At 47.5% G+C, this 144,179-nt stretch overlaps 3 protein-coding genes and 1 long non-coding RNA gene across 12 annotated transcripts in view; 1 reads left to right on the top strand and 3 right to left on the bottom strand.

The window, feature by feature from the left end:
• Nucleotides 1–23,875: 23,875 nt before the first annotated feature.
• On the bottom strand, nt 23,876–69,936 carry LOC140419564 (uncharacterized). 8 transcript variants are annotated; one of them, XM_072503472.1, is made up of 4 exons: nt 69,855–69,936; nt 63,816–63,931; nt 53,590–54,066; nt 23,876–29,041 (listed from the first exon to the last, which is right to left on the bottom strand). In XM_072503472.1, the coding sequence occupies exon 4, from the start codon at nt 28,686–28,688 to the stop codon at nt 27,987–27,989; it is 702 nt and encodes a 233-aa protein (XP_072359573.1). In that variant the 5' UTR covers nt 28,689–29,041; nt 53,590–54,066; nt 63,816–63,931; nt 69,855–69,936; the 3' UTR covers nt 23,876–27,986. The 8 variants fall into 8 exon arrangements, with proteins under 8 accessions (XP_072359573.1, XP_072359578.1, XP_072359579.1 ...); XM_072503477.1 differs by lacking the exons at nt 63,816–63,931; nt 69,855–69,936 and adding an exon at nt 54,191–54,271; XM_072503478.1 differs by lacking the exons at nt 63,816–63,931; nt 69,855–69,936 and adding an exon at nt 54,191–54,261 and having other exon boundaries at nt 53,590–53,647.
• A 6,431-nt stretch (nt 69,937–76,367) lies between these two features.
• LOC140419565 (uncharacterized) lies at nt 76,368–111,991 on the bottom strand. The gene is made up of 3 exons (XM_072503481.1): nt 111,807–111,991; nt 98,102–99,208; nt 76,368–77,267 (listed from the first exon to the last, which is right to left on the bottom strand). Exons 2-3 carry the CDS (start codon nt 98,773–98,775, stop codon nt 76,511–76,513), a joined length of 1,431 nt encoding a protein of 476 aa, XP_072359582.1. The 5' UTR covers nt 98,776–99,208; nt 111,807–111,991; the 3' UTR covers nt 76,368–76,510.
• Nucleotides 111,992–119,886: 7,895 nt separating this feature from the next.
• Nucleotides 119,887–128,891, bottom strand: LOC140419562 (uncharacterized). 2 transcript variants are annotated; one of them, XM_072503466.1, is made up of 3 exons: nt 128,814–128,891; nt 125,299–125,421; nt 119,887–122,225 (listed from the first exon to the last, which is right to left on the bottom strand). In XM_072503466.1, the coding sequence occupies exon 3, from the start codon at nt 122,115–122,117 to the stop codon at nt 121,080–121,082; it is 1,038 nt and encodes a 345-aa protein (XP_072359567.1). In that variant the 5' UTR covers nt 122,118–122,225; nt 125,299–125,421; nt 128,814–128,891; the 3' UTR covers nt 119,887–121,079. The 2 variants fall into 2 exon arrangements, with proteins under 2 accessions (XP_072359567.1, XP_072359566.1); XM_072503465.1 differs by having other exon boundaries at nt 125,306–125,421.
• Nucleotides 128,892–143,286: 14,395 nt separating this feature from the next.
• Nucleotides 143,287–144,179, top strand: part of LOC140419567 (uncharacterized) — a 6,258-nt gene continuing 5,365 nt past the window's right edge. The window contains exon 1 of the long non-coding RNA XR_011945870.1: nt 143,287–143,528. This is a non-coding gene — a long non-coding RNA (uncharacterized lncRNA). The remainder of the gene's footprint in view (nt 143,529–144,179) is intronic.

The raw sequence follows: 144,179 nt of genomic DNA, 5'->3' as shown, positions 1-144,179 counted from the left end.
CAGACGGAGTTCGTCCTGTTGACCACAGGGAAGGCAGAGGCACAGTGGAGGGAGGCACAGGGGGCGATATACGAATATGGGGAGAAGGCGAGTCGGATGCTGGCACATCAGCTCCGTAAGAGGATGGCAGCGAGGGAAATAGGTGGAGTCAAGAATGGCAGGGGAATTACGGTGCGGAGAAAGTGAATGAGGCATTTAAGGCCTTTTACGAGGAGCTGTATAGGTCCCAGCCCCCAGGGGAAAAATAGGGGATGCGACGATTCTTGGACCAACTGGGGTTCCCGAGGGTGGAGGAGCAGGAGGTGGCTGGTTTGGGGGCGCCCATTGGGGTGGAGGAGCTGGTTAAAGGACTGGGGAGCATGCAGGCGGGGAAGGCTCCGGGGCCGGATGGGTTCTCGGTGGAGTTTTATAGAAGTATGTAGACCTGTTAGCCCCGTTGCTGGTAAGGACCTTCAATGAAGCAAGGGAGGGGGGGGGACCCTGCCCCCGACAATGTCGGAGGCGACGATCTCTTTGATCTTGAAGCGGGGTAAAGCCCCACTGCAATGCGGGACGTATAGACCGATCTCGCTCCTCAACGTAGATGCTAAGTTGCTGGCAAAAATGTTGGCTACGAGGGTTGAGGACTGTGTCCCAGGGGTGATTCACGAGGACCAGACGGGATTCGTAAAGGGTAGGCAGCTAAATACCAATGTGCGAAGGCTCCTAAATGTGATAATGATGCCATCGGTGGAGGGAGAGGCGGAGATCGTGGCAGCCATGGACACGGAGAAGGCCTTTGACCGGTATCTCTGGGAAGTGTTGAGGAGGTTTGGGTTCGGGGGAGGGTTTATTAGTTGGGTTAAGCTCCTGTACAGAGCCCCAGTGGCGAGTGTGGTCACGAACCGGCGGAGGTCGGAGTATTTCCGGCTGTACCGAGGGACGAGGCAGGGGTGCCCCCTGTCCCCTCTGCTGTTTGCATTAGCAATTGAACCTTTGGCCATGGCGTTAAGGGAGTCGGGGAAAAGGAAGGGGGTGGTCCGAGGGGGAGAGGAACATCGAGTGTCGCTGTACGCAGACGACCTGTTGCTGTATGTGGCGGATCCAGTGGAGGGAATGGTTGAGGTCATGCAGGTCCTAAGGGAGTTTGGAGACTTCTCGGGCTATAAGCTCAATGTGGGAAAGAGTGAGTTCTTTGTGGTGCAGCTGGGGGATCAGGGAAGAGGAATAGGTGATCTACCGTTGAGGAGGGCGGAAAGGAGCTTTCGATACTTGGGGATTCAGGTAGCTAGGAGCTGGGGGGCACTGCACAAACTTAATTTGACGCGGCTGGTGGAACAGATGGAGGAAGACTTTAAAAGGTGGGACATGTTGCCACTCTCGCTGGCGGGCAGGGTACAGTCGATTAAAATGGTGGTTCTCCCAAGGTTTCTTTTTGTATTCCAATGCCTCCCAATTGTGATTACCAAGGCCTTCTTTAAGAGGGTAAGCAGGAGCATTATGGGATTTGTGTGGTCGAGCAAGACCCCGAGGGTAAGGAGGGGGTTCCTGGAGCGTAGCAGAGATAGAGGAGGGTTGGCGTTGCCGAATCTGGGTTGCTACTACTGGGCAGCCAACGTGGCGATGATCCGTAAGTGAGTGATGGAGGGAGAGGGGGCGGCATGGAAGAGGTTGGAGATGGCGTCCTGCAAAGGAACGAGCCTGGGGGCGCTGGTGATGGCACCGCTGCCGCTCTCGCCGACAAGGTACACCACGAGCCCGGTGGTGGCGGCAACGTTAAAGATCTGGGGGCAGTGGAGACGACATAGGGGAGCGATGGGAGCCTCGGTGTGGTCCCCGATCAGGGATAACCATCGGTTTGTCCCAGGAAGGATGGACGGGGGGGTTTCAGAGCTGGCATCGGGCAGGGATTAGAAGAATGGGGGACCTGTTTATCGACGGGACGTTTGCGAGCTTAGGAGAGCTGGAGGAGAAATTTGGACTACCCCCGGGAAATGCCTTCAGGTACATGCAAGTGAGGGCGTTTGTGAGGTGGCAGGTGAGGGAATTCCCGCTGCTCCCGGCACAGGGGATTCAAGACAGGGTGATTTCGGGCGTATGGGTCGGGGAGGGCAAGGTGTCGGCGATATACCAGGAGATGAAAGAGGGGGAGGCTTTGGTAGAGGAGCTGAAAGGTAAATGGGAAGAGGAGCTAGGGGAGGAGATTGAGGAGGGGCTGAGGGCTGATGCCCCAAGGAGGGTTAATTCCTCTTCCTCGTGTGCCAGGCTCAGCCTGATACAGTTTAAGGTAGTTCACAGAGCGCATATGACGGGGGCGAGGCTGAGTAGGTTCTTTGGGGTGGAGGACAGATGCGGGAGATGCTCAGGAAGTCCGGCGAACCATGTCCATATGTTTTGGTCATGCCCGGCACTGGAGGGGTTCTGGAGGGGAGTTGCGGGAATAGTATCTAAGGTGGTGAAAGTCCGGGTCAAGCCAATCTGGGGGCTAGCACTATTTGGAGTAGTGGACGAGCCGTAAGTGCAGGAGGCGAAAGAGGCCGGCATTCTGGCCTTTGCGTCCCTAGTAGCCCGGCGAAGGATCTTGTTAATGTGGAAAGAGGCGAAGCCCCCCAGCGTGGAGGCCTGGATAAATGATATGGCAGGGTTTATCAAGTTGGAGAGGATAAAGTTTGCCTTGAGGGGGTCTGCGCAGTGGTTCTACAGGCGGTGGCAACCGTTCCTAGACTATCTCGCGGAGCGTTAGAGGAAGGTCGGAGAGCAGCAGCAGCAACCCAGGGGGGGAGGGGGGAACATCTTTCTTGGGGGGGGGAGGGGGGGGGCCTTTCTGGGGGGCATTTGAGCTACAAAATACATGAATGATCCGGGAAACTGATATGTACGGGAGGAATCCAATGTACAAAGTCCTGTATCATTTTGACTTGCCATGTTCATGTCTTGCTATGCGAGCTTTCTTTCTTTTGTGTTACGGGGGGGGGGGGGGGGGGGGGTTGTTTTGTATGGTTGAAAATGTTGTTAAAAATTCTTAATAAACATTTTTTTTTGAAAAAGAAACCCACAACACTGCAACGTAACCCTAGCTCACTCCTATCTCATATCAGAAAAAAAACATTCTCTGAAGTGAATAAATTAACAGATATATCTGCATGAATGGCAATGTGTGGCGTGAACTGGTGCAAGGAATACTTACTTGGTGCTACTTAACCCCATAAAGGGTGGTCTCCTCGCTGCAAAACCTTCCCAGCTACACGTTCGGATATTGAATCAGTTCAAAAAATCATATAACTTAATAAATATTTTAATTGAATGAACCATATATATTTTTTCACTTGGATATTCGTTAATTTAAAAAAAAACCTTAACCCAACAACTTCTACATTTTTAAATTACACCATCCTCCCAACCTTCTCCTTAATACAACTACAATCTAATCTTTGCTTCGAACTTTCTACTTTCCAACTTTCTATTTGTCTCTAATTTCCAAAATATGTCTTTAGTTTCGTGAAAAGAGATGACGTAACATCCTATGCGGAAAAGAATGTTGAACGTGCGCCAGTTAAAGTGGCAGACGCTCCGGCACTGTATCCCTCATTGGGTGCAGAAAAAAAGGGTAATCCCTCATCTGTCCGCAACACTAAATCCGAGCCATAACCCTGACCCTAATGACCCTGACCCTAACCTTAGGACCCCTAATCCCAACCCTAACCCTAAGTCCCCTGATCATGACCTTGATCCTAACTCTAACCCTGACCCTAATCTGAATAACCCTAACCCTGATGGCGACCCTGAACCCGAATTTAACCCTAGTGACCCCAACCTTAATCCTAACTTAAACATTTAAAAAACCCTAAGACCCCCTGACCCTCACCCAACCCTAAACCTAACCCCAAGTCTCCTGATGGCAACATTGACCCTAATCCTGACCCGAATGACCCGAACCCTAATCCTAACATAACTTTATAAAGAACCCTAATACCCCTGACCCCGACCCTAAACCCAAGCTTTGGTCCCCTGATGGCGACACTGACCCCGACCCCGAGCCTGACCCAATGACTCCAACCCTAATTCTAACTTAAGTTTAAAAAGAATCTTGAGACCACTGACCCTAAACTAAACCCTAAGACCCCTGATGTCGATCCTAATCGATTATCTTATATTTATTCATTCGATTTTAAAGGTTCCTTTGCAGTCTCGTATCTGATTGATCTCGGACTCTCTATATTTGTCTGATTAAAATAGTTCAAATTTTAACAGTAATCGGGTAAATTTTTTATTACAAACTTTTTTTCTCATATTGAATAATTCTTTGATTTTTATGTTGTATTCATTCCTTGTTTCTTCATTTAAAAAAAAAAACAACAAAAACTCATATGAAGCTTTTAACCGTATATAAGAAGTTAATTTTTTCTGTTTTCTCCTCAGGATGAATATCACCATTAATCCACTTTCTATTCGAAAAAACATTTTCTCCTAAACAGTCAAAATTATGTATAAAATTATACAAGCCATGCATCACCTAACAATACTCGAAGTGGATACCCCCAAAAGTATTAAAAAGTTATCAAAGATATTAATTGATTCAATTCGACCCACAGGGGTGACCACTGAAATAATTACAAAATTATTAACGCAAACAATTGGGCCCAAAACACGAAAATGATTCTAATTGATCATGACACAACAAATTTAAAAATATTGCTCGATAAATTAGAAAAAATTAACAAGAGGGACAAATTACAAGAAGTATTCTCCAGAGCAAAAAACTGGTATAAAATAAACATTAAAGAGAATTCCAAATCCGAAATAATTGAAAAAACCAGAAAATACATTTTCAATTCAAATATGGGCCTGCCACCTCAGCAGACAAACACAAACTCCATGACTTCTCCTTTGACACAACACAGTAGTTCAGATTTTGAGGATTTCGCCACAATTCCTCAATATAAGACCTCAAAAAACTTAATTCCTAAGAATTCGTCAACATCATTGAAAATGGCGAACAAAACACCAATACATTTAATTCCGGATGTGATGGCCTCACTTAATTCTTCAAATTCAATTACTGGTCACAGTCACATAGTTTCACCACCATCAGGTGCACCAACCTGTACCGCAGATATGACCCGACTGGCAGCCCCGGTCCAGGCACAAACATGTTCTACACAGCTGACAACCCAGTTGAAAATAAAAAATTGTTATTAGTTCCAAAAAATCCACACTGGCCATAGGGGACTCCAATCTCTCCAAAATTAATAGTTGTCCAGTCACCAACATCCAATTCGACTGTTTCCCTAGAGCCAAATTTATCCATATTATATCCATTTTAAATTAACGAAAACATTATCCCAAAATACACAGGATAATATTTTCAATTGGTATTTTAACCGGACACAGAGCTACTACTGCGATTAAACAACTCCAAATACTATTAAAAGTAGCAAAACAGAAATTCCCAAAAACAAAAATCTTCATCACTGAATTTAATTACAGCCAGAGTCTCCCCAAAAAGCAAATGGAGACAATTGTCGCCCAAATCAATTCATCAGGAGTAAAATGTTCATCCCAAGTATACCAAATGAGCTTTTCAGAGTGTCACATAACAACATACATTGGACAAGTGACACTGCCATTGCAATCTTAAACAATTGGATAAAATAACATACAACCCGAAAACAAACAACAATTAAATTATTTTTAACCCTAACCTGACCCAGGGACTAGCCCTCAGTCCCCCGATGGTATCAGTGGTTCCGACCCTATCCCAAACCTCAATGACTCCTACCTTTGTCCTAATTTAGTTTAACCTTTTACTTAATAAATGCGCGCGGCTTAGTTGTCTTGATGCTAATTTTCTTTTTTTTGAATTTTAATTTTTTGTTTTGAATTTTTAACCTTTTACTTTCCATGGGATATACATAGTTTTCCAGGGTGGCAATATAGCACAAAGGTATAGGAGGCTTTTACAGTAACCATTGGCAAAGACAGTTGTAACAAGCAGTTTTCTGCAGCTGCTGATTGGCAGTTTGCCAGCAGGTTCCAGACACAATCAGGAGCCACTGGCGTTGTCAAGTTGTCCACAATTTGAGACATTTCTCAGAACAGCTTTGCTATTTTTGATTTTTTTTTTTTTGAGGTAAAACCATTTCAATCATTGAATATTTTTTCATAGTTGTAAGATTTATCCACCTAATTTGATTTTTTATAAGGATTTTTAAAATTTGGAAATTGGTGCTACACACTTAGTGAGAGGAAGGCTCTTAGTGGATGAAAAACAGTCCCGAGGAGCAGTATTGTCTGCGAAACATGTAGGGACCAATGTTTGCCTAAAATACAGGTTTTAGTAGCCCACATTTTAAAATTCTGCCGTTTTTTTTAATATAAAAAAAACTTGAACATTTACAAAGGACGATCCCCATCGCTAAACAATCGAGGATTAGCCTACCATCCGATTCAAAATTTCAACAGGACAACTCTTCAGGTAGCATTTTTCAATCCAAATATTTGTAATAAAAATAAAGTCTAAAACAAAAAACGAATCCTACCGCTAGACAGTCGAGTATTAGACTACCATCTGATCCAAAATTTCAACAGGACCACTTTCCAGGTATGTCACAATTTGCTAGAGAAAAACTCCTCTTTGATTATCTTATATTTATTAATTTGTTTCTTAAAGTTCCTTTACAGTCTCACATCTGATTGATCTCAGGCTCTCTATCTTTATCACATTAAAATAGTTTAAAGTGTAATAAAGATTGCATTAATATTTTGATATATTTTTAAAAACTAATCATTTTTCATTTATGTTTTTTAAAAAATTGTTCTGATTTTAGATTGCATTCATTCTCGGTTTTTTCAAAAAAAATGTATAGGTAATTATTACTCATATAAAATGTTGAAAATTATATAGGAAATTATTTTTTTCTGTTTTCGTCTAAGGATGAATACCACCACTCTTCCTACTGAAGAAAATATTGGTTTAACAACCAAAATTATATATAAAATGCTACAATCTATGCATCATCTTACAATAATAGGAGATATCCCCAAAAGTATCAACAAATTGTCAAAAACATTAATTAATTCAATCCGACCCATAGGAGTCACCCCTGAAATAAGTACAAAATTGATTACTAATGCAAACAATTGGGCCCAAAATACTCAAATAAATCTAATGGACCATGATATAACAAATTTAAAAATATGACTTAATAAATTAGAAAAAATTGATAATAAGGATAGATCACAAGAAGCATTCTGCACAGCAAAAAGATGGTACAAAAAAAACTTTAAGGAAAATGCAATATTAGATATAATTCAAAAAACCTAAAACTTCATTTTCAACTCAAAAATAAACGTATCACCCAAGGATACTGACATCATTGATTCACCTAAGACACAGGACATTGATTCAGATTTCCAGCATACAATGCCTCGTCACAACAGCAGGATTTCACCCTCACCAGTAGTTCCAACTTGTACCGCATATCTCAACCCCACATATCACAATCCATTAACAGCTCCGGTCCAGGCACAATCATGGATCGACACAATTGATAGCCCAATTGAAAAGAAAATCAATGCTATACAAACACCAGAAAAGGACTTACCCACTACCACAAATAACACAACCACACATATATCGCACAAAAATAAAAAATGGCTTAGTCCCAAAAAAATCCATTCTAATCATAGGAGACTCCAATCTGTCCACAATTAAGAGTTGTCCAATCCCTAACATTCAATTTGACAGTTTTCCCCGAGCTAAATTCACCCACATTACTTCCATTCTAAATAAATTTAAATTCCATCCCATAGTAAACACAATTATATTTTCAATTGGCATTTTTAACCGTACGCAGAGCGCTACCACTGCAATCAAACAATTACAAATTCTTTTAAAAGTAGCCACACAAAAATTCCCCCAAAACTAAAATCTTTATTACGGAAATTAATTATAGCCAGAGTCGTCCAAAAAAACAAATACAAACAATTATCACCCTCAAAGAATTTATTAGAAAAAAATGTTTCATCCCACGTATATCAAACAAAGTTTTTAATGTATCACATAACAAGGTAACCTGGGACTTCCGGGTGCGGCGATGACCAGCTGAGTTGCACGTTTCGGCAGCTCCCTGTGAAACGGACTTTTGGGCTCTTGATAGGAGCCCCAACGGCAATTTTAACGGCTGAAAACACCGTGCGGTAAACCAGAAGGGTGTTCCCCCTGGACACGGATGGAAAAAGGAGAGGAAAGTGGCCGGATTGCAGCGGATCCTTTGGAACAACGGCAAGGAAGGCAAGCAGAAACCAAGATGGCATCGGAAGGTGGCAGTTTCATATGGGGCCCTGAACAACAAGAGTTTTTGAAACGCTGCGTGGAGGAGATAAAAAAGGAAATGAAGAAAGAGTTGTTGGCCCCGATATTACAGGCGATTGAAGGGCTGAAAGAGGAACAAAAGACCCAGGAGCAGGAGCTTCGGGTCGTGAAGGCGAAAGCAGCAGAGAATGAAAACGACATACAGGGCCTGGTGGTGAAGTCGGAGATACAGGAGGCACACCAGAAACGATCTGTGGAGAGGTTGGAGGCACTGGAAAATAACGCAAGGAGGAACAACTTGAGGATTCTTGGCCTTCCTGAAGGTGTGGAGGGGGCGGACGTCGGGGCATATGTGAGCACGATGCTGCACTCGTTAATGGGAGTGGAGGCCCCGACGGGTCCGTTGGAGGTGGAGGGAGCATACCGAGTTATGGTGCGAGGACCGAGAGCAGGAGAAGCTCCCAGAGCCATAGTGGTGAGATTTCTCCGTTTTAAGGATAGAGAAATGGTCCTTAGATGGGCGAAGAAAACTCGGTGTAGTAAATGGGAGAACGCGGTGATCCGCGTCTATCAAGATTGGAGTGCGGAGGTGGCGAGAAGGAGGGCGAGCTTTAATCGGGCCAAAGCGGTACTTCACAAAAAAAAGATAAAGTTTGGAATGCTGCAACCGGCAAGACTGTGGGTCACATATCAAGGGAGGCACCACTACTTTGAGACGGCGGATGAAGCGTGGACTTTTATTGTAGAAGAAAAATTGGAATGATTGGACTACGAAAATGAACGTTTGGACAAAGTGGTGGGACGAGTGGGGGGGGGGGGGGGGGCGAAGAGGGATTGTATGATTAATCCTGCGGTATGGTAACTTTTCTTTCTCCCACAGGTGGTGATGGGGGGAGGTGGGGAGGGAGAGGAGATTCGGCGTTGGCCATGGGAGGCGGGGCCGAGGGAGAGGCGCGGGCTTGGTTCCCGCGCTATGATAATTATGGCGGGAATAGAGAAGCAGGAAGGAGGGGGCGCCGCACGGGGCGAGCCGTGATCACGGGGGGAAGCCAAGGTCAGCCAGAGTTTGCTGACTTCTGGGAGCAACATGGGGGGAGTAATTACGCTAGCGGGGGGTCTAGCGGGGGGGGGGGGAATTACTGGGTTGCTGCTGCTGGGGAAAGGGGGGAGTGGGTGCGAGAAAGGATGGGCGGGGGGGGCACCGTCTGGGAGAAATACAGCCGCGTGGGAACTGGGCGAGAAGCTGGAAAAAGATGATGGCTAACCGGCAAAGGGGGGGGGGGGGGTGGGAAGCCCCCCAACTCGGCTGATCACGTGGAACGTGAGGGGGCTTAACGGGCCGATAAAGAGGGCACGAGTACTCGCACACCTTAAGAAACTTAAAGCAGATGTGGTCATGTTACAGGAAACGCACCTGAAACTGATAGATCAGGTTAGGTTGCGCAAAGGATGGGTAGGGCAGGTGTTCCATTCGGGGCTGGATGCGAAAAACAGGGGGGTGGCTATATTAGTGGGGAAGCGGGTAATGTTCGAGGCAAAGACTATAGTGGCGGATAACGGGGGCAGATACGTGATGGTGAGTGGCAAATTACAGGGAGAGATGGTGGTGTTGGTAAACGTGTATGCCCCGAATTGGGACGATGCCAATTTTATGAGGCGAATGCTAGGACTCATCCCAGACCTAGAGACCGGAAAGCTGATAATGGGGGGAGACTTTAACACGGTGTTGGAACCAAGGCTGGATAGGTCGAAGTCCAGGACTGGTAGGAGGCCGGCAGCAGCCAAGGTGCTTAAGGATTTTATGGAGCAGATGGGAGGGGTGGACCCGTGGAGATTCAGTAGACCTAGGAGTAAGGAGTTCTCGTTTTTCTCCTATGTCCATAAAGTCTATTCACGCATAGACTTTTTTGTGTTGGGTAGGGCATTGATCCCGAGGGTGAGGGGAACGGAATATACGGCTATAGCCATTTCGGATCATGTCCCACACTGGGTAGACTTGGAGATAGGGGAGGAAACAAGAGGGCGTCCACCCTGGAGAATGGATATGGGACTAATGGCGGATGAGGGGGTGTGCTTAAGGGTGAGGGGATGCATTGAAAAGTACTTGGAACTCAATGACAATGGGGAGGTTCAGGTGGGAGTGGTCTGGGAGGCGTTGAAGGCGGTGGTTAGGGGGGAGCTGATATCAATAAGGACACATAAAGGGAAGCAGGAGAGTAAGGAACGGGAGCGGTTGTTGCAAGAACTTTTGAGGGTGGACAGACAGTATGCGGAAGCACCGGAGGAGGGACTGTATAGGGAAAGGCAAAGGCTGCATGTGGAATTTGACTTGCTGACCACAGGCACTGCAGAGGCACAATGGAGGAAGGCGCAGGGTGTACAGTATGAATATGGAGAGAAGGCGAGCAGATTGCTGGCACACCAATTGAGGAAAAGGGGAGCAGCGAGGGAAATAGGGGGGGTGAGAGACGAAGATGGAGAGACGGAGCGGGGAGCGGAGAGAGTGAATGAAGTGTTTAAGACATTTTATAAAAAATTGTATGAAGCTCAACCCCCGGATGGGAGGGAGAGAATGATGGAGTTTTTGGATCGGCTGGAAAATCCCAAGGTGGAAGAGCAGGAAAGGATGGGATTGGGAGCACAGATCATGGTAGAAGAAGTGGTGAAAGGAATTAGGAACATGCAGACGGGAAAGGCCCCGGGACCGGACGGATTCCCAGTTGAATTTTACAGAAAATATTTGGACTTGCTCGCCCCGCTACTGACGAGGACCTTCAACGAGGCAAAGGAAAGGGGACAACTGCCCCCGACTATGTCAGAAGCAACGATATTGCTTCTTTTAAAGAAGGAAAAGGATCCGCTACAATGCGGGTCCTACAGACCAATCTCCCTCCTCAATGTAGATGCCAAGGTCTTGGCCAAGGTAATGGCAATGAGAATAGAGGAATGTGTCCCGGGGGTGGTTCATGAGGACCAAACTGGGTTTGTGAAGGGGAGACAGCTGAACACGAACATACGGAGGTTGTTAGGGGTAATGATGATGGCCCCACCAGAGGGTGAAACGGAGATAGTAGTGGCGATGGATGCCGAGAAAGCATTTGATAGAGTGGAGTGGGATTATCTGTGCGAGGTGTTGAGGAGATTTGGGTTCGGAGAGGGGTATGTTAGATGGGTGCAGCTGTTGTATAGGGCCCCAGTGGCGAGTGTGGTCACGAATGGACGGGGATCGGCATATTTTCGGCTCCATAGAGGGACAAGGCAGGGATGTCCTCTGTCCCCATTACTGTTTGCACTGGCGATTGAGCCCCTGGCGATAGCGCTGAGAGGTTCCAAGGGGTGGAGGGGAATACTTAGGGGAGGAGAAGAACACCGGGTATCTTTATATGCGGATGATCTGCTACTATATGTGGCGGATCCAGCGGAGGGGATGCCAGAAATAATGCGGATACTTGGGGAGTTTGGGGATTTTTCAGGGTATAAATTGAACATGGGAAAGAGTGAGCTGTTTGTGGTGCATCCAGGGGAGCAGAGTAGAGAAATAGAAGACCTACCGTTGAGGAAGGTAACAAGAGACTTTCGTTACCTGGGGATCCAGATAGCTAAGAATTGGGGCACATTGCACAGGCTAAATTTGACGCGGTTGGTGGAACAGATGGAGGAAGATTTCAAGAGATGGGACATGGTAGCATTGTCAATGGCAGGGAGGGTGCAGGCAGTTAAGATGGTGGTCCTCCCGAGATTCCTTTTTGTGTTTCAGTGTCTCCCGGTGGTGATCACGAAGGCTTTTTTCAAAAGGATAGAAAAGAGTATTATGGGTTTTGTTTGGGCCGGGAAGACTCCGAGAGTGAGGAAGGGATTCTTACAGCGTAGTAGGGATAGGGGGGGGCTGGCACTACCGAGCCTAAGTGAGTATTATTGGGCCGCTAATATTTCAATGGTGAGTAAGTGGATGGGAGAGGAGGAAGGAGCGGCGTGGAAGAGATTAGAGAGGGCGTCCTGTAGGGGGACCAGCCTGCAGGCTATGGTGACAGCCCCATTGCCGTTCTCACCAAGGAACTATACCACGAGTCCGGTGGTGGTAGCTACACTGAAGATTTGGGGACAGTGGAGACGACATAGGGGAAAGACCGGAGCATTGGGGGGGTCCCCGATAAGAAACAACCATAGGTTTGCCCCGGGGAGAATGGATGGGGGATATGGAATGTGGCAAAGAGCAGGTATAACGCAATTGAAAGATCTATTTGTGGATGGGAAGTTCGCGAGTCTGGGAGCGCTGACTGAGAAATATGGGTTGCCCCAAGGGAATGCATTCAGGTACATGCAATTGAGGGCTTTTGCGAGGCAACAGGTGAGGGAATTCCCGCAGCTCCCAACACAAGTGGTGCAGGACAGAGTCATCTCGAAGAAATGGGTGGGGGACGGTAAGGTGTTGGATATATATAGGGAAATGAGGGATGAAGGGGAGACTATGGTGGACGAACTAAAAGGGAAATGGGAAGAAGAGCTAGGGGAGGAGATCGAGGAGGGGCTGTGGGCAGATGCCCTAAACAGGGTAAACTCGTCGTCCTCGTGCGCCAGGCTAAGCCTGATTCAGTTTAAGGTATTACACAGGGCACATATGACTGGAACACGGCTCAGTAAATTTTTTGGGGTGGAGGATAGGTGTGCGAGGTGCTCGAGAAGCCCAGCGAATCATACCCATATGTTTTGGTCATGCCCGGCACTACAGGGGTTTTGGATGGGGGTGACAAAGGTGCTTTCGAAAGTAGTAGGAGTCCGGGTCGAACCAAGCTGGGGGTTGGCTATATTTGGGGTTGCACAAGAGCCGGAAGTGCAGGAGGCGAGAGAGGCCGATGTTTTGGCCTTTGCGTCCCTAGTAGCCCGGCGCAGGATATTGCTAATGTGGAAAGAAGCCAAGCCCCCGGGGGTGGAGACCTGGATAAATGATATGGCGGGGTTCATAAAGTTAGAGCGGATTAAGTTCGTCCTAAGGGGGTCGGCTCAAGGGTTTACCAGGCGGTGGCAACCGTTCGTCGAATATCTTGCGGAAAGATAGATGGGGGAAAAAAGAAGGCAACAGCAGCAGCCCAGGACTTGGGGGGGGGGGGGGGTGGCCTGAGACAAGGCAGTTGCCAATTAGGGCTAGTTTTTATTTTTGTTATTTAATATTTATTTATTTGTTGTTGTTTTCTTTTGTTCTTGTTTAAATAAAAAAGGTCATTATTATCTGTATTGTTATAATGTTGTGTAAAGGATGCACAATGTACTGTGTTGGTTGACCAAAAATTTTCAATAAAATATTATTTAAAAAAAAAAAAAAAATCACTACTCATGCATAAACTCTACTTTCTAGACTATTCTCTATCACTAAAAGGCCTATACTTAGCCTCGGAATTGGCCCACCAGGTCAGGGGAACAAATGGCCTTTCGTTCGATCTGAGTCTGCAGGATTCAAAAGCTGGTATGGACTGGTAGCTAGGAGCGCCTATCTCGTATCGTGCGTTGACTGGAGACTTACTTGGTTGATGCGGCAGCTGGGCAGTTCACTCTCAGGGGTTGATTCGCATTGTTGAGTGACCCTGCCAAGAAGGACGATTTGAACTTGGGGGCTTTACTTTATAGTCCCCAGGGGCTTCCCGCCCTTCGGGGCGGACCCCGTATCTGGTTCCAAGTGATTGGACTGCGTCCCGATCACTTGGACCGATTTCTCCAATACTGGAGTTGTTCCCTAAATGTCCGTTGGCCTTCCTTTGTCTTGGCTCCTGCTGGCGTCGAGGAGTCTGGCTTGGCTTTATTCACCTTAAGTGTTGCAATTGTGCCTTGGAATCGCTCATTGCTATGCAGATAGCTGCTGGTTTCAGTGCTGTCTGGTTTCAGTGCTGTCTGGTTTTTGCAGGTTCCAACACACAGGATTTCTGCACTTGCTCGTTTTTGCCTGTGTTGGCTGAATTTCCCTTTAGTCTTTGCGGTTCTCCATTTTAAGTTGGGAAGTGGCCACCCAGGTGGCTACAATGTTCACATACATCTGCTGTCCTGGTCCATCCAGATGGTGGAGGTTAAGGGTTCAGGAGATTTTGTCAAATTGTGATTCAGTTGTTGGTCCATTGCTTCCTGTTACCCTCACTCCGTTCTCACTCTCCATTTCCATCAATCTTTTTGTCTCTCTCTCTCTCCCCCACTACTCACTCTCTTTCTCTCTCACTCTCTTTCTCACATAACATTCTCTAGCCCAGAGGGTTGTGGATGATAATAATCATTATTGTCACAAGTAGGCTGACATTAACATTGCAATGAAGTTACTGTGACCATCAGTGAATATATACAAGGCTGAGATGGTGAGATTTTTGGTCTCTCAGGAAGTCAAAGGACACAGAGAGCTAACGGGAAAGTGGAATTGAAGACCAAGATCAGCCACAATCGTGTTCAATGGCAGAGCAGGTTCGACGGGCCGAATGGTCTACTTCTGCTCCTATTTCTTGTGTTCTTGCAGATGCCGAATCTTGTGTAGTCTCAGGCCGGGTGGCAGGTTCCCTTCCCTGAAGGACATTAACAAACTAGTTCACTTTTCACAAAAGGTTCAACAGTTTTCGTGGTCACTTTTTCCCGTTGCCGGCCCCACAAGTTACCAGATTCATTCAGCTCAATTTCCCAACCTGCCTTTGTGTTTGTGGGATCTCTCTCACTCCCTTTTTTCTGTTTCAACTCAATTCCACAGGGTATCAGCAGGGAAGGATGTGCAATTGGGAAACTTCAACCAAGCACCACATCAAAATCTGACTGTTGTATAACTGATCGTGACCTAAATATCATCAGATTTTGAACATGGAAGGAAAAAGCACAGTTCACAGTGGGGAGAAACCGTACACGTGTTCTGTGTGTGGACAAAGCTTCAGCCGATTATCTGGCCTGTCAAAACACAAGTGCAGTCACAGCAGGGAGAAACCATGGAAATGTGGGGATTGTGGCAAGGCGTTAAATTACCCATCTGACCTGGCAACCCAGCGACACATTCACACTGGGGAGAGGCCTGTCACCTGCCCCGAGTGTGGGCGTGGATTCACTCAGTCATACAGCCTGTTGATGCACCAGCGAGTTCACACTGGGGAAAGGCCTTTCACCTGCCCTGAGTGTGGGTGTGGATTCACTCAGTCATCCCAACTGCTGACACACCAGCCGATTCACAATAATGAGAGACCTTTTAAATGCCTGGTGTCAATGTGTTCACACTGACGAGAAACCATTCAGATGCTCCGACTGTGGGACTGGGTTCAGACGATCATCTCAACTCACTCTACACCAGCGGATCACACTGGGGCGAGGCCATTCACCTGGAAAGGGATTCGTTCACTCAGGCAACCGGCTGAGACACCAGCGGGTTCACAAGTAACTGCTGTGATTAGATTTTGCTGTTAATCACATCCAGGACTGAAGCATGTTCATTGGACTCGGGTTTGACTCATATTTATAAACGCTAACCCAGTTATAAGGGATAATATTCTGGATAAAAGTCAATGATTTAACACAAGTGTGTTTCGAATCTTTTAACATCCCATCACAAGTTAGTTCTGTTTGAAGGTCTCTCCCTCTCCGCTGTCTCCTCAATCCTCACCTCAAGTGTGTGGAGTTCATAAAGCTTCTTTCTCACTAAGGTTGAGACAATCTGGTCAGCTGCCTCTGCTGCTTTCCTCTCTACCACTGGGCCAAACTGTCTCGAAAATTCCAAACTCCTCTTTCTCCAGTTTGTCTCCTGCCCTCTATCTTCATCATAGCTCATCTTGTCCATTTGACCTGCCTCCTGCGCCAGGGTCCCAGGTTCGATTCCTAGCTCGGGTCACTGTCTGTGCGGAGTCTGCATGTTCTCCCCGTGTCTGCATGGGTTTTCTCCGGTTTCCTCCCACAAGTCCCGAAAGACGTGCTGTTGAGTGAATTGGACATTCCGAATTCTCCCTCTGTGTACCCGGACAGGCGCCGGAGTGTGGCGACTAGGGGCTTTTCACAGTAACTTCATTGCAGTGTTAATGTAAGCCTACTTGTGACACTAATAAAGATTGTTTGATTATTACTGTTTAACCACATTCTCACAAAACTGCTGACCATTCAACTTCTCCATGTTGTGTGATATTGTTCATAGTTCTCTCTCTTTGTCCTGTCGCTCATCTTTAAATGCACCATCACCCATCCTCAAAAAATATTTAACCCCACCATCATTGCAAACTACCAGATCAAAACCTCTTTCCTCTCCAACTCCTTGTACTCGGTGTCCCCCAAGGATCTATCCTCAGCCACTCCTATTTCCCATCTACACGCTGCCACTAGGTGACATCATCCAAAAGCACCGTGTTAGTTTTCACATGTACACTGACAACACCCAGCTCTACCTCACCCCCATCCCTCTCCATTCCTCCACTGTTACTCAATTATCAAACTGCTTATCCCACATCCAGTACTGAATGAGCAGAAATTTCCTCCAATTAAAAATTGGGAAGACCAAAGCCATTGTCTTCAGTCACCAATAGAAATTCAGATCCCTAACTCCCGAGTCCATCCCTCTCCCTGGGAACTATCTGAGGCTGAACCACACTCTGCACAATCTCCGTGTCAGATTTGACCCCAAGGTGAGTTTCTGACCACATATCCACACCATCACTAATACCAGATATTTCAATCTCCATAATGTCACCTGTCTCCCCCCCATCCCAGCCCATCTGCTGCTGAAACCCTCATCCATGCCCCTGTTACCTTTAGACTTGATTCCAATACATTCCTATCTGCCTTTCACATTCACCCCACACGGAAACGTGAGATCATCCAAAACTCTGCTGGCCGTGTATTTTCTCACACCAAGTCCTGTTCACCATCGCCCCTGTGCTCACTGACCTACATTGGCTCTGATTAAGCAAAGCCTCCATTATAAAATTTGCATTCATGTTGTCAAATCCCTCCGTGGCCATGAACACCGTCAGCCTTTAACCATGGAAACAAAAAGCCCTGTTCAATGTGGGGAGAAACAGTTCACGTGTTCTGAATGTAGATGATGTTTTAGATGATGATCTGACCTTTCAAACGATACGTAGTCACGCTGGGAGAAGCTTTGGAAATCTGGGGATTATGGAATAGATTTAATCAGAGCTGGAGATTCACCGACCTGTTCACACTGAGGAGTGACCGTTAATGTTCTCCATGTGTGGGAACGGATTCACTCAGCTAACCAGCCTCATTTCTTCATGGTCAATCTGTGCAGGACTGTTACAAAGTGCAATATATCTACTGAGGTTCGGTGCTCAGTACGGAACACAGTTCATGCAGCAAGTGACGAAAAGACAGCAGGAATTTCTCTAATCTGTGATTTACAAGGACACATTCTCCGGTTCCCAGAAGTTACTTTTCTTCAATAATTTCCTCATTCTCCCTAAACTACCCTGCCTGTTAATTCTGTTATTTCTGAAGGGCTTCCGGTGACGGCGGGCGGGAGGCAGCCGCACAATGGAGGGCTCCCGTTCGGGAACGGCATTTTCGGGGCTTTAAGCCCGGTCCCAGGGTCCACGGATGCGGCAAAAGCAGGGAGAAGGCACAGAGGCGGCATCGTGAAGGCACAGTGAGGAAAAATGTCGAGGGTGAGCAAAAAAATGTCCATTAGGAAAAAAGCTGAAGGTCCGTCGGGGAGTGGAAAGGTCACCACGGGGTCACCAAGGAAAATGGAGGTTGGAGCACCGGGGAGGCCGCATTGCTTACGGCTGAAGAAATAACTAAGGTGATGGCTGCGGAATTCGAAAGGCAATTTACAAAATACATGGAGATAATGAGGAAGGAGATGAGAGGTTTTGGGTGTGCTGGTGGAGGAGGCGATTTCCCCGGTGACGAGCGCAGTGGCGGATGTGCGAGAGCATGGGGAGGCGCTGAAGGAAGTGGAGGAGACGTTATTGCAGCACGGTGATCAACTTGCCTCGATGGGGAAGGAGATGCGGAAGGTGATGGACATTAACAAGGATCTGCGAGGAAAAATGGAAGACCTGGAAAACAGCTCCAGGCGACAGAATTTGAGGATTGTGGGGCTGCCCGAAGGAGTTGAAGGACCGAGGCCGACTGAGTATTTTGCCTTGATGCTGGCGAAGCTATTGGGGAGGGGGAGGATCCTTCCCGATATGAACTGGATCGGGCTCATCGGTCGTGGAGGCCTGTACCAAAGGCGAGTGAGCCGCCAAGGGTAGTGACTCTGAGCTTCCGTAGGTACATTGTGAAGGAGAAAGTCCTGAGCTGGGCCAAGCAGAAGCGGGTGGTGCAGTGGGCTGGAGCTGGTATACGTGTATACCAGGACTTTACGGTGGAGCTAGCAAGGAGGCGGGCTGCCTTCAACCAGGTGAAGAGGGCACTGTACATTAGCAAGGTGCAATGCGGCATTGTATATCCATCGAAGCTGAGGGTGACTTACAAGCTCAGGGACTTTTATTTTGGAACGGCGGAAGCAGCGGAGGAGTTTGCGAAGGCAGAAGGACTGTGGCAGAACTGAGATATTGAGAAAAGGTTATGTGCCGATGTAACCTCATGACTGTATTTTCTTTTTTTGTGTGTCACTGCGTGCGGGTGTATGGGCTAAAGGAGTCAATGTTGTATATATTTGGACAAGGGAAGTGATGGGACTTTCACTCGAAATGAGGGCTCTTTGGGGTGTAGGTGGATATGCGGAGTGTGTGTGCTATTGGGGGATTTCTGGGCTTTCCTAGGGCCGGGCAAGGGGGAAAGGGATCCGGGCGGGGGCCTCCACGCTGGCCGGTTTAAGCTGGCCAGTGAACGGGAGTGAGGTGGGGGGAGGGGCTGCGGCCATCGGAACCTGGCAGAACAGGGTCTGAGTGGTCTAGCCGGGGTGGAAAGTTGGGGGGGAAGGAACCGAGGTTGGGGGGAGGGGTTTTACAAGAGGCAGTGGATGGGACGAGTTGGAGACTGGGGCGGGTGCACAACCCTTGGGTATCATGTATGGTACTCTTTCAGAGGTTGAAGGGCGTTGAGTGTAGGGTGGGGAGGGGGAGTGGACTCTGTAGGTCAATAGTGACCATGGGCGGTCCCGGGCTCATTTTTCTCCTTTTTTTTTTGTTTCCACCGTGGGTTTGTTTTATTGGATGCATAAATTGACAGGTGGGCCGTTGTTTGGGGTGGTGGGAGGATGGGATCGTTGTTATTGTTCAGGGGGTTGATTTTGTATTTGTTACCGTTTACTGTCTGTGGGTGGGGTGTAAATTGTGAAGGAAAATGGAGAATAAAAACATTTTTAAAAAAATAATTCTGTTATTTCTGATAGTTCCACTATTGTAGCTATAAACATCACACATTAGAATTCAATCTGTTCCAAGGGCAGCACGGTGGCACAGTGGTTAGCACTGCTGCTTATGGCACTGAGGACTCAGTTCGATCCCGGCTCTCGGTGTGGAGTTTGCACATTCTCCCCGTGTCTGCATGGGTCTCACTCCCACAACCCAAAGATGTGCAGAGTAGGTGAATTGGCGATGCTAAATTGTCCCTTAATTGAAAAAAAATAATTGGTACTCTCAGTTAATTTTTAAAATTCGGCTCCATTATTCACTCTGGTTTACGTTTATGTTGAGGTTATTAACAGACAAACTCTGTCCTGAGGCCCTGATCTGATTAGAGTTTCCAATAAGTCGATTCTGTGAAACGGAATGTCTTCTCAGCGTTTCCACGGTGACCTGACTGCAGTGAAGGAATGTCTTATCAGCGTTTCCACGGTGACCTGTCTGCAGTGAAGCGCCTGCTTGAGTTTCTAACTCAGACTAAACTTCTCTCTCCCATAACACACATTATATCAGACATTGGATGTCAATGTATTTCAGCCATGTTATGTTAATGTCTCCAAAACCCTAAAAGGATTCAGATACACAAATGTTTAAATGTGGGAGGACAAGTTAATAAAGTGTTTAAAAATCACATGGGATCCAAGGTTTTGTAATTCTAAGTGTGGAATACAAAAGAACAGAGGTCATGTAAACCAAAACAAATCATTGGTTAGGCTGCAGTTGGAATATTAGATCAGGTTTTTGGGGATCTTACACCAGGAAGGATGTCAAGGCCATGGAGAGGGTGTAGAAGAGATTCACTGAGATGATCCCAGGGAACAGAGGCTTCAGTTACCAGGAGGGATTCGAGAAACTGGGGCTCTTTTCATTCGAACAGAGACCGACTGGAGATCAGAGGGAGGGGAGGGGGTTCGAGTCCGGCCTTGAGTGACTGTGTAGAGTTTGCACTTCCTCCCCACGTCTGCGTGGGTTCCTTCCGGGTGCTCCGGTTTCCTCCCACAGTCCAACGATGCACAGGTTAGGTGGATTGGCCATTCTAAAAGATTTCCCCTGAGTGTCCAAAGGTTAGGTGGGGTTACGGGGATAGGGTGGAGGAGTGGTCCCGAGTGGGGTGCCGTATTGGAGGGTCTGTGCAGACTCAATGGGCCGAATGGCCTCCTTCTGCACTGTAGGGATTCTATGGAACAGAAAAAGGCTCATATGAAATATCAAGCAGACTGTACAACAATGTTCAGGATCTCACTGTCCCCCTGGACCTGCGGGGGGGAGGGGGGGGCGGGGCGGGGGGGAACAGTGGGAACCGGTGATGGTTTCTCTGATCTTGGAATGAAATATTATTTTTTAAATGAAGGGTGTCTGTACTGGAAAATCTGAGTACTAAGTGCCAGCTTGAACCATTCTCTAATCAGTTACAGCACAGCTCCCTCTACATTGCCCCATGAGACACTCCCAAGGCAGTTTCAAAATGGTGTGAGATACAAAGTAAATTTCCCTCGATGCTGTCCCCATCAAACACTCCCACGATAGGTATAGCACAAGGTTAGATATAATGTATATCCTCCTCTGCACTGTCCCCATCAAACACTCCCAGGACAGGTACAACACAGAGTTAGATGCAGAGTAAAGCTCCAGTTCCCCTCTGTCATCAAACACTGCCAGGTGCAGATACACAGGCAGGTTAGCAAAACCATCCCTGGATGCCAAGGCTAGGAGTGACAGTATGGAAGGTATGGTGAGCTGGGACTGTTAAATTTTGGTTTTGGGATCGCAGATTACCCACAAAGTGGAGCGGGGAATGGGGTGAGATCAAGCTTAAAGCACATCTAGGTAGATAAATCCCCAGGACCTGATGAAATGTATGCCAGAATGTTATGGGAGGCTAGGGGGGAAATTGCAGGTTCCCGAGTAGAGATCGAGGGAGATTTACTCTCTAGTAGAAATTGCAGGTTCCCTAGTAGAGATATTTGAATCGCCGATAGCCTCAACGTGAGGTGCCTGAAGATAGGAGGGTAGCAAATGTTGTGCCTTTGTTTAAGAAAGGCCAGAGGGAAAAACCTGGGAATTAAAGACCGGTGAGCCTAACATCTGTGGTGGATAAGTTGTTGGAAGGTATTCTTGAAAAAAAATTAATTTAGAGTACCTAATTAATTATTTTCCAATTAAGGGGAAATTTAGCGTGTTCAATCCACCTACACTGAACATCTTTGGGTTGTGGGGGCGAAACCCACGCAAACATGGGGAGAATGTGCAAATTTGGTTGAGTTTTTTAAAGGGTTAACCAACAAGGTAGATGAGGGCAGTGCAGTCGACGTTGTCTACATGGACTTTAGCAAGGCCTTTGTCAAGGTACCACATGGTAGGTTGTTGCACAAGGTTAAATCTCACAGGATCCAGGGTGAGGTAGCCAATTGGATACAAAATTGGCTTGACGACAGAAGATAAAGGGTGATTGTAGAAGACTGTTTTTCAAACTGGAGGCCGGTGACCAGCAGTTTGCCTCAGGGATCGGTGCTGGGTCCACTGTTATTTGTTATTTATATTAATGATTTGGATGAGAATGTAGGAGGCATGGTTAGTAAGTTTGCAAATGACACCAAGATTGGTGGCATAATTACCTGAAAAGAAGGTTATCTAGGATTGCAACGGAACAATTGGGCCAGTGGGCCGGTGAATGGCAGATGGGAGTTTAATTTAGATAAATGTGAGGTGATACATTTTGGTAGATCGAATCGGGGTAGGACCTACTCAGTTAGTGGTAGGGAGTTGGGGAAAGTTAAAGAACAAAGAGATCGAGAAGGTTCATAACTCCTTGAAGGTGGAATTACGGGTGGACAGGGTGGTGAAGAAGGTATTCGGCATACTTGGTTTCATTCGTCAGAACACTGAATACAGGAGTTGGGACGTCTTGCTGAAGTTGTACAAGACATTAGTAAGGCCACACTTGGGATACTGTGTACACTTTTGGTCCTATTATAGAAAGGATATTATTAAACTAGAAAGAGTGCAGAAAGGATTTACTCGGATGCAACCAGGACTTGATGGTTTGAGTTATGAGAGGCTGGATAGACTAGGACATTTTTCCCCTGGAGCGTAGGAGGCTTAGGGGTGATCTTATTGAGGTCTGTAAAATAATGAGGGGCATAGATAAGGTAGATAGTCAACATCGTTTCCCAAAGGTAGAGGACTCTAGAACGAGAGGGCATAGGTTTACGGTGAGAATGGAGATATATATAAAGGAGCCAGAGGGGCATTTTATTCACACAGAGGGTTGTGAGTATCAGACAGTTATATAGGAAAGGTGGGTTAGAGGGTTATGAGCCAAATGTGGGCAATTGGGACTAGCTCAGTGGTAAAAACTGGGCGGCATGGACAAGTTGGGCCGAAGGGCCTGTTTTCATGCTGTAAACCACTCTGACTCTATACAACTGCAGCAAAACATCCCTACATCTATATTAGATTTCCTTTGCAATAAACAATAATATTCCATTAACCTTCCTAATCACTTGCTGTACCTGCAGACTAATTTGGGATCGGGCACCCCGATCCCTCTGTAACTCAGAGTTCTGCAATCTCTCTCCATTTAAATAATATTGTTTTATTTCATACTTCCTGACAAAGTGGACAATCGACATTTTCCCAAGTTATGCTCCATCTATCAATTTTTTGCCCACTCATTTAACCTGTTTGTAGTCCTTTGCAGAATCCTTAAATCCACCTCACAAATTACTTTCCTCCCGGTCTTTGAGACATCAGAAAATTTAGCCGCCATTCAATCCCATCATCCAACACATTCATATAGATTGTAAATGGGTGAGAGCCCAGCACTGATCCTGGTGACATTCCACTTGTCACATCTTACCAACCCAGAAATGACCCATTTATACCGAATGGCTGCTTCCCATTCGCTAACCAATCCTCTATCCATGCTGATATGTTGACTCCACAGCATGAGCTCTTATTTTGTGTAATAACCTTTGCTGTGGCACCTTGGGAAATACCTTCTGGAAATCCAGATAAAGCACATCTACAGCTTCCCCGTTATTGACATCCCTTGTCACTTCCTCAGAGAACCTTGATAAATTAGTCAATCACGATTGATTCCTTAAACCCATTTTCAAACACTGTGTCAAAAGAAAATTCAAATCTCCTCTACCCCTCTCGCTCCTTTACCAATTACCTTAGAGGGACTCACTTTCTGTTATAGAGCCTGTCAACCTCTCACCCACTTTCCCAAAAGTGAAAAAAATTTAATCAGGAAAAGTCCAACAAATTCAAATATTTTCCTGTTAAAAGTTTATTGATGAAACAGAACATGGTTAAAAAAAACTAACAGAAAATTACTTAAGGATCAAAGACAACCAGAGTAACAGGATGTTCACAATGTTCTGGGTCTCAACTTGTTTCCCTTTGGCTCCTCTGTACCCTGTTCCCGTGACTCCCCGCTTTGGACACGGGGGCACTGAACCCTGGGGGTCGCATCACCATCAGCCCCGGTCACCCTCGCGCCTGAACCCTGATTGGTTGGAGGTGCAGTTCCCAGTCAGTGCTCCAGCACCTTCCTGGCTCTATTAGCGACGCCCATGGCAGTTTCCCAACTGGGTCACAGGCCCCATTATTCTCAGCTAAATTCAGCCCTCAGCTCCATCACCTGGCTGTCAGTGACACGAGCAATAGAGACAGAAAGGTGCGCGAGGTTCAAATAGGAAGACAAAACTTGTGGATTAGGATCTCCGTGAAGGTCAGCAACTTCTTATAAAAAATCTAATTCCCAGTCAATAAATTAAAGGATCACACGACGGGACTTCAAGTTTTATGAACAAACAAACTAGAAGCTACTTTAACTCGGAAACCTACACATTAAACTATAAACTAGAACTTTGCCCTTTTACACAACCGAGAATCACACTCCACGATTATAGTTACTCTGTCCTGGAAGTCGGAACTTAATTGTCTCAGAACCTGTCCAAAGTGATGATTCATTCCCAAGGATTTACTTCAGTTCTTCAACCAAGACACTGAGAAACAAAGGGAGAATAGAATAGAATGTGAACTGGCAAAATATGTAAAAGCTTCTATGGCTACGTAGTAAGGAAACGTTTGGCTCAGACAAAAGGTTTGACCATTCCAGATAGAGTCAGGAGAGTTTAGAATGAGGAATGGAGATCTCTACAGCCACCTCGTTCAACACTCTAGGATGTAGATCATCAGCTTTTGGAGTTTTATTCACTTTCAGTCCAATTAATTTCTCCAGGATGACTTTTTCACCAATACTAATCTCTGCCAGTCCCTTGGTTCTCTGGTATTTTTTGGACAATTTCTGGATCTTCCTCTGTGAAGACAGAAACACATTGTTTAGTTTCTCTGCATTTCCTCATTCCCCATTCTAAACTCTCCTGCCTCTGCCTGGAATGGACCCACATTGGTCTTTGCTAATCTTTTCCTTTTCACATTCCTGTAGAAGCTTTTCCAGTCGTTTTTTATGTTTCTCGCCAGTTTGCTCTCATCAGTTTCTTGATCCTCCTTTGCTGAATTCTAATGGATCTCATGGAATCTTTAACTTTTCTTGTTTGCCACGGTTACATCACTTTTCCTGTTGGATTTTTATTCCTCAAAGGAATCTATATTTGTTGTATATGTGTGAAATGAAAGTTGCAAAACCAACATAGGACCATAGGCTGCTCTCCCCTTTGACAGAGAGAGAGCTGACTGGAGGTGATTTAACCCGAGGGTCAGCACACCTCAGGCGAGGGGCCTGGTTGAGAAGGCGGGGCCTTCATGAATAACCCCAGCCAGTACAGGGGTTGAATCCTCACTGTAAGCCTTGCTCTGCATCACAAACCAGTCGTCCAGCCAACTGAGCTAACCGATCCCTGATAAATATGTAATAATTCCTTAAATATTAGGTATTCCCTGTACCAATCAGTTTCCCACTCCACCTCAAGACAACTTGCCCCTCACACCCTGATAGTTTTCCTCTGTGAGGAACACCCAGATAAATTAAACAAAAGAACCATGTAACCACCAGGACCCATCTCCATGGCAACGTGGCATGCTTTGGGGGGGTGTTGAAACAGAAATGGAAACTAAATATCTTCACACTTTCAAACACCAGTTCACTCTGTGATCCTTGTGCAATTTGAAGCCAGGTATTAGCAACAAGACTCAAAGAGCATCAGCCCACTGGAGGCAAAGTGGTGAGACCGGCCAGTCCAGCAGAAAGAAACCCTCCGACCATCCTCACTGACCACCTGTCAGAATGAACAAAACGCAGCCCTGGGTGTAGAGCAGAAACAATAACAGCAGAATCCAACCCCTGTAATCGATTGTGACATTTTTGGCATCACAGCAGGTTCGATGAAACATGCAATCCAGTCTTACATTGAGAGGTGGACGGCCACTCCCCAGTGTGAACTCGCTGGTGTGACTGCAGGTGAGATAACTGAGTGAATCCCTTCCCACACTGAGCAGGTGAATGGCCTCTCCCCAGTGTGAATTCACTGGTGTGACTGCAGGTTGAATACTCGAGTAAATCCTTTCCCACACAGAGCAGGTGAATGACCTCTCCCCAGTTTTTGATTTATTATTGTCACATGTATTAGTATACAGTGAAACATATTGCTTCTTGCATGCTGTACAAACAATGCATACCATACATAGGGAAGGAAGGAGAGACTGCAGATTATCAATAATTACAGTTATAGCAAGGTGTAGAGAAACGATCAACTTAATACGAGGTAGGTCCATTCAAAAGTCTGATGGCAGTAGAGAAGAAGCTGGTCTTGAGTCGGTTGGTACGTGACCTCAAACTTTGGCCTCTTTTTCCTGACGGATAAAGGTGGAAGAGAGTATGTCCGGGGTGCGTGGGGTCCTTAATTATGCTGGCTGCCTTTCCGAGGCAGCGGGAATTATAGATAGAGTCAATGGATGGGAGGCTGGTTTGCGTGATGGACTGAGCTACGTTCACAACCTTTTGTCGTTTCCTGCGGTTTGGGCAGAGCAGACTCCATACCAAGCTGTGATACAACCAGAAAGAATGCTTTCTATGGTGCATCAGGAGAAGTTGGGGAGAGTCGTAGCTGACATGCCAAATTTCCTTTGTCTTCTGAGAAAGTAGTCGTTGGTGGGCTCTTTTTTTTTTTAACAAACAATTTTATTGAGGTATTTTTTGGCATTGTAAACAGTTACAGATAACAGAAATGTGCAAACATCAATATAAAACCAATACTTCAATCAAACCATACTGCACATGCCCGCTCCTCTTCCCCCAGACACTAGTTGGTGGGCTTTCTTAACTATAGTGTCGGCATGTGGGACCAGGACAGGTTGTTGGTGATCTGTACACCTAAAAACTTGAAGCTCTCGACCCTTTCTACTTCGTTCACGTTGATGTAGACTGGGGCATGTTCTCCACTATGCTTCCTGAAGTTGATGACAATGTCCTTCGTTTTGTTGACATTGAGGGAGAGATTATTGTCGTCACACCAGTTGACCAGATTCTCTAGCTCATTCCTGTACTCTGTCTCGTCATTGTTTGAAATCCGACCCACTACGGTGGTGTCATCAGCAAATTTGAAAATAGAGTTGATGGGGAATTTGGCCACACAGTCATAGGTGTATAAGGAGTATAATAGGGGGCTGAAGACACAGCCTTCTCAGGCACCCTTGTTGAGGATGATCGTGGAGGAGGTGTTGTTGCCTATCCTTACTGATTGTGGCCTATGGGTTAGAAAGTTCAGGATCCAGTTGCAGAGGGAGGAGCCGAGGACAAGGCCACGGAGTTTGGAGATGAGTTTCGTAGGAATGATGGTGTTGAAGGCTGAGCTGTAGTCGATGAATAGGAGTCTGGCATAGGTGTCTTTGTTATCTAGGTGTTCCAGGGTAGAGTGCAGGGTCATGGAGATTGCGTTTGCTGTGGACCTGTTATAGCGGTAGGCGAACTGTCGTGGATCAAGGCAATGCGGGAGGTTGGAGTTGATTCGTGCCATGAGTAACCTTTCGAAGCACTTCATGATGATGGATGTCAGAGCCACTGGATTATAGTCATTTCAGCACGCTGCTTAGCTTTTTTTTGGCACAGGGATGATGCTCGTCTTCTTGAAGCAGATAGGGACCTCAGATTGTTGTAAAGAGAGGTTGAAGATGTCTGCGAATACCTCCGCCAGCTGATCCGTGCAAGACCTGAGTGCTAGTCCGGGTACCTCATCTGGGCCAGTGGCTTTCCGTGCGTTGACCTTCGAGAAGGCTGCTCTGAGTGTGAACCCCTGATGTCTCCTCAGGTGAGGTAATTGAGTAAATCCTTTCCCACACTAAGAGCACATGGACGTCCTCTCCCCAGTGTGAACTCGCTGATGTTTCCGCAGGTTGGATGAATCAATGAATCCCTTCCCTCACTGAGAGCAGGTGAATGGCCTCTCCCCAGTGTGAACTCGCTGGTGTGTCTGGAGGTGAGATAACCGAGAGAATCCCTTCCTACACTGAGAGCAGGTGAATGGCCTCTCCCCAGTGTGAACTCGCTGGTGTGTCCGCAGGTGACATAACCGAGTGAATCCCTTCCGACACTGAGAGCAGGTGAATGGCCTCTCCCCAGTGTGAACTCGCTGATGTTTCCGCAGGGTGGATGAATCAATAAATCCCTTCCCGCATTGGGAGCAGGTGAATGGCCTCTCCCCAGTGTGAACTCGCTGGTGTGTCTGCAGGGTGTCTAAATGTGCAAATCCTTTCCCACACTGAGAGCAGGTGAATGGCCTCTCCCCAGTGTGATCTCGCTGGTGTCTCCGCAGGTTGGATGAATCACTGAATGCCTTCCCACACTGCGAGCAAGTGAATGGCCTCTCCCCAGTGTGAACTCGCTGGTGTGTCTGCAGGTTGGATGAATCACTGAATCCTTTCCCACACTGAAAGCAGGTGTATGGCCTCTCCCCAGTGTGAACTCGCTGGTGTTTCCGCAGGGTGGATGAATCACTGAATCCCTTCCCACACTGAGAGCAGGTGAACGGCCTCTCTCCAGTGTGACTTCGTCGATGAGTTTCCACCTTTGACGGGGCTCTGAATCCCTTCCCACAGTCCCCACATTTCCATGGATTCTCCATGTTTTGGGTCTCTTTGTGTATCTCCAGGTTGGGCAATCAGTTGAAGCCTCGTCCACAGATACAACACGAGTACGGTCTCTCCCCACTCTGAATGTTGTGATGTTTTTCAGACTGTGTAATTGGTTAAAGCTCCACAGTCAGTTGACTGGAACACTCTCACTCGGGTGTGTGTTGTTAGGGTCTCGGTGCTTTTCCAGTCACACTGATGTTTGAAATCTTTAGCTGACAATCTGGGCAAACATTCTCCTTCTCGATTCAAAGGCTGATGATATTGAGGCTCCAGGGAATCGAGTGACTGTCAGATCGAGACGTGACGTTTGAGATTTCTGTCTAATTCTTCCTCATCTAATATCCTGTAAAAACAATTTACAAAATTCATCACTGTCAGTACAGGATAGAAACTCAGAACAGACAATTCTAGTTTCTATGTCACATTTTTTCCTCTCTCTTATTCCGCGAAAGCTGTAAATCTCCATCTCACACACTCTCCCTCCATTCTCACTCTGCTGTACCTAATATTCACCCTCCTAATTCTCCTGAAGGTGCTGATTCAGGCTGATTGACAGATCCATGCTCCAGGAGATCATAACAAATATGAGCTGCAGTTGGCCATTCGGCCCATCGACCCTGAACCATTCAATGGGATCATTGACTGATCTACCATAACACCGTTTTCCCACATTATCCCTCATTTCACAGTGGTTAGCACAGTTGGGTAGCACGGTGGTTAGCACTGTTGCTTCACAGCACCAGGGTCCCAGGTTCGATACCATGCTTGGGTCACTGTCTGTGCGGAGTCTGCACGTTCTCCCCGTGTCTGCTCCGCTTTCCTCCCACAGTCCAAAGATGTGCAGGTTAGGTGGATTGGCCATGCTAAATTGTCCTTAGTGTCCAAAAAGGTTAGGTGGGGTTACTGGGTTACGGGGATAGGGTGGAGGCGTGGGCTTAAGTACGGTGCTCTTTCTAAGGGCGGTGCAGACTCGATGGGCCGAATGGACTCCTTCTGCACTGTAAATCCTCTGGGGTACAGAATTCCAATGGCTTCACCACATACTCGAGAAAATAAATCCCTCGTCATCTCAGCTTTCTCTCCATTTACCTGCCAGTTCCCCACAGCACCGAGGTCCCAGGTTCTATTCCAGCTCTGGGTCACTGTCCGTGTAGAATTTGCACATTCTTTCCGTGGGTTTCGCACCCACAACCCAAAGATGTGCAGGTTAGGTGGATTGGCCATGCTAAATTGCCCCTTAATTGGAAAAAATGAATTGGGTACTCTAAATTTATTTTTAAAAAAGGAAAAAAAAGAGACTCGCTGAACCGGAGGAGAGAATCCTGAACGTTCAGCAAGATGCCTCCGTTGAAATTCGATCCTTTGAAAACCAGCCGAGTGGCAGGCGGAGGTCCTGGAGCATTCGGATAACCGAGCGTCGGAGAAAGAACAACCGAGTCGTCGGCCAGTCAGAAGGTGTGGAGGGTAAGGCTCCCGTTAGGTTCTTCGAGGACTGGCTGCCATGCTGGGCGCCACGGTAGCACAGTGGCTAACACTGTTGCTTCACAGCGTCAGGGACCTGGGTTCAATTCCCAGCTTGGGTCACTGTGCAGAGTCTGTATGTTCTCCCTGTGTCTATGTGGGTTTCCTCCGGGTGCTCCAGTTTCCTCCCACAAGACGTGTTTGTTAGGTGAATTGGATATTCTGAATTCTCCCCGTGTACCCGAACAGGCGGCAGAATGTGGCGACTAGGGGATTTTCACAGTAACTTAATTGCAGTGTTAATGTAAGACTCCTTGTGACAATAATAAAGATTATAATGAATGGGCCAAAGGCGCTCTTTCCGTGCTGTAAAACTCTAAAGATAGAGGTGGTAGAGAATTACTGTATAGAGAAACTGCCAAAGCCTCAACATTCACCAGCTCTAAGGACACACCTTAGCTCCCTTTCCAATCTGAAAGCAGCCTGAGCTGGATTTACATTCCCCTTAATTGATCATTGCTGGGTGATAATCCTGTACTTCCTCACCTCACACCACTGTGACAGCACCTTCACTATACAGACTGCAGCAACTGACCAAACATCACCTTCCCAGTTATTCCTGAAGGCACCGCCTTCCCAACCTGGCCCCTTGCCTGAGGTGTGGTGATCCTCAGGTCACATCACCGCCGGTCAGCTCTCTCCCGGGACCAGGCCCTGGTTCACAGCCGCCATCTTGGGGAAGCAGGGCGCATGCGCCGGCGTCTTAGTGACGCAACAGCTCGTGGGCGGGACCTGAAGGTTTCTGTTCCGCAGCAGGGTCCTAGTGTCCGTCATAAATAGTGGGAACAGGTTTTTAAAGAGTTTCACCCACTCTCAGGCTGCAGCTGATGTTTGTGGCCTGGAGGAGTCTGTGGATCACGCAGACATTCAGTGTGAGAGGCTGCAACCTCTGTATAGTTACCCGAAGGGGGTTATACAGCGTTTGATTACATTTCGTGGTCCTTTCCAGTCCATTATCAGGACGTTTGTGTGATATTTTCTTCCCCTTTGGGTGATCTTTCTTTATTTAAAATACATTTCAGGAGCAGGCTTACTGGCCATTTTTAAAGGAAAGGTTATTTATTATCACACTATTTCCCTGGATGTTTGAACATCTCAGTCTCTCGTCTCTTTCACACTCACTGACACATACACAGAAATTAGGTACAGACCAAGTTGAAGCTGGAATGATGAAAATGGAATCTAGACTGCAATCGTTATATCGCTGCAGGCCTCTTCTTGTTGAGCTGATCCTTTAGTTGGAGTGAAGCGTTTTCAGAAACAAATAAGTCTCATGAGTCTCTGAAGCTTCTTGTTGATGAATAGCCAGGAGGTTGGTTCTCAGGTGGACTTGGAAGCTGGAATGGAATAAGTACAGTACTGTGGCTGCACTGGGAGACATTCAGCTCTGCTGTTTCAGCTGGTTCCTGGTGCTTCAGATGCTTCTCACACACACATTTGCTTTGTTCAGGGTTTATTATACTGCATCCCTGACAATTAACTGCAGGGTTAAAACTCAGACCCAGAATACCCCGATACAATAGCAGTTTACGAAGTTCACTCACTCAGAGATAACTCTGCCCCAATTTGAGCTCATTCTCCTGTGTTCAATAGGACACTTGGAGACCAACACTCCAGAGATTTCATATTCCTCAAATGCTGGTTCATCCTGACACAAGACATTTAAACTTCACAGGTGGCTGCAAAGTTTCCTTATTCAGGACTGTGTTTAACTAAATATTGGTCACAGAATCGAATATCGCCCACAGTTTAATGTCCATAATAACCTGTTAAGTTGCAGCCACCTTGACAGAGTTTGTGGATCTTACAGTCTATAATATCTAGTATCCTTGTGCTGAACGTGACATCTTGAATCTATTCTTGGGTCTGGATAAAACAGTGCATTGTAGCTGTGTGGGATGGGCGGCACAGTAGCACAGTGGTTAGCACTGTTGCTTCACAGCTCCAGGGTCCCAGGTTCGATTCCCAGCTCGGGTTACTGTCTGTGTGGAGTCTGCACGTTCTCCCTGTGTCTGCATGGGTTTTCCTCCGGTTTCCTCCCACAAGTCCCGAAACGTGCTGTTAGGTAATATGGACATTCTGAATTCTCTCTCTCTGTACCCAAACAGGCACCGGAATGTGGCAACTAGGGGCTTTTCACAGTAACTGACACTGTTTTTAAAAAAAAAAAATTTAAATTCTCCTTTTTCACATTTTTTCCCAAATTTACACCCACCAACAATAAACAATAATCAGTAACAAATATGTCAATAACAACGATCCCATCCTCCCACCAAACCCCAAACATTAGCCCGCATGTTCACACAAGCAAATGACAAAGGAATTAGGGATCACCCATAGTCACCACTTACACACACAGCCCCCCTCCCCCCAACCCTCCCACCCACCTGCCCCAACTAATGTTCGATGTTATCCAGTTCTTGAAAGTGCATAATGAATAATGCCCATGACATGTAGAACCCCTCCATCCTTCCCCTCACTTCAAACTGAACCTTCTCAAGAGTCAAGAATTCTAACAGGTCCCCCCACCACGCCAGGGCACAGGGTGGAGAGGTTGCTCTCCAACCTATCAGGATCCGCCTTCAGGTGATCAACGAGGCGAAGGCTACAACATCTGCCTCCGCACCCGTTTCCAACCCTGGCTGGTCAGACACCCCGAATATGGCCTCCCGAGGTCCCGGGTCCAGTTTCACGTGCACCACTTTAGAAATTATCCTAAAAACCTCCTTTCTTCCAGTAATCTTCTAGCTTTGGACAGGGCCAAAACATATGACCGTGATTACCTCCCCCCCCCCCCCAAACGTTCACACTCATGTTCTACTCCTTCAAAGAACTCATAGAATCATAGAATCTACAGTGCAGAAGAAGGCTATTTGGCCCATCGAGTCTGCACCGGCTCTTTGAAAGATCACCCGTCCCAAGCCCACACCTCCACCCTATCCCCATAACCCAGTAACCCCACCCAACATTAAGGGCAATTTTAGACACCAAGGGCAATTTAGCATGGCCAATCCACCTAACCTGCACATCTTTAGACTGTGGGAGGAAACCGGAGCACCCGGAGGAAACCCACGCACACACGGGGAGAACGTGCAGACTCCGCACAGACAGTGACCCAAGCCGGGAATCGAACCTGGGACCCTGGAGCTGTGAAGCCATTGTGCTAACCACCATACTACCGTGCTGCTCATCCTCGCCCTTGTGAGGTGTCCTCTGTATGCCACCTTCAGCTGTATCAGCCCCAATCTCGCGCACGAGGTGGAGGCATTCACTCTCCGGAGCACCTCACACCAGAACCCCTCCTCCATATCCTCTCCCAACTCTTCCTCCCACTTTGCTTTGATCCCTTCCAGTGGTGCTTTCTCCTCTTCCAAAATAGCTCCGTAAACCGCTAACTCTCTTCCCTTCTCCAGTCCCCCTGTCGTCAGCACCTCCTCCAGCAATGTGGAGGCCGGCTCTACTCGGAAGCTTTGTATCTCCTTTCTGGCAAAGTCTCGAACCTGTATGGATCTAAACAATTCCCCCTGTTCCAGCCCATACTTCGCTGCCAGCTCCTTTAATCCTGCAAACCGACCCCTAAGAAACAAATCTTTTAGTGTCATAATCCCCTTCTCCTCCCATTTCCGAAAATTTCCATCCCACCTCCCTGGCTCAAATCTGTGGTTCCCCCGAATTGGCATTTCCCTTGACCCTGCCCCCTACCCAAAGTGTTGGCGAAACTGCCTCCAAATTCTCAATGAAGCTATTATTACCGGACTCCCTGAGTATTTCCACGGGTCAATCGGGAGCGGCGCTGTTGCTAGTGCTTCCAATCCCGACCCCCTGCACAAACTCTCCTCCATTCTGACCCACTGGGAATCAAACCCTATGACCCAGCTCCGCACCTTCTCCACATTCACCGCCCAGTAGTAATACGTCAGGTTCGGAAAGCCCAAACCCCCTGCCTGCCTTCCCCTCTAGCAGCACCTTTCTAACTCTGGCCACCTTGCCTTCCCATATGAATGAAGTCATCCTTCCCTCAATCTCTCTGACAAAAGCCTTTGGTAGGAAAATCGGCAGGCATTGGAAAATAAACAGAAATCTTGGCAACACGTTCATTTTAACCGCCTGTACCCGACCCGCCAGTGACAGAGGGAGACAATCCCACCTTGCCAGATCAGCTTTCACACTACCCACCAAACTAGAAATGTTGTACCTGCGGAGCCCCCCTCCCCGTCCCCCCGCCCCCCACTCCCGGGCAACCTGCACCCACAGGTTTGTAAAGTGAGTCCCTGCCCTACGGAATGGCAGCCCCGACACACCGGCCCCCACCCCCGGCCGAGATACCACAAAATACTCACTCTTGTCTAGATTTAGTTTGCATCCCGAGAAAGACCCAAACACCCGAAGCAGCTCCAATATTCCCCCTATCGACACACTCGGTTCCGACACGTATAACAGCAAGTCATTGGCATATAAGAAGACCCTATGCTCTATCCCCCCCCCCCCCCCCCCCCCGGACTATTCCTTTCCATACCCCCGAACCTCTTAATGTGATGGCCAACGGCTCAATCGCGAGTGCAAACAGCAGGGGGGACATAGCACATCCCTGCCTAGTCCCATGGTGGAGAGAAAGTTATTTCAAGCCAATGTTGCTTGTGCGGACACTTGCCCTCGGCTCCTTATATAGTAGCTTTACCCAGTTCACAAATCTTGGTCCAATCCCAAGCCGCTCCAGAACTGCCATCAAGTACCCCCATTCTACCCGGTCGAACGCCTTCTCAGCGTCCAATGCCACAATCACCTCTGTTTCCCTCCCCTCCGCTGGTGCCATAAAAACATTCAATACCCTTCTAACGTTTGAAAAGAGCTGCCTCCCTCTCACAAACCCCTCTGATCTTCACCTATCATCTTCGGGAGGCACTCCTCCAGCCTACTCACCAGTGCCCTGAAATAGATTTAAGGACATTTTTATGGGCTGGAGACGAATGCAAAATAGGAGAGGGTGGGCGTAGTTATTGTAGTGGATGTTGTTGCCAGCAACATAGGTGGAATAAAGCAAAAAGGTTCTTCTCAGGGAGCATGAACAGCTCGGTTTGAATTCAAAAGCGAACAAAGAAGTAATAACCTCTCGAGTACTATCTGGGCCATGAGCAAATTGGCATTGGGTAAATGGGATCAAAATGTTGAATGTGTGATTTGTGCAGTAGAAATAGGTTTCGATTCATACGGTACTATTGCCAGTAGTAGGGAAAGAGGGAGCTGTATCATTGGGATAACCTTCACTTGAACCACATTGGGTCGAGTGCCCAGGTGAATCACATATTTGGGCTGGAGAGAGAGAGATTTGAACAAAATAGTTGGTATGGGGACAGGGTTGAGGTGAGGGGAAAGACTGAAAGTTAACGAGAAAAGATAAGGTTATAGTTAGAGTAGCAATGCAGGCAATGATGCCCAGAGTGTAACAGGAATGGTCAGAACAAACAAATACAATGATGAAACAGTAAAGAGGGTCAGAGTAGGAAAACATGATAGAAAGTCAGATTTTAAACTTTATCTGACTGCATCAGTATTTCTAATAAGATTGATGAACTTATGGAAGAAATAGAAATAAATGTGTATGATATCATAGCCAATGTAGGGATACATTTGTAAAGTTACTAAGGCTGGGGACTGAATATTCAGGGTTGGGTGACTTTTCAGACGCTTAGGACAAAATGAAAGGGTCTGGTTTAGCTTGGTTCATCAAGTTTGAGATCGATACAGTTGTGAGAAATGATCTTGGTTCAGAAGACGAAGACGTGGAATCAACTTGTTTGGAGATAAGGAAAGTGAATGAAGTCACTGTTGGAAGTATTTTATATGTCATCTAACAGGAGCAGCATCATCGGATTTATAATAACTGCAGAAATAATGGGGACTTGTAAGAAAGGTACCTCAATAATCGTGGGTATTTATAACTTGCTTATCAGTTGGACAAAGTGAATTGACAGGGGTAGGATTCAGGATATGTTCATTGGGAGTATCCAGGACAGTTTAAATTAACATTTTTTTTTGTACATTCAAGGGACGTGCATTAACTGGGTAGGCCAGCATTTATTATGCATCTCTAATTGACCACAAGAATGTGGTGTTGATCTGCCTTCTTGAACAGCAGCAGTCCATGTGGTGTAGGTACACCCACAGTGTTGTTGGGGAGTTCCACAATTATGAGCCAGTGACAATGAAGGAATGACATTATATTTCCAAGTCAGGATGGTGAGTAACTTGGAGGGGAACTTCCGGGTGGTGGTGTTTTCATATATCTGTTGTCCTCGCCCTAGTGGATGGTAGTGGTTGAGGGTTTGGAAGGTGTTGTGTAAGGAGCTTTGGTAAATATCATCAATGCACACTGTAGATGGCACTACTGCCACTGTTCATCTGTGGAGGTGGGAGTGAGTGTGTGGAAGGGGTGCCAATCAAGTGGACTGCCTTGTCCTGGATGGCGTCAGGTTTCTTGAGTGTTGTTGGAGCTGTACTCAGACAAAGGCAGAGTATTCCATCACACTTCTGACTTGTGCAGTGTGGATTGTGGACAGGCTTTGGGAGAAGCAAGTGAGTTACTCGCTGCAGCATTCCTAGCCTCTGACCTGCTCTGTAGTTACAGTATTTATGCAGCTCATCCAATTCACTTTCTGGTCACCTGCAAATACCTAAATGCACTCGTCCTCGAGAGTTGAAATTTCTCCTCCATCTCGTCTAGACCCGGAAATCTACCTTCCAGAAACAAATCCCTGAACCTCTCAACCCCTTTTTCCCCCCAGAGTCCAGCCCTGACGGTGCAAATCTATGATTATCACAAATTGGCGACAGTAATGACATGTCTCTCAGTCCAAAATGTTGTCTAAACTGGTTCCAATTCCTTAAAGATGCCACTACCACTGGGCTCATCGAGTCTGGCTGGGGAGAACAGAAGAGTGGCCGTAACCAATGCCCTTAGACATGACCCTGCACAAGAGGCCTCCTCCATCCATCCCCACCCCACGTCCGGCTCCTCAAACCATCTTCGCACTTTTCCAATGTTCGCGGCCCAGTAATAGAGCATCATGATTGGTCGCGCCAACCCACCTGATTGTCTCCCTCTCTGCAGGAAAGCTCTTCTAATCCCAGGAGTCTTTCCCTCCCAGACAAAGACAGAGATGAATCTATTAACTGTAGTGAAAAGAGATTTAGGGAGGGAGATCTACAGGCTCCAGAACACGAATAGAAACCTCGGTGAAATGTTCATTCTGACCATGTCCCCTCTATCCGCCAAGGTTAGTGGGAGGGCATCCCACCTATTCACGTCCTCCTTCACCAGACCGACCAAGTTCAGCTGATGTGACAGTGTCCAATCGTGTGCCACCCGTCCCCAAATACCTAAACCTGGACTTGGTCAGTTTAAAGGGCAGCCTCCCCAGATCTGTCCTGTACCCCAGGGAATTTAGTGGGAAGATTGCACTCTCACTCATATTCGGTCTGTACCTTAAAAAGGATCCAACTACTTCAACAGTTTAATAATTTTTCCCATACCCGAGAGGTCAGAAACGTACAACAACTGATCATCTGCATAAAGAGGCACTCTCTGTTCCTCCCCCTCTCCCCTCTCAATCCTTTCCATTTCACTCACAATCTGTGTGCAATGGCCAACCGTTCAATCACTAGCGCAAACAACAGTGGAGTCAGCAGGCATCCCTGTCTTGTGCCTGAATATATGAGTCAGAAATATCCTGAGCTCACAGCATTGGTCCGGACACTAGCCATAGGAATTATATCGCAGTTTCACCCAGGAAATAAAAGTGCGACCAAACCCAAATCGCCCAGACCTCGAAGAGGTAGCTGCCCTCCACACGGTCAACGGCCTTCTCCACATCCATGGAGGTAGTTACCTCCGGCACCTGCTCCATAGGGGGCGACATGACCACATTCAAAAGCCTCCTGATGTTGGACGATAACTGTGGCCCCTGACAAACCCTGTCTGGTCCTCAGAGATCACTTTTGGTGTGCACTCCTCCAAACATTTCGCCAGAACCATAGCTGGTATTTTCACATCAGTATTTTATCGTGAAATAAGTTGATAAGACCCACACACAAGGGGATCTTTGTCCTTTTCCAGGGATTAGAGAACTCAGGGTCAACGACTGTGTGGTCGGCAGCAGTCCCCTCAGCAGAGAGTCATTGAAAATTCCCAGTAAGTACAGCACCAACAAGGCCGCAAACTGTTTGTAAAATTCCACCGGAAAACCATCCGGCCCCAGGGCTTTCCCCGATTGCTAGGAACGAATACAGTCAATAACTTCCTCCAACCCCATTGCTCATCACTCTCTCTACCACTGGGAAGTCCAATCCGTCTAAAAATTGCTCCCTCTCCGAGCCAACCTCCAGTGGTTCAAACTTGTATAGACCTCGATGAAAAACCTCAAAAGCTCCATTAATCTTATCCGGGGCAGTAACCAGCTCTCCCCACTCACCTTTTACCTGAGCTATTCCCCATGTGGCTGCCTGCCGTCTCAATTGGTGAGCTAATAGTCGACTGGCTTTATCCCCATACTCATAAAATGCTCCTCGCAAACGCTGGCTCACCGCATTCCCCGTCAATTCAAACTCAAACATCATTTGTACATCTTTCTCTCTGCCAACAACTCTGCCGTAGGGGCCGTGGAGAACTGTCGAGCACCTCAAAGATTAAATCTACCAACCTCTGCCTTTCAGCCCTGCCAGCCTTGTCCATGAGGGAAATTTTATTTAAATGTTTTGACGCGAGTTGTTCTGATCTGACTGAATGCAGATTTAATGGTATCTTTCCAAACGTAAAAAGGTCTGAAAGGCAGAGGTTGGTAGATTTAATCTTGGAGGTGGATCGACAGTATTCCATGGCCCAGATTCACATGATGAAGCAGGAGTCCTTTTAGCCCAAGATTCCCCTGCTATCTCTTCGAAAGTACACTGATTCATCCAACTGCTCTGCTCTTCCCCACAGCCCTGCAAATTATTCCCTTTCAATTATTTATGTTTGGAAAGATACCATTGAATCTGCATTCAGGCAGATCAGAACAACTCGAGTCAAAAAATTTGAGTACAGGGTTAAAGTCAGTCGATTATTGGCTCACCAATTGAGATGGCAGGCAGCCACATGGGGAATAGCTCAGGTTAAAGATGAGGGGGGAGAGCTGGTTACTGCCCCGGAAAAGATTAATGGAGCTTTTGAGGTTTTTCATCGAGGAATGATGGGCTAAAAGGACTCCTGCTTCATCATGTAAATCTGAGCCTCCTGCCTTTATGCAGGTGAAAAGAGACAGATTTCATTGCAGCCTCTTCCCTGTATATGTATTGAAAGAGAAGGGTTTTGTGTTCGCTCTGAGTGACTGATATAACTGGTTGAAGGCCCATTTCCCACTCAGTCCTCCAGCGCCTCCCTGTCTCTCTATTAGTGCGATGCCCATGGCAGTTTCCCAACTGGGGCTGCAGGCCCTGTTATTTGCCGCCAAATGCAGCCCTCAGCTCCGTCGCCTGGCTGTCATTGACACGAGCAATAGAGACAAAAAGGTGCCCGAGTCTCAAAGTCAAAACTTGTGGCTCTAAACCAACGCTCTCACATTTGTTGAAGTTAAATCCATGTTATCCAGACTGAGGTCTTTATTATTAAATTTAGGCAAAGGGTTTTAAAGGCTAACTTTCCCTTTCTAACTTTGGATTGTCTACAGTTTCAGCCCTGACTCAGTGGGTGGCACTCCCACCCTGAATCAGAAAGTTGTGGGATTAAATCCCAGTCCAGGGACCAGAGGACAAAAATGACATCCAATATTCCTTGTGCCAGCCCTGAGGGAGTGCTGCACTGTCAGAGTTTCCTTCTTTCAAATAAGATGTTCAACTGAAGCCCTGTCTGTCCCTCTCAGGTCCTGTAAAAGTTCCCACTATTGTGAAGAAGAATTGGGGATTTATCCCATGTGTCCAACATTTATCCCTCAATCAACATCACCAAAATAAGATCTGCTTATTATCACATTGGTTTGTGGGATCTTGCTGTGTATAAATTTGCTGCTGTTTTTCCTACATTACACCAGTTACAACCCTACAAAAGTACTCGATTGGCTGTAAAGCACTTTGTGACGTCCTGCGATTGTGAAAGGCGCTACAGAAATGCAAGTTTTTAAATCGAAGATTGATGTTATCTGATCTTCTTATCTGTAACTTAATTGATTTCAGCCACCCCAACTTACCATTTAATGAATTCACTTTGTTTCACTGTTTCAGACACGTTTTTAACCAATTAAAACAAGGCAGAATTGTCTGGATAGTAAATTTAAAATGTGTATTAAAAGAAAATGGTTTACTGAACAACTTGAAGACATTGACTTTTACAATTTCATGCAGGTGATCAGTCTGTAGAAGCGTAACCCTCCCTGGCTCCTTCTTTGAGAGTCTTCAGTACTTGGCCAGCAAGGAAGACCTTCGGAACCTCGACTTTCATCCCCAAAGTGACCATTATATCAGGTCAGCGTTGAGCCTGTTGTAACATAACCATTGGTAAATTGGGCACTAGTTTAATTGAACTGGATTCCCAGTTACTGACACCACCTTCTCTCATTAACTTAGACAGGAATACAATCGAACAGTTTCATACTATCTCTTTACCTGATTCTGTACAATTCCTGATTCATACAGTTTCAAATGTTGAGGCTAATCAGGGCTGGAAGGTCTCTCTTGCCGAAACATTTATCCTCGTTGCACATACACAGCACATTTATCCTCATTGCACATACACAGCAATTAAGCTTTTACAATTTTACAGCAAATAAAACTCAATCCTTTACTATAACTACTGATTCATTCATTACTACTATTTTGACTACTTTATGAGCCCCTTCCTTTGATCTAATGGAATATTTCCATTTCCAAGGAATTGATCATCGATTTCAGGAAGCGTAGCACGACACACACTCCCGGTTGCATCAATGGCTCAGAAGTGGAGATGGTCGATAGCTTTAAGTTCCTGGGTGTCACCATCGCCAACAGTCTGTCCTGATCCACTCACGTTGATGCAACAGTCAAGAAAGCCCAACAACGTCTCTACTTCCTATAGAAGCTAAAGAAATTTGGCATGTCTGCATCGACTCTCACAAACTTCTACAGATGTGCAATAGAGAGCATCCTATCCAGCTGCATCACGCCTGGTATGGCAACTGCTCGGTCTGTATCACGAACCAGCCGTCCAGCCAACTGAGCTAACCGACCCCTTGGTAAATAGGTAATAATTCCTAAAATATTAGCTATTCTCTGTCTCCCATCAGTTTCCCAGTCCACCTCAGACAACCTGCCCCTCAAACCCGGATAGTTTTCTTGTGTAAGTAACACCCAGATAAGTGAGTAACACCCGGAGATTTTGTTTTTTTAAATTGAGAATACTTTTGTAAGGGCCACGAAGAATCCAGCACGAGTTTTAAGGATACAAAGTAATAACATTTATTTACTATAACATATATACATAACAGTAACTTCCCTTGCTACATACTCCTTCCTGCTGGTTCCTGAACTGGCCAGCTTATTTATACTGGGAGTTTACTAGTGGTTTCTCCGCCCCCCCCTCATTGGGGAAGCTCATACTCCCACAGGATTGTGGGATAGTCATTAGTCCCCAGCCAATGGTAAGTAGGCAGGTTATAACATCCCTCCCCCCCAAAGTCCAAGGAATCCACCGAAGACCCTGGCGAAGGAGGGCGTCGGACTCGTTTGGCCCAGGCCGGACACCACATGCACGCGGCGCTGGATCAGGCGGCGTGTAACGAGACGGAGACCGGCGTGATGAACGGCGCGGTTGTACATCCACGGCCCGTGGACCCAAGGATTCCCCCTCTGATGCATCCTGTGTCTCCATCTCGGAGTCAGAGTCTGCTGCCTCCGTCATGTCAGCGTCTCTATCTCCATTCGGTCCCGTAACGACCTGCGCAGGCTTAGAGTGAGGCACCAGTGGCAGATTGTGAGGACTACCTTCCCTTGTCTCTGGTCTCTGCGGCTGTTGAAATGAGCTCCGGGGGCGGGGAATCTTTTGAGGGGATGGTCTTCTGGACTGAACGTGGTCTACATGTTTTCGCTGGAGACGACCCTGGGCTTGCACTTGGTAAGATATAGGGCCCGTTTGGCGAAAGATTACACCAGGAACCCATTGGGCACCACCAGCAAAATTCCGAACGAACACTGGGTCACCGGGCACAAACTGCCGAATCGGCCGATGCCGAGAAAATCCCTGTCCCTGCCGTTCTTGTGTGCGGCGTACTTTTGCGCCAATGTCCGGAAAAACCATACTAAGGCGGGTGCGAAGTCTCCGGCCCATTAGGAGTTCTGCGGGAGCTACCACAGTCACTGCATGGGGGGTGGTCCTGTACGTAAACAAAAAGCGAGCCAGTCTCGTGTCCATTGATCCGGAAGACTGCTTCTTTAGGCCTCTTTTGAATGTCCGCACTGCGCGCTCTGCCAACCCATTTGAAGCCGGGTGGTAAGGGGCAGTGCGGATACGGCGGATGCCGTTCACCTTCGTGAACCTCGCAAACTCCTCACTCGTGAATGGAGTGCCGTTATCCGTGACCAGCACCTCGGGGAGGCCATGCGGACTAAACGATAAACGCATCTTTTCAATTGTTGCGCAGGACGTTGTCCCCTGCATCTTATGCACCTCTAGCCATTTGGACTGGGCGTCAATTAGTAGAAGGAACATGGATCCTTGAAAAGGGCCTGCGAAATCTGCATGCAAGCGTGCCCAAGGCCGCCCTGACCATTCCCAGTGATGTAGGGGCGCGGCCGGTGGAAGCTTCTGATGCTCCTGGCAAATGGAGCAGTTTTGGGTCACCTTCTCAATGTCGGTGTCGAGGCCTGGCCACCAGACATAACTCCGGGCCAACATTTTCATTTTGGTCACGCCTGGATGCCCATTGTGCAAGTCTGTTAGTATCAGCTCCTGGCCTTTTACCGGGACAATCACACGCGTCCCCCACAAGAGGATGCAGTCTTCCACGCTGAATTCTGACAGCTTGGAGGAAAATGCCCGCAACTCGCCTGGGAGCTGTCTATGCTGCCCACCATACTGGACTATGTGCCGAACCTTTGACAGGACTGGCTCCGTCTTGGTCCACTCACGGATCTGTGATGCCGTGACAGGCAAGGTGTCCATAAAAGGTAGGGTTGCAACCACCTCACCGGTCGTGGGGGTCGACACGGGGCCGGTCGATAAAGGCAATCGGCTCAGTGCGTCGGCATTTGCTATCTGCGTACCTGGTTTGTACTCCAGAGAATACTCGTATGCAGCAAGCAACAAAGCCCAGCGCTGGATCCGTGCGGAAGCAATGGGCGGTATTGGCTTATCCTCTCTGAAAAGTCCCAGCAGGGGCTTATGATCAGTCACGATAGTGAAATGGCGGCCGTACACGTACTGGTGGAAGCGTCTCACCGCAAAAACCACTGCCAGGCCCTCCTTCTCGATCTGTGCGTACTTTTTCTCCGCTGCAGTCAATGTGCGGGAGGCGAAAGCTATCGGTCGTTCGGCCCCGTTCTCCATCTTGTGGGACAGGATGGCCCCAATACCATACGGGGATGCATCACATGTGACGAGCAAAGGCTTTCCAGGATCATAGTGGGTTAGTAACCCAGACGACGACAATTGTTGCTTTACCCGCCGGAAAGCGGTTTCTTGCGGCTGACCCCAAACCCAGGAGTGATTTTTCTTTAGCAGAAGGTGCAAAGGGGCCAGCGTAGTTGCCAGATTGGGGAGGAACTTCCCGGAATAATTTACGAGACCGAGAAAAGAACGAAGATGCGAAGTGTCAGTCAGGGCGGGGGCATGTTGAATTGCACGCACCTTCTCTGCGATGGGGTGCAGACCTTCACGATCCACCCGATAACCTAGCTAGGCTACTTCCTTTGCCTGAAATACGCACTTTGTGCGACGTAAACGGACTCCAGCCTCCGAAAGGCGCCCAAGGACAGCCTCCAGATTTTCCAAATGTTCCTGCTCCGATGTCCCTGTAATCAAAACGTCATCTAGGTAGACAGCAACACGTGGTAAACCTCTCAAAATGCCCTCCATAACACGTTGAAAAATTGCGCAGGCAGAGGATACTCCAAAGGGCAACCGTGTATATTCATACAGGCCCCGGTGTGTATTAATCGTTACATATGGTCGGGAGGCAGGGTCCAGCTCCAACTGCAGGTAGGCGTGACTCATATCTAATTTTGTGAACAAGAGTCCACCTGCAAGCTTCGTGTAGAGATCCTCTATGCGAGGCATTGGATATCGGTCGAGTCAGGAAACCGTATTCACTGTAAGTTTATAGTCGCCACACAAGCGAACTGTGGCATCTGGCTTCATTACAGGTACAATTGCTGCTGCCCAGTCAGCAAAACGGACGGGCCTGATAATACCCAAACTCTCCAAACGAGTGAGCTCCCCTTCTACCTTCTGGAGCAAGGCGTAAGGCACTGGGCGCGCCCGGAAATAGCGCAGCGTGGCTCCTGGTTCAACTTGGATACGGGCTACGGCCCCTTTTATTTTCCCCAAACCAGGCTGGAATACAACTGGGTATCGTCCTAGCACCTCAGTCAACCCTTCAGAAACTGTTTGGAGGATGTGCTGCCATTGCAACCTCAAATGGCGCAACCAGTCCCGACCCAACAGGCTGGGCCCATGGCCGCGCACCACGATAAGTGGGAAACGCCCCTCCTGGCGTCCATAGACAACAGGGGTCATTGTAGTTCCTGCAATGTCCAGTGGTTCCCCCGTGTAGGTGGCCAACCTGGCCTGTGAGTCAGTTAATGTAAGGGTCTGTATACCCTGCTTGATGCGGTTGAATGTCCTCTGGGTGATCACTGAGACCACTGCACCAGTATCCAACTCCATCTCAAGCGGGTGGCCATTGACCCGTACTGTCACCTTAATGGGGGCCACACGGGAAGCTGCCACACAATGCAGCTGCAGGCAGTCGTCCTCCGTCTCCACGTCCTCAGGAGTAGTCGCCGCAGGTTCATCCACGTGGAAGGTACGGCCTCTGGGCTGGTCGCAGTTACGGCCCCTGGGCTGGTCCCAGTTTCGGTCGGAACGACGGCGCCTCTGGCGCCCCCAGGACCGCCATCCGCGACGGGGTCGGCGCCTACAAGTCTGACACGGACATGGCTCCTCATCCATTGGCTCTGGAGAAGGCTCCCTTCGGGTAGGAATGTCCGACGGCCACTGGCGTCGGTCCGGATGTTGCCTCACCCAAGTGAGTGCGGAGGGACGTTTTCGGACGGAAGGGGTTGCGCCCCAAGGCATGCACTTCCATTCCCTGTAGCTCCTGTACTCCTCGCTCTGCGCTCTCTCGGGACAATACTATTTGAATGGCCTGTTGAAAAGTCAATGTTGGCTCCACTAACAACTTTCTCTGGATGGCCGCATTGTTAATATCGCAAACCAAACAGTCGCGTAACATTTCTGACAAGGTCTCACCATAGTCACAGTATTCCGCAATCCTGCGTAGCCTGGATAGAAAATCGGCAAGGGATTCTCCAGGGGTCCTCTCAGCGGTATTAAACCGGTAACGCTGGACTATCGTGGACGGGGTTGGGTTAAAATGTTGCCCCACTATATTCACAAGTTCATCAAACGTTTTGGTGTACGGCGCAGCTGGGTACGTAAGGCTCCTAATCACCCCAAACGTATGCGGGCCGCAGGCGGTGAGCAATATTAGCAACAAAGCCCAAAGAGCATCAGCCCACTGGAGGCAAAGTGGCGAGACCGGCCAGTCCAGCAGAAAGAAACCCTCCGACCATCCCCACTGGCCACCTGTCAGAATGAACAAAATGCAGTCCTGGGTGTAGAGCAGAAACAATAACAGCAGAATCCAACCCCTGTAATCGATTGTGAAATTGTCGGTGTCACTGCAGGTGCGATTAAACATGCAATCCCGTCTCACATTGAGAGGTGGACGGCGTCTCCCCAGTGTGAACTCGCTGGTGTCTCCGCTGGTGAGATAACCAAAAGAATCCCTTCCCACACTGAGAGCAGGTGAATGGCCTCTCCCCAGTGTGAACTCGCTGGTGTGTCCGCAGGGTGGATAACCGAGAGAATCCTTTCCCACACTGAGGGCAGGTGAATGGCCTCTCCCCAGTGTGAACTCGCTGGTGTCTCCGTGGGTTGAATAACTGAGTGAATCCTTCCCTACACTGAGAGCAGGTGAATGGCCTCTCCCCAGTGTGAACTCGTTGGTGTTTCCGCAGGGTGGATAATTGAGTAAATCCCTTCCCACACTGAGAGCAGGTGAATGGCCTCTCCCCAGTGTGAACTCGCTGGTGAATCCGCAGGGTGGATAACCGAGAGAATCCTTTCCCACACTGAGAGCAGGTGAATGGCCTCTCCCCAGTGTGAACTCGCTGGTGTTTCCGCAGGGTGGATGAATCATTGAACCCCTTCCCACATTGGGAGCAGGTGAACGGCCTCTCCCCAGTCTGACTGCGTCGATGAGTCTCCAGCTGCGATGGGGATCTGAATCCCTTCCCACAATCCCCACATTTCCACCGTTTCTCCATGTTTTGGGTCTCCTCCTGTCTCCAGGTTCGACAATCAGTTCAGAATACGGGTAGGGTCTCTCCTCACTGTGAATGGTGTGATTTTTTTCAGGCTGTGTAACTGGTTGAGGCTCTTTCCACAGTCAGTTCACTGGAACACTCTCACTCGGGTGTGTGTTGTGTGGGTCTCGGTGCTTTTCCAATCACACTGATGTTTCCACAGTCAGTTCACTGGAACACTCTCACTCGGGTGTGTGTTGTGTGTGTCTCCGTGCTTTTCCAATCAGACTGATGTTTCCACAGTCAGTTCACTGGAACACTCGCACTCGGGTGTGTGTTGTGTGGGTCTCGGTGCTTTTCCAATCAGACTGATGTTTCCACAGTCAGTTCACTGGAACACTCTCACTCGGGTGTGTGTTGTGTGGGTCTCGGTGCTTTTCCAATCAGACTGATGTTTCCACAGTCAGTTCACTGGAACTCTCTCACTCGGGTGTGTGTTGTGTGGGTCTCGGTGCTTTTCCAGTCACACTGATGTTTCCACAGTCAGTTCACTGGAACACTCGCACTCGGGTGTGTGTTGTGTGGGTCTCGGTGCTTTACCAGTCACACTGATGTTTCCACAGTCAGTTCACTGGAACTCTCGCACTCGGGTGTGTGTTGTGTGGGTCTCGGTGCTTTTCCAATCAGACTGATGTTTCCACAGTCAGTTCACTGGAACACTCTCACTCGGGTGTGTGTTGTGTGGGTCTCGGTGCTTTTCCAATCAGACTGATGTTTGAAATCTTTAGCTGACAGTTCGGGAAAACATTTCTCCTTCTCGATTTAAAGGCGGGAGATATTGAGGTTCCAAGGAAGGGAGTAATATCAGATCGAGACGTGACATTTGAGATTTCTGTCTGTAATTCCTCTTCGCCTAATATCCTGTAAAAACAATTTACAAAAGTCATCACTGTCAGTACAGGATAGAAACTCAGAACAGACAATTCTAGTTTTGGTGGCACATTTTTTCCTCTCTTATTCCCTGAAAGCTGTAAATCTCCATCCCACACACTCCCTCCATTCTCACTCTGCTGTATCTAATATTCACCCTCTCTATTCTCCTGAAGGTGCTGATTCAGGCTGATTGACAAATTCAAGCTCACAGCTTCCTGTCCAGGAGATCACAACAAATATGAGCTGCAGTCGGCCATTCGGCCCATCGAGCCTGCTGAACCATTCAATGGGATCATTGGCTGACCTACCTCAGCACCGTTTTCCCACAATATCCATCATATCCCTCGACATCTTCAATATCTACAGGAGGGACATAGAGAACCAAGTGGAGTAGCGTAACAACAACAATCTCTCCCTAAATGTCAGCAAAACTAAAGAGCTGATCATTGACTTCAGGAAGCAAAGTATCGTACACACCCCTGTCTGCATCAATTGTGTCGACGTGGAGATGGTTGACAGCTTCAAATTCCTAGGTGTGCACATCACCACAAATCTGTCCTGGTCCACCCACGCCGACTCTACGACCAAGAAAGCACAACAGTGGCTATACTTTCTCAGGAAACTAAGGAAATTCAGCATTTCCACGTTGACTCTTACCAACTTTTACAGATGCACCATAGAAAGCATCCCATCTGGCTATATCACAGCCTGGTATGGCAACTGCTTGGTCCAAGATCGTAAGAAACTAAAGAGAGCGTGAACACAGCCCAGTCCATCACACAACCTGCCTCCCATCCACTGACTCTGTCTATACCTCCCGCTGCCTGGGGAAAGCGGGCAGCACAATCAAAGACCCCTCCCATCCGGGTTACTCACTCTTCCAACTTCTCCCATCAGAGAAAAGTCTGAGAACACATGGTGACAGGGTCAACAACAGTTTCTTCCCCACTGTTACCAGACTCCTGAATGATCCTCTTATGGACTAAACTGATCTCTTCACACATCTTCTCTACTGAGTAGTAATGCACTCTGTATGCTCACCCCTTGCCTGTGTATTTATGTAGGTCCTGTGGGTTTATTTCATGTATGGAACGATCTGTATGGACTGTCCGCAGAACAATACTTTTCACTGTACCTCAGCACACGTGACAATAAATAAAACCAATCAATCAATAATCTCTCATCGTAACCTAACCCCCGTAGTACAGGTATCGCAGCGAATCGTTTTAGTAAACCTATATTGCACTCCCTCCAAGAACACAATATCCTCCTGAAGGTGTGGTGCCCAGAATGGCTCACAGTTCTCCAAGTGGCGTCTTACCAGGGTTTAGTATAGCTGCAGCATAACCTCTGTCTTTATACTCCAATCCTCCAGATATAAATGCCAACATTCCTTTTTGATTATTTTCTGCACTTGTTCGGGGCATTTTAAGGATCTGTGCACCTTCGCCATCCACTGTACTTAACCTCTTTCCATTTAGAAAGTCCTCTGTTATATTATTTTTTGGTTCAAAATGGATAACCTCACACTTGATTACAATGAATTCCATCTGCCACAAATTTGCCCATTCACCTGGTCTGTCAATATCTCCGTGCAATTTTATGCCATCGTCTGGGCTGCCTACAATGCCACCTAACATTGTATCAACAGCAACAGTGAAGAGGCCTTTCACCCATCAAGTCTGCATGAGTCAGAATCCAGGAGGGAGATAGAGAACCTAGTGGAGTGGTGTAGCGACAACAATCTCTCCCTCAATGCCAGCAAAACTAAAGAGCTGGTCATTGACTTCAGGAAGCAAAGTACTGTACACACCCCTGTCAGCATCAACGGGGCCGAGGTGGAGATGGTTAGCAGTTTCAAATTCCTAGGGGTACACATCTCCAAAAATCTGTCCTGGTCCACCCACGTCGACGCTACCACCAAGAAAGCACAACAGCGCCTATATTTCCTCAGGAAACTAAGGAAATTCGGCATGTCCACATTAACTCATACCAACTTTTACAGATGCACCATAGAAAGCATCCTATCAGGCTGCATCACAGCCTGGTATGGGAACTTTTCGGCCCAAGACCGTAAGAAACTTCAGAGAGTCGTGAACACCGCCCAGTCCATCACACAAACCTGCCTCCCACCCATTGACTCCATCTACACCTCCCACTGCCTGGGGAAAATGGGCAGCATAATCAAAGACCCCTGCCACCCGACTTACTCACTCTTCCAACTTCTTCCATCGGGCAGGAAATACAAAAGTCTGAGAATACGCACGAACAGACTCAAAAACAGCTTCTTCCCCGCTGTTACCAGACTCTTAAATGACCCTCTTATGGACTGACCTGATTAACACTACACCCCTGAATGCTTCACCCGATGCCAGTGCTTATGTAGTTACATTGTGTACCTTGTGTTGCCCTATGATGTATTTTCTTTTATTTCCTTTTCTTTTCATGTACTTAATGATCTGTTGAGCTGCTCGCAGAAAACTACTTTTCACTGTACCTCGGTACGCATGACAATAAACAAAATCCAAATCCAACACTGACACACGAAAAACACCTGACCTACCGACCTAACCCCATTTGCCAGCAGTTGATCCATAGCCTTGAATGTTATGACGTGCCAGTCTTCATCCAGGTACTTTTTAAAGGATGTGAGGCAACCTGCTTCTACCACCCTCCCAGGGAGTGCATTCCAGATTGTCACCACCCTCTGGGTGAAAACGCTTTTCCTCAAACCCCCCCTAAACCCCCTGCCCCTCATCATGAACTTGTGTCCCCTTGTGACTGACCCTTCAACTGAGGGGAACAGCTGCTCCCTACCCACCCTGTCCATGCCCCTCATAATCTTGTGCACCTCGATCAGGTCGCCCCTCAGTCTTCTCTGCTCCAATGAAAATAACCCAAGCCTACCCAACCTCGCTTCATAACTGAAACATTCCATCCCAGGCAACATCCTGGTGAATCGCCTCTTCACCCCTCCAGTGCAATCACAGCCTTCCTATAATGTGGCAACCAGAACTGCACACAGTACTCCAGCTAATAATAATAATGATAATCTTTATTAGTGTCACAAGTCGGGGCAGCACGGTAGCATAGTGGTTAGCATAATTGATTCACAGCTCCAGGTTCGATTCCCGGCTTGGGTCACTGTCCGTGCGGAGTCTGCACATTCTCTCCGTGTGTGCGTGGGTTTCCTCCGGGTGCTCCGGTTTCCTCCCACAGTCCAAAGATGTGCAGGTTAGGTGGATTGGCCATGCTAAATTGCACTTAGTGTCCAAAATTGCCCTTAGTGTTGGGTGTGGTGACTGGGTTATGGGTATAGGGTGGAGGTGTGGGCTTGGGTAGGGAGCTCTTTCCAAGAGCCGGTGCAGACTCGATGGGCTGAATGGCCTCCTTCTGCACTGTAAATTCTATGATAAGTAGGCTTACATTAACACTGCAATAAAGTTACTGTGAAAATCTCGTCGCCACAGTCCGGCGCCTGTTCAGGTCACAGAGGGAGAATTCAGAATGTATTGAATAGCTGTGGTTCCAACACTGACCCCTGTGGAAGCCCAATAGTCACCGGCTGCCATCCTGAAATAGACCCCTTCATCCCCACTCTCCGCCTTCTGCCTGTCAACTAATTCTCGAACCATTCCAGTACCTTGCCCCTAAGGCCATGGGCTCTTATATTTATTTAGCAGCCTGTTGTACGGCGCCTTGTCAAAGGTTTTCTGGAAACCCAAATGGATCACATCCACTGGCTCTCCTTTGTCGAACTTCCTTTTTACCTCCTCAAAGAATTCTAACAGATTTGTCAGGCATGACCTCCCCTTGTTGAAGCCATGTTGACTCAGTCCTATTTTACCATGCACTTCCAAGAACTCCGTAATCTCATCCACAATAATGGCCTCTAAAATCTTATCAACAACCAAAGTCAGAGTAACCTGCCTATAATTTCCCATATTCTACCTTCTTTCTTTCTTAAACTGGGGTGTTACATTAGTCACTTCCCTGTCCCCCGGGAGCCCCTTGACTCGTGATCCCTGAAGGATCACCACCAATGGCCCCACAACCTCCTCAGTTATCTCCTTCGGTACCCTGGGGTGTAGTCCATCCGGTCTGGGTGATTTATCCATCTTCAGACCTTTCAGCTTCCCCAGCACCTTCTCCTTAGTGATGGCCACTGCACTCACCTCTGCCCCCGACTTTCTTTCCTCCACTCCCAGTTTTCTCTTTCCCTCTCCTCTGTGGGACCGCCCTCCTTGCCCCTGGATTTGGAGCATCTTGTGAAGGCACTGCTGGAAGTACTGCTCCAGTGCCTTTTAGGTGCCTGCTCTAGGTTTTCCAAGTTTATGAAGCCTTTAGAAGGTAGAAAGAGTGAGGGATAGCCAACAGCTCATGGAAAGCAATGGCATGCACAATTTCACCAGTGCTGCCAATACAATTGATGACCTAAGCAGTCAATGGCCCACCCCACTGAGAGCAAAGTGTGGAGGGGAACTCATCAAGGACAGAGTGTCAGTCAGTGCTCACTGGAGGGAACATTCTGAAGATTCCCTTGACCGAGACTCTGTCTTTGGCTTTAACGTCCTTAAATCTATTCCCCAGTATCCTGTCCGGCTCAGTCCATGTTGGACCCCAATCGGGAGCAGAGTGAAAAAGCCATTCAACAGCTGAAAAACAACACGGCCTCTGGAGCAGAATGAATCCCTGCTGAAATTCTGAAGCATGGCGGGGTTACACTCCTGGCACAGCGACACAATCTCATATTCCTCACCTGGGGAGATGGATGCATGCCCGGGGATCTCCGAGACACTGTGACTATATTCAAGAGAGCCAAGTCTGATTGTGGTAACTGCACAGGCGACTCCCTGCTGTCTGCCACACAGAAGATCATTGCCAGGATCCTCCTCAATGATCTCCTCTTCGTGGCCAACGAGCTCCTTCCAGAGTCACAGTTAGGTTTTCTCCCTTCATGAGGCACCAAAGACATGATCTACACTACTTGACAAACCCAAGGAAAATACAAGGAACAGCATCAATCGCAGTTCTTGGTCTTTTCTGACCTCACAAAAACGCTTTATACCGTCAAAGAGATGTTTTATTCAGTATGTTCTTCAAATTTGGCTGTCCTCAGAAATTGGCCACCATGCTCCGCCTGCACAATAATGACACACAAGCCATGATCCTCATCAATGGAAACACTCCAGACACTATTTCAGTGAAGATGTGGAGATGCCGGCATTGGACTGGGGTGAGCACAGTACGAAGTCTTACAACACCAGGTTAAAGTCCAACAGGTTTGGTTCGATGTCACTAGCTTTCGGAGCGCTGCTCCTTCCTCAGGTGAAGGTGATTCACCTGAGGAAGGAGCAGCGCTCCGAAAGCTAGTGACATCGAAACAAACCTGTTGGACTTTAACCTGGTGTTGTAAGACTTTGTACTGTATTTCAGTGAAGACTTGGATCAGACAAGGCTGTGTCACTGCAACAACCCTCTTCCCCTTCACGGTAGCACAGTTGTTAGCACTGTTGCTTCACAGCACCAGGGACCTGGGTTCGATTCCCACTTGGGTCATTGTGCGGAGTCTGCAAGTTCTCCCCGTGTCTGCGTGGGTCTCCCACAAGTCCTGAAAGATGGGAGGTGAATTGTAAGTTGAACTGGACATTCTGTATTTTCCCTCAATTTACCCGAACAGGCGTCAGAGTGTTGGACAAGGGGATTTTCACAGCACTTCATTGCAGTGTTAATATAAGCCTACTTGTGACAATAAGAAAGACATTTATTATTATTCTGTATAAACTCCAACCCGGTTATAAGAAATTAAATTCTGAATAAAAATCAAGTCAAATCAGTTTGTGTTAATCATAGTTAATCACTGCAGTGTTAATGTAAGCCTACTTGTGACACAAATAAAGATCATCTCACCTCCAGCAAATTACCCACGGGTGTGGAGATAATCGACAGGACAGGAAACCAACACCACCTTCAAAACAAAACCAGAATCAGTTGAACCTCAGACATTAAGCTCCAGTTTGCAGATGCCTGATCTGTTTTTCAATCCATCCATCTCCCTTGATTCTATAACCATTAATACTCTTGTCTCACAAACTTCAATCAATCTCAGTTTTTATAGTTTCTATTGACAGAATCTGAACAGAATTCCAGATTTCACTATATTTTCTGTGAAGTGATTTCTGACATGGCTCCTGAACAGCCCAGTCTCAGTTAAACAAATAAATATCACTGATTTGGACATTTAAATGGTGACAATTGTTTTACTCTTAACAGGTTATGTAACAAAATTTCAAAAACATAATAATAATTTGAGTAAAACTCTGCAGAAGCTGGAAATGTGAAGTGAAAACAGAAAGTTGTGGAAATCCTCAGCAGGTTTGGCAGCTTCTGTGAAGAGAGAGAAAGAGAGTTAACATTTCCAATGCAACCTGATTCTTCTTCAGAACTGAGTGTTTGCAGCATTGTGATTTCATTTGCCAAACAGAATGAATGTGAACTTTGTGGTTCTTACAGATATCTGGCTGTAAATCTGATTTCAGACCTTCCTCTGAACACTTTTCAACCTCAGCTCCAGCTCATTGTCCTTCATTAAAGTCCCGGATAGAGAATCCCGGGGGTTGTCACCAGAGCGGAAACCCGCCCACAACTTCTTCCCGTACTAAGATGGCCGCCCAAGCGCTCCGCTCCAGAACAAAAGACCCGACTTCCATTCCCAAGAAGGTGGTTGTCGCTAGTTGCCCCGGGCCTGTCACAGGGGAGGAAGCCCCGCCCACTCCCTCTTCCCTTACTAAGATGGCCGCCCCAGCGCTCCGCTCCAAGAACAAAAGACCCGACTTCCTTCCCCAAGATGGCGGCTGGTTGCAGGATCAATCCAGACCCGGATTACATTCTTCTTATTGGTCGTGACCTGCCGTCAATCACTCCCCAGCCATTGTGAGCTGGAGCATGCGCAGTGTGAATATGAAGCTAGACTCAGGCGGGTGAGTGGAGGCCCCAAACCCCCAATAAGACCCATTGATTTTATTGTCAGTCTGCAGACAGGAGCTGGAGAACTGAACCCAGGCAGAGGAGAGGGAGCGAGAAAACTGGGAGTGGAGGAAAGAAATGGTGAGATGGGTTTGCATTCAGCCCAGGGAGGAGGGAGAGTGTGTGGGACAGGGATTTACAGCTTTGGGGGAACAAGAGAGGAACAAATGTTCCAGAGAAACGAGAATTGTCTGTTCAGAATTTCTATCTGGACTGACAGTGATGGCTTTTGTAAACTCCTTTTACAGGATATTCGAAGCGGATGATTGGCCGACAGAAAACTCAACCAAACATCAAGATCTGACAGTCACTCAATTCTTTAGAACCTGAATATCCCAGTCTTTGAATGTGGAAGGAGTAATGTTTGTCTGTTCAGTTTGTGAGAAAAGATTTCAATCATCAGTGTGACTGAAAAAGCACCAAGACCCACACAGACATTGAGTGTTCCAGTGAACTGATGTGGGAAGAGCTTTAACCAATTACATAGGCAGAAAAAACATCACATCATTCACAGTGGGGAGAAACATACACGTGTTGTGTGTCTGGATGAGAGTTCAATTTGTCATTCAACCTGGAGAGACACAAGGACACCGGCACTATGGAGAAACCGTGGAAATGTGGGGACTGTTGGAAGGGATTCAGCTACCCTTCTGAACTGGAAATGCACCGACGCAGTCACACTGGGGAGAGGCCATTCACCTGCTCCACCTGTGGGAAGGGATCCACTCAGTCATCCAGCCTGCTGACACACCAGTATGTTCACACGATTAGACACCTTTCAAATGTTCTGACTGTGAGAAGAAATTTAAAAGCAAAAAGTATCTCTTGAGACACCCAACACATTCACAGTGAGGAGAAGCCATTCACCTGCTCCTTGTGTGGAAAGGGATTCACTGCTACATCTAACCTGCAGAAACACCAGCGAGTTCACACTGATAAAAGACCTTTTAAATGTCCAGACTGTGGGAAGTGCTTTAAAACGTCCGGGGAAGTGACCTGTCATCAACGTGTTCACACTGACGAGAGATCATTCAGGTGCTCTCACTGCGGGACTGGCTTCAGGCGATCATCTGAACTTACTGTACATCAGAGAATTCACACTGGGGAGAGACCATTTACCTGCTGTGTGTGTGGGAAGGGATTCATTCAGTCTTATCACCTACTGAAACACCAACAAATTCACTCTGATATAAAACCATTTAAATGTTTTGACTGTGAGCAGAGCTTTCGAAGCAGCAATGGTCTCGTGATGCATCAGCGAATTCACACTGGGGAGAGACCGTTCACCTGCTTTGTGTGTGGGAAGGGATTCACTCAGTCATCCAATCTGCTGAAACACCAACAAATTCACTCTGATATAAAAGCTTTTAAATGTTTTGCCTGTGAGCAGAGCTTTAGAAGCAGCAATGAGCTGATGATTCACCAGCGAGTTCACGCTGGAGAGAAATCGTTCACCTGCCCCGAGTGCGGGAATGGATTCACTGACTTACAACTTATGCTGAAACACCAGCGACTTCATGAGTCTCTCCAGGAATTGGATTCTGCTGTTTTTGCTGCTGTCAATCAGATCCAGGACTGAATGTATGGGTTATCCCTGAGGTGTGTCAGAAACATGCCCCAGTCACTCTCTTCCATGGTTCAGAGCTCCGAGATACAGACAGAAGGCTCCTTTACAACTGTGTTTAGAGTCAACAAGATTAATTCCCGAACAAGCCTCCCCGAAGAGGCGCCAGAATATGGCGACTCGGGGCTTTTCACAGTAACTTCATTGAAGCCTATTTGTGACAATAAGTGATTTTCATTTAATGTCGTGATGAATGCTGGAAACTGCAAGATTTTAGTCCAGGAGTCAAGAGATTACCCAAAAAGGGGATCCAAGTCATTGGTAATTTTAAAGCAATTTATGAAAAAGCGACAGTTTAGATTTGGTACACCAGCTAAATCGGCAGGAAATACATGTGACCCACAACATGTGAGAATGGTTTACTGGTCCCGGATCAGGGAGATGCTGATCTCCGGGGCTGGAGGTGACAGTCTCCTCGGAATGGTTTACTGGTCCCGGATCAGACACTCGGACAGATGGAGCTTATCTCTGTGGCTGGAGGTGACAGTCTCCTCGGAATTGTTTACTGATCCCGGATCAGACACTCGGACAGATGAAGCTGATCTCCGGGGCTGGAGGTGACAGTCTCCTCGGAATGGTTTACTGATCCCGGATCAGACACTCGGACAGGTAAAGCCGATCTGCGGGGCGGAGGTGACAGTCTCCTCGGAATGGTTTACTGATCCCGGATCAGACACTCGGACAGATGGAGCTGGAGGTGACAGTCTCCTCGGAATGGTTTACTGATCCAGGATCAGACACTCGGACAGATGGAGCCGATCTCTGGGGCTGGAGGTGACAGTCTCCTCGGAATAGTTTACTGATCCCGGATCAGACACTTGGACAGATGGAGCTGACCTCCGGGGCTGGAGGTGTCGGTCTCCTCGGAATGGTTTACTGATCCCGGATCAGACACTGGGACAGATGGAGCTGATCTCCAGGCAGAGGTGACAGCCTCCTCGGAATGGTTGACTGATCCCGGATCAGACACTGGGACAGATGAAGCTGATCTCCGGGGCTGGAGTCTCTTGTGTTCTCCTTCCTCTGGATCCAGTCAGAATGTTTGGTGTTAGTCTGAATCCAGCACCGATCACTTTGAAAATCTTTCCTGTCCAAAGTGATTTTCCTGTCGAACCGTTTTAACCTTTACTCAGACAGTTGGTTTATATTTGGGTCGTCAGATCCAACCTTCTCCAGTTTAGAAATCTGGTTCCAGGGTTTGTGACAGAGAGAACAGGCCTGTGCTGTGTGTGTCACCCAGCAAGCTGCCGTGGAGGCTTTGTTACTGAGAGCCAGAGAGAGCTCATTCTATTCACAGTCAATGAATTTCTGACATTTTATAAACATTATTAGATGGTGATTTTTTGTACAAAATGTGCTGTCCAATCAGAGATGATGCAAAGCTGTGATCTGTTCCTGACTGAAGGTGAAGTTTCCAGCTGAGAATCTTCGGTCTGAAGTTTCCGAGTGTTTTTGTGACATTCCTGAGTTTTCCAATGTGAGGCAGTGACAACAACAACTGACATTTACCCATCAACAGGTTAAAATGTCGGAGACCCTTCACAGAGGGACAGAAGCTGGGTGGAAAAGGTAAGGAGACAGGTTTAGTGAGGGGCTTCCAGCCCTTAGGACCTCGGTAGGTGAAGGTGCCTCTGCCAATGGTGGAGTGAAGCAAGTCAAGGAGCTGAAGGGGGTGAGGTTTTTTTTGTGATTGTTTTATGGGATGTGGACGTCACTGGAAAGGCCGGGATTTGTTACCCATCCCTAATTGCCCATCAACTGAGTGGCCAACTCAGCACTAGAGTTAACCACATTGCTGTGGGTCTGGAGTCACATGTAGGCCAGACCAGGTAAGGCGGCAGAAATCCCTCCCTAAAGGACATTCGTGAACCAGATGGGTTTTCCCAACAATCGATGATAGTTGTCACGGCCGCTGAGACTAACTTTAGAATTCCAGGTTTGTTAATTGGATTTGGGATTTGAATTCGTGTCTCCAGAGCATTAGCCTGGGCCTCTGGATCACTAATCCAGTGACATTACCACGATGCCACCTTCTCCCCTAATTGGACGAGTGAGGGAGCTTGGACAGTTGTAGGGCTAGAGGAGGTTCCAGAGACTGTGTCATGGAGAGAGTGGCTGCCTCCATGGAGCTTCAAGCACGGCTCTGAAATGGGTCAGTGTAGGTCATGACCACGGCCATGCAGGAGATGTCTGCTGCCTTGAACAGGATGACAGATACTGTCAACACGTCACTGATCTCCCCCAAGCTGGTCAGCAGCAGAGTGGGAGAAATGATGTGACGCTGGTCCAGGAGAGGGATGGTGGAGGAAGGAGACATGGATCTGGGAACTCCACTCAAAGAGCTCCCACCTTGGACCCGTTCCCCCCAAACCCACAGGCAGTATCCAACGCGCCGCCCTGTCTCCAGCTGAATCTGCCCGATGCAGGATCAGATGGGTCAGTCTGTCCCAGGACCCTCAGGGGCTCTGAAACCCAGAGGGTGGAGACCACAAGCCTCTGGGTAGTGAGAGCAGGGATGTGAGCAGCCTGTCTCTATCTCTGCTGAAACCACACAGGATGCACCAAGTAGAAGCAACAGGAAGGGTCTGGGCTCCAAATTGTAATTCACCAAGTGTCTGAAATGGGGATTTGACAAGATATGAAGTTTCTTTATTTAATAATGATGCACAAACTGTATTGACTGGAACCACTTCCAGCTCTTGTCCGTCCTTACATCCCAGGGCCAGCTCAGCCTCTCACTGAGTTAATGCTGAATGTGAATCCAGGCTGGGGGCCATTGGGTGGATGTGCAATGGGAGGATGAGTGGGTGAACAGGGAGGGGGAGGGGGGTTGGTGCTGCTGGTGGGAAGTGTTCTTTCTGAAGGAGTCCCACCTGAAACAGAGACCATTCATTTCTCACTTTGAGATGATTGAGCTGCTGTCTTTCCCCATTTTTGTTCAGTTTTTCAATATTTATATATTTGAATCTCGACTGAAACATATTCTTGTTGTAACGCAGAGATCCAGAGGATTTTAAATCTGTTAAAGTCAATCCCCATTGAGTGCACAGGAGGACTCAACTGGTCCGAACTTTTTATGTTAGAAATAAACCAAGATCTTACAAGATGTTTATCGGAGAATTGTTTTTCTCTGAGACCAGGGATGGTCAAACTCTGTCCCAAAGTTCAGATTTGGGCCTTGAGCCTGGGCTATGGGGCCCACGTACATGGAGCGCCATTCCCGGATGTCCTTCATCCCTGATTTTAATCACATTCCAATTGATGGCCGTTAGCTGCCTGGACCCTAATCTCTGGAATTTCGTCCGTAAACCCCTCTACTTTTCCACTTCATTTTCCACCTTTAAAACCCTCCTTATAACCAAACTCTTTGACCAAGACTTTGGTCATCGACCCCAATGTGTTCTCATGATCTTGTGAAACTGCTTGAGACATTTTATTATGTTAAAAACTCATTATAAATAGAGCTGTTGTAGCTCAGTGAGATCTGATCACTTACTGAGTGAGTGAGTCTGTATAAATGTAACTCAGATACACACAGCTTGTGCCATAGTTCAGTGAGATATGATCACTGAGTGAGTGAGTTTGTATAAATGTAACTCAGATACACACAGTTTGTGTCATAGTTCAGTGAGATCTGATCGCTGAGTGAGTGAGTCTGTATAAATGTAACTTAGATACACACAGCTTGTTAAAACAGTCCTGGGGAGGAGGAAGTTCTGAGCTGCCCACTGGATTTCTGTTCTCCATAATTGGGAAAAGGTGATTCTTTCCCAATATTGGAAATTACTAATAAAGTTGTTAAAGATGATAGCTGCAGTATTTGTTGGAATGAGAGTGAAGGAGTGGGATTGATTCACAGCCTGAGTCACCAGTTTAAGGACATGAGGAGAGACAATCTGGAGAGGGGAAAAGAGACTGGAGACTGAATCTAGAACAATGAGCAGAGAGGGAGAGGAGTGTGTGGGACTGAGATTCATAGATTTGGGAGAATGCACCATAGAAACTAGAATGGTCCTGAATTTCTATCCTGTATTTACACCAAAAACCTCTGTAAACTCCTTTTACTGGAGTTAGAGGGAGAGGATTTGCAGACAGAAAGTTCAAAGTAACAATCTTGACAAGATCTTTCAGAATGATTTATGACATCAGGTGTGCAAACAGGTCTGGTTTAGTGTCAGACGTTACCAGGGAGAGGAATGGAGTTGTTAGCTCGGGAATGAAAACAATGACTTTGGTTTTCCCAAGATTTAATTGAAGGAAATGTCTACACATCCACCACTGGATATCAGACAAACAGGCTGAGAATTTCACAAAGGCAAAGGTGGAGAGAGGTGGTGGTGAGGTGGAGCTGGGAGCGGTCAGTGTAAATGTGACAACTGACACTGTGTTCAGATGGTGTTATTGTGGGGAACATGTGGATGAGAAATAAGAGGACACAAGTCTGGATCCTTTGGGAACACCAGAGGTAACTGTGCGAGTGGGAAGGGAAGACATTACAAGTGATTTTCTGACTCTGATGGAGAAGAATGGAACCAGGAGAGAGCAGCCCCACCAGCTGGGTGACAGTGGAGAGGTGACGGAGCAGAATGGTGTGGTCGACCTTGTCAAAGGCTGCAGACAGGCTGAGGACAGAGGGGAGGTTTATCTTTGTCACAGAGGATGTCATTTGTAACTTTGATAAGAACTGTCCCAGTCCTATGACAGAGCAGAAACCTGATTGGAGGGGCTCAAACATGGAGTTCCAGAAAGATGCACAGGGTTTTGGGAGGTGACAACATGTTTGAGGAGTTTGGAGCGAAAAGGGAGGCTGGAGATGGGGCAGTAGTTTGTAAGGAAGGTGAGGGTTTCGAGGAACAGGTGATGATGGCAGGTTTGAAGGACAGAGGGACAGTACCAGAGAGAGAGAGAGACATGACAATGTGAGTGAACATGGGGAAGTTGGGTGATACGTTTTGTGAGATTAGGGTCGATGAAGAAGGAGCTGGGTCTCATGGACAAGATGAGCTCTGAGAGGGCATGAGGGGAGATGGGAGCGAAACTAGAGAAAGATGTGGGTTCAGGGCTCTGGAAAGGATGAAATTTAGAGACAGTTTGGTCTGGTGGGCTAGTGAAAGGGATGAAAGCAGCAGAGGCAGCTGATCAGATTGTCTCAATATCAGTGATTAGAAGCTCCATGAGCTCCTCACACTTGTTGGAGATGAGGATGGAGGAGACAGGGGAGGGGGAGAGAACTTCAAAAGCAACTAATTTGTATTAGAGATATTAAAAAGTTTCAACACTGTGTTTTACACAAAACTGATTTATTCGACTTTTAGCCAAAATATGACCCCCTGTTAGTGGGCTGGAATCTAATAACATCAGCAGAAACGTCCCGATGAACATGGTACAGTCCTGAATGTGATTAACAGCAAAAACTAATCATTGTAGTTACTTGTGAACTCGCTGGTGATGCAGCAGGTTGGATGAGGTAGTCAATCCCTTCCCATAGTCTGAGCAGGTGAATGGCCTCTCCCCGGTGTGAATTCGCTGGTGTACAGTGAGTTGAGATGACCGTTTGAACCCAGTCCCACAGTCAGAGCATCTGAACGGTTTCTCATCAAAGTGGACACGTTGATGGGACATCAGTTCCCAAGAACTTTTGAAGCACTTCCCACAGTCTGGACATTTAAAAGGTCTCTCGTCCGTGTGAACCCGCTGGTGAGTGATCAGGTGGGCTGAAATAATGAATCTTTTCCCACACTCCAAGCAGGTGAATGGTCTCTCTCCCGAGTGAATTCGCTGGTGCGTCAGCAGGTCGGATGACTGAATGAATCCCTTCCCACACTCGGAGCAGGTGAACGGCCTCTCCTCGGAGTGAATTCGTTGGTGCTTCAGGCGGTTGGATGAATGACTGAATCCCTTCCCACACACACAGCAGGTGAATGGTCTCTCCCCACTGTGGCTGCATCGATGAATTTCCAGCAGAGATGGGGAAATGAATCCTTTCCCACAGTCCCCACGTTTCCACCGTTTCTCCCCAGTGTGACTACACTTGTGCCTTGACAGGCCAGATGATTGCCAGAATCCTCGTCCACACACATAACACGTGTACGGTTTGTCCTTACTGTGAACGGTGCTTATCTCTTCCATGTTCAAAATCCAATGATATTCGGGTTACAATAAATTGGGCGAGTCCGTGAGATCCTGATGTGATGTTTGGTGAGAGGTTTTTGACGGCGATGTCTTCCCTTCGAAAATTAATTTAAAACAGGACAGGTTGTAAAATGGAGCTGAATGCATCTGGTACTTTGTGGGGCCGGGACTAGGAAGAAGTGATCATGAAAGTTACTGGTTATTGTGAAAACTCAACTGGTTCACTAATGTCCTTCGGGAAGGGAACCTGCCACCTGGTCTGGCCCTACACAGGACTCTGGCCTCTATGGGAGGCGAGAGATAGAGGTGGGAGGCGAAGGACGAGGATTTTGTATATCAGCAAGATATATTGAGAGGGTAGTTAGCAAAGCAAATGGGGTGTTGAGCTTCATAAGCAGGAATACTGATAGAAAAACTGGGAAGTTATGCTCTGGTTAGGTCACATCTTGAGTATTGTGTACATATCTGGTCACCAGACTTTAGGAAGGATGTGAAGATTCTTGAGAAGTTGCCGAGGAGATTTACCAGAATAGTTTGAGCAAAAGAAGCTGGGGGGGAGACTTGATTCAGGTTCTCAAGATTCTGACGGGTTTAGATAAGGTAGACAAAAAAATCTGGGACAGAGATTTACATTTTTGGATAAGAGGTAGAGGGGGATGTGAGGGAGAATATTTTTACACAGTGAGTGATAATGACCCAAAACCTGCTGCCCATGAAGGGGAGGAAATAGACACGCTGAATAATTTTGAAGGGAATTGAAGAGACACTGGAGGGAAATAAACCTGTGAGGACACGGGCTAGAGCAGGGGAATGGGACTCACTGGATTGCTGTATAGAGCTGGCACGGACTCAATGGGTGGAATGCCATCCTCTGTACCATTATGACTTTGTGGCTCTCCAAGAAATCCTAGAATCCCTACAGTGCAGAAAGAGCCCATTTGGTCCTTCGAGTCTGTACCAACCCTCTGAAATAACACCCTACTGAGGCCCACTCCTCCACCTTATCCCCATAACTCTGCCTAGCCTTTTGTACACAAAGGGACAATTCAGCACAGCCAATCCACCTAACCTGCACATTTTTGTGGGAGGTAACCGGAGCACCCGGAGGAAACCTACGAAGACTATGGATTCCTATAATTGCACCTTGTAATTTAACTCTGGGCATTCAGATATCCCTCGGTAACTCTGTGCTAAGCTCCCTCAGAGGCCATTCTATCCTTCCTCAGGACTGTTGCCCAGAACTGAACACCGTTCTCCAGGTTTGGTCTAACCAGGGTTTGTGAATCTCGGGGTTTTTCCAGTCACACTGAGACCTGAAATCTTTCCTCACAGACACAGCAGACAAACCTTTTACCTTCCACACCCAGATGCTGCTGAAATTCAGGTCCTGAAGAATCGAGTGGCTCTGTCAGATCGCGATGTGATGTTTGGTTTGAGTTTCCTGTCTGTCAATCATCCACTTCCAGTATTCTGTAAATTTACAGAAACCATCACTTGTCAGTTGTTATCGCGTCTCAATCTGTCACCGTTAACTTCTACGAACAAATGATTCACAGGAGTACCAGAGCAGATTTATGGTCATTTATTCAGGCATATGCAGGGAGAGATAGCTCAACAAGCATTCTCGCTGAACTAAACCATTTGTTTACACAATGTGGCAAATAGTTATAATTTTTTTTAACACATGCACAGTCATTGTTTAAAGTTTTGATCTGGTATTACATATAAACACGCACTCTCACCTACCCTTGCAGGCACCTCTTATCTTGTTATTGTCCACTGTCCCTCCCTGTTACTGAGACAGCCGTTACCTACTGTTCCTTGTTATTGAAGCTCGCTGTCCTTGCGAGAACACAGCTGCAAATTCTGCTGACTTGTGCTTTAAGTTTTACAAAGGTCAATTAGAATTTTAGTAACAATCTGTATCCCCTTTTCTGTTGTTTTATTCAGACTGAAACCTCATTCTTAAATCATATCATAACCTTAACATGTACTATTTATTTCCCCTTTACAGTCCAGAATAGAAATCCACAGTGTTCTCTCTGCCTGCTCCCTGGTCCAGGATGACCGCTCCTGCTCCCTGGTCCAGGATGACCGCTCCTGCTCCCTGGTCCAGGATGACCGCTCCTGCTCCCGGGTCCAGGATGACCGCTCCTGCTCCCGGGTCCAGGATGACCGCTCCTGCTCCCGGGTCCAGGATGACCGCTCCTGCTCCCGGGTCCAGGATGACCGCTCCTGCTCCCGGGTCCAGGATGACCGCTCCTGCTCCCGGGTCCAGGATGACCGCTCCTGCTCCCGGGTCCAGGATGACCGCTCCTGCTCCCGGGTCCAGGATGACCGCTCCTGCTCCCGGGTCCAGGATGACCGCTCCAGCTCTCTGGTCCAGGATGACCGCACCTGCTCCCTGGTCCAGGATGACCGCTCCTGCTCCCTGGTCCAGGATGACCGCTCCTGCTCCCTGGTCCAGGATGACCGCTCCTGCTCCCTGGTCCAGGATGACCGCTCCTGCTCCCTGGTCCAGGATGACCGCTCCTGCTCCCGGGTCCAGGATGACCGCTCCTGCTCCCTGGTCCAGGATGACCGCTCCTGCTCCCTGGTCCAGGATGACCGCTCCTGCTCCCTGGTCCAGGATGACCGCTCCTGCTCCCTGGTCCAGGATGACCGCTCCTGCTCCCTGGTCCAGGATGACCGCTCCTGCTCCCTGGTCCAGGATGACCGCTCCTGCTCCCTGGTCCAGGATGACCGCTCCTGCTCCCTGGTCCAGGATGACCGCTCCTGCTCCCTGGTCCAGGATGACCGCTCCTGCTCCCTGGTCCAGGATGACCGCTCCTGCTCCCTGGTCCAGGATGACCGCTCCTGCTCCCTGGTCCAGGATGACCGCTCCTGCTCCCGGGTCCAGGATGACCGCTCCTGCTCCCTGGTCCAGGATGACCGCTCCTGCTCCCTGGTCCAGGATGACCGCTCCTGCTCCCTGGTCCAGGATGACCGCTCCTGCTCCCTGGTCCAGGATGACCGCTCCTGCTCCCTGGTCCAGGATGACCGCTCCTGCTCCCTGGTCCAGGATGACCGCTCCTGCTCCCTGGTCCAGGATGACCGCTCCTGCTCCCTGGTCCAGGATGACCGCTCCTGCTCCCTGGTCCAGGATGACCGCTCCTGCTCCCTGGTCCAGGATGACCGCTCCTGCTCCCTGGTCCAGGATGACCGCTCCTGCTCCCTGGTCCAGGATGGCCGCTCCTGCTCCCTGGTCCAGGATGACCGCTCCTGCTTCCTGGTCCAGGATGACCGCTCCTGCTCCCTGGTCCAGGATTGAGATAGTATAACAGCTGCAGAAAGGCAGTTCGAGGAGTATCAGCCTACTGAGGTAGTATGGGTTGAAGTCAGAAATAGGAAAGGAGCAGTCACCTTGTTAGGAGTTTTCTATAGGCCCCCCAATAGTAGCAGAGATGTGGAGGAACAGATTGGGAAACAGATTTTGGAAAGGTGCAGAAGTCATAGGGTAGTAGTCATGGGCGACTTTAACTTCCCAAATATTGAGTGGAAACTCTTTAGATCAAATAGTTTGGATGGGGTGGTGTTTGTGCAGTGTGTCCAGGAAGCTTTTCTAACGCAGTATGTAGATTGTCCGACCAGAGGAGGGGCAATATTGGATTTAGTACTGGGTAATGAGCCAGGGCAAGTGATAGATTTGTTAGTGGGGGAGCATTTTGGAGATAGTGACCACAATTCTGTGACTTTCACTTTAGTAATGGAGAGGGATAGGTACGTGCAACAGGGCAAGGTTTACAATTGGGGGAAGGGTAAATACGATGTTGTCAGACAAGAATTGAAGTGCATAAGTTGGGAACATAGGCTGGCAGGGAAGGACACAAATGAAATGTGGAACTTGTTCAAGGAACAGGTGCTACGTGTCCTTGATATGAATGTCCCTGTCAGGCAGGGAAGAGATGGTCGAGTGAGGGAACCATGGTTGACAAGAGAGGTTGAATGTCTTGTTAAGAGGAAAAAGGTGACTTATGTAAGGCTGAGGAAACAAGGTTCAGACAGGGCATTGGAGGGATACAAGATAGCCAGGAGGGAACTGAAGAAAGGGATTAGGAGAGCTAAGAGAGGGCATGAACAATCTTTGGCGGGTAGGATCAAGGAAAACCCCAAGGCCTTTTACACATATGTGAGAAATATGAGAATGACTAGAGCGAGGGTAGGTCCGATCAAGGACAGTAGCGGGAGATTGTGTATTGAGTCTGAAGAGATAGGAGAGGTCTTGAACGAGTACTTTTCTTCTGTATTTACAAATGAGAGGGGCGATATTGTTGGAGAGGACAGTGTGAAACAGATTGGTAAGCTCGAGGAAATACTTGTTAGGAAGGAAGATGTGTTGGGCATTTTGAAAAACTTGAGGATAGACAAGTCCCCCGGGCCTGACGGGATATATCCAAGGATTCTATGGGAAGCAAGAGATGAAATTGCAGAGCCGTTGGCAATGATCTTTTCGTCCTCACTGTCAACAGGGGTGGTACCAGGGGATTGGAGAGTGGCGAATGTCGTGCCCCTGTTCAAAAAAGGGACTAGGGATAACCCTGGGAATTACAGGCCAGTTAGTCTTACTTCGGTGGTAGGCAAAGTAATGGAAAGGGTACTGAAGGATAGGATTTCTGAGCATCTGGAAAGACACTGCTTGATTAGGGATAGTCAGCACGGATTTGTGAGGGGTAGGTCTTGCCTTACAAATCTTATTGAATTCTTTGAGGAGGTGACCAAGCATGTGGATGAAGGTAAAGCAGTGGATGTAGTGTACATGGATTTTAGTAAGGCATTTGATAAAGTTCCCCATGGTAGGCTTATGCAGAAAGTAAGGAGGCATGGGATAGTGGGAAATTTGGCCAATTGGATAACAAACTGGCTAACCGATAGAAGTCAGAGAGTGGTGGTGGATGGCAAATATTCAGCCTGGATCCCAGTTACCAGTGGTGTACCGCAGGGATCAGTTCTGGGTCCTCTGCTGTTTGTGATTTTCATTAATGACTTGGATGAGGGAGTTGAAGGGTGGGTCAGTAAATTTGCAGATGATACGAAGATTGGTGGAGTTGTGGATAGTAAGGAGGGCTGTTGTCGGCTGCAAAGAGACATAGATAGGATGCAGAGCTGGGCTGAGAAGTGGCAGATGGAGTTTAACCCTGAAAAGTGTGAGGTTGTCCATTTTGGAAGGACAAATATGAATGCGGAATACAGGGTTAACGGTAGAGTTCTTGGCAATGTGGAGGAGCAGAGAGATCTTGGGGTCTATGTTCATACATCTTTGAAAGTTGCCACTCAAGTGGATAGAGCTGTGAAGAAGGCCTATGGTGTGCTCGCGTTCATTAACAGAGGGATTGAATTTAAGAGCCGTGAGGTGATGATGCAGCTGTACAAAACTTTGGTAAGGCCACATTTGGAGTACTGTGTACAGTTCTGGTCGCCTCATTTTAGGAAGGATGTGGAAGCTTTGGAAAAGGTGCAAAGAAGATTTACCAGGATGTTGCCTGGAATGGAGAGTAGGTCTTACGAGGAAAGGTTGAGGGTGCTAGGCCTTTTCTCATTAGAACGGAGAAGGATGAGGGGCGACTTGATAGAGGTTTATAAGATGATCAGGGGAATAGATAGAGTAGACAGTCAGAGACTTTTTCCCCGGGTGGAACAAACCATTACAAGGGGACATAAATTTAAGGTGAAAGGTGGAAGATATAGGAGGGATATCAGAGGTAGGTTCTTTACCCAGAGAGTAGTGGGGGCATGGAATGCACTGCCTGTGGAAGTAGTTGAGTCGGAAACATTAGGGACCTTCAAGCAGCTATTGGATAGGTACATGGATTACGGTTAAATGATATAGTGTAGATTTATTTGTTCTCAAGGGCAGCACGGTAGCATTGTGGATAGCACAATTGCTTCACAGCTCCAGGGTCCCAGGTTCGATTCCGGCTTGGGTCACTGACTGTGCGGAGTCTGCACGTCCTCCCCGTGTCTGCGTGGGTTTCCTCCGGGTGCTCCGGTTTCCTCCCACAATCCAAAGATGTGCAGGTTAGGTGAATTGGCCAATGATAAATTGCCCTTAATGTCCAAATTGCCCTTGGTGTTGGGTGAAGGTGTTGAGTTTGGGTAGGGTGCTCTTTCCAAGAGCCGGTGCAGACTCAAAGGGCCGAATGGCCTCCTTCTGCACTGTAAATTCAATGATAATCTATGATTAATCTAGGACAAAGGTTCGGCACAACATCGTGGGCCGAAGGGCCTGTTCTGTGCTGTATTTTCTATGTCTATGTCTATGACCGCTCCTGCTCTCTGGTCCAGGATGACCGCTCCTGCTCCCTGGTCCAGGATGACCGCTCCTGCTCCCTGGTCCAGGATGACCGCTCCAGCTCACTGGTCCTAGATGACCGCTCCTGCTCCCTGGCCCAGGAATATCGCTCCTGCTCCCTGGTCCAGGCTGACCGCTCCAGCTCCCTGGTCCAGGATGACCGCTCCTGCTCCGTGGTCCAGGATGACCGCTCCCGCTCACTGGTCCAGGATGACCGCTCCTGCTCCCTGGTCCAAGCACCAATCCCTAGCTAGCTCACGGAAGCACCTGGGAGGCGAGCAGGTGACTAGTTTCATATAGGGGGGGTTGGGATTGTTGGTGGTGGACCAGTTCTGCTGATGGGGGGGGGTCAGCAGAACAGTTCACCCGTACACCCAAAAACAAAAATCAAACTAGTCACCTAAGGGCAGCACAGTAGCATGGTGGTTAGCACAATTGCTTCACAGCACCAGGGTCCCAGGTTCGATTCCGGCTTGGGTCACTGTCTGTGCGGAGTCTGCACATCCTCCCTGTGTGTGCGTGGGTTTCTTCCGGGTGCTCCGGTTTCCTCCCACAGTCCAAAGATGTGCAGGTTAGGTGGATTGGCTATGATAAATTGCCCTTAGTGTCCAAAATTGCCCTTAGTGTTGGGTTGGGTTACTGGGTTCTGGGGATAGGGTGGAGGTGTTGACCTTGTGTAGGGTGCTCTTTCCAAGAGCCGGTGCAGACTCGATAGGCTGAATGGCCCCCTTCTGCACTGTAAATTCTATCTATGAAAACCTGCTCACCTCCCACTTCGCTTCCGTGAGCATGCCTGGTCGCCCCCAAGCAAATGGCGCGTTGATTACCCAGCATTCCCCGCGGTGGTGAATTTCCCTTATCAACACCACAGGACAGCAATGCGCAGGCGCAATGCCTGTGAGTAGTTGGAGCATGCGCAATGTGTGATGGCGCTTGGAAAGAGATGCTTCTTTGTTTCATGGGCAAGTGGTAAAGATGTGGAAATCCGGAGGAAGCGATGGAGCCGCCTCTGGATGGGGAAAGTTTCTAAACACTGCGGGAAGGCCCCAAAGCAGGAATACGTACCTGTAGGTCCTGCGTTTGCAGCTTTGGATCTTTTTCCCGATATCAGTCCCTTAACGGCCGCCGTCTTGATTGAAATGGTGCGCATGCGTGGATGCGGTGACGTCTGTAATTGGCGTGGCTTCGTAGTGTGTACCCGGTCAGGTCCTAGTGCCCGAAGAATATCTCAGTGGCAACAAGTTAAACAACTTCACTCATCCCCAACTGCAGTTCAGAGGAGGGACTATTGTACATATTCAGTGTGAGAGGTTGCAGCCTCTGTATAGTTTCCTGAAGGGGCTGCTCCTCAACTTTGGTTACACTTCAGCCCCAGGCTCCTAATCATTGGCTGCTCAGTGTGGAGGAGGCTGGGCGAATCTGAAATTCTTCTCCTGGATCTTTTTTGGGGGCTGATTAACAAAGACATTTGTTGAACCTCAATGAGCAGTTCCTATGGAGGTTGGGCAGCTGTCAGATTGCCTTCCAACGTTTCATTGAAATGGGAAGTCTTACAACACCAGGTTAAAGTCCAACAGGTTTGTTTCAAACACTAGCTTTCGGAGCACTGTTCCTTCCTCAGGTGAATGGAACAGGTGAATTCCTCATTCACCTGAGGAAGGAGCAGTGCTCCGAAAGCTAGTGTTTGAAACAAACCTGTTGGACTTTAACCTGGTGTTGTAAGACTTCTGACTGTGCTCACCCCAGTCCAACGCCGGCATCTCCACTTCATTGAAAGGGAGCAGTGGTGGCCAATGGTACACTTGCTACCTTCCACAACTGGTGGGAGCCTCAGGGTACAGGAGCAGGCAACTCCTAAACACTGGAAACAACATTCTGGTTTAGTGAGGAAGCTTCCCTTTGATTATGTTGCGAATTTTGTCTTCTTTCAGTTTGTTTGGACCACTTATTTGGGGTAACAAGAGATAAAAGATTAGTCCACAGAAACTGGAATTGTCTGTTCTGAATTTCTAATATACTGTACAGTGATGATGTTTTTAAACTTATTTTAAAGGGTATTAGAGAGGAAATTTTGCAAGTGGAAACTCAAACAAAACATCACAGAGATGTAACAATCACTTGCTCCATCAGAATCTGAATAACATCGGCCTTTGAATGTGAAAGGAGAAATGTTTCTCTGTTCTGTTTATGAGAAAAGATTTCAAACATCAGTGTGACTGGAAATGCGCCGAGACCCACACAACACACACCCGAGTGGGGAATTTTAACTGAGGAAAGATTGGATCGACTGGGATTGTTTTCTGTGGAACAGAGGAGGCTGAGTGGACATATAATTGAGGTGTGTAACATTATGAGGGTCCCAGATATAGTGGATCAGACGGCAGAAGGACCTATTTCATTAACAGACAGGTCAGTAACCTGGGGGCAGAGATTTAAGTATCCATTGGAAGGATTAGAGGGGAATTGAGGATTTTATTCACTTGGGGGTGTGGTGGGGATCTGGAACTCTGTCTGAAAGGGTGGTAGAGACAGAAACCCTCATCACATTTAAAGACACCCTGATGTGGAGTTTCTGTGACCTGCAGGGCTACAGACCAAGAGGTGGAAAGTGGGCTGAATGGCCTCCTCTTTGCTGTAAATTTCTAGGATTCTGTGATGACAAGTGGTCCTCGAGTTTTTAATCCAAGACAGACCTCACCCTGAATGTGACAGTCACCCAGGTTTTGATTTGATTTATTTATAATAATAATCTTTATTGTCACAAGTAGGCTTACATTAACACTGCAATGAAGTTACTGTGAAAATCCCCTAGTCGCCACATTCCGGGGCTGTTCGGGTACAGTGAGGGAGAATTCAGAATGTCCAAATTACCTAACAGCATGTCTTTCAGGACTTGTTAGAGGAAACACGAGCACACGGAGGAAACTCACGCAGACACAGGAAAAATGTGAAGATCCTGCACCGACAGTGACCCAAGCCAGGAATTGAACCTGGGACCCTGGTGCTGTGAAACCACAGTGCGGCCTACACTGCTGGCCTTGCTCTGCATCATATAAAAATTGTCAATATATCTGGTTCAAAACAGTCTTGTTTGATTTCACTTTGCTGTGTTTAAATCCTCCCCTTGTAACCCCCTGTAAAAGGAGTTTCCAGAATCCATCACTGTCAGTCCTGCTGAGTGGACAGGGATCGCCGCGCATGCGCCCTGTCCCCGATGAGGATGCTGGTGGTTAACTGGGGAAATACTCTGCAGGAAACCTTCCCGCTCAGTGCAAACTCGAGACTGGTAATTTCTTGTTTTAAGCTTTGAGGCCTCCCCTCCCACCCACTGCCCCTAACGCTGCCTCCGCTTATCCGAATGGGAGAGGCTGGTCCTCCAACCAATCGGAGGGAATGAGGGGCGGGGTTGATCGCGGATCTCCCTCATTGGCTGAGGCTCTGCATCATTTGGAGTTCTTCCCATTGGCCACGTGGGCCTGGGTTCCAGGATCTCATTTCCTGCCTGAAAGGTGTTGACCAATGGGAAAACTTGGAGGATCGGGTGGACTCTGGTCCTCCAGTAAATCAGACTGTGGGCTTTGTGTGATTGAAGATTGAGCTTCACACAGACTGAAACTTCTTACTAACTCAAACTTCAGAATAAAACATTTTCTTTCCACTTCAATGGACTTTTTTTAGAGTCCATTGACCCTTCTACAGAACTGTTACAACAATGAACAACAAACGTTATTGTTAGTCAGAGAGATCTAAGTGTACAGGTCCACAGGTCACTGAAAGGGGCAACACAGGTGGAGAAGGTAGTCAAGAAGGCATACAGCATGCTTGCCTTCATTGGCCGGGGCATTGAGTATAAGAATTGGCAAGTCTTGTTGCAGCTGTATAGAACCTTAGTTAGACCACACGTGGAGTATAGTGTTCAATTCTGGTCGCACACTACCAGAAGGATGTGGAGGCTTTAGAGAGGGTGCAGAAGAGATTTACCAGGATGTTGCCTGGTATGGAGGACATTAGCTATGAGGAGCGGTTGAATAAACTCGGTTTGTTCTCATCGGAACGAAGGAGGTTGAGGGGCGACCTGATAGAGGTCTACAAAATTATGAGGGGCATAGACAGAGTGGATAGTCAGAGGCTTTTCCCTAGGGTAGAGGGGTCAATTACTAGGGGGCATAGGTTTAAGGTGCGAGGGGCAAGGTTTAGAGGAGATGTACGAGGCAAGTTTTTTTACACAGAGGATAGTGGGTGCCTGGAACTCGCTGCCGGAGGAGGTGGTGGAAGCAGGAACGATGGTGACATTAAAGGGGCATCTTGACAAATACATGAATAGGATGGGAATAGAGGGATACTGACCCAGGAAGGGTAGAAGATTTTAGTTTAGATGGGCGGCATGGGCTTGGAGGGCCGAAGGGCCTGTTCCTGTGCTGTACTTTTCTTTGTTCTTTGTTAATTCTGTTTCACTCGCCACAGATGTAGCATGGTGGCACACTGGTTAGCACTGCTGCATCACAGCACCAGCGACCTGGGTTCAATTCCAGCCTGGTGTGGATGTGTGGAGTTTGCACATTCTCCCCGTGTCTGTGTGGGTTCCCTCTGGGTGCTCCAGTTTTCTCCAAAGATGTGTAGGTTGGGTGGATTGACCACGCTAAATTGCCCCTTATGTGTCCAAAGAAAGGTTAAGTGGAGTTGAGGAAATGAACAGAAAGGCAAGATGGGTAGGTAGGCCAAATTTGGAGTAAAATCTTATTACAGTAGAATAAGGAGTTAGGTTAGCGGACTTTTAAACATCTCTAGCTTAGGCTGGAGAAAATGGGGGGCAGTCTGTAATTGCCTGTAACTGGGATTTCGCAAACCATGAAGAGGGGGCTGGGCAGCCATTAGGATCGGTTCTTTGTGCAGAGGATGCTGGGTAAGAGGGGCCCAGGGTCAGCTTATATGGCCAGGTCAAGGAATGTGGGAGAAAGACCTATGAGAATCTTGTATTTGTCACCATCTTCAACACCATAATCCCAGCCAAGCTCATATCAAAGCTCGAAAACCTAGGAGTTGGCTCCCCACTCTGCAACTGGATCCTCGATTTTCTGACCAACAGACCACAATCAGTAAGAATGAACAACAACACCTCCTCCACAATAGTCCTCAACACCGGCGCCCCACAAGGCTGCGTACTTAGCCCCCTACTCTACTCCCTGTACACACACGACTGCGTGGCAAAAATTGGTTCCAACTCCATCTACAAGTTTGCTGATGATACGACCATAGTGGGCCGGATCTCGAATAACGATGAGTCCGAATACAGGAGGGAGATAGAGAACCTAGTGGAGTGGTGTAGCGACAACAATCTCTCCCTCAATGCCAGCAAAACTAAAGAGCTGGTCATTGACTTCAGGAAGCAAAGTACTGTACACACCCCTGTCAGCATCAACAGGGCCGAGGTGGAGATGGTTAGCAGTTTCAACAGCAGCGCCTATACTTCATCAGGAAACTAAGGAAATTCGGCATGTCCACATTGACTCTTACCAACTTTTACAGATGCACCATAGAAAGCATCCTATCGGGCTGCATCACAGCCTGGTATGGCAACTGCTCGGCCCAGGACCGCAAGAAACTTCAGAGAGTTGTGAACACCGCCCAGTCCATCACACAAATCTGCCTCCCATCCATTGACTCCATCTACACCTCCCGCTGCCAGGGGAAAGGGGGCAGTATAATCAAAGATCCCTCCCACCCGGCTTACTCACTCTTCCAACTTCTTCCATCGGGCAGGAGATACAGAAGTCTGAGAACACGCACGAACAGACTCAAAAACAGCTTCTTCCCCACTGTCACCAGACTCCTAAATGACCCTCTTATGGACTGACTTCATTAACACTACACCCTGTATGCTTCATCCGATGCCAGTGCTTATGTTGCCCTATTATGCATTTTCTTTTATTCCCTTTTCTTCTCATGTACTTAATGATCTGTTGAGCTGCTCGCAGAAAAATACTTTTCACTGTACCTCGGTACACGTGACAATAAACAAATCCAATCCAATCCGTTACCTTATTTGGTCGTGAGTATGTGAAACTCGATGCTGAATCCATGTGTGTGTGAATCCAGATGCTGTGCTTCCTTTGTCTCACTCGCTCTGGAGGTTTCAAGAGACATGTCTCCTGCCTGTTATCAGAGTGAGTGGAGCTTGCAAGCTATTTGAAATAAAATAAATCAATGCCTACAATCCGACTTAGCCTTTGACTGAGACTAGACTGGGGCCAGGAAGAACTCAATATCATCAGAGTTACTGGGTTACGGGGATAGGGTGGAGGCTTGGTCTTAAATAGGGTGCTTTTCCAAGGGCCGATGCAGGCTCAATGGGTGGAATGGCCTCCTTCTGTATTGTAAGTTCTCTGATTCTGGAGGATTTTCTCTCTCAGTCTGATCCGATGCGTCTGTCTGCTGGTATTTCCGAAGGTAGCACAGTGGGTAGCACTGTTGCTTCATAGCGCCAGGATTCCGAGTTCAATTCCCGTTTGGGTCATGGTCTGTGCGGTGTCTGCACGTTCCCTCCTTGTCTGCGTGGGTATCCTCCGGGTGCTCCGGTTTCCTCCCACAAGTCCCGAAAGATGTGCTTGTCAGGTAATTTAGACATTTTGAATTCTCCCTCTGTGTACCCGAACAGGCACCGGATTGTGGCGACTAGGGGCTTTTCACGGTAACTTCATTGCAGTGTTAATGTAAGCCTACTTGTGGCAATAACAAAGAATATTAATAATATGTGTTTGGGTATTTTAGGGAGCAGGTAGAACTTCCTTTGTTCTACCTGTTATCCCCTCAGAAATTCCATCTGTTTTTGGTTAATATGTCTGGCTGTTTTGGGTATATGGGTCTAGGTAGCTTGGTGTTATGATTCGTGTTGTTTAGTTGTCGGTCTGTCTCCAGCAGGTATTGTTGTCTCTCGATAATGACTGTGCTGCTACCCTTGTCTTCTGGGTCTTATGAACATATCCGTGTCGGATCCAAGCTCCCGGATTGTCTGTCTTTCTCTCCGGGTAAGATTCTGTTTGTCTCTTGTATTTCACTGTGACAGGGCAGAGACCTGATTGAAGGGGTTCAAACATGGGAGTTCTGGGAAAGATGAGCAAGGAGTTGGGAGGTGACAACATGTTCAAAGAGTTTGGAGAGGACAGGGAGGTTGAAGACGGGGCAGTAATTTTTAAGGCTGGCAGGGCCAAGGGTTTGTTTTATTGTGGAGGGGGTGATGATGGCAGATTTGAAGGACAGAGGGAATGTACCTGAAGAGAGAGAAATGTTGACAATATCTGTGGACACGGTAGTTGGCTGATCAGTAGCTCAGTGGGAATAGATTCGATGGAGCAGGAGCTGGACCTCATGGACAAGATGAGCTCTCAGAGGGCATGAGGGGAGATGGGAGAGAAACTAGAGAAAGATATGGGTTTACTCAATCTCAGTCACAAAGAAGCTCCACAAGCTCCTCACACTTCTTGTTGGAGGTGAGGATGGAAGGGACAGGGGAAGAGCGAGAGTACTTCAAAAGGAACTAACTTGTGTCAGAGATATTAAAAAGTATCCACACACTGCGTATTTAACACAAATCTAATTTATTTGACTTTTAGCCAGAATATTAGCCCCTGTAAATGGGCTGGAGTTTGTTATCAGAAGAAAGAGACCCAAATGAACATGGTTCAGTCCTGAATGTGAGGAACAGCAAAATACAATCGCTGTAGTTATTTGTGGCCTCGCTGGTGTGTCAGCAGGTTGGATGAAGTGGTGAATCCCTTCCCACACTTGGCGCAAGTGTATGGCCTCTCCCCAGTGTGAATCCGCTGATGTACAGTGAGGTTAGATGATTGCCTGAACCCAGTCCCGCAGTGAGAGCACCTGAACGGTTTCTCATCAGTGTGAACACGTTGATGGCTCATCAGTTCCCCAGAACTTTTATAGCACTTCCCGCAGTCTGGACATTGGAATGGTCTCTCATCAGTGTGAACTCGCTGGTGTGTGGACAGAGTGGATGACTCAGTGAATCCCTTCCCACATTTGGAGCAGGTGAATGGTCTCTCCCCAGTGTGAATTCGCTGGTGACTCAGCAGGGAAGATGACTTAGTGAATCCCTTCCCACACTTGGTGCATGTGAATGGTCTCTCCCCAGTGTGAACTCGCTGGTGTCTCAGCAGGTGGGATGACTTACTGAATCCTTTCCCACACTCTGAACAGGTGAATGGTCTCTCCCCAGTGTGAATTCGCTGGTGTGTGGACAAAGTGGATGACTGAGTGAATCTCTTCCCACACTTTGAGCAGGTGAATGGTCTTTCCCCAGTGTGAACTCGCTGGTGTTTCCGCAGGTCGAAAGACTGTGTGAATCCCTTCCCACACTTTGAGCAGGTGAATGGTCTCTCCCCAGTGTGACTGCGTCGATGAGTTTCTAGCTTGGATGGGGAACTGAATCCTTTCCCACAGTCCGCACATTTCCACGGTTTCTCCTCAGTTTCACTGCATTTGTGGTTTGTGAGACCTGGTGATTGACTGAATCCTCGCCCACACACACATGTGTATGGTTTCTCCCCACTGTGAACGATGCTTTTTCCTTCCATGTTCAAAATCCGCTGATATTCAGGATATGATAAATTGAGGACTCTGTCAGATCCTGATCTGATGCTTGGTTTGGGTTTTTGGACTTTGAAGCCTCCCCTTCGAACACCCTGTGAAACTGATTCAAAACAGAAAATAGGGAGTGAGAGAGAACCCACATAAACACAAAGGCAGGTTGTGAAATTGAGCTGAATGAATGTGGTCATTTGTGGGGAAAAAGTGACCATATAAGCTGCTCAATTGTTGTAAAAACCGACTGATCTCTTTGGGAAGAGAAAGAGGTGAAGAGGGATTTTGTATATTTACAAGACATATCAAGAGATAGTTGGCAAAGCAAATTCGATGTTGAGCTTCATAAACAGTAATATTGATACCAAAAACTATGCTTCTGGTGGCACAGTGGTTAGCACTGCAGCCTCGCAGCACCAGGGACCCGGGTTCAATTCCAACCTTGATGACTGTCTGTGAGGAGTTTGCACTTTCCCCCCCGTGTCTGCGTGGGTTTCCACCCGGTGCTCAGATTCCCTCCAACAGTCCAAAGAAGTGAAAGTTAGGTGGATTGGCCTTGATAAATTGCCCCTCAGTGTCCAGTATGTGCAGGTTAGGTGGGGCTATGGGGTTACAGGGACAGGGTTGGAGTGTGGGCCTAGGCAAAGTGCCCTTTCAGAGAATCAGCGCAGACGGGATGGGCCGAATGGCCTCCTTCTGCACTGTAGGAATTCTATGGTTCTAATTCTGTTCTCTGAATCTTTATAAAGCTTTGGTGACCACTCTTCAGGAAGAATGTGAAGGTTCTTGTAGAAGGTGCAGAGGAGATTTACCAGAAAAGTTCCAGCAAAGGAACTCATGTCACTGAACAGAGCCCCAGAGCTTTGGACACATGGGACATAATGTCTGACAAGACAGTGAAATCCGGAGAGCAGGCTTGGCTTCCTTTCCTTTCTCTCTCTGCCTCCACTCTGCCCCACCAACAAGAAATTGGGACTTTCTATAGATATGTCAGGAATAAAAGAATGACTAGGGTAAGAGTAGGGCCAGTCAAGGACATTAGTGGGAAGTTGTGCGTGGAGTCCGAGGAGATAGGAGAGGTGCGAAATGAATATTTTTTGTCAGTATTCACACAGGAAAAAGACAATGTTGTCGAGGAGAATACTGAGATTCAGGCTACGAGACTAGAAGGGCTTGAGGTTCATAAGGAGGTGGTGTTAGCAATTCTGGAAAGTGTGAAAATAGATAAGTCCCCTGGGCCGGATGGGATTTATCCGAGGATTCTCTGGGAAGCTAGGGAGGAGATTGCTGAGCCTTTGGCTTTGATCTTTAAGTCATCTTTGTCTACAGGAATAGTGCCAGAAGACTGGAGGATAGCAAATGTTGTCCCCTTGTTCAAGAAGGGGAGTAGAGATAACCCCGGTAACTATAGACCAGTGAGCCTTACTTCTGTTGTGGGAAAAATCTTGGAAAGGTTTATAAGAGAAAGGATGTATAATCATCTGGAATGGAATAATTTGATTAGAGAAAGTCAACACGGTTTTGTGAAGGGTAGGTCGTGCCTCACAAACCTTATAGAGTTCTTTGAGAAGGTGACCAAACAGGTGGATGAGGGTAAAGCAGTTGATGTGGTATATATGGATTTCAGTAAAGCGTTTGATAAGGTTCCCCACAGTAGGCTACTGCAGAAAATACGGAGGCATGGGATTCAGGGTGATTTAGCAGTTTGGATCAGAAATTGGCTAGCTGGAAGAAGACAATGGGTGGTGGTTGATGGGAAATGTTCAGACTGGAGTCCAGTTACTAGTGGTGTACCACAAGGATCTGTTTTGGGGCCACTGCTGTTTGTCATTTTTATAAATGACCTGGAGGAGGGCGTAGAAGGATGGGTGAGTAAATTTGCAGATGACACTAAAGTCAGTGGAGTTGTGGACAGTGCGGAAGGATGTTACAAGTTACAGAGCGACATAGATAAGCTGCAGCGCTGGGCTGAGAGGTGGCAAATGGAGTTTAATGCAGAAAAGGGTGATGTGATTCATTTTGAAAGGAATAACAGGAAGAGTACTGGGCTAATGGTAAGATTCTTGGCAGTGTGGATGAGCAGAGAGATCTTGGTGTCCATGTACATAGATTCCTGAAAGTTGCCACCCAGGTTGAGAGGGTTGTTAAGAAGGCGTACGGTGTGTTAGCTTTTATTGGTAGAGGGATTGAGTTTAGGAGCCATGAGGTCATGTTGCAGCTATACAACACTCTGGTGCGGCCGCATTTGGAGTATTGCGTGCAATTCTGGTTGCCGCATTATAGGAAGGAAGTGGAAGCATTGGAAAGGGTGCAGAGGAGATTTACCAGAATGTTGCCTGGTATGGAGGGAAGATCTTATGAGGAAAGGCTGAGGGACCTGAGGCTGTTTTCGTTAGAGAGAAGGTTAAGAGGTGACTTAATTGAGGCATAAAAGATGATCAGAGGATTGGATAGGGTGGACAGTGAGAGCTTTTTTCCTTGGATGGTGATGTCTAGCACGAGGGGACATACCTTTAAATTAAAGGGAGATAGATATAAGACAGATGTCAGAGGTAGGTTCTTTACTCAAGAGAGTGGTAGGGGCGTGGAATGCCCTGCATGCAACAGTAGTGGACTCGCCAACACTAAGGACATTCAAATGGTCATTGGATAGACATATGGACAATAAGGGAATAGTGTAGATGGGCTTTAGTGGTTTCACAGGTCGGCGCAACATCGAGGGCTGAAGGGCCTGTACTGCGCTGTAATGTTCTATGTTCTAATGCAGTTTGATGGACAGGTTGTCTCCATTCTGAACAATGGGGAATAAGCTCCTCCCACTCATTGAAACAACGCCCTGACAAAGATGCCAAACGCGCATGCGCCCTGATGCACATCCAATAAAGATGGCGGCCATTAATCAGAGCCGAAGATAGAACATAGAACATAGAACAATACAGCGCAGTACAGGCCCTTCGGCCCACGATGTTGCACCGAAACAAAAGCCATCTAACCTACACTATGCCATTATCATCCATATGTTTATCCAATAAACTTTTAAATGCCCTCAATGTTGGCATTGATGAGGAGCTGCAGCTCCGCTCGGTACAAACTGGGTCCAGGAAACTCTTTTCCGCGGTTTACAACAGTTTTTCGCAACGTTTCCGCCCACCCCCGCGATCTCTCTTTTCCTCCATACTGTTAAAACAGCTCTGACGAAGGCGCCCTTCTCCTGCGCATGCTTTCATCACAGTGGGTCCTGCCTTTTATTCACTTGGAGGACCAGCCGCCCTCTCTCAGTCCGCTAGACCCGCCCCTCCTCTTCCTATTGGTCGGGAGCTGCCGTCAATCACCCGGGCACTGTGACGGTTTCAGATGGTCAGAGCGGCCACAGGCTCAAGCTGACTCGCTGATTGTCCAACAATCACAGCGAGTGTCACCGGGATCCTGAAGCACCGCATCTGTTACGTCATCAAGGTGGCCCCTCAGCTCCGCTAAACAAAGATGGCGGCCTTGGAACTGGGCCTGACACCGGATAACAGCTCCGCAACTGCAAACACGGGACTTGCAGGGTCTTATGCCGGCCTTGTGACCAGCAGGGGGTGTTTATTAAACTTTCACTCCCTCCCCACCCCCACTCCCAGCTCCATTCCTCCCTCTGCCTCACCGCTGGAAACAGCCGCTCCAACACGCGCAGACCTCCGAGCAAAGTGACATTGCGCATGCTCGATACACCCAGCAATGCGTCTGCGCACTGGGTTCCTGTGCAGTGAATCGGGCACATTCACATCCGCAGGGAATGTTGGATAAGAGCCGCACCATTGACACCACAAACAGTAAATTGGTTACCAGTTGATAAAAATAATCAAACAAATTATTGTCAATGGGTATTCTGCTATTCTCCATTTCTCAGAATGATTAAATGCTGCTCTCCTGTGGAAGAATGCAGAATTTAAGGTTTTCTTCCTCAATGGGTCCTTCCTCTATCCTCCCCAGAAGATGCAACTCTTGTTGGGTTCAATCCCAGAATCAGTCATTCCTCTATCTTCTTCCCTCTTGCTCGTGATAGTGAATGTTCAATGTTTTCTAGAATGATCCAGACCAGATGTCACTCGGCATACCATGTCTCTACTGACTCTGTACAAGAGCTGCCACTTTTCCTGCTTAAATTCCATTTGCCACTGTTCTGCCCATATCCAGTCCATCTGTATCATCCTGTAATTTAAGGCTTTTCTCCTCGCTAGTTACCACACCAACAATTTTTGATCTGCAAACTTATTGATCATACCTTCACATATTTCAAGACCTCGACTTTATATATAATTACTATTGGTGACTGAGGCTGCACCCGAACCTGTGCTTCCTTCCTTCGAGTGGTTTAATAACTCTGGAGAAACAATGCTGAAAAAGCTGGTGTTATGGTCAAGGCTAATAACTGGGTGCTGCCTTGCCTGTCTCTGAATTTACTCCACTCCTGTTCACTCCCCACTTATGTAATAAGCATTGACCGTAATGACTAGGAAGAGTTTAGAACATAGAACAGTACAACACAGTACAGGCCCTTCGGCCCACGATGTTGTGCCGACCATTTATCCTAATCGAAGATCAACCTAACGTACACCCCTTCAATTTACTGCTGTTCATATGGCTGTCCAAGAGTTGCTTAAAAGTCCCCAATGACTCTGTCTCCACCACCTCTGCTGGCAGTGCATTCCACGCACCCACCACTCTCTGTGTAAAGAACCTACCTCTGACATCTCCCCGATATCTTCCTCCAATCACCTTAAAAGTATGTCCCTTGATGACATTTCCGCCCTGGGGTAAAGTCTTTGGCTATCCACTCTATCCATGCCTCTCATCACCTTGTACACCTCTATCAAATAACCTCTCTTCCTTCTTCACTCCAGTGAGAAAAGCCCTAGCTCCCTCAACGTTTCTTCATAAGACATGCCCTCTAGTCCAGGCAACATCCTGATAAATATCCTCTGTATCCTCTCCAAAGCATCCACATCCTTCCTATAATGAGGCGACCAGAACTGGACACAATATTCCAAGTGTGGTCTAACTAGGGTTTTATAAAGCTGCAGCAAAATCTCACGGCTCTGAAACTCAATCCCCCTGTTAATGAAAGCCAACACAGCATATGCCTTCTTAACAACCCTATCAACCTGGGTGGCATCTTTGAGGGATCTATGTCCGTGGACCCCAAGATCCCTCTATTCCTCCACACTTCCAAGAATCCTGCCTTTGAACTCTGTATTCAGCATTCAAATTCGATCTTCCAAAATGAATCACTTCACATTTATCAAGGGTGAACTCCATCTGCCACTTCTCAGCCCAGTCGCTCAACACTATCTACAACTCCCCCAACCTTTGTGTCATCGGCAAACGTACTAGCCCACCTTTCCACTTCCTCATCCAAGTCATTTATAAAAAAACACAAAGAGCAGAGGTCCCAGAACAGATTCCTGCAGGACACCACTTGTCACCGGCCACCAGGCGGAATACTTTTCATCCACTACCACTCGCTGTCTTCTATTGGCCAACCAATTCTGTATCCAGACAGCCAAATTTCCCTGTATCCCATGCCCCCTAACTTTCTGAATGAGCCTACCATGGGGAACCTTATCAAATGTCTTACTGAAATCCATTTACACCACATCCACTGCCTGACCTTCATCAATGTGTCTCGTCACATCGTCAAAGAATTCAATGAGGCTTGTGAGGCATGACCTGCACCAATCAAAGCCATGCTGACTATCTTTAATCAAACGATGGTTTTCTAAATAATCATAAATCCTATCTCTTAGAATCCTTTCCAATAATTTGCTCACCACAGACGCAAGACTGATGGGTCTGTAATTACCAGGGATTTCCCTATTCCCTTTCTTGAACAGGGGAACAACATTCGCCTCCCTCCAATCATCTGGTACCAATCCAGTGGAGTGCGAGAACGCAAAGATCATTGCCAATGGTGCAGCAATCTCCTCCCTCACTTCCCGTAGTAACCTTGGGTATATTCCGTCAGGCCCAAGGGGCTTATCTATCCTGATGCTTTTCAAAATTTCCAGCACATTCTCCTTCTTAGTGTCAACCTGTTCGAGTCTATTAACCTGGTTCACACTGCTCTCATGAGCAACAAGATCCCTCTCTCCCGTGAATACTAAAGCAATATATTCATTTAGGCCCTCCCCCATCTCCTCAGACTCTAGGCACAAGTTCCCTCCACTAGACCTGATCGGCCCTACTCTCACTCTGATCATCCTCACTTCTCACAGAAGTATAGAACGCCTTGGGGTTCTCCCTAATCCTTCCCGCCAGGGCTTTTTCATGCCCCCTTCTAGCTCGCCTCAGTCCATTTTTGAGTTGCTTCCTGGCTACTTTGTAACCCTCTAAAGCTGTGCCAGATCCTTGCTTCCTCAACCTTACGTAAGCTTCCTTGTTCCTCTTGACTAGAAGCTCCACTTCTCTTGTCATCCAAGACTCCTTCACTTTACCATTCCTTCCTCATCTCACTGGGACAAAACTATTCAGCACTCGCAGCAAGTGCTCCTTAACCAACCACCACATTACTGTTCTGCATTTGCCCAAGAACAATTGTTCCCACATTATGCTCCTCAGCTCCTGTCTCATAGCTGCCAATCAGTCACTATCGTGACAAAGTGCTCCTCAAACTGTATCATTAGGGCAGCACGGTAGCACAGTGGTTAGCACTGTTGCTTCAGAGCCCCAGGGTCCTGGGTTCAATTGCCACTTGGGTCACTGTCTGTGCAGACTCTGCACATTCTCCCCGTTGGGTGAATTAGTCACCCGAACAGGTGGCGACTTGGGGATTTTCACAGTAACTTCATTGCTGTGATAATGTAAGCCTACGTGTGACAAGAATAAAGATTATTATTATTACATTTGAATTCCAACGCCTCAATGAAGAGGCAGAGAGTGGCAGAGAGGGATCTCTGCCAAAGATCTGCGGGTCGAGAAACACCTTCTCCAATCACAGAAAGACTACAAGAGAAACACATGACTCTGAGTCGATGTCATCCTCGAAATGTACAAAAAGGACGTGTTGCATCTCAACTGGAGGGGCACCAATATCCTGGCTGGGAAGTTTGCTTGAGTCACTCGGGAGGATTTAAACTAGTATGGCAGGGGGTTGGGAAACAGAGCGCTAGCGTAGAAGGTGTAATAACTGAAGGGGAATTGGAGAACAAAAATAAGAGAACAACATCATCCTGTCTGCTCAAACATAATGGTTTGAAGTGTATTTGTTTCCACGCCAGAAGTATAGTGGGGAGGCAGATGAACTTAGAGCACTTATTGGTACTTGGAATTACGATGTTGTGGCTATCACAGAAAAACATGTTTAAAGGAAGGGTCGGATTGGCAGCTGAACGTTGGAGGATAGGGATGCATCTGGAGTGATAGAGAAGGATGTAAAAGTGGTGGAGGAGTAGCATTAAGGAGAATATTATTATATTGTGAGGGGAAATATACCGTAAATGGCAAAACTCCTGGGAATATAGAAAGTCAGAGAGATCTGTGTGTTGCATGTGCACAGATGTTTGAGGTTCGCAGCACAAATGGACAAGGTACTCAAGAAAGCATACGGAATGCTTGGATTCATTGGACGGGGCATCAAGTATCATAGATTATCATAGAATTTACAGTGCAGAAGGAGGCCATTCGGCCCATCAAGTCTGCACCAGCTCTTGGAAAGAGCACCTTACCCAAGGTCAACACCTGCAACCTATCCCCATAACCCAGTAACCCCACCCAACACTAAGGGCATATGTTTATCCAATAAACTTTTAAATGCCCTCAATGTTGGCGAGTTCACCACTGTAGCAGGTAGGGCATTCCACGGCCTCACTACTCTTTGTGTAAAGAACCTACCTCTGACCTCTGTCCTATATCTATTACCCCTCAGTTTAAAGTTATGTCCCCTCGTGCCAGCCATATCCATCCGCGGGAGAAGGCTCTCACTGTCCACCCTATCCAACCCCCTGATCATTTTGTATGCCTCTATTAAGTCTCCTCTTAACCTTCTTCTCTCCAACGAAAACAACCTCAAGTCCATCAGCCTTTCCTCATAAGATTTTCCCTCCATACCAGGCAACATCCTGGTAAATCTCCTCTGCACCCGCTCCAAAGCCTCCACGTCCTTCCTATAATGCGGTGACCAGAACTGTACGCAATACTCCAAATGCGGCCGTACCAGAGTTCTGTACAGCTGCAACATGACCTCCCGACTCCGGAACTCAATCCCTCTACCAATAAAGGCCAACACTCCATAGGCCTTCTTCACAACCCTATCAACCTGGGTGGCAACTTTCAGGGATCTATGTACATGGACACCTAGATCCCTCTGCTCATCCACACTTTCAAGAACTTGACCATTAGCCAAATATTCCGCATTCCTGTTATTCCTTCCAAAGTGAATCACCTCACACTTCTCTACATTAAACTCCATTTGCCACCTCTCGGCCCAGCTCTGCAGCTTATCTATATCCCTCCGTAATCTGCTACATCCTTCCACACTATCGACAACACCACCGACTTTAGTATCGTCTGCAAATTTACTCACCCACCCTTCTGCGCCTTCCTCTAGGTCATTGATAAAAATGACAAACAGCAACGGCCCCAGAACAGATCCTTGTGGTACTCCACTTGTGACTGTACTCCATTCTGAACATTTCCCATCAACCACCACCCTCTGTCTTCTTTCAGCTAGCCAATTTCTGATCCACATCTCTAAATCACCCTCAATCCCCAGCCTCCGTATTTTTTGCAATAGCCTACCGTGGGGAACCTTATCAAACGCTTTGCTGAAATCCATATACACCACATCAACTGCTCTACCCTCGTCTACCTGTTCAGTCACCTTCTCAAAGAACTCAATAAGGTTTGTGAGGCATGACCTACCCTTCACAAAGCCATGCTGACTATCCCTGATCATATTATTCCTATCTAGATGATTATAAATCTTGTCTCTTATAATCCCCTCCAAGACTTTACCCACTACAGACGTGAGGCTCACCGGCCTATAGTTGCCGGGGTTGTCTCTGCTCCCCTTTTTGAACAGAGGGACCACATTTGCTGTCCTCCAGTCCTCTGGCACTATTCCTGTAGCCAATGATGACATAAAAATCAAAGCCAAAGGTCCAGCAATCTCTTCCCTGGCCTCCCATAGAATCCTAGGATAAATCCCATCAGGTCCCGGGGACTTATCTATTTTCAGCCTGTCCAGAATTGCCAACACCTCTTCCCTACGTACCTCAATGCCATCTATTCTATTAGCCTGGAGCTCAGCATTCTCCTCCACAACATTATCTTTTTCCTGAGTGAATACTGACGAAAAATATTCATTTAGTATCTCGCCTATCTCTTCAGACTCCACACACAATTTCCCATCCCTGTCCTTGACTGGTCCTACTCTTTCCCTAGTCATTCGCTTATTCCTGACATACCTATAGAAAGCTTTTGGGTTTTCCTTGATCCTTCCTGCCAAATACTTCTCATGTCCCCTCCTTGCTCGTCTTAGCTCTCTCTTTAGATCCTTCCTCGCTACCTTGTAACTATCCATCGCCCCAACCGAAACTTCACACTTCATCTTCACATAGGCCTCCTTCTTCCTCTTAACAAGAGATTCCACTTCCTTGGTAAACCACGGTTCCCTCGCTCGACGCCTTCCTCCCTGTCTGACCGGTACATACTTATCAAGAACACGCAGTAGCTGATCCTTGAACAAGCCCCACTTATCCAGTGTGCCCAACACTTGCAGCCTACTTCTCCACCTTATCCCCCCCAAGTCACGTCTAATGGCATCATAATTGCCCTTCCCCCAGCTATAACTCTTGCCCTGCGGTGTATACTTATCCCTTTCCATCATTAACGTAAACGTCACCGAATTGTGGTCCAAATCCAACACCTGGCCTGGTTCATTACCCAAAACCAAATCCAACGTGGCCTCGCCTCTTGTTGGCCTGTCAACATATTGTTTCAGGAAACCCTCCTGCACACACTGTACAAAAAACGACCCATCTATTGTACTCGAACTATATCTTTTCCAGTCAATATTTGGAAAGTTAAAATCTCCCATAATAACTACCCTGTTACTTTCGCTCATATCCAGAATCATCTTCGCCATCCTTTCCTCTACATCCCTAGAACTATTAGGAGGCCTATAAAAAACTCCCAACAGGGTGACCTCTCCTTTCCTGTTTCTAACTTCAGCCCATACTACCTCGGCAGAAGAGTCCCCATCTAGCATCCTCTCCGCCACCGTAATACTGCTCTTGACTAGCAGCGCCACACCTCCCCCTCTTTTGCCTCCTTCTCTGAGCTTACTAAAACACCTAAACCCCGGAACCTGCAACATCCATTCCTGTCCCTGCTCTATCCATGTCTCCGAAATGGCCACAACATCGAAGTCCCAGGTACCAACCCACGCTGCCAGTTCCCCTACCTTGTTTCGTATACTCCTGGCATTGAAGTAGACACACTTCAAACCACCTACCTGAACACTGGCCCCCTCCTGCGATGTCAAATCTGTGCTCCTGACCTCTATACTCTCATTCTCCCTTACCCTAAAACTACAATCCAGGTTCCCATGCCCCTGCTGCATTAGTTTAAACCCCCCCAAAGAGCACTAACAAATCTCCCCCCCAGGATATTTGTGCCCCTCAGGTTCAGATGTAGACCATCCTGTCTGTAGAGGTCCCACCTTCCCCAGAAAGAGCCCCAGTTATCCAAAAATCTGAATCCCTCCCGGCTGCACCATCCCTGTAGCCACGTGTTTAAATGCTCTCTCTCCTTATTCCTCATCTCACTATCACGTGGCACGGGCAACAACCCAGAGATAACAACTCTGTTTGTTCTAGTTCTGAGCTTCCATCCTAGCTCCCTGAAAGCCTGCCTGACATCCTTGTCCCCTTTCCTACCTATGTCGTTGGTGCCAATGTGGACCACGACTTGGGGCTGCTCCCCCTCCCCCCTAAGGACCCGGAAAACACAATCCGAGACATCACGTACCCTTGCACCTGGGAGGCAACATACCAAACGGGAGTCTCTCACGCTCCCACAAAATCTCCTATCTGTGCCCCTGACTATAGAGTCCCCAATTACTAATGCTCTGCTCCTCTCCCCCCTTCCCTTCTGAGCAACAGGGACAGACTCCGTGCCAGAGGCCCGTACCCCATGGCTTACCCCTGGTAAGTCGTCCCCCCCCACAAGTATCCAAAGCGGTATACTTGTTTCTCAGGGGTACGACCGCAGGGGATCCCTGCACTGACTGTTTTTTCCCAGTCCCTCTTACAGTTACCCACCTATCTCCAATCTTTGGTGTAACTAATTCCCTGAAGCTGCTATCTATGACCCCTTCTGCCTCCCGAATGATCCGAAGTTCTTCCAACTCCAGCTCCAGTTCCCTAACTCGGTCTTGGAGGAGCTGGAGATGGCAGCACTTCCTGCAGGTAAAATCAGCAGGGACACTAACTGCATCCCTCACCTCAAACATCCTGCAGGAGGAACATTGCACTCCCTTCCCTGCCATTCGTCTAACTTTCTACCAAGATCTGGCTAAAAAATAATAATATAATAAAATATGGTACTTACCTCAGACCAATGGGTTTTATTATTAGGTTAGAGGAGGAGGGCGGGTGGGAGACACTACAGTAGTGTAGTGTCTCGGGTTTCCAATCCACCAGAATTTATTGGAGAGGGTCTTCCCAGACGTCCGCGGGTCGACTTCCTGTTCCCGCCTAAAAAACTAATTTAAAATTAAAAAAAAGAAAAATTCTCAGCTCCTGCTGAAACTGACTAACCAGCCAGCTGTTCTCACGCCGCCGAAATCGACTGGCCTGCCCCTGCAAAGACAAGTGCTTTTAAAGGTTGACTTACCTCCCAGCAACCTCCTTCCGCAATGCTCCCGCTGAAACTGACTCACCACTCACCAGCTGTTCTCACGCCGCCGAAATCGACTGGCCTGCCCCTGCAAAGACAAGTGCTTTTAAAGGTTGACTTACCTCCCAGCAACCTCCTTCCGCAATGCTCCCGCTGAAACTGACTCACCACTCACCAGCTGTTCTCCCGCCGCCGAAATCGACTGGCCTGCCCCTGCAAAGACAAGTGCTTTTAAAGGTTGACTTACCTCCCAGCAACCTCCTTCCGCAATGCTCCCGCTGAAACTGACTCACCACTCACCAGCTGTTCTCACGCCGCCGAAATCGACTGGCCTGCCCCTGCAAAGACAAGTGCTTTTAAAGGTTGACTTACCTCCCAGCAACCTCCTTCCGCAATGCTCCCGCTGAAACTGACTCACCACTCACCAGCTGTTCTCACGCCGCCGAAATCGACTGGCCTGCCCCTGCAAAGACAAGTGCTTTTAAAGGTTGACTTACCTCCCAGCAACCTCCTTCCGCAATGCTCCCGCTGAAACTGACTCACCACTCACCAGCTGTTCTCACGCCGCCGAAATCGACTGGCCTGCCCCTGCAAAGACAAGTGCTTTTAAAGGTTGACTTACCTCCCAGCAACCTCCTTCCGCAATGCTCCCGCTGAAACTGACTCACCACTCACCAGCTGTTCTCACGCCGCCGAAATCGACTGGCCTGCCCCTGCAAAGACAAGTGCTTTTAAAGGTTGACTTACCTCCCAGCAACCTCCTTCCGCAATGCTCCCGCTGAAACTGACTCACCACTCACTAGCTGTTCTCACGCCGCCAAAATCGACTGGCCTGCCCCTGCAAAGACAAGTGCTTTTAAAGGTTGACTTACCTCCCAGCAACCTCCTTCCGCAATGCTCCCGCTGAAACTGACTCACCACTCACCAGCTGTTCTCACGCCGCCGAAATCGACTGGCCTGCCCCTGCAAAGACAAGTGCTTTTAAAGGTTGACTTACCTCCCAGCAACCTCCTTCCGCAATGCTCCCGCTGAAACTGACTAACCACTCACCAGCTGTTCTCACGCCGCCGAAATCGACTCAATTATCATGGCCAATCCACCTAACCTGCACATCTTTGGACTGTGGGAGGAAACCGGAGCACCCGGAGGAAACTCACGCACACACGGGGAGGATGTGCAGACTCCGCACAGACAGTGACCCAAGCCGGAATCGAACATGGGACCCTGGAGCTGTGAAGCAATTGTGCTATCCACAACGCTACCGTGCTGCCCTCTATAAAAACTGGCAAGTCATGCTACTGTTGTATAGAACCTTGTTAAGGCCACATTTGGAATATTGTCCATAATTCTGGTCGCCACAGTACCAGAAGGATGTGGAGGCTTTGGAGAAGGTGCAGAGGAGGTTTACCAGGATGTTGCCTAGTCTGGAGGGTGTTAGCGATGTGGAGAGGCTGAATAGACTCGGACTGTTTTCCTTAGAAAGACGGAGGTTGAGGGGTGACCTGATAGATGTCGACAAGGTTATGAGGGGCATGGATAGAGTGGATGGGCGGGCACTCTTTCCCAGGGTGGAGGGGTCAGTCAGCAAGGGGCATAGGTTTAAGGTCCCTGGGGCAAAGTTAGTGGAGATGTGCAAGGTAGGTTATTTTACGTAGAGGGTGGTGAGTGCCTGGAATGCATTGCCAGGGGAGGTTGTGGAAGCAGATACATTAACGGCGTTCAAAAGGCATCTTGACAAACACATGGGTAGGATGGGTATAGAGGGATACGACACAAGGAAGTGCTGAGGGTTTTGGCAAAGGTTGGCATCATGACTGGTACAGGCTTGGAGGGCTGATGGGCCTGTTCCTGTGCTGTATTGTTCTTTGTTCAAAGACCCTGTTCAATGGGGGAGAAACAGTTCATGTGTTCGGAATGTGGATGACGTTTTAGCTGATGGTCTGACCTTTCGAACGATATGTAGTCTCGCTGGGAGAAGCTTTCGAAATCTGGGGATTGTGGAATAGATTTAATCAGACCTGGAGATTCATCGACCTGTTCACACTGAGGAGTGACCGTTAATATTCTGTGTGTGGGAACGGATTCACTCAGCTAATCAGCCTCACTTCATCATCGTCAATCTGTACTGGACAGTTACCAAGTGCAATGTATCTTTCCTGAGGTTTGGTGCCCAGTATGGAACACAGTTCATGCAGCAAGTGAGGAAAAGACAGCAGGAATTTCTCTCATCTGTGATTTACAAGGACACATTCTCGGTTCCCAGCAGTTACGTTTCTTCAGTAATTTCCTCATTTTCCCTAAACTACCCTGCCTGTTAATTCTATTATTTCTGATAATTCCATTACTGTAGCTATAAACATCACACATTAGAATTTAATCTGTACCATTATGCATTCTGGTTTAAGTTTATGTTCAGGTTAATAACAGACAAAATCTGTCCTCGCCCCAATCTGATTAGTTTCCAATGAGTCGATTCTGTGGAATGGAATGTCTTATCAGCGTTTCCACGGTGACCTGTCTGCAGTGAAGGAATGTCTTATCAGCGTTTCTACAGTGACCTATCTGCAGTGAAGCGCCTGCTTGAGTTTCTAACTCAGACTAAACTTCTCTCTCCCATATCACACATTATATCAGACATTGGATGTCAATGTCTTTCAGCCATGCTATGTTAATATCTCCCAAAGAGTTTCAGATACACAAACTTTTAAATGTGGGAGGACAAGTTGATAAAGTGTTTAAAAAACACATGGGATCCAAGGTTTTATAATTCTGGGCGTGGAATACAAAAGGACAGAGGTCATGCAAATCTGTACAAATCATTGGTGAGGCTGCAGTTGGAATATTAGATCAGGTTTTGGGGACCTTACACCAGGAAGGATGTCAAGGCATGGAGAGGGTGGAGAAGAGATTGAGAAACTGGGGCTCTTTTCATTCGAACAGTGGCTGACTGGAGATCAGAGGGAGGGGGTTCGATTCCGGCCTTGGGTGACTGTGTAGAGTTTGCACTTCCTCCCCGTGTCTGCGTGGGTTCCTTCCGGGTGCTCCAGTTTCCTCCCACAGTCCAAAGATGCACAGGTTAGGTGGATTGGCCATTCTAAAAGATTTCCCCTGAGTGTCCAAAGGTTAGGTGGGGTTACGGGGATAGGGTGGAGGAGTGGTCCTGAGTGGGGTGCCGTATTAGAGGGTCGCTGCAGACTTGATGGGCCGAATGGCCTCCTGGAATGAAGGGATTCTATGGACCAGAAAAAGGCCCTATGAAATATCGAGCAGACTGTACAACAATGTTCAGGATTCTCACTGTCCCTCTGGGCCTGTGTGTGTGTGTGTGTGTGTGTGTGTGTGTGGGGGGGGGGGTTAAAGTGAAGGGTGTCTATACTGGAAAATCTGAGTACCAAGTGCCAGCTTGAACCATTCTCCAATCAGTTACAGCACAGCTCCCTCTACATTGCCCCATGAAACACTCCCCAAGGCTGATAAAAAATGGTGTTAGATACAGAGTAAATCTCTCTTGATGCTGTCCCCATCAAACACTCCCACAATAGGTATAGCACAAGGTTGGATACAACATAAATCCTCCTCTGCACTGTCACCATCAAACACTCGAGGACAGGTACAACACGGAGTTAGATGCAGAGTAAAGCTTCAGTTGCACTCCATCATCAAACACTCCCAGGCCAGGTGCAGCATGGGGTTAGCTTCAGAAGAAATCTCCTTATACACTGACCCCATCAAACACTCCCAGGACAGGTACAACACGGGGTTAGATACAGAGTATAACACCAGTTACCCTCGGTCATCAAACACTGCCAGGTGCAGATACACAGGCAGGTTAGCAAAACCATCCCTGGATGCCAAGGCTAGGAGAGACAGAATGGAAGGTATGGCGAGCTGGGACTGTTAAAATTTGGTTTTGGGATTGCAAAGTGGAGGGGGGGAATGGGGTTAGATCAAGCTTTCAGCGTATCCAGGTAGATAAATCCCCGGAAACTGATGAAATGTATCCCAGGACATTGTGGTAGACTAGGGGGGAAATTGCGGGTCCCCTAGCAGAGATATTTGAATCGTCGACAGCCACAGGTGAGGTGCCTGAAGATTGGAGGGTAGCAAATGTTGTGCCTTTGTTTAAGAAAGGCCAGAGGGAAAAGTCTGGGAACTACAGGCTGGTGAACCTAATGTCTGTGGTGGGTAAGTTGTCAGAAGGTATTCTGAGAGACAGGATCTACAGGCATTTATAGAGGCAAGGACTGATTAGGGACAGTCAGCATGGCATTGTGAGTGGAAAATCATGTCTCACAAATTTGATTGAGTTTTTCAAAGTGGTAGCCAAGAAGGTAGATGAGAGCAGTGCAGTCGACATTGTTGACATGGACTTTAGCAAGGCTTTCGTCAAGGTACCGCATGATAGGTTGTTGCACAAGGTTATATCTCACGGGATCCAGGGTGAGGTAGCCAATTGGTTACAAAATTGGCTTGACGACAGAAGACTAAAGGTGGTTGTAGAGGGTTGTCTTTCAAACTGGAGGCCTGTGACCAGCGGTGTGCCTCAGGAATCGGTGCTGGGTCCACTATTATTTGTTATTTAGATTAATAATTTGGAGGAGAATACAGGAGACATGGTTAGTAAGTTTGCAGATGACACCAAGATTGATGGCATAGTGAGAGTGAAGAAGGTTATCTAGGATTGCAACGGAACTTGATCAATTGGGTCAGTGGGCCGATGAATGGCAGATGGAGTTTAATTTAGCTAAACGTGAGGTGATGCATTTTGGTAGATCGGGGCAGGACCTACTCAGTTAGTAGTAAGGAGTTGGGGAAAGTTATAGAACAAAGATCTCGGAGTACAGATTCATAGCTCCTTGAAAGTGGAGTCACAGGTGGACAGGGTGGTGAAGAAGGCATTCGGCATACTTGGTTACATTGGTCAGAACATTGAATGCAGGAGTTGGTACGTCTTGCTGAACTTGTACAAGATATTGGTATGGCCACATTTGGAGCACTGTGTACAGTTCTGGTCCTATTATAGAAAGGATATTATTAAACTGGAAAGAGCGCAGAAAAGATTTACTCGGATGCGACCAGGACTTGATGGTTTGAGTTATGAGAGGCTGGATAGACTAGGACTTTTTCCCCTGGAGTGTAGGAGGCTTCGGGGTGATCTTGTCGAGGTCTGTAAAATAATGAGGGGCACAGATAAGGTAGATAGTCAACATCTTTTCCCAAAGGTAGAGGAGTCTAAAACTAGAGGGCATAGGTTTAATGTGAGAGGAGAGAGATATAAAAGGGTACAGAGGGGCATTTTGTTCACACAGAGGGTGGTGGGTGTCTGGAACGAGCTGCCAGAGGCAGTAGTAGAGGTGGGTACAACTTTGTCTTTTAAAAAGCATTTAGACAGTTACGTGGGAAAGCTGGGTAGTGGGATATGGGGAATGCGGGCAATTGGGACTAGTTTAAAAACTGGGCGGCATGGACAAGTTGGGCCGAAGGGCCTGTTTTCATGCTGTAAACCTCTCTGACTCGATACAACTGCAGCACAACATCCCTACATTTATATTAGATTTCCTTTGCAATAAACAATAATATTCCATCGATCTTCCTAATCACTGGCTGTACCTGCAGACTAACTTGGGATCGGGCACCCCGATCCCTCTGTATCCCAGAGTTCTGCAATCTCTCTCCATTTAAATAATATTGTTTTATTTAACACTTTCTGAAAATGTGGACAATCCACATTTCCCAAAGTTAGGCTCCATCTGTCAGTTTTTGCCCACTCACTTAACCTATTTGTAGTCCTTTGCAGAGATCTTAAATCCACTTCACAAATTACTTTCCAACCCGTCTTTGAGGCATCAGAAAATTTAACCGCCATACATTCAATCCTGTCATCCAACACATTCATACAGATTGTAAATGGTTGGGAGCCCAGCACTGATCTTGGTGACATTCCACTTGTCACATCTTACCAACCCAGAAATGACCCATTTATACCTTCTGGCTACTTCCTGCTCGCTAACCAATCCTCTATCCACGCTGATGTGTTGCCCCCACACAATGAGCTCTAGTTTTGTGTCTTAACCTTTGATGTGGCACCTTGGGAAATACCTTCTGGAAATCCAGATAAAGCACATCTACAGGTTCCCCTTTATTGACATCCCTTGTTACTTCCTCAGAGAACCTTGATGAATTAGTCAATCACGATTGATTCCCTGAACCCATTTTCAAACACTGTCAAAAGAAAAATCAAATCTCCTCTACCCCTCTGGCACCTTTGCCAATTACCTTAGAGGGACTCACTTTCTGTTAAAGAGCCTGTCAACCCCTCTCACCCACTTTCCCAAAAGTGAATAATCAGGAAAAGTCCAAAAAATTCAAATATTATCCAGTTAAAAGTTTATTGACGAAACAGAAACATGGTTTAAAAAAAACCCTGAAAATTACTTGAGGATCAAAGACAACCAGAGGAACAGGATGTTCACAATGTTCTTGTCCCAAATGGTTTCCCTTCGGCTCCTCTGTACCCTGTTCCTGTGACTTCCAGCTTGGGACACGTGGGCACTGAACCCTGGGGTCACATCACCATCAGCCCCAGTGATCCTCGCCCCTGAACCCTGATTGGTTGGATGTGCAATTCCCAGTCAGTCCTCCAGCACGTTCCTGTCTCTATTAGCGATGCCCATGGCAGTTTCCCAACTGGGACACAGGCCCCGTTATTCTCAGCTAAATTCAGCCCTCAACTCCATCACCTGGCTGTCACTGACACGAGCAATAGAGACAGAAAGGTGCCCGAGGGTCAAATAGGAAGACAAAACTTGTGGATTAGGACCCCCATAAAGGTCAGCAACTTCTTATAAAAATTCAAGCTCCCAGTCAACAAATTAAAGGATCACACGACGGGACTTCTAGTTTTCTGACTTTTAATGCAACAAAAAAACAAACTAGAAGCTACTTTAACTCGGAAACCTACACAGTAAACTATAAACTAGAACTTTGCCCTTTTGCACAATCTAAAATCACACTGCACGATTATAGTTACTCTGTCCTGGCAGTCAAAATTTAATTGTCTCAGAACCTGTCCAAAGTGATGATTCATTCCCGAGGATTTACTTCAGTTCTTCAACCAAGACACTGAGAAACAAAGGGAGAATAGAATAGAATGTGAACTAGCAAAATACATAAAAATGGACTGTAAACTCTTCTGTGGCTACGTAAAAAGCAAACGTTTGGCTCAAACAAAGGTTTATCTGTTACAGATAGAGTCAGGAGAATTTAGAATGAGGAATAGAGATCTCTACAGCCACCTCATTCAACACTCTGGGTTGTGGATCATCAGCTTTTGGAGTTTTATTCACTTTCAACCCCATTAATTTCTCCAGTGCTACTTTTTCACCAATACTAATCATAGAATTTACAGTGCAGGAGGAGGCCATTTGGCCCATCGAGTCTGCACCGGCTCTTGGAAAGAGCACCCGACCAAAGGTCAACACCTCCACCCTATCCCCATAACCCAGTAACCCCACACAACACTAAGGGCAATTTTGGACACGAAGGGCAATTTACCATAGCCAATCCACCTAACCTGCACATCTTTGGACTGCGGGAGGGAACCGGAGTACCCGGAGGAAACCCACGCACACACCGGGAGGATGTGCAGACTCCACACAGACAGTGACCCAAGCTGGAATCGAACCTGGGACACTGGAGCTGTGAAGCAATTGTGCTAACCACTATGCTACCGTGCTGCCCTTGGTTCTCTGCCAGTCCCTTGGTTCTTGGTGTTTTGGGGATAATTTCTGTATCTTCCTCTGTGAAGACAGACACATATTGTTTAGTTTCTCTGCCATTTCCTCATTCCCCATTATAAACTCTCCTGTCTCTGCCTGGAATGGACCCACATTGATCTTTGCTAATCTTTTCCTTTTCCCATTCCTGGAGAAGCTTTTCCAGTCGGTTTTTATGTGTCTCACCAGTTTGCTCTCATCAGTTTCTTGGTCCTCCTTTGCTGAATTCTAACGGATCCCATGGAATCTTTAACTTTTCTTGTTCGCCACAGTTACATCACGTTTCCTGTTGGATTTTTGTTCCTTAAATTTGTTGTACATGTGAAATAAAAGTCACAAAAATCCCACAGGACCATAGGCTGCTCTCCCCTTTGACAGAGAGAGAGCTGACTGGGGGTGATTTAACCGGAGGGTCAGCACACCTCAGGCGAGGGACCTGGTTGAATAAACTCAGCCAGTACGGGAGTTAAATCCTCACTGTTGACCTTGGTCTGCATCACAAACAGTTGTCCAGCCAACTGAGCTAACAGACCCCCTGATAAATATGTAATAATTCCTTAAACATTAGGTATTCCCTGTACCAATCAGTTGCCCAGTCCACCTTGGACAACTTGCCTCTCATACCCTGATAGTTTTCCTCTGTGAGGAACACCCTGATAAATTAGACAAAAGAACCATGTAACCACCAGGGCCCATCTCCATGGCAACGTGGCATGCTTTGGGGGTTCCAAACAGAAATGGAAACTAAATGTCTTCACACTTCCAAACACTCTTTCACTCTGTGATCCTTGTGTAATTTGAAGCCAGGTATTAGCAACAAGGCTCAAAGAGAATCAGCCCAGTGGAGGCAAAGTTGTGAGACCGGCCTGTCCAGCAGAAAGAAACCCTCCGACCATCCCCACTGACCACCTGTCAGAATGAACAAAATGCAGTCCTGGGTGTAGAGCAGAAACAATAACAGCAGAATCCAACCCCTGTAATCAATTGTGAAATTGTTGGTGTCACAGCAGGTGCGATTAAACATGGAATCCCGTCTCACATTGAGGGGTGGATGGTCTCTCCCCAGTGTGAACTCGCTGGTGTCTCCTCAGGTTGGATAATTGAGCAAATCCTTTCCCACACTGGGAGCAGGCGAATGGCCTCTCCCCAGTGTGAACTCGCTGATGTCTCCGCAGGGTGGATAAAGGAGTGAATCCCTTCCCACACTGAGAGCATGTAAACGGTCTCTCCCCAGTGTGAATTTGTTGGTGTGTCTGCAGGTTGGATAACTGAGTGAATCCCTTCCCACACTGAGAGCAGGTGAATGGCCTCTCCCCAGTGTGAACTCGCTGGTGTATCCGCAGGTGAGATAATTGAGTAAATCCTTTCCCACACTGAGAGCAATTAAATGGTCTCTCCTCAGTGTGACCTTGCTGGTGGCTCAATAGGTGGGACGAATCACGGAACCCTTTCCCACATTGGGAGCAAGTAAATGGCCTCTCCCCGGTGTGAATTCGCTGGTGTCTCAATAGGTGGGACAAATTACAAAATCCCTTCCCACACTGAGAGCAGGTGAATGGCCTCTCCCCAGTGTGAACTCGCTGGTGTGTCTGCAAGTTGGATAACTTGGTAAATCCTTTCTCACACTTTGAGCAGGTGAATGGCCTCTCCCCAGTGTGACTGCGTCGATGAGTCTCCAGCTCATATGGGAATCTGTATCCCTTCCCACAGTCCCCACATTTCCACGGTTTCTCCATGGTTTGGGTCCCCTCACGTCTCTCCAGGTTGGACAATCTGTTGAAGCCTCAGATCAACACGGGTCCGGTCCCTCCCCGCTCTGAATATTGTGCTGTTTTTCAGGCAGTGTAACTGGTTAAAGCTCCTTCCACAGTCAGTTCACTGGAACACTCTCACTCGGGTGTGTGTTGTGTGGGTCTCGGTGCTTTTCCAGTCACACTGATGTTTCCACAGTCAGTTCGCTGGAACACTCTCACTCGGGTGTGTGTTCTGTGGGTCTCGGTGCTGTTCCAGTCACACAGATGTTTGAAATCTTTAGTTGACAGTTTGGGCAAAGATTTTTCATTCCACATTCATAGTCTGAGGATATTCTGGTTCCAAGGAAGGGAGTGACTATCAGATTGAGATGTGATGTTTGAGATTTCTGGCTGTAATTCCTCCTCGTCTAATAACCTGTAAAAATAATTTACAAAATTCATCACTGTCAGTACAGGATAGAAACTCAGAACAGACAATTCTAGTTTCTATGTCATATTTTTTCCTCTGTCTTATTCCCCGAAAGCTGCAAATCTTCATCCCACACACTCCCTCCATTCTCTTTTTTAAAAAAAGTTTCAAGTACCCAATTCATTTTTTTCAATTTTGGGGGGCAATTTAGCGTGGTCAATCCAACTAACCTGCACATCTTTGTGTTGTGGGGGCAAAAACCACACAAACACAGGGAGAATGTGCAAACTCCACATGGACAGTGACCCAGAGCCGGGATCGAACCTGGGACCTTGGCACGGTGAGGCAGCAGTGCTAACCACTGTGCCACCATGCTGCCTCTCGCCCTCAATTCCTATTCTGCTGTATCTAATAATAATAATCTTCATTAGTGTCAGAAGCAGGCTGACATTAACACTGCAACAAAGTTACTGTGAAAATCCCCTAGTCGCCACACTACGGCGCTATTCACCCTCCCTATTCTCCTGAAGATGCTGAATCAGGCTGATTGACAGATCCATGCTCACATCTTCCTGTCCAGGAGGTCACAACAAATATGAGCTGCAACCAAAGAAAAAATGCTGGAAAATCTCAGCAGGTCTGGCAGTATCTGTAGGGAGAGAAAAGAGTTAACATTTGAAGTCCAGATGACTCTTTGTCAAAGCTAACAGACAGAGAAAGTGGGAAATATTTATACATGAAAGATGACTCCATTCTCACTCCACAGTATAAATATTTAAATGTTAAAATTATAAATGTCTCAATAAAATATTTTCTAAAAAGGAAGTGAAGAAATGCCTTGATGAAACAGCGCAGGTGGATTCAGCGGGAATGGAGCCGCCTATTCAACATGGCGGCCTGACCCTCAGGAGGTCTCTCGACCCCGCGCTCTCCAGGGCTCTGGGAGGCGGCGAAAATTATGACTGCCGACATTATTCGTGTGACTGACCAGAGGCTCAGTGTGCTGACTCAATATCTGTGAGCTCATGAGGCCCAGCTGCAAAACACCATGAAGAAGCTCGATGATCCGGAGGAGAGAATCCTGCACGTACCGCAAGATGCCTCCTCGACGGAGGCGGAGAAAAAACATCCGGGTCGTTGGCCTGTCAGATGGTCATCATAGCATTTACAATGTAGAAGGCCACTGGGCCCATCAAGTCTGCACCTTGGAAACAGCACCCCAGCCAAGCCCATACATCCACCCCATCCCTGGAACCCAGTATCCCCACCTAACCTTTTATTTGGACACTAAGGGCAATTTATCACGGCCAATCCACCTAACCTGCACATCTTTGGACTGTGGGAGGAAACTGGAGAGCCCGGAGTAAACCCACGCAGCCAGGAGAGAATGTGCAGACTCCGCACAGATAGTGACCCAAGCCGGGAATCGAACCTGGGACCCTGGTGCTGTGAAGCAACTGTTCTAACCACTGTGCTACCATGCCGCCCATAAATTCTGTTATTTTCTGTCCATTTAGTGTGGAGGGTAAGGCTCCCGTGAGGTTCTTTAAGGACCGACTGCCACGTTTTCTCAGCTGGATGTGAAGCCTGAGTGTTCCAAATTAGAAAGGGTGCATCGTATCCTGTCTCTGAGGCTGAGGGATAGTTTTCATCCCAAGCCTGTAATCATTCGCTTCCACAACTTGAAAGAAGGTCCTGGAGACGGGTACGGTGAGATGGCACCTGGCCCCAGGAGGGAGGGAGTATTCAGGACTTTTCGGCAGCAACACAAACGAAGCTTCGAGACTTCGACGAAGGTCAAAGGCAGCTCAAGGCTGTGGGGAGTGAATTACGTTATGCTTTATCCTGCAACCCGAAAAATGGTTTCCAACAACTCTGTTAAGTCTTTCAATAATCCAACTATTGCCTTGGCCTTCATTAAATCCATGAAGGGCAAGGATCTGGAGGAATGGTTTGCAGCTTGGACATCCACTGCACCGAACCTCTTTCCATTTAGAAAGTACTCTTTTCTATTCTTTTTTGGTCCAAAATGTATAACCTCACACTTGTTTACATTGAATTCAATTTGCCACAAATTTGCCCATTCACCGAGTCTGTCAATATCTTCTTGCAATTTTATGCCATCATCTAGTCTGTCTGCGATGCCACCGAACTTTGTATCATCAGCAACAGTGAAGAGGCCCTTCGGCCCATTGAGTCTGAATGGCCACCGACACGTGAAAAGGACCTGACCTACCTATCTATTCCCATTTGCCGGCACTTGGTCCATAGCCTTGAATGTTATGACATGCCAAGTGTTTAAAGGATGTGAGGCAACCCGCTTCTCCCACCCTCCCAGGCATTGGGTTCCAAACCGTCACCACCCTCTGGGTAACAAGATTTTTCCTCAAAACCCCCCTAAACCTTCTCCCCTCATCTTGAACTTGTGGCCCCTCGTGCCTGACCTTCAACTGAGGGGAACAGCTGCTCCCTTTCCACCCTGTCCAAGCCCCTAATAATCTTGTACACCTCGATCAGGTCACACACCCCCCAACGCCCCCCCCTCCCCCACAGCCCCCCCCTCCCCCACAGCCCCCCCCTCCCCCACAACCCCCCCCCCCCCCACACACACACACACACACACACACACACACACACACACACAAACCGGCCCCTTCTCGGCTCCAATGAAAACAACCCAAGCCTGAGGATAAACCAGAAAATTAAAAGGAAAATGCAGGATAATCCAGAAAATTACAAGCCGGTGAACTTTACGTCAGTGGTAGGGAAATTATCGGAGAGGATTCTTCGAGACAGGATTTGCTGCCATTTTGAAGCAAGTGGACGTATTAGTGATAGGCAGCACGGTTTTGTGAAGAGGAGGTAGTGTCTCACTAACTTGATAGAGTTTTTTGAGGAAGTGATGAAGATGATTGATGAAGGTAGTAAGCCCCTTGGCAGACTGGTACAGAAGGTGAAGTCACACAGGATCAGAGCTGAACTGGTAAGATAGTTACAGAATTGGCTCGGTCATAGAAGACTGAGGGTAGCAGTGGAAGGCTGTGACGAGTGGTGTTTCATGGGGATCACTGCTGTGACCTGTGCTGTTTGTAGTATATATAAGTGATTTGGAGGAAAATGTAACTGGTTTGATTGGTAAGTTTGCAGACAACACAAAGGTTAGTGGAATTGCGGATAGTGATGTGGACCGTCTGAGGATGCAGCAGGATAGAAATCAGTCAGAGACTTGGGCAGAGAGATGGCAGATGGAGTTTAATCCAGCCAAATGTGAGGTAATGCATTCTGGAAGGTCTAATACAGTGGGGAAATATGCAGCAAATGGCAGAACCATTCAGAGTATGGCATCGCAAGTGGAGAAGGTAGTCAAGAAGGCATACGGCATGCTTGCCTTCATCAGCCGGGACATTGAGTTTAAAAATTGAAAAGTCATGTTGCAGCTTTACAGAACCTTAGTTAGGCCACACTTGGAATATAGTGTTCAATTCTGGTCGCCACACTACCAGAAGGACGTGGAGGCTTTGGAGAGAGTACAGAAAAGATTTACCAGGATGTTGCCTTGTATGGAGGGCATTAGCTGTGCGGAGAGGTTGGAGAAACATTCTTTCAGAAAGTTGGAGAAAATTTCTTCAGCCAGAGAGTGGTGGGTATATGGAATTCATTGCCACAGAGGGCGGTGGAGGCCGGGACGTTGAGTGTCTTTAAGACAGAAGTTGATAAATTCTTGATTTCTCGAGGAATTAAGGGCTATGGAGAGAGAGCGGGTCAACGGAGTTGAAATCAGCCATGATTGAATGGTGGAGTGGACTCGATGGGCCGAATGGCCTTACTTCCACTCCTATGTCTTATGGTCTTATGGTCTAAACTTGGTTTGATCTCACTGGAACGACGGAGGTTAAGGGGGGACCTGACAGAAGTCGACAAAATTATGAGGGGCATGGACAGAAAGGATGGTCAGAAACATTTTTCCAGGGTGGAAGAGTCAATTACTATGGGACACAGGTTTAAGGTGAGAGGGGCAAAGTTTAGAGGAGATGTACGAGGGAAATTCTTTTTTTTTTTTATTAAATATTTTATTGAAAATTTTTGGTCAACCAACACAGTACATTGTGCATCCTTTACACAATATTATAACAACACAAATAACAATGACCTATTTTATAAACAAAAAATGAATAAATAATAAATAACAAAAATGAAAACTAGCCCTAATTGGCAACTGCCTTGTCACAAGTAACACTCTCCAAAAATATAATTTAACAGTCCAATATATAATTATCTGTAGCAACGACCTATACATACTATACAGTATATATTAACAACCCTGAGAGTCCTTCTGGTTCCTCCTCCCCTCCCCCCCCCCCCCACCCCCCCCCCGATCCTGGGCTGCTGCTGCTGCCTTTTTTCCATTCCGTCTATCTTTCTGCGAGGTATTCGACGAACGGTTGCCACCGCCTGGTGAACCCTTGAGCCGACCCCCTTAGGACGAACTTAATCCGCTCTAGCTTTATAAACCCCGCCATGTCATTTATCCAGGTCTCCACTCCCGGGGGCTTGGCTTCTTTCCACATTAGCAATATCCTGCGCCGGGCTACTAGGGACGCAAAGGCCAAAACATCGGCCTCTCTCGCCTCCTGCACTCCCGGCTCTTGTGCAACCCCAAATATAGCCAACCCCCAGCTTGGTTCGACCCGGACTCTTACTACTTTTGAAAGCACCTTTGTCACCCCCATCCAAAACCCCTGTAGTGCCGGGCATGACCAAAACATATGGGTATGATTCGCTGGGCTTCTCGAGCACCTCGCACACCTATCCTCCACCCCAAAAAATTTACTGAGCCGTGCTCCAGTCATATGCGCCCTGTGTAATACCTTAAACTGAATCAGGCTCAGCCTGACACACGAGGACGACGTGTTTACCCTGCTTAGGGCATCTGCCCACAGCCCCTCCTCGATCTCCTCCCCCAGCTCTTCTTCCCATTTCCCTTTTAGTTCATCTACCATCGTCTCCCCTTCGCCCCCCTTTCCCTATATATATCTGACACGTTACCATCCCCCACCCATGTCTTTGAGATCACTCTGTCCTGCACCTCTTGTGCCGGGAGCTGCGGGAATTCCCTCACCTGTTGCCTCGCAAAAGCCCTCAGTTGCATATACCTGAATGCATTCCCTTGGGGCAACCCATATTTCTCGGTCAGCGCTCCCAGACTCGCGAACTTCCCGTCCACAAACAGATCTTTCAGTTGCGTTATTCCTGCTCTTTGCCACATTCCATATCCCCCATCCATTCCCCCCGGGGCAAACCTATGATTGTTTCTTATCGGGGACCCCCCCAAGGCTCCAGTCTTTCCCCTATGCCGTCTCCACTGTCCCCAAATCTTCAGTGTAGCCACCACCACCGGGCTTGTGGTGTAGTTCCTCGGTGAGAACGGCAATGGGGCTGTCACCATAGCCTGTAGGCTAGTCCCCCTACAGGACGCCCTCTCTAATCTCTTCCACGCCGCTCCCTCCTCCTCTCCCATCCACTTACTCACCATTGAAATATTAGCGGCCCAATAATACTCACTTAGGCTCGGTAGTGCCAGCCCCCCCCTATCCCTTCTACGCTGTAAGAATCCCTTCCTCACTCTCGGGGTCTTCCCGGCCCACACAAAACCCATGATGCTCTTTTCAATCCTTTTTAAAAAAGCCTTCGTGATCACCACCGGGAGGCACTGAAACACAAAGAGGAATCTCGGGAGGACCACCATCTCAACCGCCTGCACCCTCCCTGCCAGTGACAGGGATACCATATCCCATCTCTTGAAATCCTCCTCCATCTGTTCCACCAACCGCGTTAAATTTAACCTATGCAATGTGCCCCAATTCTTAGCTATCTGGATCCCCAGGTAACGAAAGTCCCTTGTTACCTTCCTCAACGGTAGGTCCTCTATTTCTCTACTCTGCTCCCCTGGATGCACCACAAACAACTCACTTTTCCCCATGTTCAATTTATACCCTGAAAAATCCCCAAACTCCCCAAGTATCCGCATTATTTCTGGCATCCCCTCCGCCGGGTCTGCCACGTATAGTAGCAAATCGTCCGCATACAAAGATACCCGGTGTTCTTCTCCTCCCCTAAGTACTCCCCTCCACTTCCTGGAACCCCTCAACGCTATCGCCAGGGGCTCAATCGCCAGTGCAAACAATAATGGGGACAGAGGGCATCCCTGCCTTGTCCCTCTATGGAGCCGAAAATATGCAGATCCCCGTCCATTCGTGACCACGCTCGCCACTGGGGCCCTATACAACAGCTGCACCCATCTAACATACCCCTCTCCAAAACCAAATCTCCTCAACACCTCCCACAAATAATCCCACTCCACTCTATCAAATGCTTTCTCGGCATCCATCGCCACTACTATCTCCGTTTCTCCCTCTGGTGGGGCCATCATCATTACCCCTAACAACCTCCGTATATTCATGTTCAGCTGTCTCCCCTTCACAAACCCAGTTTGGTCCTCGTGGAGCACCCCCGGGACACATTCCTGTATTCTCATTGCCATTACCTTGGCCAGGATCTTGGCATCTACATTTAGGAGGGAAATAGGTCTATAGGACCCGCATTGTAGCGGGTCCTTTTCCTTCTTTAAGAGAAGCGATATCGTTGCTTCAGACATAGTCGGGGGCAGTTGTCCCCTTTCCTTTGCCTCATTAAAGGTCCTCGTCAGTACCGGGGCGAGCAAGTCCACATATTTTCTATAGAATTCGACTGGGAATCCATCCGGTCCCGGGGCCTTTCCCGCCTGCATGCTCCTAATTCCTTTCACCACTTCTTCTACCTCGATCTGTGCTCCCAGTCCCACCCTTTCCTGCTCTTCCACCTTGGGAAATTCCAGCCGATCCAAGAAGCCCATCATTCTCTCCCTCCCATCCGGGGGTTGAGCTTCATATAATTTTTATAAAATGTCTTGAACACTCCATTCACTCTCTCCGCTCCCCGCTCCATCTCTCCTTCCTCATCCCTCACTCCCCCTATTTCCCTCGCTGCTCCCCTTTTCCTCAATTGGTGTGCCAGCAACCTGCTCGCCTTCTCCCCATATTCGTACTGTACACCCTGTGCCTTCCTCCATTGTGCCTCTGCAGTGCCCGTAGTCAGCAAGTCAAATTCTACATGTAGCCTTTGCCTTTCCCTGTACAGTCCCTCCTCCGGTGCTTCCGCATATTGTCTGTCCACCCTCAAAAGTTCTTGCAGCAACGGCTCCCGTTCCTTACTCTCCTGCTTCCCTTTATGTGCCCTTATTGATATCAGCTCCCCTCTAACCACCGCCTTCAACGCCTCCCAGACCACTCCCACCTGGACCTCCCCATTATCATTGAGTTCCAAGTACTTTTTAATGCACCCCCTCACCCTTAGACACACCCCCTCATCTGCCATTAGTCCCATGTCCATTCTCCAGGGTGGGCGCCCTCCTGTTTCCTCCCCTATCTCCAAGTCCACCCAGTGTGGAGCGTGATCCGAAATGGCTATAGCCGTATACTCCGTTCCCCTCACCTTCGGGATCAATGCCCTACCCAGCACAAAAAAGTCTATTCGCGAGTAGACTTTATGGACATAGGAGAAAAACGAGAACTCCTTACTCCTAGGTCTGCTAAATCTCCACGGGTCTACACCTCCCATCTGCTCCATAAAATCTTTAAGTACCTTGGCTGCTGCCGGCCTCCTTCCAGTCCTGGACTTCGACCTATCCAGCCCTGGTTCCAACACCGTATTGAAATCTCCCCCCATTATCAGCTTTCCCATCTCTAGGTCCGGAATGCGTCCTAGCATCCGCCTCATAAAATTGGCATCATCCCAGTTCGGGGCATATACGTTTACCAAAACCACCGTCTCCCCCTGTAGTTTGCCACTCACCATCACGTATCTGCCCCCGTTATCCGCCACTATAGTCTTTGCCTCGAACATTACCCGCTTCCCCACTAATATAGCCACCCCCCTGTATTTCGCATCTAGCCCCGAATGGAACACCTGCCCCACCCATCCTTTGCGTAGCCTAACTTGGTCTATCAGTTTCAGGTGCGTTTCCTGTAACATAACCACATCTGCCTTATGTTTCTTAAGGTGTGCGAGTACCCGTGCCCTCTTTATCGGCCCGTTCAGCCCTCTCACGTTCCACGTGATCAGCCGGGTTGGGGGGCTTCCTACCCCCCCCCCCTTGTCGATTAGCCATCACCTTTTTCCAGCTCCTCACCCGGTTCCCACGCAGCTGTATCTCCCCCAGGCGGTGCCCCCCCGCCCATCCTCCCCCATACCAGCTCCCCCCTCTCCCCAGCAGCAGCAACCCAGTAATTCCCCCCTCCCACCCCCCCCCGCTAGATCCCCCGCGAGCGTAATTACTCCCCCCATGTTGCTTCCAGAAGTCAGCAAACTCTGGCCGACCTCGGCTTCCCCCCGTGACCTCGGCTCGCACCGTGCGACGCCCCCTCCTTCCTGCTTCTCTATTCCCGCCATGATTATCATAGCGCGGGAACCAAGCCCGCGCTTCTCCCTTGGCCCCGCCCCCAATGGCCAACGCCCCATCTCCTCCACCTCCCCTCCTCCCCCATCACCACCTGTGGGAGAGAGAAAAGTTACCACATCGCAGGATTAGTACATAAAACTCCTCTTTCCCCCCTTTTTTAACCCCCCTCTTTGCACCCCACATTCGCCCCACCACTTTGTTCAAACGTTCTTTTTAATAACCCGCTCATTCCAGTTTTTCTTCCACAATAAAAGTCCACGCTTCATCCGCCGTCTCAAAGTAGTGGTGCCTCCCTCGATATGTGACCCACAGTCTTGCCGGTTGCAGCATTCCAAATTTTATCTTCTTTTTATGAAGCACCGCCTTGGCCCGATTAAAGCTCGCCCTCCTTCTCGCCACCTCCGCACTCCAGTCTTGATAAACGCGGATCACCGCGTTCTCCCATTTACTGCTCCGAGTTTTCTTCGCCCATCTAAGGACCATTTCTCTATCCTTAAAACGGAGGAATCTCACCACTATGGCTCTGGGAATTTCTCCTGCTCTCGGTCCTCGCGCCATCACTCGGTTTGCTCCCTCCACCTCCAACGGACCCGCCGGGGCCTCCGCTCCCATTAACGAGTGCAGCATCGTGCTCACATATGCCCCGCCGTCCGCTCCCTCCACACCTTCAGGAAGACCAAGAATCCTCAGGTTATTCCTCCTTGCGTTGTTTTCCAGTGCCTCCAACCTTTCCACACATCGTTTCTGATGTGCCTCCTGCGTCTCCGTCTTCACCACCAGGCCCTGTATGTCGTCCTCATTCTCGGCTTCCTTTGCCTTCACGACCCGAAGCTCCCGCTCCTGGGTCTTTTGTTCCTCCTTTAGCCCTTCGATCGCCTGTAGTATCGGGGCCAACAGCTCTTTCTTCATTTCCTTTTTGATCTCTTCCACACAGCATTTCAAGAACTCTTGTTGTTCAGGGCCCCATGTTAAACTGCCACCTTCCGACGCCATCTTGGTTTTTGCTTGCCTTCCTTGCTGCTGTTCTAAAGGATCCACTGCAATCCGGCCACTTTCTCCTCCTTTTTCCATCCGTATCCAGGGGGGATTCCCTTCTGGTTTACCACACAGTGTTTTTAGCCATCAAAATTGCCGTTGGGGCTCCTATCAAGAGCACAAAAGTCCGTTTCACCGGGAGCTGCCGAAACGTGCGACTCAGCTGGTCATCGCCGCACCCGGAAGTTCCACGAGGGAAATTCTTTTACACAGAGGGTAGGGCGTGCCTTGAACTCACTGCCAGAGGTGGTGGTGGAAGCAGGTATAAGAGGCATTTAAGGGACGCCTTGACAAATAGATGAATAGGATGGGGGACCCCAGAAGAGTAGAAAGTTTTAGATTAGATGGGCAGCATGGTCAGTGCAGGTTTGAGAAGGACGAAGGGCCTGTTCCTGTGCTGTAACTTTCTTTGTTCTTTGTTTGTTCTATCCTACCTCTCTTCATAAATGTTCCATTCCGTGCAACATCCTGGTGAATCTCCTCTGCACCGTCTCCAATCATATCCTTCCTATAATTGTCCCATTGGGCAGACGCAGCATGGGTTCATAAAGGGCAGGTCGTGCCTAACTAATTTAGTGGAATTTTTTGAGGACATTACCAGTGCGGTAGATAACGGGGAGCCAATGGATGTGGTATATCTGGATTTCCAGAAAGCCTTTGACAAGGTGCCACACAAAAGTTTGCTGCATAAGATAAAGATGCATGGCATTAAAGGGAAAGTAGTAGCATGGATAGAGGATTGGTTAATGAATAGAAAGCAAAGAGTGGGGATTATGGGTGTTTCTCTGGTTGGCAATCAGTAGCTAGTGGTGTCCCTCAGGGATCAGTGTTGGGCCCACAACTGTTCACAATTTACATAGATGATTTGGAGTTGGGGACCAAGGGCAATGTGTCCAAGTTTGCAGACGACACTAAGATAAGTGGGAAAGCAAAAAGTGCAGAGGATACCGGAAGTCTGTATAGGGATTTGGATAGGCTAAGTGAATGGGCTAGGGTCTGGCAGATGGAATACAATGTTGACAAATGTGAGGTTATCCATTTTGGTAGGAATAACAGCAAAAGGGATTGTTATTTAAATGATAAAATATTAAAACATGCTGCTGTGCAGAGAGACCTGGGTGTGCTAGTGCATGAGTCGCAAAAAGTTGGTTTACAGGTGTAACAGGTGATTAAGAAGGCAAATGGAATTTTGTCCTTCATTGCTAGACGGATGGAGTTTAAGACTAGGGAGGTTATGCTGCAATTGTATAAGGTGTTAGTGAGGCCACACCTGGAGTATTGTGTTCAGTTTTGGTCTCCTTACTTGAGAAAGGACGCACTGGCACTGGCGGGTGTGCAGAGGAGATTCACGAGGTTAATCCCAGAGCTGAAGGTGTTGGATTACGAGGAGAGTTTGAGTAGACTGGGACTGTACTCGTTGGAATTTAGAAGGATGAGGGGGGCTCTTATAGAAACATATAAAATTATGAAGGGAATAGATAGGATAGATGCGGGCAGGTTGTTTCCACTGGCGGGTGAAAGCAGAACTAGGGGGCATAGCCTCAAAATAAGGGGAAGTAGATTTAGGACTGAGTTTAGGAGGACCTTCTTCACCCAAAGGGTTGTGAGTCTATGGAATTCCTTACCCAGTGGAGCAGTAGAGGCTCCTTCATTAAATGCTTTTAAGATAAAGATAGATAGTTTTTTGAAGAATAAAGGGATTAAGGGTTATGGTGTTTGGGCCGGAAAGTGGAGCGGAGTCCACGAAAGATCAGCCATGATCTCATTGAATGGTGGAGCAGGTTCGAGGGGCCAGATGGCCTACTCCTGCTTCTAGTTCTAGTTCTTATAATGTAGCAACCAGAAATGCGAACAGTAATGTCCCATATGTCTTTTTCACCAACCTATTAACCTGCCCTTCCACGTTCAGAGATCTCTGGACAAACACGCCAAGGTCCCTTTGTTGCTCAGAACTTCCCAGTGTCATGCTGTTCATTGAATACCTCCTTGTCACATTACCCCTTCCAAAGTGTGTCACCTCACTTTTTAGGGTTCCAGTTCCATTTGCCACTTTTCTGCCCATTCCGTCTATATCTTTCTGTAACCCGAGACACTCAACCTCACTGTTAACCATCTGGCCAATCTTTGAGTTATCCGCAAGTCTTCCATGGGGGATCTTGTCCAAAGCTTTTTGAAATCCATGTAAACTACATTAACCGCACAGCCCCCATCTCCACACCTGGTCACATGCTCAAAAAATGCAATCAAATTTGTTAGGCATGACCTCCCTCTGACAAAGTCATGCTGACTATTCCTGATCAAACCTCTCCAAGTGGAAATAGAGTCCATCAGAACTTTCTCCAATAGTTTCCCTACCACTGATGTGAGACTCACTGGACTGCAGTTCCCTGGCTTATCTCAACAACCTTTCTGAAATAATAGGACCACATTAGCTGTTCTCAAGTCACCTGGCAACTCCCCTCGTGGCCAGAAATTAAAAGTTTGGGTCAGAGCCCCTGAAATCTCCTCCCTGGCCTCCCACAGCATCCTGGGACACAATTCATGCAGACCTAGTAATCTAATAATCTTATGGGCGGCACAGTAGTATAGTGGTTAGCACTGCTGCTTCACAGCGCCAGTGACCTGGATTCGATTCCTGGCTTGGGTCACTGTCTGTGCGGAGTCTGCACATTCTGCCCGTGTCTGCGTGGGTTTCCTCCCATAAGTACCGAAAGACGAGCTTCTTAGGTGAATTGGACATTCTGAATTATTCCTCAGTGCATCCGAACTGGTGTCGGAGTGTGGCAACTCAGGGATTTTAATAGTAACTTCATTGCAGTGTTAATGTAAGCCTTCTTGTGACAATAATAAAGATTATTGTGACTGGGCCCTTTCCGTGCTGTAAAATTCTACGACTTTAAAGATAGAGGTGGTAGAGGGAGGGAATGAATTTATAGAGAAAGTGCCAAAGCCCCAACATTCACCAGCTCTGAGGACACACCTTAGCTCCTTTTCCAATCTGAAAGCAGCCTGAGCTGGATTTACATTCCCCTTAATTGATCATTGCTGGGTGATAATCCTGTACTTCCTCACCTCACACCACTGTGACAGCACCTTCACTACACAGACTGCAGCAACTGACCAAACATCACCTTCCCGGTTATTCCTGAAGGCACCGCCTTCCCAACCTGGCCCCTTGCCTGAGGTGCGGTGATCCTCAGGTCACATCACCGCCGGTCAGCTCTCTCCCGGGACAAGGCCCTGGTTCACAGCCGCCATCTTGGGGAAGCAGAGCGCATGCGCTGGCGTCTTGGTGATGCTCAAGCTAGTGGGCGGGGCCTGAAGGTTTCTGTTCCCAGCCGGGTCCTAGTGCCCGGCGAACTATTAAACGGCAACAGGTTTTTTAAATGTTTCACCCACTCCCGGGCTGAAGCTGATGTTTGTGGCCTAGAGGTGCCTATAGATCACGTAGACATTCAGTGTGAGAGGCTGCAGCCTCTATCTAGCTACCTGAAGGGGGTTATACAGCGTTTGATTACATTTAGTGGTCCTTTCCAGTTCATTATCAGGATGTTTATGTGATATTCTTACCCTCAGTGTGATATTTCTTTATTTAAAATACATTTCAGCAGCAGGCTTACTGGTAATTTTTAAAGGAATAAAGTTTATTTATTATCACACTATTTCCCTGGATGTTTGAACATCTCAGTCTCTCGTCTCTTTCACACTCACTGACACATACACAGAAATTAGGTACAGATCAAGTTGAAGCTGTAATGATGGAAATGGAATGTAGACTGCAATCTTTATATCGCTGCAGGTCTGTTGTCTTCTTGTTGAACTAATCCTTTAGTTGGAGTGAAGCATTTTTAGAAACGAATAATTCTCACGAGGCTCTGAAGCTTTCTGTCGATGAATTTTTACCCAGAGAGTAGTGGGGGCATGGAATGCACTGCCTGTGGAAGTAGTTGAGTCGGAAACATTAGGGACCTTCAAGCAGCTATTGGATAGGTACATGGATTACGGTAAAATGATATAGTGTAGATTTATTTGTTCTCAAGGGCAGCACGGTAGCATTGTGGATAGCACTGTTGCTTCACAGCTCCAGGGTCCCAGGTTCGATTCCGGCTTGGGTCACTGTCTGTGCGGAGTCTGCACGTCCTCCCCGTGTCTGCGTGGGTTTCCTCCGGGTGCTCCGGTTTCCTCCCACAGTCCAAAGATGTGCGGGTTAGGTGAATTGGCCAATGATAAATTGCCCTTAATGTCCAAATTGCCCTTGGTGTTGGGTGGAGGTGTTGAGTTTGGGTAGGGTGCTCTTTCCAAAAGCCGGTGCAGACTCAAAGGGCCGAATGGCCTCCTTCTGCACTGTAAATTCAATGATAATCTATGATTAATCTAGGACAAAGGTTCGGCACAACATCGTGAGCCGAAGGGCCTGTTCTGTGCTGTATTTTCTATGTTCTATGAATCGCCAGGAGGTTGGTTCTCAGGTGGACTTGGAAGCTGGAATATGTTCAGTACTGTGGCTGCACTGGAAAACATTCAGCTCTGCTGGTTCAGCTGGTTCCTGGTGCTTCAGATGCTTCTCACACACACATTTGCTTTGTTCAGGGTTTATTATACTGTATCCCTGACAATTAACTGCAGGGTTAAAACTCAGACCCAGAACACCCCGATACAATAGCAGTTTACGATGCTCACTCACTCACTCTGTCCCAATTCGAGCTCATTCTCCTGTGTTCAATACGGCACTTGGAGACCAACGGTCCAGAGATTTCATATTCCTCAAATGCTGGTTCATCCTGACACAACGAGACATTTAAACTTCACAGGTGGCTGCAAAGTTTCCTTATTCAGGTCTGTGTTTAACTAAATATTGGTCACAGAATCGAATATTACCCACAGTTTATCCACAATAACATGTTAAGTTGCAGCCATCTTGGCAGAGTTTATGGATCTTACAGTCTGTAATATCTAGTATCCTTGTGCCGAACGTGACATCTTGAATCTACTCTTGGGTCTGGATAAAACAGTGCATTGTTGCTGGGTGGGATGGGCGGCATGGTAGCACAGTGTATAGCACTGTTGCTTCACAGCTCCAGGGTCCCAGGTTCGATTCCCAGCTTGGGTCACTGTCTGTGTGGAGTCTGCACGTTCTCCCCGTGTCTGCGTCGGTTTTCCTCCGGGTGCTCCGGTTTCCTCCCACAAGTCCCGAAACGTGCGGTTAGGTAATATGGACTTTCTGAATTCTCCCTCTGTGTACCGAAACAGGCACCGGAATGTGGCGACTAGGGGGTTTTCACAGTAACTGGCACTGTTGTTTTTTTACATATTTGTTTTTATTCTCCTCCTTTTTCACATTTTCTCCCAAATTCACACCCACCAATAAACAATAATCAGTAACAAATATGTAAATCCCCATATCAATAACAACAATCCCATCCTCCCACCAAACCATGTTCACACAAACAAATGACAAAAAGGAATGAGGGATCACCCATAGTCGCCATTAACACACAGCCCCCTCCCCCCAACCCACCCCAACTAATGTTCGATGTTATCCAGTTCTTGGAAGTGCATAATGAATAATGTCCATGAATTGTCGAACCTCTATGTCCTTCCCCTCAGTTCGAACTTAACCTTCTCAAGTGTCAAGAATTACAACAGATCCCCACGCCACGCCAGGGTGGAGAGGCTGCTCTCCAACCCATCAGGATCCGTCTTCGGGCGATCAACGAGGCGAAGGCTAAAACATGTGCCTCCGCACCCGTTTCCAACCCTGGCCGGTCCAACACCCCAAATATGGCCTCCTACCCCAGGTCGCCATATTTGGGGTAGGAGGCCATATTTGGGGTGTTGGACCGGCCAGGGTTGGAAACTGATTATTGTTGATGGGTGTAAATTTGGGAGAAAATGCTAAATTCATTTTATTTCATTTTCATTTTAGCTGTATCAGCTCCAACCTCGTGCACAAGGTGGAGGCATTCACTCTCCAGAGCACCTCACACCAGAACCCCTCCTCCATATCCTCTCCCAACTCTTCCTCCCACTTTGCTTTGATCCCTTCCAGTGGTGCCTTCTCCTCTTCCAAAATAGCTCCTTACATCACTGGCACTACCTCCTCCAGTAATGTGGAGACCTGCTCCACCGGGAAGCTCTGTATCTCCTTTCTGGCAAAATCTCGAACCTGCATGTATTTAAACATTTCCCCCTGCTCCAGCCCATACTTCACTTCCAGCTCCTTCAATCCTGCAAACCGACCCCTAAGAAACAAATCTTTTAGCGTCTTAATCCCCTTCTCCTCCCATTTCTGAAAATTTCCATCCCACTTCGCTGGCTCAAATCTGTGGTTCCCCCGAATCGGCATTTCCCTTGACCCTGCCCCCAACCCGAAGTGTTGGCGAAACTGCCTCCAGATTTACAATGAAGCTATTATTACCAGACTCCCTGAGTATTTCTCCGGGGCCATCGGGAGCGGTGCTGTTGCTAGTGCTTTCAATCCTGGCCCCCTGCACAAACTCTCCTCCATTCTGACCCACTGGGAATCAAACCCTCTGACCCAGCTCCGCACGTCCTCCACATTCGCTTCCCATTAATAATACATCAGGTTCGGAAGGCCCAAACCCCCCGCCTGCCTTCCCCTCTGTAGAAGCACCTTTCTAACTCTGGCCACCTTCCCTCCATTATAAATGAAGTAATCCTTCCCAAAATCTCTCTGAAAAAAGCCTTTGGTAGGAAAATCGGCAGGCATTGGAAAATAAACAGAAATTGTAGCAACACGTTCATTTTAACCGGCTGTACCCGACCCGCCAGTGACAGAGAGAGACCATCCCACCTTGCCAGATCAGCTTTCACTCTCTCCACCAAACTAGAAATGTTGTACTTGCGGAGCCCCCCTCCGCCCGGAGCAACCTGCACCCCCAGGTATCTAAAGTGAGTCCCTGCCCTACGGAATGGCAGCCCCGACACACCGGCCCCCACCCACCGCCAAGACACCACAAAATACTCACTCTTGTCCAGGTTCAGCTTGTACCCAGAGAAAGACCCAAACCCCCGAAGCAGCTCCACTATTCTCCCTATCGACACACTCGGTTCCGACACGTGTAACAGCAAGTCATCGGCATATAAGGACACCCTATGCTCTATTCACCCCACCCCCCCCACACTATTCCTTTCCAGACCCCCAAACCTCTTAATGTGATGTCCAACAGCTCAATCGCAAGTGCAAACAGCAGGGGGGACATAGTACATCCCTGCCTAGTCCCACGGTGGAGAGAAAAGTATCTCGAGCTGATGTTGGTTGTGCGGACACTCGCCCTCGGTTCCTTATACAGTAGCTTTACCCAGTCCACAAATTTTGGTCCAATCCCAAATCGGTGCAGAACTGCCATCAAGTCCCCCCATTCTACCCGGTCAAACGCTTTCTCAGCGTCCAATGCCACAACCACCTCTGTTTCCTTCCCCTCTGCCGGCGCCATAATGTCGTTCAATACACTTCTAACATTTGAAAAGAGCTGCTTCCCTATCACGAGCCCCGTCTGATCTTCACATATCACCTTCGGGAGGCACTCCCCCAGCCTACCTGCCAGTACCTTCGCCAATACTTTTGCGTCCACATTCAGAAGCGATACGAGCCTATACGACCCACACTCCATCGGATTATCTTTTTTCAGCAACAGTGAAATCGATGCCAGCCCCAAAGTTTGTGGCAACACCCCCTCCCCTCTCGCGTCTTCAAACATCCCCACCATCAGGGGTACCAGCCTATCCTTACATTTTTTATAATATTCCATCAGAAACCCATCCGGCCCTGCCACCTTCCCCGACTGCATCCTCCCAATCGCATCCTTTATCTCCTGCTCCACTATCGCTCCCTCTCATGTAGTCCTGTTCCCCTCCCCTAACCTCAGGTACTCCAACCCATCTAGAAATTCCTGCATCTCACGGTCTCCCCCAGGTGGCTCTGACCTGGACAACCCCTCATAAAATTCCTCAAAAACCTTGTTAATCAGTTGCAGAGCTACCACCAACTTCCCCGCCCAATCCCTCACTTGAACTATTTCCCTTGCCGCTGCTTCCCTTGCCTCCGGAGCTGACCTGCTAACATATGTTCGTAAACTGCATCCCTTGCTCGTCTCAGCTGGCGCACCGCCTTCCTGGTAGATAGTCGGTCAAAGCTCGCCTGTAGTTCCTTCCTCTTTTCCAGCTTTGCTTAGTCCCCATCTTCGGCATAACTCCTATCTACCTCCAACATCTCATCAGTTGAAACTTACATATTCCTTAATTACCTTTTCAATTTTGTCACAGAACACTTCGTTCCCCAAAAGTCCCACATCTAATTTCCACCCCGGTCTCTGCGCTGCCCCCTTCTCCAGTACCATATCCATCCAATGTGGAGCGTGATCTGACACTGCAATTGTCGAGTATTCCGACCCCTTAACCCCAGCCAGCAAAGCCTTTCCCACCACGAAAAAGTCGATCTGCGAGACCTTATGGACTGCTGAGAAAAACGAGTACTCCCATTCCCTCGGGTGCAGAAAGCTCCAAGAGTCCACCCCTCCCATTTCCACCATTAGCCCAGCCAGCGCCTTTGCCCCCCCCCCCCCCCCCGATGGGACAAGCAAGCGCGGCCGTGACCTGTCCAACCTAGGCTCCTGCACCAAGTTCCAGTCCCCCCCACCAACAGTTTGTGTGTGTACAAGTCGGAGATGGCCCCAAGCACCTTCTTTGCGAATCCCACATCGTCCCAATTGGGGCCATATACACTGAACAGCGCCACAAACCTCCTCTCCAGTGTCCCTGTCACAATCACATATCTACCCCCCTGATCTGCCACCACCTTCTCCATCTGGAAGCGTACCCTTTTGCTGACCAGCACCGCTACCCCTCGAGCCCTTCCGTCAAATCCAGAGTGAAACACCTGACTAACCCAGCCCTTTTTAAGTCTCACCTGATCCTTCACCCTCAAGTGAGTCTTCTGCAGCATTGCTACATCTTTTACATTGCTTTCAAACTTTTAAGATGCGCAAGCACCCTTGACCACTTGACCGGACCTTCTAACCTCCTCACATTCCATATGACTATCCCAACTGGGGGTCTCTCACCCCACCCCACCCTTCTTATCCACCATCATCATACCACCGGGCCCTGCCCCATGAGCCTGACCTGCCCCTATCCATTAACATCAAACCCCTCCCCCCCCCCCCCCACAAATCCCCCCCAACATTTCCTCTCGAAAAAACATCTCCCAGCATCAATCTCCCCCCCCCCCCCCCTCTCGCTTGCCTCGTAGGCCCATTGAAACCTGCTAACCAGGCTCCAATGTCCGCAGCCCTCCTCGCACCTCACCTCCGTTCACTAGCTGACTTTAATTAGCTAGCGCGAGTGGCTCCCCCGCCAAGAAATACCGGCCCCTCCTACCCAGTCCCAGAGAAAGAAAAATCAAGAACAACAATCCAACCCACACAATTCACTAAACTAAGATATAACCGTCGCAACACAGAATGCCAATCAACCCAACCAATAACCTGAACTCTGCAACAATGTGAAGAGAATTAAATTACAATACACGTCAGTAAAAAGAAAGTTATAGCATTGATACATTTTCCAGCTCCCCAATCACAGCCCAGTCCCTCTTCCAGCTTCGCTCCTCACGTCTGTCCCAAGCCTTCTGCCTGCACGAATGCCTCAGCCGCCTCCGCTGTCTCGAAATAAAAGTCTTTGGCATCATACGTCACCCTCAGCTTCGCACCCCCTTTTTGTACAGTGCCGCTTTCACTCGCCAGAATGCTGCTCGTCTTTTTGCCAACTCCACTGTCAAGTCCTGGTAGATCCAAACTCCACTGCACCTTGCGCTTCTCCTTCGGCCAGCTTAACACCTTCTCCTTCATGCAGTACTTATGGAAGCAGATAATTACTGCTCTTGGCGGCTCATTCACTTTGGGCTTCAGCCTTAATGACCGATGAGCTCAGTCCAGCTCGTACCGGGAGGGGTTCTCACCCACCCCCATCAACTCCGCCAGCTTCTTAGCGAAGTACTCTGTTGGCCTTGGACCCTCTGTCCCTTCGGGCAAGCCCACAATTCTCAGATTGTGCCGCCTCGAGCGGTTCTCCAAGTCCTCGAGCTTTGCTCGGAGTCCTCTGTTGACCTCCACGACCCTCCGTAGCTCGTCCCCCATCGAGGTGAGCTGGTCGATGTGCTGCGACACGGCCTCCTCCACTTCCTTCACCTTCTCGCCCTGCTCTCTCACCTCGGCCGATGTCTTTGCCACAGCTACCCTCAATGACTTCAATGCGACCACCGTCTCCTTCCTCAACGCCTCCATGTGTCTCACAAACTGCTTTTCCAGCTCCACCACCATCACCTCGGTCATCTTCTCCACCGTAAATAGTGCTGACCCACCACGCGGTCCGGCATCCGCCATCTTGTCAGCACTTTTGCTCGTCTTCTCATTCAACGGCGAGCCCGTGTTTCCAACCTTTCTCAACGCTGCTTTTCACATCCTTTAATGGCTTATTATTTTTACTTTTTTTTCCACCTTCTTCAATCCTTTCTTTTTTTTTAATAGAAAAAACAAAAACATTTTCTTCCTTCAAAAAAAAGGGAGGAAATATTTTTTTCACCAAATTTCTTTAAAACATCTTTCTCTTCTTTTTTGTATTCCTCCAGAATTTCCCTAGGTCCGGGCTTCAGTCTTCTTACCACATTCGAGGCGGGACATCCGATGTGGGACATCTCACCTACATCACGCCCTGGCTTTGGGCCTGCCGCCTCGGCCTGTATGGCTCCGCCCCCGCTGCTCCTTTCAAATTTTCAGGTCCGGCTTTCAGGTTGTCCCGTTCCTCCTCCACGTGCAACCGCTCCACCGAACCCACCGGGACCAGTCTCCCCCCCCCCCCCCCCCCCCCCCCCGCTCCCCCCTCACCCTTCCAACCCTCCGGCTCCCTGAAACGGAGCTTTGACGGGCGAGGGAGGCAAGGCCGACCCCGGAGAAGTTTAATTTTTTTTTTTTTTTTTTTTAAAACAGCGGGGAGCCCCCCGAAAAAGACCGCAATATCGTGGACCAGCAGGAGCTTCTCCTCATCGCGGCCGCTCCGCTCGCGAACGCCACCGTCTCTCCCTGTGTGAATTCGCTGGTGTTTCCGCAGGTTGGATGAATCACTGAATCCCTTCTCACACTCTGAGCCGGTGAATGGTCTCTCCCCTGTGTGAATTCGCTGGTGTCTGGACAGAGCGGATGACTCAGTGAATCTCTTCCCACACTTGGGGCAGGTGAATGGTCTCTCCCCTGTGTGAACTCGCTGGTGTGTGGACAGAGTGGATAACCGAGTGAATCCCTTCCCACACTTGGAGCAGGTGAATGGTCTCTGCCCAGTGTGACTGCATTGATGAGTTTCCAGCTGGGATGGAGAAATGGCTGATGAAATTCAACGTGGGCAAGTGTGAGGTCTTGCACTTTGGAAAAAAGAATAGAGGCATGGACTATTTTCTGAACGGTGACAAAATTCATAATGCTGAAGTGCAAAGGGACTTGGGAGTCCTAGTCCAGGATTCTCTAAAGGTAAACTTGCAGGTTGAGTCCGTAATTAAGAAAGCAAATGCAATGTTGTCATTTATCTCAAGAGGCTTGGAATATAAAAGCAGGGATGTACTTCTGAAGCTTTATAAAGCATTAGTTAGGCCCCATTTAGAATACTGTGAGCAATTTTGGGCCCCACACCTCAGGAAGGACATACTGGCACTGGAGCGGGTCCAGCGGAGATTCACACGGATGATCCCAGGAATGGTAGGCCTAACATACAGTGAACGTCTGAGGATCCTGGGATTGTATTCATTGGAGTTTAGGAGGTTGAGGGGAGATCTAATAGAAACTTACAAGATAATGAATGGCTTAGATAGGGTGGACGTAGGGAAGTTGTTTCCATTAGCAGGGGAGACTAGGACCCGGGGGCACAGCCTTAGAATAAAAGGGAGTCACTTTAGAACAGAGATGAGGAGAAATTTCTTCAGCCAGAGAGTGGTGGGTCTGTGGAATTCATTTCCACAGAGGGCAGTGGAGGCCGGGACGTTGAGTGTCTTTAAGATAGAAGTTGATAATTCCTTGAGAAATCAAGAATTTAAGGGCTATGGAGAGAGAGCGGGTAAATGGAGTTGAAATCAGCCATGATTGAATGGTGGAGTTGACTCGATGGGCCGAATGGCCTTACTTCCGCTCCTTTGTCTTATTGTCTTAAGTCAATTTATTTGACTTTCAGCCAGAATATAAGCCCCTGTAAATGGGCTGGAGTTTGTTATCAGCAGAAAGAGACCCAAATGAATATGGTTCAGTCCTGAATGTGAGAAACAGCAAAATCCAATCACTGTGGTTACTTGTGGCCACGTTGGTGTCTCAGCAAGTTGGGTGAAGTGGTGAATCCCTTCCCACACTCGGAGCAGGTGAACGGTCTCTCCCCAGTGTGAACTCGCTGGTGTGTGGACAGAGCGAATGACCGAGTGAATCCCTTCCCACACTCTGAGCAGGTGAATGGTCTCTCCCCTGTGTGAACTCGCTGGTGTGTGGACAGAGCGGATGACTGAGTGAATCCCTTCCCACACTCGGCGCAGGCGAATGGCGTCTCCCCAGTGTGAATTCTCTGGTGTGTGGACAGGTTGGATGACTGAGTGAATCCCTTCCCACACTCGGCGCAGGTGAATGGCCTCTCCTCAGTGTGAATTCGCTGATGTGCAGTGAGGTCACATGATCGTCTAAACCCAGTCCCGCAGTGAGAGCACCTGAACGGTCTCTCGTCAGTGTGAATACGTTGATGGCTCATCAGATTCCCAGAACTTTTATAGCACTTCCCGCAGTCTGGACATTTAAGCGGTCTCTCATCAGTGTGAACTTTCTGGTGTCTCAGCAAGTGGGCTGAAATAGCAAATCCCTTCCCACACTGAGAGCAGGTGAACGGCCTCTCCCCAGTGTGAATTCGCTGGTGTTTCCGCAGGTTGGATGAATCACTGAATCCCTTCTCACACTCTGAGCAGGTGAATGGTCTCTCCCCAGTGTGAATTCGCTGGTGTCTGGACAGAGCGGATGACTCAGTGAATCCCTTCCCACACTTGGGGCAGGTGAATGGTCTCTCCCCAGTGTGAACTCGTTGGTGTGTGGACAGAGTGGATAACCGAGTGAATCCCTCCCCACACTCAGCGCAGGCGAATGGTCTCTGCCCAGTGTGACTGCGTCGATGAGTTTCCAGCTGGGATGGGGAAGTGAATCCTTTCCCACAGTCCGCACATTTCCATGGTTTCTCCTCAGTGTGACTGCATTTGTGGCTTGTGAGGCCTGATGATCGACTGAATCCTCGTCCACACACACAACACGTGTACGGTTTCTCCCCACTGTGAACGATGCTTTTTCCTTCCATGTTCAAAGTACTTTGATATTCAGGATATGATAAATTGAGGACTCTGTCAGATCCTTATGTGATGCTTGGTTTGAGTTTCCGGACTTCGAATCCTCTCCTTCGAACACCCTGTGAAAATGATTGAAAACAGAAAATAGGGAGTGAGAGAGAACCCACAGAAACACAAAGGCAGGTTGTGAAATTGAGCTGAATGAATCTGGTCATTTGTGGGGCCGACACTGGGAAAAAGTGAGCATGAAAACTGCTGGATTGTCATAAAAACCCAACTGGCCTCTTTGGGAGAAGAGAGAAAGAGGTGAAGAGGGATTTTGTATACCTACAGACATACTAAGAGAGCAGTTGGCAAAGCAAATTCGATCTTGAGCTTCATAAACAGTAATATTGACACCAAAACTATGCTTCTGGTGGCACAGTGGTTAGCACTGCTGCCTCACAGTGCCAGGGACCCGGGTTCAATTCCGGCCTTGGTGACTGTCTGTGGGGGGTCTGCATTTCCTCCCCGTGTCGGCATGGGTTTCCACCCGGTGCTCAGGTTTCCTCCAACAGTCCAATGAAGGGAAAGTTAGGTGGATTGGCCTTGATAAATTGCCCCTTAGTGTCCAGGGATGCGCAGGTTATGTGGGGCTATGGAGTTACAGGAACAGGGTGGGGGTGTGGACCGAGGCAGGGTGTCCTTTCAGCGAATCAGTGCAGACTCGATGGGCTGAGTGGCCTCCTGCACTGTAGGAATTCTATGATTCCAATTCTATTCGATGAATCTTTCTAAAGCTCTGGTCACCACTTTTCAGGAAGGATCTGAAGGTTCTTGGAGAAGGTGCAGAGGAGATTTAGCAGAATGGTTCCAGCAAAGAAGGTTGAGGGGAGATTTGATTCAGGAACTCAAGATTATGCCAGGTTTCCATCAGGTGGACAAAGAAACTCTGTTTCCATTCACTAATCGTCCAGGGACAAAGATTTAAAGTTTTGGGTAAAACCTGGATTGATCTATATGAGATCCTGAGGGGTTTTGACAGGGTGGATGTGGAGAGGATGTTTCCTCTTGTGAGGGAATCGAGAACGAGGGCACCACTGTTGCAAAATAAGGGGTCACCCATTTCAGATGGAGATGTAGAGGGTGCCATCTCTGCTACTCCACTCCTGGGCCGATATCTGGGGTTTGAGTATCTGTGTGTGTCTCTCTTCAGCTGGCACTGAAACTTCAGAGGCCAGGGGATGCCGCACTGGGACACCTCCACGGAAGAGAGCACTGAATCAAGCCTGCCGTTTATCCCTAACCGGAAGCCTGAGGCTTATATCACACAGATATCCAGACCCCCACCAATGCCCAGGTGATTCTCTCTCTTGCCGGTGGTGCAACACCCACCCGGTTCCTACTTCGCTGGAGTAGCTTTCCCAAGAGAGAGAATAGGACACTGCTGTTTATTACCTAACCAGCAGCCTGTACTGAGTGAATCGTTCAAGATGACCCTAGATTCTCGAACCCGGAATTAAGGTGAGGAATATCTTAACAATGACTTGGTCAGAGATCGCTGGTGAGAGATTGAAGAATTTAAACGACTCCAATTATCAGCAAATCAAGGTTTATTGCAAAACCCAGGTCAAAATCATCAAACAGAAGAAATTATAATAAAATCTTAAACTCTAACACAAACTAAGTCTATTCAGAAAGTACTATAACGGACACAACGTAAAATCTTATTGTTACACAGTTTTAGCAATGACACAGAACACAAATCAAGTCCCCTTCCCCAAAGCCTCAACCACTATCAAGGTCAAGGGAGTTTCGCAAGCTGCTGCAGGGTACTTACAGTCACAGGCTGCAGGAGGTCAAGTCAAAGGTGGAGAGGTCAAGCCAAGAGACCCTCAATCGAAACACAGCCTCTTTTATATCCGTTTTACCTGGCTTTTTCCTGTGTTCGGCCAGCCACTTTTGCATTGAATCCATAAGGTTTAAATTTCCCGCTGGTCCTGCCCCCTTTGAGCCTGTCAGACCTGTCAAGATAGGAGTACCTCCCCTAGGTCCGCCTCCAGTCTGCTTTTTGAGATAACGAGGTTGAGCTCCCTTGTGAAGATTTTCAGTCTTCCATCTGCTCTGGAGATCGCTGCTATGTTGATGGGGTGTTGATTGGATTCTGCTCTGGTGGAGGCAAAGTCATTTACATCTGCATGGGGCTATGACCATCCCATTGTCCTGCTTGCAGGCAGGCCCCTTACAGCATTACCATGCCCCTATGTCTCTGTGTTTAATCTTATCTAGTTGTCTGGCTCCTTCTTCCTTGTAGCTCCTGGGGGGGGTTTGTAAATACCTATGCCCCTACTCAGCTCAGCGGACCAAGCCTGCTGGGAAATCTGGTTACGTTCTTTTGGCTGACAAATGTCCAGTTTACAGTCTCTGGGTTTTATTCTTGGGCAGTCCAAAAAGGGCCGAATTGCCCGAAAACCTTACAGAGATGAGGATTTTTTTATTCTCGAGGGTTGTAAGACTTTGGAACTCACTTCCTTAAAGGCAGTGGAAGCAGAGTCCTTGAATATTTTTAAGGCAGAGCTGGATAGATTCTTGATGAGCAAGGAGGTGAAAGGTCATCAGGGGTAGGCAGGAATGTGGAGTTAACGTTAGAATGAGATCAGCTGCAATCTTATTGAATACTGAGCAGGCTCGAGGGGCCGAGTGGCCTGTTCCAAGTTTGTATGTAAAAGGTACAGGAGATATGAGGTGATATGAGATTTATGTTTTTACACAGCGAGTGGCAATGACCTGAAACTTGCTGCCTATGAGGGAGTTTGAAAATAGACACAATGAATAATTTGATTTCAAAAGGAAATTGGATAGACATCTGAGGGAAATAAAACTGCGAGGATACAGGGATAGAGCAGGAGAATGGCACTGACTGGATTGCCCCAGTGAGCTAGCATGGTCCCAATGGGCCGAATGCCCTTTGTGCCATCATGTCTCTGACTCCTTTGTGTAATCTAGTTTTGTAATTTAACCACAGGGGGTTCAGATATCACTCAGGTAAATCTGTGCTACATTCCCTCCGAGGCCATTCTATCCTTCCTCAGGTTTATTGCCCAGAACTGAACACAGTTCTCCAGGTTTGGCCTAACCAGGGTTTGTGAATCTCGGGGCTTTTCCAGTCACACTGAGACCTGAAATCTTCCCTCACAGACAGAACAGACAAACCTTTTACCTTCCACACCCAGATGCTGCTGAAATTCAGTTTCTAATGAATCAAGTGACTCTGTCAGATCGCGATATGACGTTTGGTTTGCAGTTCCCGTCTGTTAAACCTCTACTTCCAGTATCCTGTAAATTTACAGAAACCTCACTGTCAGTTTAGGATAGAAATTCACAACATTCTCTCATCGCCAACTTTGATTAAACATATTCCTGGAGGTTTGATCACATGACCTGCCCCCATCCTCCAGCCATTAATCGGTCAACACATCCATCCTTGTGACACACTGCCTTCCTCGGCCAATTGGGAAGCAAAATGACTCATTACCTTACAGGACAGTTACTGTCCTAACGATTTTCCAGACACCCAGGTATGAATCTCACCAATGCAGAGAGTGGAGTTGGTGCGAACACAGGCAGGAGCAGCTTTGGAACAGTAAATATAAATAACTTACCTCAGGGATTCACGGCCTATTCGGCAGGGAGCGGATTTGGCCCGAATCCGGGGAGGAGAAGCTTTGAACAGTAAATATAAATAACTTACCTCAGAGTAAAGCTGATTGGCTGATTGGGAATCTGTTCTAAATTTGAGAAACTGGAGTAATTAACTAAATAGGGAGTAACTCGGAGATCAGTAACTAGGAGATTGCTGTTTATATCTATAATCAACGATTTGGATGAGAATGTACAAGACATGATCAGTAAGTTTGCAGATGACACTAAAATAGGTGGTCTTGGCGGCAGTGAGGAAGGTTATCAAAAATTGCAGCAGGCACTTGATCAGCTGGGGAAGTGGACCGAGAAATGGCAAATGGAGTTAAATACAGATAAGTGTGAGGAGTTGCATTTCAGAAATCAAGGTAGGACTTTCCCAGTGAATGGTAAGGCCTGAGGGTGTATCATGGAACAGAAGGATCTTGGAGTTCAGGTGCACGGTTCTCTAAAGGTGGAGTCACAGGTAGATAGGGCAGCACGGTAGCACAGTGGTTAGCACAGTTGCTTCACAGCTCCAGGGACCCCCGTTCGATTCCCAGCTGGGTCACAGTCTGTGCGGAGTATGCACGTTCTCCCCGTGTCTGCGTGTGTTCCCTGGTTTCCTCCCACAGTCTAAAGATGTGCAGGTTCGGTGGACTGGCCATGCTAAATTGCCCTTCGTGTCCAAAAAAAAGGTTAAGTGGGAGTTACTGGGTTACGGGGATAGGGTAGATAAGTGGGCTTGAGTAGGGTGCTTTTTGTAAGGGCCGGTGCAGGCTTGATGGGCCGAATAGCCTCCTTCTGCACTATAAATTCTCTGAAGAAGGCTTTTGGCGTGCTGACCTTCATCAGTCAGGGCACTGAGTATACAAGTTGGGAAGTTATGTTGCAGTTGTATAGGACGTTGGTGAGGTCGCACCTGGAGTATTGTGTTCAGTTTTGGCTGCTTTGCTATGGGAAAGATGTTATTAAACTGGAGAGAGTGAAGAAGAGATTTACAAGGATGTTGCCAGGACTCAAGAGACTGAGTGAAACGGAGAGATTGGACAGGCCAGGACCTTTATCTTTGGAGCGTAGGAGACTGAGGGGTGATCTTATCGAGATGTATAAGATCATGAGAGGCGTGGACAGGGTGAATACACTCAGTCTTTTTCTCAGGGTTGGGGAATCGAGAACTAGAGGGCTTTGGTTTAAGTTCAGAGGGGAAAGAATTAATGGGAACCTAAGGAGCAATGGTTTTACACAGAGGATGGTACGGAATGAGCTGCCGGAGGAAGTAGTTGAGGCAGGGACATTGACAAGATTGTAAAGGCATTTGGACAGATACATGGTTAGGAAAGGTTCAGAGGGATATGGGCCAAATGCAGGCAAATGGGATTGACCTAGATGAGCTTTTTGGCTTTTTGGTTGGCATGGACCGGTTTGGGCTGAAGGGCCGGTCTCCGTGCCATAGATTCTATGAACCCCAAATCTCTTTGGACATCCACTATACTTAACATCTTTCCATTTAGAAAGTACTCAGTTCTATCCTTTTTTGGTTCCAAACAGATAACCTCACACATGTTTACATTCCCACAATCTTGCCCATTGACCTTGTCTGTCAATATCTTCTTGCAATATAATGCAATCATCTATGCTGTCTGTGATGCCACCGAACTTTGTATCATCAGCAACACAGAGGGGCTGGTTTAGCACACTGGGCAGGCCAGCAGCACAGTTCAATTTCCGTACCAGCCTCCCCGAACAAGCGCCAGAATGTGGCGACTAGGGGCTTTTCACAGTAACTTCATTTGAAACCTACTTGTGACAATAAGCAATTTTCATTTCATTTATTTCCCAGTGCAGGAGAGGCCCCTCGGTCCATCGAGTTTGCACTAACACATGATAAACTTGACCCACCTACCTAATCCCATTTGCCAGCACTTGGCTCATGGCCTTCAATGTTATGACGTGCCAGTCTTCATCCAGGTACTTTTTTTAAGAGGATGTGAGACAACCATCTCTTCCACCCTCCTAGGCAGTGCATTCCAGACCCTCACCACCCTCTGGGTAAAAACATTTTTCTTCAGTACATGTGTCAATAAATCTAACCCCACTCTCTGTTGTCTGTTGGTTAGCCAATCCTCTATCCAAGCTAATATCTCTCAACCCCGTGGGATTTTACCTTGATTATTACCTTTTATGTGACACTTTATCAAATGTATTCTGGGAGTCAAAATACATCGACAGGACCCCATTATCCACTTGGCTTGTTACATCTTCCAAGAACTGCAAGAAATGAGTCAAACACGATTTACCCTTCACAAAACCACGCTGACTCTGATGGATTGCAGTTTGACTTTCCAAATGTCCAGTTATTACTTCCTCAATCATGGATTCCAACAGTTTCCCAACAACAGGCTTTAAAATAACTAGTTTCCTACTTTCTGCCTTTTTGACCTAATCCAATGACATTGGAGATTTTCTCAGTGACCCTCAGTCACCATCACTGAAACGAACTTTAAATTCCAGATTTTATTAATTTAATGTCCCCAGAACATTCTCTGGTCTCTCTGGGTGACTAATGAAGTGACATTGTCACTGGGTCAGTGTCTCCCCTCTGGTCTCCATGAGGTTGTTTGTGGAGAGAAGCCGGAAGTGGCGGACAGTGAGAGTGGAGAATGTTCATTGTTCAGCTCTGGGGCCGCATTCGGGATTTGTAAACCCCGCCCCTCAACACTGACCTCTCACCTGACACCTCATAATGCCCGGACAATGGTTGACAGCATCGCGCGACCAATAGAAGAGTGGACGGGTCCTGGAGGGGGGGGGAGGGGGGGGAAGAAACTGGTCCTCCAGCCAATCGGAGTGAATCAGGGGCGGGACTGGGCCGGGTGAAGCATGCGCATTGTGATTAATGGCGACGTAGACAAAGTTCTTTCTCGGATCCACAATCCGTGAAGGTGGGAATGGCGGGACGGAGGGAGAGCTGGATCATGCGGGGTGTTAGGCACGCTTCGTAAACATGTTATATAAACTGAACATCTGACAAAATAAACCACCGGTACCTGGGGATCTGAGCGGAGGCTGCAGCTTTGTTACAGACGAGCCTGTGCACCCGCCATCTTTATTTGGGACTGGCAGCGGTGCGCATGCGCCTTCGTTATTTGGCTCACTGGCAGTAGTGCGCACGCGCACCCACCATATTTATTGGGGCACGAGCAACAGAGCGCAGGCTCAGTCGCCATCATTGTTGGGGGCAACATTTTTGAAATGTGTCTTCATGACAGACTTTCCCTCTGAGTTACAAATTCTTATTTATGGGGCAGAATATATGCTGAGGGCAGTGACAATAATTCGAATTTATATTGTGACTTGAACAGAATATAACTTTTAAGACTTTCAGAGAAACGTTACAAAATAACAATTGACACTGGGCCGCATGAGGAGATATTAGATTTTAAGGAGAATCTTAATGGAGGAAATTGAGTCAGAGTCGGAGAGTTTTAAGGAGGAAATTCCTGAAATTGAGGCCTTGGCAACTCAGTAATGGTGGAGAGATTAAAATCAGGAATTCTCAAGTGGCTGGAATTAAATGAGTGCAGCGATCTCAAAGGGGTGGGTGTGGAGGAGATTACAGTGATCAGGATGATCATTATCATGGAGGAAAAGAATGAGAAATTTAAACTGTGTGCCTTTTAAAAGGAAGCATTTGCAGATCAGTGGGCACAGGGGCTGGTGTGAGCAAGCACATGGGTAGCAGAGTTTGGGATGGGATGGAGGGGGTTGTTTAATGTTGCAGTCCGGCTGCGAGTGCGTTGGAATAATTTGGTTAAGTGGTAACAGAAGAATGGATGATGGTTTCTGCAGCAGATGAACAGAGACAAAGGTGGAGTAGAGCTGTGTTCCTGAGGTGGAAATCAGCAATCTTGGTGACAGTGTGGATATGTGGTCAAGAGCTCATCGAGGGGTGAAATATTTCACCAGGGTTGTGAACAGTCAGCTTCAGCCTCAGACATTGGACAGGGATGGAATTGGTGGCAAGGGACTGGAGTTTGTAGCGGGGATGAAAGGGAATGGGTTCAGTCTTCTCAATATTTAAATGGAGGAAAGTTCTGCTCATCCAGCACTGGATGTCAGACAAGTTCAACAGTGTGTGTCTTGGAAAGGAACTTGCAGGTGGTGATGTTCACATACATCTGCTGTCCTGCTCCATCCAGGTGGTGGAGGTTAAGGGTTCAGGAGATTCTGTGAAATTGTGATTCAGTTGTTGGTCCATTGCTTGCTGTTACCCTCACTCCTTTCTCACTCTCTCCCTTTCCATCAATCTTTTTGATTTTCTCTCTCCCCCACTACTCGCTCTCTTTCTCTCACTCTGTTTCTCATATTAAATTCTCTAGCCCAGAGGGTTGTGGATGTTAATAATAATCATTATTGTCACAAGTAAGCTTACATTAACATTGCAATGAAGTTACTGTGACCATCACTGAACATATTGAAGGCTGAGATGGTGAGATTTTTGGTCTCTCAGGAAGTCAAAGGACATGGAGAGCTAACGGGAAAGTGGAATTGAAGACTGAGATCAGCCACAAATGTGTTCAATGGCAGAGCAGGTTCGAAGGGCCGAATGGTCTACTTCTGCTCCTATTTCTTGTGTTCTTGCAGAGGCCCAAATCTTGTGTGGGCTCAGACCGGGTGGCAGGTTCCCTTCCCTGAAGGACATTAACAAACTAGTTCACTTTTCACAAAAGGTTCAACAGTTTTCGTAGTCACTTTCCCAGTGCCGGCCCCACAAGTTACCAGATTCATTCAGCTCCATTTCACAACCTGCCTTTGTGTTTTTGTGGAATCTCTCTCTCCCTTTTGTTTGTTTTAACTCAATTTCACAGGGTATCAGCAGGGAAGGATGTGCAATTGGGAAACTCCAACCAAACACCACATCAAAATCTGACAGTCGTGTAACTGATCATAACCTAAATATCATCAGATTTTGAAAATGGAAGGAAAAAGCACAGTTCACAGTCGGGAGAAACCGTACACGTGTTTTGTGTGTGGACGAAGCTTCAGCCGATCATCTGGTCTGTCAAAACACAAGTGCAGTCACAGCAGGGAGAAACCATGGTAATATGGGGACTGGGGCAAGGCGTTCAATTACCCATCTGACCTGGCAATCCATCGACACATTCACACTGGGGAGAAGCCTGTCACCTGCCCCGAGTGTGGGTGTGGATTCATTCAGTCATACAGCCTGTTGATGCACCAGTGAGTTCACACTGGGGAGAAGCCTTTCACTTGTCCAGAGTGTGGGCATGGATTCACTCAGTCATCCCAACTGCTGACACAACAGCCGATTCACAATGATGAGAGACCTTTTAAATGCAGAAAATGCGGGAAGTGCTTTAAAAGTTTTCGGGAACTGGTGTCCCGTCAACATGTTCACACTGACGAGAAACTATTCAGGTGCTCCGACTGTGGGACTTGGTTCAGACGATTATCTCAACTCACTCTACACCAGCGGATTCACACTGGGGAGAGGCCATTCACCTGCTCCCAGTGTGGAAAGGGATTCATTCACTCAGGCAACCTGCTGAGACACCAGTGGGTTCACAAGTAACTGATGTGATTGGATTTTGCTGTTAATCACATCCAGGACTGAAGCATGTTCATTGGACTCGGGTTGGACTCATATTTATAAACGCTAACCCAATTATAAGGGATAATATTCTGGATAAAAGTCAATTATTTAACACAAGTGTGTTGAATCTTTTAACATCCCATCACAAGTTAGTTCTGTTTGAAGGTCTCTCCCTCTCCCCTGTCTCCTCCATCCTCACCTCAAGTGTGTGGAGTTCATGAAGCTTCTTTCTCACTGAGATTGAGACAATCTGATGAGCTGCCTCTGCTGCTTTCCTCTCTACCAATGGGCCAAACTGTCTCGAAAGTTCCACCTGGTCTGAGCTCTGAACTCCTCTTTCTCCAGTTTCTCTCCTACCATCTATCTTCATCAGAGCTCATCTTCATCAGAGCTCATCTTCTCCGTTAGACCTGCCTCCTGCGCCAGGGTCCTGGGTTCAATTCCCGGCTTGGGTCACTGTCTGTGCAGAGTCTGCACGTTCTCCCCGTGTCTGCTCCCAGGCTGTTCCTGTTTCCTCCCACAAGTCCCGAAAGTCGTGTTTGTTAGGTGAATTGGACATTCTGAATTCTCCCTCTGTGTACCCGAACAGGCGCCGGAGTGTGGTGACTAGGGGCTTTTCACAGTAACTTCATTGCAGTGTTAATGTGAGCCTACTTGTGACACTAATAAAGATTGTTTGATTATTACTATTTAACCACATTCTCACAAAACTGCTGACCATTCACCTTCTGCATGTTGTGTGATATTGTTCATAGTTCTCCCTCTTCGTCCTGTCGCTCATCTTTAAATGCACCATCATCACCCATCCTAAAACAATATTTAACCCCACCATCATTGCAACTACCACATCAAAACCTCCCTTTCCTCTCCAACTCCTTGTACTCGGTGTCCCCCAAGGATCTATCCTCGGCCCCTCCATTTTCTCATCAACATGCTTCCAGTAGGTGACATCATCCAAAAGCACCGTGTTAGTTTTCACATGTACACTGACAACACCCAGCTCTACCTCACCCCCATCCCTCTCCATTCCTCCACTGTCACTCAATTATCAAACTGCTTGTCCCACATCCAGTACTGGATGAGCAGAAATTTCCTCCAATTAAAAATTGGGAAGATCAAAGCCATTGTCTTCAGTCACCATTACAAATTCCGTTTCCTAACTCCCGAGTCCATCACTCTCCCTGGGAACTGTCTGAGGCTGAACCACACTCTGCACAATCTCCGTGTCAGATCTGACCCCAAGTTGAGATTCTGACCCCATATCCACACCATGACAAATACCAGGTATTTCAGTCTCCATAATGTCACCTGTGTCCACTCCCACCCCAACTACTGCTGAAACCTCATCCATGCCCCTGTTACCTTTAGACTTGATAACAGACAAACTATGTCCTCTCCCCGATCCGATTAGTTTCCAATGAGTCGATTCTGTGGAATGGAATATCTTATCAGCGTTTCCACGGTGACCTGTCTGCAGTGAAGGAATGTCTTATCAGCGTTTCCACGGTGACCTGTCTGCAGTGAAGCGCCTGCTTGAGTTTATAATTCAGACTAAACTTCTCTCTCCCATAACACACATTATATCAGACATTGGATGTCAATGTATTTCAGCCATGTTATGTTAATGTCTCCAAAACCCTAAAAGGAGTTTCAGATACACAAACTTTTAAATGTGGGAGGACAAGTTGATAAAGTGTTTAAAAAACACATGGGATCCAAGGTTTTATAATTCTGGGTGTGGGGTTCAAAAGGACAGAGGTCATGTAAACCTGGACAAATCATTGGTGAGGCTGCAGTTGGAATATTAGATCAGGTTTTGGGGATCTTACACCAGGAAGGATGTCAAGGCCATGGAGAGGGTGTAGAAGAGATTCACTGAGATGATCCCAGGGAAGAGAGGCTTTAGTTACCAGGAGAGATTAGAGAAACTGGGGCTCTTTTCATTTGAACAGAGGCTGACTGGAGATCTGAGGGAGGGGGTTCGATTCCAGCCTTGGGTGACTGTGTAGAGTTTGCACTTCCTCCGCGTGTCCAAGTGGGTTCCTTCCGGGTGCTCCGGTTTCCTTCCACAGTCCAACGATGCACAGGTTAGGTGGATTGGCCATTCTAAAAGATTTCCCCTGAGTGGCCAAAGGTTAGGTGAGGTTCTGGGGATAGGGTGCAGGAGTGGTCCCGAGTGGGGTGCCGCATTGGAGGGTTGGTGCAGACTTGATGGGCCAAATGGCCTCCTTCTGCACCATAGTGATTCTATGGAACTGAAAAAGGCTCATATGAAATATCAATCAGACTGTACAACAATGTTCAAGACCCTCACTGTCCCTCTGGGCCTGCGGGGTGTGTGTGTTTGTGGGACGGGACGGGGGGGGGGGACGGGGACGACGACAGTGGACGTACCGGTGATGGTTTCTCTTATCTCTGAATGAAATGTTATTTTTAAAGTGAAGGGTGTCTGTACTGGAAAACCTGAGTACCAAGTGCCAGCTTGAACCATTCTCCAATCAGTTACAGCACAGCTCCCTCTACATTGCCCCATGAAACACTCCCAAGGCAGACACAAAATGGTGTTAGATACAGAGTAAATCTCCCTCAATGCTGTCCCCATCAAACACTCCCCCAATAGGTATAACACAAGGTTAGATACAATGTATATCCTCCTCTGCACTGTCCCCACCAAACACTCCCAGGACAGGTACAACACAGAGTTAGATACAGAGTAATGCTCCAGTTACACTCTATCATCAAACACTCCCAGGCCAGGTGCAGCACGAGGTTAGATTCAGAAAAAAATCTCCTTATAGACTGACCCCATCAAAAACTCCCAGCACAGGTACAACACAGAGTTAGATACAGAGTAAAGCTGCCTCTCCACTGACCCCATCAACCACTCCCAGGACAGGTACAACACGAGGTTAGATACGGAGTAAAGATCCAGTTCCCCTCAGGTGTAGATACACAGTCAGGTTAGCAAAACCAAGGGGCTGGTTTAGCACGCTGGGCTAAATCGCAGGCTTTTAAAGCAGACCAAGGCGGGCCTGCAGCAAGGCTCAATTACCGTACCAGCCTCCCCGAACAGGTGCCGGAATGTGGCGACTAGGGGCTTTTCACAGTAACTTCATTGAAGCCTACTCATGACAATAAGCGATTTTCATTTTCATTTCATTTTCAAAACCATTCCTGGATGCCAAGGCTAGGAGTGACAGTATGGAAGGTATGGCGAGCTGGGACTGTTAAAATTTGGTTTTGGGATCGCAGATTACCCACAAAGTGGAGTGGGGGAATGGGGTTAGATCAAGCTTAAAGCACATCCAGGTAGGTAAATCCCTGGAAACTGATTAAATGTATCCCAGGACGTTGTGGGAGGCTAGGGGGGTAATTGCGGGTCCCCAGCAGAGATATTTGAATTGTCGACAGCCACAGGTGAGGTGCCTGAAGATTGGAGGGTAGCAAATGTTGTGCCTTTGTTTAAGAAAGGCCAGAGGGAAAAGCCTGGGAACTACAGACTGGTGAGCCTCACGTCTGTGGTGGGTAAGTTGTTGGAAGGTATTCTGAGAGACAGGATCAACCGGCATTTAGAGAGGCAAGGACTGATTAGGGACAGCCAGCATGGCTTTGTGAGTGGAAAATCATGCCTCACAAATTTGGTTGAGTTTTTTAAAGGGGTATCCAACAAGGTAGATGAGAGCAGTGCAGTCGACCTTGTCCACACGGACCTTATCAAGGCCTTTGACAAGGTACTGCATGGTAGGTTGTTGCACAAGGTTAAATCTCACGGGATCCAGGATGAGGTAGCCAATTGGATCCAAAATTGGCTTGGCGACAGAAGCCAAAGGGTAGTTGTAGAAGGTTGTTTTTCCAACTGGAGGCCTGTGACCAGCGATGTGCCTCAGGGATCAGTGCTGGGTCCACTGTTATTTGTTATTTATATTAATGATTTGGAGGAGAATGTAGGAGGCATGGTTAGTAAGTTTGCAAATGACACCAAGATTCAGTGAAGAATGTTATTTAGGATTGCATCAGAACTTGATCAATTGGGCCAGTGGGCCGATGAATGGCAGATGGGAATTAAATTTAGATAAATGTGAGGTGATACATTTTGGTTGATCGAATCGGGGCAGGAACTACTCTGTTCTTTCACTCTCCCCAACTCCCTCCCATTAACTAAGAGATCGAGGAGTACAGGTTCATAACTCCTTGAAAGTGGAGTCAGAGGTGGACAGGGTGATGAAGAAGGCATTCGGCTTACTTGGTTTCATTGGTGAGAACATTGAATACAGGAGTTGGGACGTCTGGCTGAACTTGTACAAGACATTGGTACGGCCACATTTGGAGTACTGTGTACAGTTCTGGTCCTATTATAGAAAGGATATTATTAAACTGGAAAGAGCGCAGAAAAGATTTACTCGGATGCGACCAGGACTTGATGGTCTGAGTTATGAGAGGCTGGATAGACTAGGACCTTTTTCCCTGGAGAATAGAAGGCTTAAGGGTGATCTTACAGAGGTCTGTAAAATAATGAGGGGCATAGATAAGGTAGATAGTCAACATCTTTTCCCAAAGGTAGAGGAGTCTAGAACTAGAGGGCATAGGTTTAAGGTGAGAGGGGAGAGATATAAAAGGGTACAGAGGGGAATTTTTTTCACACAGAGGCTTGCGAGTATCAGACAGTTCTATGGGAAAGCTGGGTATAGAGGGTTATGGGCCAAATGCGGGCAATTTGGACTAGCTCAGTTGTAAAAACTGGGCGGCATGGACAAGTTGGCCCGAAGGGCCAGTTTTCATGCTGTAAACCTCTCTGACTCTATACAACTGCAGCAAAACATCCCTACATTTATATTAGATTTCCTTTGCAATAAATATTCCACTGACCTTCCGAATCACTTGCTGCACCTGCAGACTAACTTGGGATCGGGCACCGGGATCCCTCTGTACCTCAGAGTTCTGCAATCTCCCTCCATTTAAATAATAGTTTTACTTAACACTTCCTGACAAGGTGGACAATTCACATTTTCCAAAGTTATGCTCCATTTGTCATTTGCCCACTCACTTAACCTATTTGTAGTCCTTTGCAGACTCATTAAATCCACTTCACAAATTACTTTCCTACCCGTCTATAAGGATCAGAAAATTTAGCCACCAGACATTCAATCCCGTCATCCAACACATTCATACAGATTGTAAATGGTTGAGAGCCCAGCACATAATCCTGGTGACATTCCGCTTGTCACATCTTACCCACCCAGAAATGACCCATTTATACCTACTGGCTGCTTCCTGTTCGCTAACCAATCCTCTATCCATGCTGATGTGTTGCCCCCACACCATGAGCTCATATTTTGTGTAATAATCTTTGATGTGGCACCTTGGGAAATACCTTCTGCAAATCCAGACAAAGCACATCTACAGGTTCTCCTTTATTGACATCCCTTGTTACTTCCTCAGAGAACATTGATAAATTAGTCAGTCACGATTGATTCCCTGAACCCATTTTCAAACAGTGTCAAAAGAAAATTCAAATCCCCTCTACCCCTCCGGCTCCTTTGCCAATTACCTTAGAGGGACTCATTTTCTGTTAAAGAGCCTGTCAACCTCTCACCCACTTTCCTGAAAGTGAACAGATTTAATCAGGAAACGTCCAACAAATTCAAATATTTTCCTGTTAAAAGATTATTGACGAAACAGAACATGGTTAAAAAAAACTAACAGAAAATTACTTGACGATCAAAGATAACCAGAGTAACAGGATGTTCACAATGTTCTGGTCCCAAATGGTTTCCCTTCGGCTCCTCTGTACCCTGTTCCCATGACTCCCCGCTTTGGACAAGGGGGCACTGAACCCTGGGGGTAACATCACCATCAGCACCGGTCACTCTCGCCCCTGAACCCCGATTGGTTGGTGGTGCAGTTCACAGCCAGTCCTCCAGCACCTTCCTGTCTCTATTAGCGACGCCCATGGCAGTTTCCCAATGCGGCACAGGTCCCGTAATTCTCAGCTAAATTCAGCCCTCAGCTCCATCAACTGGCTGTCATTGACACGAGCAATAGAGACTGAAAGGTGCCCAAGGCTCAAATAGGAAGACAAAACTTGTGGATTTGGACCCCCATAAAGTTCAGCAACTTCTTATAAAAAATTCAAATCCCCAGTCAACAAATTAAAGGATCACACGACGGGACTTCAAGTTTTATGAGTTTTAATACAACAAACAAACAAACTAGAAGCTACTTTAACTTGGAAACCTACACATAAACTATAAAATAGAACTTTCCCCTTTTACATAACCGACAATCACACTCCACGATTATAGTTACTCTGTCCTGGAAGTCGAAATTTAATTGTCTCTGAACCTGTCCAAAGTGATAATCCATTCCCGAGGATTTACTTCAGTTCTTCAACCAAGACACTAAGAAAGAAAGGGAGAATAGAATAGAATGTGAATTGGCAAAATACATAGAGATTGACTGTTAAAGCTTCTGTGGGTACATAAAAAGGAAACGTTTGGCTCAGACAAAGGTTTGTCTGTTCCAGATAGAGTCAGGAGAATTTAGAATGAGAAATAGAGATCTCTCCAGCCACCTCGTTGAACACGCTGGGATGTAGATCATCAGCTTTTGGGGATTTATTCACTTTCAATCCCATTAATTTCTCCAGTACGACTTCTTCACCAATACTAATCTCCGCCAGTCCCTTGGTTCTCTGGTGTTTTGGGGACAATTTCTGTGTCTTCCTCTGTGAAGACAGACACACATTGTTTAGTTTCTCTGCCGTTTCCTCATTCCCCATTCTAAACTCTCCTGTCTCTGCCTGGAATGGACCCACATTGGTCTTTGCTAATCTTTTCCTTTTCACATTCCTGTAGAAGCTTTTCCAATCGTTTTTTATGTTTCTCGCCAGTTTGCTCTCATCAGTTTCTTGGTCCTCCTTTGCTGAATTCTAATGGATCTCATGGAATCTTTAACTTTTCTTGTTAGTCACGGTTGCATCACTTTTCCTGTTGGATTTTTGTTCCTGAAAGGAATCTATATTTGTTGTGTATATGTGAAATAAAAGTTGCAAAAATCCCAGAGGACCATAGCCTGCTCTCCCTTTGACAGAGAGAGAGCTGACTGGTGGTGATTTAACCCGAGGGTCAGCACACCTCAGGTGAGAGGCCTGGTTGAGAAGGCGGGGCCTTCATGAATAAACTCTTCCTATGTGACAGGAAGTATTCCTGTATTAGTGTGTGTGTCTGTGGTTCTCGGTGTATGAAAGTGTGGCTGTGTGTGTCTGCAGAATATCTGCGCTGCTTCTAATCAGCTGCAACACAAACTTCCTCTCTCTGAGCAAATGATGTTGGTTCACTGAGAATCCCATCCAGTGATTTGAAAAGTGCCGCTCAGAGATTCCTCATAAAATCAAAGAAGGATGCCTTCAAGTCACCACCGACTCTTCGAAAGACCATCTTACCTATGCCCAATCCCCTGCCCTTTTCCTGCTACCCCACCCCAAGGGGCAATTTAGCATGGCCAATCCACCTAACCTGCACATCATTGGACTATGGACAGAAACCAGGCACCATGCTGGAGGAAACGCATGCAGCCACGGGGGAGGGGGGGGGGGCGGTAGGGAGATATGCCAAGATCGAGAGACAGACACCATTGCCCCTCCGCCCCGATCTTTTTAAAGTTTACCTAACAGTTAATAGTGCCTTGTATCAGTGTGACATGATATTGGGATACCGGTGTGAGTGAAAAGATGTAATTTGTTACATATGGAGTAACTGACATGTGAAATTCAGAGTGAGCCTGCACTGTAGAACGGGTCCCAGATACACTCAGCTACTAGAAACAGAACAACACTGAGTGATCAGGAGAATGGGCCATTTTAAATCGTCCATAGAGAAACTGACTTTAAAACAATCAGGATAGGATTAAACAGGCTGGTTTAGCACAGGGCTAAATCGCTGGCTTTGAAAGCAGACCAAGGCAGGCCAGCAGCACGGTTCAATTCCTGTACCAGCCTCCCCGAACAGGTGCTGGAATGTGGCGACTAGGGGCTTTTCACAGTAACTTCATTTGAAGCCTACTTGTGACAATAAGTGATTTTCATTTTCATCCATCAGAGGGAGTAAAATTTAAGTGAAGAGGGATGTAGAATCTGGATTTAGAAAATAAGTAAGTAAAGTAGCCACAGTCCCAGATGTCCATAGACCGTTTTCCCCTTTGAGTGGCAGAGCTGACTGGTGGTGATTTAACCGGAGGATCACCACACCTCGGGCGAGGGGCAGGGTTGGGAATGCAGGGCCTTCATGAATAACCTCAGCTGGTACGGGAATTGAACTCACACTGCTGGCCTCGCTCTGCATCACATAAAAATTGTAAATACATCTGGTTCAAAACAGAAGTTCATGCACGGACTTTAAAAATTCTCCAGCTCTCTGTTCACCTGCATCCACCTTGTGGATATTTTCTAAATACGAAAGTGGGGGCTGGTTTAGCTCAGTTGCCTGGACAACTGGTTTGTGATCCAGAGCCAGGCCAACAGCGTGGGTTCAATTCCTGTACCGGCTGAGGTTAGGCAGCGCCCGATCCATGACCAGGAAACTCACCTCCAGCCTCGGAGATCAGCATCCCCCTGATCCAGGACCACAAACCATTCCGAGGAAACTCACCTCCAGCCTCGGAGATCAGCATCTCCCTGATCCAGGACCAGTAAGCCATTCCGAGGACACGTTCACCTCCAGCTCTGGAGATCAGAATCCCCCTGATCTGGGATCAGTAAACCATCCCAAGGAAACTGTCAAGCCAAGAAGATAAGCACCCCCCTGATGTGGGTCCAGTAACCTATTCCCACCTAATCCAGGGTCATACGTCTTTTCTGTCTTTTAGCTGATGCATTATATCTAAACTGTTGCTTCTTAATCAACTGCTTTAAAATCACCTATGATTTCGACCCCCTTTCTGGATAATCTGTGACTCCTGGACACATGTCCATGAGAGTAAGGGAAGGTCTGAGAACTGAAATAATCCAGAGTAATGATGAGGTGTGTATTTTTATCACCACTTTTCTTAGAAATCTCCCGCTAAACCAAAAAGGGTCAAAAAGATTCTTTAACTGGTGTAAAAGGATTTTCACTCCTTGACTCCTTAAGGCAGACTTAAGTAGATGCTATTCAGGGTCAAAGTGACATTTCAAGTTATTCCTGGTATAACCTACATCGACAAAGAAGATTTTATCTACTTACTACTCGAGTAGCTTCCATCCTGGGTCCGACTTTGCCTGTTGGACTTTAACCTGGTGTTGTAAGACTTCTGACTGTGCTCACCCCAGTCCAACGCCGGCATCTCCACATCATGGCGACTTTACTGAGGTATAGTAAAGTAGACTTTGACTATTTTGTAATAACCACTATTTCAGGTGAGTGTAAATGTTTAACTTACTTTATTTTGTTTCAAAAGATAAAATCATTGTTTTTACAACAAGTAAAAGATCTTGCTTCTGGTGTTCCGTTCGAGTTGATCAGACCTTCGTGGCCCCCTTGACAATCTCTCTTCTTATCTGTGGGTGGTCTCAGTAGTTTCGATTCTCTGTTCGACTCCTCAGTACAGCTGTCCCCATGCACCAAAGTAGCTGTAAAAGCTCACGCTGGCAACTAGCGATTCAGGGTAGTTATTACCCTTCCAGCAGCCTTACTGTTTACATGGCCTTCTCCTAAAGTAATATCTTCTGCTTATTGATGTATATATTTCATCCATTTGTTAACATATGTTTAATTCTGCTGAAACTAAGTACACCTCTTTTTAATGTGGTGTTAACATGACCTTAGCTTGTCAGTCTTTTACTTAAAGAGTGATACATCTGGTTGCTGTAGTGTCCCACGTGATAATGTTTTCACATTAACATGACCTTAGCTTGTCAGACTTTTACTTAAAGAGTGATACATCTGGTTTCCGTAGTGTCTAACATGATAATGCTTAATGTTAACATGACCTTAGATTGTCAGAACACTGGCAGGGAAGCTTCCTGCTAATTATTTTGTTGTATTTCAGCCTTTTAACCCCTTATCATTTTTAAGCATTGCATTTTCTCATATTCCTTTCAAATGACATTCTTCCCATTTTACAAAAGGGTTAGCTGCTTTTTGGGAAGAAGCAGTTAGCTGCGGTGAATTGTATCGTAGCAAAGTTAACTGGCATCTCCACATTTCCACTTTTAACTGGTGTCATTAAGTTTCTATCATTCACAAATAAACATTATTTCAAGTAATTCAAACGTTAAAATTCAGTAAATTCCACCCAATTGCTTGCTAAAATAATTACCTTCTATCAAAGGGGGGAGAACTTGTTCCCTTTATGTAACTTAAAACTTAACTTTGCTAGAATTTCTCTAACTTTAAGAAAGGTATTGGGTTACAGCACGAGTTGTTGCGAGGTGTTATCTCAAAGCCTGTGTGATAATAACTGTCTGCAGTCTAAAACTTTTTGCTGCTGTTAACCCTTTGAGAGACTTCTGCTTTAACTTCTCTATATCATTTTTAAGTATTGCATTTTCTCATATTCCTTCGGGTTGATCATCAGACCTTCATATTTCAAATGACATTCTTCCCATTTTATTTTACAGGTGTTAGTTGTGGCTCAGTGGTTACATTCTTATCTCGGAGTCAGGAGGTTGTGGGTTCAAATCCACCTCCAGAAACATGAGCATCAAATCCAGGTTGATATTCTGATGCAGTCCTGAGGGAGCACTGCACTGTCAAAGGTCCCGTCTTCCAGATCAGACCTTCAACTCTGGCCCCATCTGCCCTCAGTTGGGTGTAAAAGTTCCCATGATGTTATTCCAGAGAACATGGGAGTTCTCCCTGGTTTACTGCTTAATATTCATCCCTCAACAAACATCACTGAACAGATTCTCTGGTCACAGTCACATTTCTGTTTGTGGGATCTTGGTGGATTGGCTGTGCTAAATTGCCCCTTAGTGTCCAAAGGAGAAGTGGGGTTACAGGGAGAGGGCGGGGGAAGTGCACCTGGGTGGGGTGCTCTTTTGTAGGGTTGGTGCAAACTCGATGGCCAAATAGCCTCCTTCTGCACTGTAAGATTCTATGATGCTGCCAGACCTGTTGCGTTAATTTGCATTTTCTGCTTTTATTCTATATTACACACCATTTTAATCCACTGATTATATTTATTGAACTACTGTACCATCAACTACCAGGAACAGTGTGTTCATGTTTCAGCTATTCTGGCCTTGGGTGACTGTGTGGAGTTTGCACATTCTCCCCGTGTCTGTGTGGGTTCCCTCCGGGTGCTCCAGTTTTCTCCCACCATCCAAAGATGTGCAGGTTAGGTGGATTGGTCATGCTAAATTGCCCCTTCGTGTCCAAAAAAAAGTTAGCTGGAGTTACTGGGTTACGGTGATTGGGTGGAGGCATGGGCTTAAGTAGGGTGCTCTTTCCAAGGGCCAGTGCAGGATCGATGGGCCGAATGGCCTCCTTCTCCACTGTAAATTCTATGATTCTGTATGATTTTCTCTCTCAGGCTTATCCAATGGGTCTGTCTTGTAGTATTTCCCTGATGGTAGCACAGTGGTTAGCACTGTTGCTTCACAACACCAGGGTCCTGAGTTCAAATCCCGCTTGGATCACTGTCTGTGCGGATTCTGCACGTTCTCCCCGTGCCTGCATGGGTTTCCTCCGGGTGCTCCGGTTTTCTCCCACAAGTCCTCAAAGACTTGTTAGGTGAATTGGACAGTCTGAATTCTCCCTGTGTACCTGAACATGCACCGGAGTGTGGCGACTAGGGGCTTTTCACAGTAACTTCATTGCAGAGTTAATGTCAGCCTATTTGTGACAATAATAATAATAATCTTTATGTATTTGGTATATTATGGAGCAGGTAGAACTTCCTTGATTCGGCCTGTTGTCCCCTCAGATATTCCATCTGTTTTTGGTTAATGTGTCTGGAGTCTTTCAGTTCTTCCTGTCCGTCTCCAATTCTCCTTCCTGTCTCGGGTATATGAGTCAAGGGATCTTAGCACTGTGTTTCATGTTGTTTAGCTGTCTGTCTCCAGCAGGTATTGTTGTCTCTCGATAATGACTGTGCTGCTACCCTTGCTTCTGGTCTTATGAACATATCCGTGTTGGATCCAAGCTCCCGGATTGTCTGTCTTTCTCTCCGGGTAAGATTCTGTTTGTCTCTTGTATTTCAACAGGGCAGAGACCTGATTGAAGGGATTCAAACATGGGAGTTCTGGGAAAGATGGGCAAGGATTTGGGAGGTGACAACATGTTCAAAGGGTTTGGAGAGGACAGGGAGGTTGAAGATGGGGCAGTAATTTGTAAGGATGGCAGGGTCAAGGGTTGTTTTATTGAGGAGGGGGTGATGATGGCAGATTTGAAGACAGAGGGACAGTACCTGAAGAGAGAGAAATGTTGACAATATCCGTGGACACAGGGTAGTTGGCTGATCAGTAGCTCAGTGGGAATAGGGTCGATGGAGCAGCAGCTGGGTCTCATGGACAAGATGAGCTCTGAGAGGGCATGAGGGGAGATGGGAGAGAAACTAGAGAAAGATGTGGGTTCAGGGCTCAGGAAATGATGAAATTTAGAGACAGTTTAGTCCGGTGGGCTCGTGGAAGGGAGGGAAGCAGCAGAGGCAGCTGATCGGATTTACACAATCTCAGTCGCAAAGAAGCTCCACAAGCTCCTCACACTTCTTGTTGGAGGTGAGGATGGAAGAGACGGGGAGAGCGAGAGTACTTCAAAAGGAACTAACTTGTGTCAGAGATATTAAAAAGTTTCAGCACACTGCGTATTTAACACAAATCTAA

This window comes from Scyliorhinus torazame, chromosome 5, assembly GCF_047496885.1.
Source record: "Scyliorhinus torazame isolate Kashiwa2021f chromosome 5, sScyTor2.1, whole genome shotgun sequence".
NCBI classification, from domain to species: domain Eukaryota; kingdom Metazoa; phylum Chordata; class Chondrichthyes; order Carcharhiniformes; family Scyliorhinidae; genus Scyliorhinus; species Scyliorhinus torazame.
This window is presented reverse-complemented; position numbering and strand designations above follow the sequence as displayed.

What these genes read in the sequence shown, in the direction of transcription:
- LOC140419564 (XM_072503472.1), bottom strand. Translation starts at nt 28,688, where the DNA reads ATGGAGAATCCATGGAAATGTGGGGACTGTGGGAAGGGATTCAGAGCC.
- LOC140419565 (XM_072503481.1), bottom strand. Translation starts at nt 98,775, where the DNA reads ATGGAGAAACCGTGGAAATGTGGGGACTGTGGGAAGGGATACAGATTC. An exon ending in CACCAGCGAGTTCACACTGG is followed by an intron (nt 77,268 to 98,101) that starts GGAGAGACCATC and finishes CAGTGAAACTGA; the next exon opens with GGAGAAACCGTGGAAATGTG.
- LOC140419562 (XM_072503466.1), bottom strand. Translation starts at nt 122,117, where the DNA reads ATGGAAGGAAAAAGCATCGTTCACAGTGGGGAGAAACCGTACACGTGT.